This window comes from Benincasa hispida, chromosome 7 (genome assembly GCF_027475165.1).
Source record: "Benincasa hispida cultivar pf3 chromosome 7, pf3_genome.v1.1, whole genome shotgun sequence".
NCBI classification, from domain to species: Eukaryota; Viridiplantae; Streptophyta; class Magnoliopsida; order Cucurbitales; family Cucurbitaceae; genus Benincasa; species Benincasa hispida.
The window spans coordinates 6569915-6714093 of record NC_143484.1 but is presented as its reverse complement, the minus strand read 5'-3'; the positions used below and the strand labels follow the sequence as shown (position 1 = coordinate 6714093).

The 144179-nt window shown below is 35.2% G+C and overlaps 4 protein-coding genes and 2 long non-coding RNA genes across 15 annotated transcripts; 1 reads left to right on the top strand and 5 right to left on the bottom strand.

Moving 5' to 3' along the window:
• Window positions 1-17446: 17446 nt before the first annotated feature.
• LOC120080824 (NADPH-dependent pterin aldehyde reductase-like) lies at window positions 17447-22067 on the bottom strand. 2 transcript variants are annotated; one of them, XM_039035474.2, is made up of 5 exons: window positions 21651-22067; window positions 21501-21570; window positions 20428-20621; window positions 19327-19499; window positions 17447-17822 (listed from the first exon to the last, which is right to left on the bottom strand). In XM_039035474.2, the coding sequence occupies exons 1-5, from the start codon at window positions 21885-21887 to the stop codon at window positions 17753-17755; spliced, it is 744 nt and encodes a 247-aa protein (XP_038891402.1). In that variant the 5' UTR covers window positions 21888-22067; the 3' UTR covers window positions 17447-17752. The 2 variants fall into 2 exon arrangements, with proteins under 2 accessions (XP_038891402.1, XP_038891403.1); XM_039035475.2 differs by having other exon boundaries at window positions 19322-19499; window positions 21651-22032.
• A 23727-nt stretch (window positions 22068-45794) lies between these two features.
• Window positions 45795-49521, bottom strand: LOC120082057 (NADPH-dependent pterin aldehyde reductase-like). 2 transcript variants are annotated; one of them, XM_039037276.2, is made up of 5 exons: window positions 49211-49521; window positions 49057-49126; window positions 47996-48189; window positions 47205-47377; window positions 45795-46009 (listed from the first exon to the last, which is right to left on the bottom strand). In XM_039037276.2, the coding sequence occupies exons 1-5, from the start codon at window positions 49415-49417 to the stop codon at window positions 45913-45915; spliced, it is 741 nt and encodes a 246-aa protein (XP_038893204.1). In that variant the 5' UTR covers window positions 49418-49521; the 3' UTR covers window positions 45795-45912. The 2 variants fall into 2 exon arrangements, with proteins under 2 accessions (XP_038893204.1, XP_038893205.1); XM_039037277.2 differs by having other exon boundaries at window positions 47996-48045; window positions 49211-49511.
• A 3816-nt stretch (window positions 49522-53337) lies between these two features.
• Window positions 53338-92935, bottom strand: LOC150034880 (uncharacterized). Its single transcript, XR_016530496.1, has 3 exons — window positions 92365-92935; window positions 92070-92140; window positions 53338-53535 (listed from the first exon to the last, which is right to left on the bottom strand). It is a non-coding gene; the product is annotated as an uncharacterized LOC150034880 (long non-coding RNA).
• Window positions 92936-96061: 3126 nt separating this feature from the next.
• Window positions 96062-106714, bottom strand: LOC120081798 (NADPH-dependent pterin aldehyde reductase-like). Its single transcript, XM_039036967.2, has 5 exons — window positions 106413-106714; window positions 106073-106142; window positions 105786-105979; window positions 97077-97249; window positions 96062-96345 (listed from the first exon to the last, which is right to left on the bottom strand). Exons 1-5 carry the CDS (start codon window positions 106617-106619, stop codon window positions 96249-96251), a joined length of 741 nt encoding a protein of 246 aa, XP_038892895.2. The 5' UTR covers window positions 106620-106714; the 3' UTR covers window positions 96062-96248.
• On the top strand, window positions 97275-101455 carry LOC120081799 (uncharacterized). 2 transcript variants are annotated; one of them, XR_016530556.1, is made up of 3 exons: window positions 97275-97982; window positions 98095-98520; window positions 100937-101455. It is a non-coding gene; the product is annotated as an uncharacterized LOC120081799 (long non-coding RNA). The 2 variants fall into 2 exon arrangements; XR_005482951.2 differs by lacking the exon at window positions 97275-97982 and having other exon boundaries at window positions 97989-98520.
• Window positions 106715-107478: 764 nt separating the features above from the next.
• LOC120081543 (NADPH-dependent pterin aldehyde reductase-like) lies at window positions 107479-120489 on the bottom strand. 7 transcript variants are annotated; one of them, XM_039036519.2, is made up of 3 exons: window positions 119893-120165; window positions 119736-119802; window positions 107479-107504 (listed from the first exon to the last, which is right to left on the bottom strand). In XM_039036519.2, the coding sequence occupies exons 1-3, from the start codon at window positions 120082-120084 to the stop codon at window positions 107494-107496; spliced, it is 270 nt and encodes an 89-aa protein (XP_038892447.1). In that variant the 5' UTR covers window positions 120085-120165; the 3' UTR covers window positions 107479-107493. The 7 variants fall into 7 exon arrangements, 1 of the variants encoding a protein (XP_038892447.1); XR_016530502.1 differs by lacking the exon at window positions 107479-107504 and adding an exon at window positions 108814-108832 and having other exon boundaries at window positions 119893-120175; XR_016530501.1 differs by lacking the exon at window positions 107479-107504 and adding an exon at window positions 111976-113596 and having other exon boundaries at window positions 119893-120175.
• Window positions 120490-144179: the final 23690 nt, after the last annotated feature.

The window sequence follows — 144179 nt, the reverse complement described above, 5'->3', positions numbered from 1 at the left end:
TCTTACCGGACTCATTTTGGGGTTTTGCAGTAGAGACTACAACTTATATCCTCAACTACGTTCCTTCCAAGAGTGTTTCTAGAACAATTTTGGAGTTGTGGAATGGGCGTAAAGCTAGTTTGCATCACTTTTGCATATGGGGTTGACCAGTACATATGCTTGAGGTCAATCCAAAGAAACTGGAACAACGTTCGAGGTTGTGCCTATTTGTAGGCTACTCCAAAGGTACATGAGGGTGTTACGTTTATGATCCTAAAGAAAACAAGGTGTTTGTGTTGTCAAACTCTACCTTCTTGGAGGAGGATCATATGAGGAGCATAGTTCACGTAGTAAGATCGTGTATCATGAACTTTCAAATGAAACTATTGATGCTTCAACAAGAGTTGTTGAAGGGCCTGCTCCATCAACAAGAGTTGTTGATGGAAGTTCATCTGGTAGGTCAGAACCACCTCAAGAGTTGAGGGAACCTCGATGTAGTGGGAGGGTTACGAACCCACTTGTTCGCTATATGAGTTTCACTAAAATCTTGGCTATGGTAGTCGATGGCGAGGTTGAGGATCCGTTGTTTTATCAGAAGGAAATGGAGGATGTTGATTGGGATGAATGCGTTAAAGCCATGGATCTCGAGATGGAGTTTATGTACTTCAACTCAGTATGGGATCTTGTAGATCAACTTGATGGGGTAAAACCCATAGGTTGTAAATGCATCTACAAGAGGAAACAGGGTGCTAATGGGAAGGTACAAACCTTCAAGGTTAGACTTGTGGCAAAAGGTTATACCAAGGTGGAGGGAGTTGACTATGAGGAGACTTTCTCGCCTGTTGCCATGTTGAAGTCTATTCGCATCCTACTATCCATTGCCTCATATTGTGACTAAGAGATATGACAAGTGGATGTCAAGACTGCCTTTCTGAATGACAATCTTGAGGAGACCATTTATATGGTGCAACCCAAGATTCATAGTCCAAGGTCAAGAGCCAAAAGTTTGCAAATTGAATCGGTCCATTTATGGGCTGAAATAGGCGTCTTGATCTTGGAACATTCGGTTGGATAATGCGATCAAATCGTAAGACTTTGACTAAAACGTTAATGAACCATATGTCTACAAGAAAATCATCAACAATTAAGTAGTTTTCCTAGTGTTGTATGTAGACAATATCCTACTCATTGGGAATGATGTAGGTTTACTGACATCAGTTCAGAAGTGGCTAGCGACCCAATTTCAAATGAAAGATTTGTTAGAGGCTCAGTTTGTTCTTGGTATTAAGATATTTCGGGATCGAAAGAATAAAGTGCTAGTGCTATCTCAGGCATCGTACATTGACAAGATGTTGCTCAAGTACTCGATGCAGAACTCCAAAAGGAGCCTACTGCGTTTTTGGCATGGAGTTACATTGTCTAAGGAAATGTGTCCTAAGACACCTCAAGAGGTTGAGGAGATGAGATGGGTCCCCTATGCATCTGCCATTGGTAATTTGACGTATGTGATGTTATGTACTAGATGGGACATTTACTATGCTGTGAGGATAGTCAATAGATATCAGTTTAATCCAGGACAGGGTCACTGGACCACCGTCAAGAACATCCTCAAGTATCTTCATAGAACATACATGCTCGTGTATTGATCTAAGGGTTTGATCCTTACTGGATACACGGAGTCTGATTTCAGACTAATAAGGATTCTCGAAAATCTACTTTAGGCTAAGTGTTCACTCTTTATGGAGGAGCTGTAGTGTGGTGAAGCATTAAGCAGAGCTGCATCACCGAATCCATGATGAGGGCCGAGTATGTAGTGGTTTGTGAAGCTGCTAAGGAGGCCGTTTGGCTCAGGAAGTTCCTGACTGATCTGGAAGTTATTCCAGACATGTCTAGGCCCATCGCCCTTTATTGTGATAATAGTGGTGTTGTGGCGAACTCCAGAGAGCCTAAGAGTCACAAGCACGACAAACATATAGAGCGGAAGTATCATCTCATCCGTGAGATAGTGCATGAAGGCGACGTGATAGTCACGAAGATTGCTTCGGAGCACAACGTTATTGACTTATTTACGAAGGCTCTAATGGCTACAGTTTTTTAGGGTTAGCTTCAGATCATGGGTCTTCAGAACCGCCTGCGGCTGGACTAGGGTAAGTGGGAGATTTTTGTACTGGGCCTTAGTTCCCTAATTTATTGTTTTGTACTTGTTTTTAACTTGTACACTTACTCATTTTTGGACAAGTGGGAGATTGTTGGGGTTGAGCCCTACACTCTCGTAGGGTCCTGTAGTTTGTAAATATTTGTATGAATAAACGCTTGTGATGTAATAATATGAGATGTTTTCTTCACTATTGTCTATGAAATATGAGATATTTTATTTGCATTTACCACAAACCAATAAATTATCATCCCTGGTTGTCGTTGTAACTTAAGTATGTATGTGGAGACATACAAGTGGATCATGCCTTAAGTGATAACCTAAATAGTCTGTAGTATATGGATATAGGAGGGAAACCTTATCCTGTTGACACTATGGATACGACTCGCTTTGTAGATAGTTACAAGTGTTGTGACGTGCTACAGATGGTCTGATCTTGATCATTCATGTGGAGACATGCGAGCAGGGGTGTCCAATATAAAGGAGTTTGTATAAGACCAGACCACGAAGTGTTTAGTCTCGTTATATAACGCTGTTCATGATAGAGACTTTTATTTCACTAAGATGACCATAGGTAACATGACCTTACTCCTGAGTGAGTTGGGAACTCCTGCCTATAAGAGCAGTCCTTTGATTTGCATGGGTGCGAGTGGCCAGATTGCCGACTCAAACCTACCACTTTGAGGATTCGTCTGATTGAGGACCTGGGAACTCAACTATACAAGATGAAATTCACTCGTTCCCCGAAACAGAGGTAAGTAGATAGCTTGTTCCCTTAAGGGCTGATTTTGGGGCTTGAACGATGTGACCCCACTCACCTTCTCATGGATCGAGAGGTGTCCACTCATAGTAGGACGATGATGTATTGTTCATTAAAGGGATCAGTGGTACTTAAGGAGTTAGATGTAACTATAGGGGCAAAACGATAAATTGGTCCAGCTGTACTTACGAGCGATTTGTGATGGGTTATCGTACTGTTGAATGGTTATATTTGATGGACACAAAAATATATCTGTAGTGAGAAGAGTGTAGTTATCGGTCTTTAGTTGAGTGCCCGACAGTTAACGGATGGTGGATCTCGTGATTAAAGAGTTTAGTCAGCTATTGATGCATTATTTTATGTGATGAAATAATGGAATGAAATGCGGTGATGAAAAAGCGTCGAGCAACAAGTTTTCTCAGCAGAATCCAAGTGTAAACCCTACTGAGTTTCCTGGCAAGTCCAGGGTCGAACTCAGGGACTAAGGAAAACGGTATGCTGTGATAATTTTCAAGAAGACTTTGTGGTAACCAATAAATCAAATAGTTGTTTTGGGTTGATGTTTGCGGTGTAAAATAAATGTATGCGGTGGAGTTACGAAAAGAGTAGATAATACGGAAGATGCGATGAATATGCGGGGAACGGGTAGAGAAGGGGTTTAGCTAACACTTCCTAGGATGAGTTCATGTTATGCGATCATGCAACATACATACAATAGCAAATCATTTCTCAATGCAAATGCTATGGCTTCTAGTACTAGAACGCATGCGATATATGTGATGAGTTTATAGGACCTACACATAAGCCTCTATTCTTATTTATGCGATGACAACATGACACACACACAAATAAGGCGACCACATAATATCATAACCTATCTCTAGGGTGCATGAGATGCATGTTGGCAAACAGAGCTTATGTATAAGTCCCTATCTCTTGCTTATGTAGATCTAATCTTGCTCTCTCGAGTCTAGATTCTAACTTAGCTCTCTCAAGTATTAGGTTCTTTCTTTAGACCATTTCTCGAGTAGTTCTAAAGGGGTGTTGGGCGTAGCATAAGACAAGATAATCACATGCGATGAAGATCCTAGGTCATGTTAGCTGAGTTCTTCTCAACCCATTCGATAAACTTAGCTACTCATGCGTGCTTTTAAGAGAGTGAACAGATGTAGAATAGTAAGTTCCATTTTATAGATATAGAGTTGAAATACAAAATAACAATGCAAGATGAGAATAAAGAGCCTGGTAGCAATCTCTTGCTTTCCAAGGCTTTTACACTGTCTTTTCTACTTTGTTCAAAAGATAGTCTCGCTCTCGCAAGAGTTGGCCCTCTCTCTGCTTTCCACGCCTTTGGGTTCTCTCTCAAGCTGACCAGAGCAATCTTCCGGCGTTTCTTTCCTTCTCTCTCTCTGTTTTCTAAATAAAAAGGAAAACTACGAACAAGGCTATTCTATCTAAGGGAAAATTCTCTAACTGTTTGAACTCCTTTACTGAAGGTTGCCTTTGGTATTTATAGAGCTTCGAGGTGAAAGGCGTCTTCTCTCTTATGATTGTACTGATGGGATGGCTTTAATTCTCTGTCTGATGCGCCGAATATTTATCACCGAAAAGCTGAGTGTACTTGCTACAGTAGATCGTTGGCAGTTTGTCAACTTAATTCAGACTCGACCGTCATCAGCTTTTTGTCCCATCGTGATTAATTTTTCTTTTAACCTAGATGAGCCCACTAAGTTGTGCCGCCTTTATGCAACAATCTTTCTTGAGCAGATACTTGCAAGCGCAAATCACCGCAAAGCCTTGCGGTGTCGCTGTGTTCGACCGTTGATTTCTTGTGATCGCATTTCCCGCCTTGCGTCAACACATATTCTGCACAAAAATACACAAGTTAACTATTTTTATGCAATAGACGCATGCAACCGCAATGTTACAAATTTAATGCTTTTTGGACGCAATTTTATATATTTTATCAACGCAAACCTGCATTGTTTAATAACTTAGCACTGTAATAACGTGCATTTCTACCCGTTATCAGCTATTCATGTACCGTTGGAGCTTCAAGCTACAGGTTCATAAGGTCCCCTTGGTAGCTCAATGGATTCAAGTTGAGAATCAGTTTTTGGGTCAGTTTGAAGTGTTCAAATTGACAAGAGGGAGTTTGATTATATATGATATGATTAAATTGGTTCAATTATATGTGATATAATTGATATGATGTATGAGATACATTAATTGGTGGATTTTGATATAAATATGATTTATATTGAATAAAGGAGAAAGGAACTATAGTTTAAATGTTACATATGATGTAATATTAAAACTATAGGTTATAAATATAATATGATAAGTTAATTATTATATTTAATTATAATTAAAAAATTATATGATAATTGTTGGTGGTTTCTCCTTTAACCATGCATGAAAGTTGAAGGTTATGTTCCATTTTCATAATTGAATGATAAAATGAAAAATGTTTTCATTTTGGATAAGACATCGCTTCATGAAGTACATCACTAATCGTTTAGCTAACGAGAGACTACACGATAGCCTTCAAGTGATTTTCTAAACAATCGTGTACTAGCGCCTTTCTCTAAACGATCGTGTAAAGCGATTTACTAATCGATCATGTGCTAAGCGAGATTTTCTAAACGATCATGTAAAGCGATTTACTAAGCGAGATTCTCTAAACGATCGTGTAAACGATCAAGAGTATTTAACTAAACGATCGTTGATGACGGCCAGAAATGCACGTCATATTAGGCCTTTTATTTAGAATTATGAGGGTTGTTAAGTAAAATATGCGGCGAATATGTTAGGAATTCATGAGAAAACGAGTTTGCATCGATCGACATAAAGAATCTCAGTTAACCCACTATTATGCATTATTATGCATTCAATTGTCTATCTTTGTAGCTAACGCAGGAAGCGGGCGCATATGCGGAAGCCGGGCTATCGCAAAGACGACTGCATGCGGGGAATCTCTCCATTGCAAAGGCGAACGCATACGTCTGACGCATGGATGTTGCGGCCATCAACCGCATGCGTCCATCGCATAGAAGTTGCGGTCGTCAAGTGAATTCGGTTAACGCACGCAAGGAGATTTCGGCTACATAATGATAATCATAGTAGAGGGATGAAAATAAGGTTGATGAAATGCAAGCATGAACGCATACCTCGGGAGAATCAAAAGATGATGTTGACATTTCATCTACCACACTATTAGCAGCAGAGATTCAGAAAAGAACCATCACGCAATGAATGTTAGAATCAGAGTAGGTCCATTAATGCTGTCGGCGATCAAGCTCCATAAATAGAGGCCGATGAGCAAAATTTCAGATCATCCAAAGGTTTTTTGCCTGAGGCTCGCTTTAGGGCGGATCCTTGTGATCCATACGAAAGCGTGAGAAGAAAGCTTGAGAGTTCTTCATCTCCTTCATCCATTCCGAGTGATGACCGGAGCCTTCACCGGAGTCAAAGCTCGAGAAAGTCTGCTCCACCGCTTTTCCATGGCACCACCGTCAACCTTGACACACATCTGCTGGAAGCAAGACATTGCTTCCAGCTAGCCTTTCCATTTCTCTTCTTTCCTTATATTGTATTGTATTACATTTTGGCTTAAGGAATTAATACATTTTGTGATCAATGCATTTCTATATTTCCTTCGATTCCATCTCCATCCTCCTTTACTTAGCATCCTTAACTTTCATTGCATCATTAAGTGGGATTGCTAGAGTATCGCATACTTAATCATGCGACATAGGAATATGAAGCATGGAGCAAACCACCGGGAGGTGTGCGTTGCGTGAGTGTTGTGAGAAAACCTTATTTGCTTAGTGTGAAGCTGTAGCAACGCTTGTCTATAAGCGGATGCAATGCTTGTCTATGAGTAAAGTCAGCAGCAACTAACTGTCCGGGAGGGTAAGTTGTTGGTCGCATTAAGCAATGTAAGCAAGTGTTCACTAGGAATAGGAATAATCTTACGTTAGCTAGGTTTATGCGATTACCTTGTCTTATGAGCGCATCATTCATCATTTAGGCATACTTGGGAAAGTAGTCTAAAAACCAAAGCTAAGTCTCGGGAGAGCGGATTGGATTAGAATGGGGAACTTAAGAATAAGCTCCGTTTGCTATTACACAGTGTATGCACCCTACGGATAGGATATTGTATACGTCCAGAAGTAGGATACGGTAGTCATCACACTTACGTGTGAGAGCACGTGAGCGGGTCATAGAGGCTTAGAAATAGGCTTCTTGACACTATTGCATATACATCGCATGCGTCCTAGAATTAGGCACAAGTATGTGTAGCATGATCGCATAGCTTTGCGCTGGCTGGGGTTGCCCTTGCGGTCAAGCTTAGTGTTGCAGTGAAGACATCCTCACATTTTATCGATTTTTCCATGCATTTTACTATGCGTCAACAGTTGCCGTGTCTCTACCTCTCATTTATACTTCCACTGCTTTGTCTGTTAGTTAGGAGTAGGAGTAGTTTATAGCTTACAACCCCCATCATTCTTTTATTCATCCGCTGCAAACACATCACAGCATATATTTAGCTACAAGTCCCAGAGTTCGACCTTGGATCACCCGAGAAACTTGCGTTCGCGTTATACTTGGCGCGAGTGCAAGAAAACTTGTGACAGGAACACATGGTCATTGCATTTGAGATCAACACATATTTTCCTTTCTAACGCATGATCACCGACGCATGAGAACCAACGCATAGCTTAAGACATGTATCGCATATTGTGTTCACCTAATTTTACGTCATCAATCGTGTACCTTCCGAGATTTACTAAACGATCAAGCACACGAAGTCTATGCGATAGACAGTTCCTTCTCCACTTGCTTGATCGTATAGTTTGATCGTTTACTTGCCTTCAACCCTCTACCAAATCCAACAGAGCCCACACCTTCTGAATTCTCACTTCGAGAATACCAAGGTTGCCGAGTGATGGTGTTTAAAAGGGTGCTTGTTCATGGAGAAGATTGTTCATGAGTACTAGACGATTGGGTAGGCAATCTGGGCAAGAGCGAGAGATTGCTGTCCAAGTTCTTCACAAGAGCGAAAGATCAGTAGAAGGAGAGTTCTTGAAAGGTATGTTTCTCGTTCCCTTTGTATTTATTTATGAAAGCATGCTGTAATTTAATAGAAGATGCATAACTAGTTTGTATGTTTGTGAATGCCTCTAATTCTGTCACAATGAATTTGGATTGATCGTGCTTCCGCTTATGGATTCTCTTTGATAAGAGTTCTTTCACATATGTGATTAGTAGCTCTTGAATCAACTATCTAAGTAGAATCATCATTCTTTATTAAGCACGTCTCCAAGAAAAATAAATCAGATTTATTTTCTTCGAAGTTCTTTCTTTTCTGGAGTAGTGGGATCAACTCCATAACCCATGTCATAAACTCCAAGTTTCATCTCAGAGGACAATCCTCATTGATTTACTTTACTAGATTTAGCAACATTTGATTTTTTATTTTTTCTTTGACATTCAATATGGACTGGAGTTTATCTAAGGAGCTAACATTACTGGTTTCATCGTCATCAACCCCATTTTGCTCGAATTGTGAGGATTTTATCTTAAATAATTCTTGCATTGATTGCATGATCTGATGTGCAATGATCATGCTCTCAAATATTTTGGCCAAGGCATCAGGTATACTTGCCAAAATGTAAACTCGGGCCATATCATTAGCCTTTGTCCACATCTCGTATGCATCACGAACATTTTGTGTTGCATCAGGGGTTGGGACATGAGGACAATCCTTAGTCAAGACAATGTTGAGGTTGTTAACCATGATTTTTTTTAATTGAATCTTTTCAAGTTGTATAATTAAAACCGGTCAAAATACTAGAGGCAAATAACGAAAAAATACAGTTTGACATTTTTGCTGAAAAGAAATAAATTGATCTACATTAGATTTTTATATAACTCTAAAACGTCCAATCCATTTTAGGAAAACTACATGAACCCCATTTAATATTTAATTTGTGCAATGATGCTTCAGTGATTTAGGAAAAAAGCCATCGAAGGTTAGTCAGTTATCCCTTCACTGAACTGAGACACTCTCAACCAATTATTATACCAAAATAACTCTTATTCCTATAAAAATCAGTCATCATTGATTTGATCAAGAAATCATTAACTAGCTTAACAATTTCTCGTAAGTGTGACCCTAGAGTGTTGCCCCAATGAACCAACCGAAGGGAAAAACCGATTGGGGTAAAAACTAAAGCGATCCTATCCATTTCTGGAGTTCGCCTTGATATTGACCTAATGCACAAACCGTCCGAAGGGGGACGCTCCCAGGGTGCCTCAAGGTCGTGCAATAAGATCTCACGGTGCAAACTAATGAAAAAGACTGTAGGACATATTGTCACACATCCTTCTTCCACTCACTATAAATACTCTCTCCATTCACCTTGATATTGATCAATGCAAACACCATTCGAAGGGGGATGCTCCCAGGACACCGCAAGGCCAAGCATGAGTCTCACGGTGTGAACATTAAGGGAGAAATGTGAGTGGAAAATTAACATATCGTATACATCTTTTTCCTCCCATTAAGTATTTTAAAAAACTAATGGTTTATTTAACTTAGGAAAAATACGGCTAATTATTTTAACTAAGTGATTGTTTAAATTTTTCCAACAGTAACACTTACTTTGGATAGATAAACCATTTTGATTAATGTTTATTCAACAGTTTAATAAACTTTAATCAACAATTGAATACTTGTAACAAATCTATCTAATTCACCTTTCCAGGTTAGTTCCCAGGTAAGGATGTTCCGTTTCCATCAACTTAAATACCCCAGCCTAGATAGAACTAACCTTAGACAAAATTTCCCTTATAGATACGTTGCTACAATTTTAATCTTTTATTAAAATCAATTTAATCCTATTAAACTGATTAAAAAGATTAAATTTATTTCTATTATCATTAGAAATTTGTGATCTTAGGTCTATGTGAATCATATTTTAAAACCATTTTAAAAAATGATTTTACTTAAGTTTGCATGCAACTTTGAATTGTTGATTTTAATTTCTAATTTCATTTAAATATAACGATTATAAAATAAATGAAATAAATAAAAACTATTCATTGCATCAAATGACACACTTAACAAAATTATAACATTTATAAAATTATCTAAAGTAATGTCATGCATCATGCAATTCCCATTTCATTACTAAATATACATAGCACTTATATATTAAAGTAATGAAACAATTAATAATATACATTGCATCCATACATTCAACTATTAATTTTGGGAAGAAAGGGAAAAGAAGAGTTTTTCTAGCGAGATATATATATATTTTTTCACATTTAAAGCTGAGAGAAAGCCAATGAGGAAGAAGATGAAGTCTGTTCTCTCCCCCTCTCTATATTTTTTAAGTCTCAAAAAATGCAGGAGAGAAATAAGGGGAGATTGAGGGAGTTATCAATAACTCCCTCCCCTTTTAATTTGAAATTCAAATTTAATTTTTAAATTAATAAAATTAACAATAACATGTATTAACTAACTTAATATATATTAATTAAACTATATGTTATATCACATATAATATATAATCTATAGTTTATATTATATCACATATAATATAATATGAAATTTATTATTTGAATCATATTCATATAATTATTCTCTCACATATAATATAGTTTATTATTTGAATCATATTTATTTCTCTCATTGAAACTTTATATTATAATGCATCATATATATTAGATTAATTATATCTCATATAATTAACTTCCTTTAATTAATTTGAACAATTCAAATTAATCTAAAATTAATTCGTTCTCATTAATCCTAATTGAGCTAACGAGGGAACTTTATGGGTCTATAGATTGAAGCTCCAATGATACTTGATTAATTAATTAAACTCTTTAATTAAATTAAATTAATCAACTTTCATTAAATGTCAGTAATCTACTAAAGACCGACAACTGCACTCTTTGCACTGACCAATCAACAGTCATTGACCCTTCACAAATTGCTCGTAAATATAGCTGGGCCAAAATTACCGTTTTGCCCATGTAGATACATCTAACTCATTAAGTACCATTAATCCTCTAATGAACAATTAGTTATAGTCCAACTATAACCGAACCCTTCTTGGGCCAGGAGAGGGTGTGACGCCACATTGTTCAAACCCCGGAATTAGCCCTTAAGGGAACAATTTTTCTACTTACTCTAATAGTAGGGAGGGAGTGAATTCCTTCTTGTGTAGCTGCTTTTCCAGCTCCCCAATAAGACGAATCCCCAAAATGGTAGGCTTATTGAGTTGGCAAATCTGACCACTCTTACCCATACAAATCAAATGTTTGCCTTCATAGGCAGGAGTTCACAACTCACTCAGGATTCAGGTCAAGTCACTTATTGTCAACCTGATGAAATATAAGTCTCTTCTAAGAACAGTGTTAAAAAGAGAGACTATTCATTTTGTGGTCCAGTTTTATACAAACTCTTTATATAGGATACCCCCGCTCACATGTCTCCACATGAGTTATCAGAATTAAATCATTTGTAACATTTTACAATAATTGTAACGACTACAAAGCTGGTCGTATCTGTAGGGTCACCAGGATAAGGCTCAGTCTTATCCATCTACTATAGACCGTTCAGGTTATCACTAAAACATGATCCACCTGTATGTCTCCTCATACATGTTTAAGTTACATCATATAACCTTGGATTTTGGGATAATGCAACTAAATCTCGAATAAAATACCTCTTATTTTATTAATTAAATAAAATGTTTGTACAGATACAATTACAAACTACAAGACCACAAGATTTAGTGCATCAACCCCAAAAATATTTACGTATTTCACTTTCTTCACTAGTCATTTTTAGGATTTCCTAATGGATATTTACATCTTCATCCAAGTCCTTTTTGAAGGAAATCGATCATGAGGATTTCCATGAGCAGCAGAAGGATCGTTCCAAATTTCAATCGTATTTGAACATTAACAATTACAATCAAGAAACGGAAACATACAGTCATGAATAAATCGAAATTACAACATGCTTTTCTATTGATCAAGGGATAGAAATAATATACCTTTGAAGACTTATTTTCAAGACTCCTTGATCACGAATGCTCGATCAACCCACAAGACTGCAACACTCGAACGCTCGTACACCACGACCGCTACACTGTATGATCACAGCAAACACGAACAAAGCAATCACCAAGGTTACGAACACAGCGAACGCAACAAACGACCTCCGAACCTTGACTAGTGTCGAGTTGAGTATGACACCACCACAATGGCTACCTTGGTATTCTTGGTGTGAGAATCCAAAAATATGGGCTCTGTGTGGACTTGGTTAGAGGTAGAGACTGAAGGAGAACAATCGTATAAATGATTGAGCAAGTAGAGGTTTGCAAGTGTTGTAAACTACTACATATGGAGATTCTGACCATTCATGTAGAGACGTGCGAGTGAGGGTGTCCTATACAAAGATTTTGTATAAGACCTGGACCACGAGATGATTAGACTCTATATATAACGCCGTCGACACTAAAGACTTGCATCTCACCTAAACGACCATAGGTGATACGACCTCAATCCTGAGTGTTTTGGGAACTCCTATCTTTGAGGGCGGTCCTTTGATTAGTATGGGTGAGAGTGGCCAGATTGCCAACTCAACATGCCTACCTTTTTGGGGACTTGTCTGATTTGGGGGCTGGGAACTCAGTTACACAAGATGGAATTCACACCTTCTCCGAAGCATGGGTAAGTAGATAGATTTCTCCCTTAAGGGCTGATTCCGGGTCTTGAACATAGTGGCCACAACTTCTCTTTGGAAGAGAGGACTCAATCATAATAGGACCATGACTTATGTTTATTAGAGGGATCAATGGTACTTAAGGAGTTAGATGTAACTACAGAGACATAACAGTTATTGGCCCAGCTGTACTTATGAGCGATCTGTGAAGGGTTATCACACTGTTGATAGGTTGATATAGACACAAAATATATCTGTAATAAGGAGAGTGCAGTTGTCGGTCTTTAGTGGAGTGCCTCGCAGTTAACTGATCGTGGATCCCATGGCTAAAGAGTTTAGTCAGTTATTTATGTACCATTGGAGCTTCAAGCTATAGGTCCATAAGGTTCCCTTGGTAGCTCAATGGATTCAAGTTGAGAATCAATTCTTGGTGTTGATTTGAATTGTTCAAATTGACAAGAGGAAATTCGATTATATATGATATGATTGGTATGATGTATGAGATACATCAAGTGGAGGATTAATGTAAATGAGATTTATATTAAGTACCATAAAATAGAAAAAAGAGCTATGATTTATATGTTTCATGACATGAAATATTAAAACTATAGGTTATAAATATAATATGGTAAGTTGGTTATCACATATATTTATAATAATATTAATTATTGGATAATTATCTCATTTTCTCTAATAACCAATTGAATGGGAGGTTATTGGTGGTTTTATTGTAATCGTGAGATAAAAGGAAAAATGTTTTCCTTAATTTAGAAGAGGTTGTTGAGAGTTGCCATTCTCGGAAAAACTCACAGAATTGCTGTCAAGTGCATTGGATTCACTAAACGGTAGCTGAAAAAGAGACTAAACGATTGTGGAGTGTTGCTACATGATAGTTCACTTAGCTGGTCATAGCTAACCAATCGCAGGCCATTTGCTATATGATAGCTTGCCTTCTTCTAAACGATCGAGTATTTATCTATACGATAGACACTTCTCATCTCCCACTCGCTCAATCGTCTACACGATTGTTATTCCCCCGATCTCTTCCTCTAACCAAGTCCACACAGAGCCCACACTTCTGAATTCTTACACCGAGAATACCAAGGTCGCCATTGTGGTGGTTTCCTCACTCAACTCAACTGAGTCGAGGTTTTGGAGGCCTTGCGTTGGGTTCTGATCTTGGTCGTCGTTGAGTTAGTGTTTGCTGATTGATCGTACTGCGTTGCGGTCGTTGTGTTAGAGCGTTCGTGTGTTGCTGTCTTGGAGACTGAACGAGCGTTCATGATCGAGGAAGTTTGAAGCATGAGTCTTTAAAGGTAATATTTTTTATCCCTTGATCTTATTGTTAAGCATGCTGTAATTTCGTATTGTGCATGACCGGTTAGTTTCCGTTTCTTGACAGTAATTGTGTTTGTTCAATTTTGAATGGAATTTGGAACGATCATTCCGCTGTTCATGGAAATCCTCATGTCTAATTTCCTTCATACCACGCTTTTGGCATGTCTCATACTCATTAATAACAAGTTGTTGTATTGGGACATTTTATGTGACTTGGTTACTTTTTTTTTTTTTTTTTTGCATATATAAATGCATTTGGTAACTTATTAGCTATATTTTACAAATGAATTATTTTCTGAACTTCAAGTTCACATTGATCTGTACAAGGATCTAAATGAGATAATAACGATGCATTTCATGCAATTTCTTTTTCTAACTTCTTAATTCCTCCCCCAATGTTGGAAAATTTGTCTCATTAAAATGACATTCAATAAAGCGTGCAATAAATATGTAACTCGTCAAGGATTCAAGATATTTAAGAATTGATAGGGAATCATATCCAAGATATATTCCTATCCTCCTTTGAGGACCCATCTTAGTACGTTGTGATAGAGCAATTGAAAAATATGTTGCACATCCAAAAATTCTCAGATGGAAAATATTTAGCTCATGGTCATAAGCTAATTATATTGATGATTACTTTTGATAAGCTACTGACCTAATATGTACAAGTGATGCACCATATAAAATAGCATGACCCCATACAGATGTAGGAAGCTTAGCTCTCATAAGCAATTGTTTAACAATTAATTACAAACGTTTTATGAATGATTCTACGAAACCAGTTTGTGCATGAACATGAGCTACAGGATGTTCAACATTCCAATTGACATACAATAATTATCAAAAGCTTATGATGTAATTCACCAGCATTATCAAGACGAATAGTTTTAATTGTATAATCAAGAAATTGTGCTCTTAACTTAATTATTTAAGCAGGTAATCTTGCAAATGCATAGTTTCAACTTGATAATAAGCACACATGTAATCATCCACTAGATGCATCTATTAATACCAAAAAATATCTAAATGATCCATTTACTGAGTTAATAGGTCTACATATATGATCATGAAGTCGTTTTAAGAATACAGGTGATTCAATACCCACTTTAGCTAGTGATGGTTTAATTATTAATTTTCTTTGAGAGAAAACATCACATGATAATTTACTAGACTGAAAAATCTTCGGGTTCTTCAATAGGTGTCCTTTGAATTCTCAATAATTCTTCTCATCATTATAAACCCTGGATGACCCTCTATCAAGTCAAATAGCAAAATATATTTGGATTCATGAACTTCAGGTTCATTGTTGCATATGTTTCCATTATTGGTATACGAATATAATATAATTCAAAAGATAAAGTAAGCAACATTTCCAATATTCATTTTTCATGTGAGATAGTAGACATGATATAAAGATATTCTATCTCATTTTTTTTATCAGTCTCAATATGATAACCATTGTAATGTACATCTTTAAAATTTAGTACATTTCTCTTCGATTGACTAGAGAATAATGCATTGTTAATTGTAAATTTTTTTCCTCTAGGTAAAATAATATTTTCTTTTCCAAAACCTTCAATTAAATTTGCAGAACCTGATATTATATTGATTTTTTCTTCCAGTATTGTCAATTTGGAAAAATATTTTCTACTTGAAAGTATTGTATTCGTAGTTGACAGTTTGCTAGACATAGATCTTCATTCCTCATCTTTTAGTCACTCAACATATGTGAACTGTCCATGATTCTTCATTAAATAAAATAATTCCAATAAGAGAAACAAAACTTGAAATATAAAAGCCCATCCATAACTAAAAATACATGAAAGATAGATTCTAAAAAAGACAATTAATTCTTGATATTCTTAAAATCAAAAGAAATTCTTGCTATGTCATCACTAGTGTTGATTTTCTCTTCAGAAGATTCAAAGAAATCCGCCACATCCAAATTTGTCATATAGTATGAGTTACATATATCATTGTCCTTGTATGCAAAATTTGCTTCCATATTTTTTCCTTTTTTTCTTCAAAGAAGTCTGATAGAAATCAACTAAGTGTTTTGATGTACGATAAATACGTGTCCAATGCCCAGTCATTCTGCATCCGAAGCATTTCTATACAATATTTTCTTTTGAATTCTTATCTTGTAGACCTTTTACTTTATAATCATCATTTCGTGTGGTTCTTTCGAAATTTGGATGATTATAACATCCACTACAAAAAAGAAAATTATTTCTTCCTCTACTGCAGTCACGAACTCGACCACGACCATGACTTCGACCACCATTATTATTAAAATTCACAACATTCACTTTAGAGAATGGTGTCGTTCCCATTGATTGAGATTCATGATTTTTCATCAATAACTCGTTATTTTGTTCACCCTTGAGAAGACATGAAAATTAGTTCAAAATACTGTTTAAAAGCTTTAACACCATATTGTTGTTGCATGAGCATATTCGAGACATGAAATGTAGAAAATGTCTTCTCTAACATATTTGCATCAGTAATTTTCTCTGCATAACAACAATTTTGAGTTGATTTAAAATCATGTAGAATTGTAATCCCTTACTGATTTAAAATCTTGGAGCTTCAAATACATCCATTCATAACGAGCTTTAGGAATAATAACTATTTTTTGATGATCATATCTTTCTTTCACATTCTTCCACAAGATGCAGGTATCTTTCACAGTTAGATATTCTATTTTTAATCCCTCGTGAAAATGATAACCAAGGAAAATCATAACATTTGCCTTTTTCTGACTTGATGACGTATTCCCTTCTTTAATTGTTTCCCCAAGGTTCATTGCGGTACATTTCAACATCAAACACCAACGACAAATAATTATTACCATTAATAACAATGACGATGAATTCTAGTTTTATAAGATTTATCATGGTAACACTATTGCAAACATTGCATTTATATTATATTAAAGATATAAAACCATACAAAATTTTTTTAATTTATTAATTATAATAAAGAAAAAAAAAGGTTTTACTTTCAAAACCTACCTTTGAAAGGAGAAATGATAGGAGCTCGTGCTGATAACATGTTGTAAAATTAAGGAACAAAACAAGACACAATAAGAGAAAATTAAGAAAATTATGAAATTTGTAGAGATTTCTCAATGTGTACTTTAAATTCCACCAAATCTAGTCTTACAATTTTATTTTATTTTATTATTTTTTTTTTTTTTGTAAACATCGTCCTCGAAAATCTAAAAATTAAGTGAATTTCACCTTTTATTCTCATCTTGATTTTTCATTGTACAATTTCTTTTTCTAAAAGCTCAAGGACAGAAGCGGGTGTTACAATTTTAAAGTTTAACTGCATGGACTAAATTAGATACATTTGACACTACTTCATGAACTAAATTGTCCAATCCTAAAAGTTTAAATGACCAAAACTAAAAGGACAGTTTAAATGATCAAAACTAAAAGGACAGTTCAGGGGCAAATTTAGATTAAAACTTCTTTCTTTTTAAGAGTTTAACAGTATCTTACACTGCAAATCGAGAGGAGTAATTTCGACACCCTATTCTCAAAGTGTGAAATTATATAAAACGACATTATAAGACTATATGCATTGAGCTACATGCATGGACCGAATGTTAATTTATGATTTGAACCCTAAATGTAAGTCAGAGACCAGTGATTCAAAAATCCTAAAATTAGAGACAACAAACAAATAATCCATCTTCTATTCATGTCATTAACCATGGAAGTGAAAAGGGTAAACTAAAGACCAAGCTAGCGAGCCCGGATCAGACAGTGAGAGATGCACCATTATCTGCTGCTGTAAGATTTAAGATCATTGTGGCTGCCTTCAGAGCCCTAATACAACGATGAAAAAAGTTAGAATTATCTTCAGTTGTCCATCCAATGCTGTAACATCTACTTAAACTTCATATAAGGTTAAGAATGACAAGTAAATGCATATATACACTTATTTGTTGGAACATGACTCCAGTATTGAAGAAATTCGCAACAAAATAAGACATTGTTTCAAAATCTCGATACATTTTGCTAGAAGGTTACCCAGTGGAGATACTTTTGTGACTTTTGTGATTTTTATCTGTCCAAATTAACCTCTAGTTAGAGATATATTATGATAATTAGTATGTTTATTAGAAGCAGCATGTTAGTAAATAGCTAGTAAGTTTATTAGGGCTTTTAGATATAAATAGAGGGAGTGAAATTTGAGAGAGACTAGCCCTCTTGAAAAGCTAAGTTACCATTTTACTTTTCTTAGCATATTTATTTCATTTTTTTTCTCAATGAAAGTGGTTTTTCTAAAAAAAAAAAAAGGAAAAAAAATTATAGCATATTTTCATATATTACTATATTTCAATGTTCTTGAGTTTTTTTTGTGTATTCTTCTTAGGAGGTATCCTAAAAATCCACATTAGATTGGATTTGGCGCATAACATTTGAAGCACAGTGTAAGCTTTTCTTTCATCATGTATTGACATTAGGTGGGACTACTGAAAGTTTAGGACATTTGCGGTGGTTTCTTGGTTGTATATTCAATGTTTCAAAAAGCTATTGAGGCTTATGCCTTGAGACTCGTCTCGAGGCAAGGCTCTAAGTTTTAGCGTCAAAACTAAAGCCTTTGTTGAACCATAAGAGGCTTACGCCTCTAAGTAAAGAGGCTTGCACGTTTGTGAAAACGCACTGAGACTTAAAATCTTAATGTCTCGCCTAATGATTAGAAAAATAATAGTGATTTGCCTAATTCTTAAAAGTTATCAAGGTTTGAGTTGTGACAATTTGAACTAAGACCATTTTACCATTGTGACCTAATATTTATAGAATAAATCAATCCTATTAACGATAATAGTAGTAGTAGAGATGATGAAGATGTCCTTTTAGAATTGTTTATTAAATAAATATTGTCGGGGTGAAGTTTCTTTTTACACTTTTATATGACTCATGTTTAACAATACTTTGACATACCAATTTAGGTTTTGTAAGATGTTTTTAATTCACTAGAGGCTTATGCCTCATACCGCCTCGAGACTGATGCCTCACCTTTTGAAGAGGAAAAGCCTCAAGGCCGCCTTTAGCTTTTTAAAAGTTTGTGTATATTAAAATTTATCGACTCCATCGCTTTAACATACCAATAATTATGTCCATAGTCATGATCCGGCAGATAAGTGGACATTATGTCATATTTTGTCACTCATTGCCCTCACTTTATTTTCCTTCTGCACTTCTCAAGCAACCAGAAAAAAAAAAAAAACAAAGAAAAAGTAATGGAACTATATGCTTTCCTTTTTGCTCACAGAGTGAAGAATGCATATGAAGATATTGGAGGAAATAAAGCATCATACTTTACCATGCATCAGGAGTCTGGTATAAAGAAGCTGAATCGCCAAAGCATGAGGCAAGCATGTCAGTGTTTATAACTCCAGGACTAAGAGCCACAATTGCCATTCCCTCTGGCAATTCTTTTGCTACTGATCTGGTTAAACCCTCTATGGCCCACTTTGAAGCACAATAAGGTGCAACCTACAAGATATTTGAAAATATTAGCTTATTGGCTTCTTCCAAACTCCGTTTGACATTGAATAATAATTTGTAACAACAATGACCATTTTATTGATGTTTTTTACTGTCATTAAAATCCATGTCAAATATCTTGCGTTAATAGAGTTTGTGTACTTCAGCAAATAAATAAATAAATACATAATGCAAAGTTATTAAATTCTAGTACATGTTAACATGACCAACCATTTTAGTTCCTACCTAAGATTCATAATCCAATAATAATAATAATAATAATATGTACGGTACCTAGATAAGTATATTAGTATATTAGTATGGTATCAGTATGGGATATAAGGGTAATTAGATAGGAAGTTTGTTAGGGAATTTTATTATAAATAGAAGGAGAGTGGGTGGGTGAAGGTAGGCAATTGTGTGGAGTGATCTAGGCCTTGAGTGTGCTCACTCAAGAGTTAGGTTCCAAGTTCCTTAATACTTGGGTTATCTTATGGTATTTCCTTTATATTTCAGTCAATTTCAGATAGTGAATCCAGTTAGGAAATATCCTAACAATAATAATAATAATAAAACAAATAAAAAATAAACTGCCTAAAATTCAACAATAGCTTCTACACTTTCTCTTCTTTCTCTTATCCTTTCATAATGTTCTTGTTCTTTTACTGCTTTTTCAATCTTACAGTGAACTCCTTTGAATTGGGACAAGATATTCCCGATATCTTGTGAATTTCATATTAATATTTGGTGTTGACGTCGAATCCTATCATTTATAGATACATCAATATATTGACGGATATTATAATCCTTGAGTACAACCCAATATGTATCCAAGTGAAAACTTGTGATGACAGTTTAAATACAGTTTAAAAAAGGAAATAAATCATACAACCTTAATGGAAACAATACAAATTTTAGATTATAGATTTTTGCGTACCAGGGCAGCACCAGATCTCCCCCAACCAGATGACATATTAACAATAACTCCTTTCTTGCTTGGTATCATAAGTGGGATAAAGTGACGCAATATGTTTACTGTTCCCTTGACATTTGTCTCGTAGACAGCATCAAACTCCTCTGGAAGAACCTCCCAGATCTTGGAGTTCTTATTAATAGTACCTGCATTATTTACTGGTAGTAACCAACAAAACTTCGGATCAGCTTTACATATAAATAAATCTCCCTATATAGGAAAACAGTAGTTTGGATACTGCAAGGACCAGCTTGGCACCAATAATTTCGACTGAGCTATTGTAACTAAATGTAACACAAAAGAGACGATCTTTTTTTTTTTTTTTTTTTTTTAATAAGAACCAAATAAAAAAAAAAAAAAAATCTTAAACAGCAAAAGGAAGAACATGACTAACATTGTAAAGCTACACAAGTTAGAAGTAAATAAGTTATGTACCCTGCTTGAATGGAAATTATTTAGACATTGGTAGCTTTTCCCTTTAAATATTGACAAACTCTAGATGGTCAAAATTTTCATATATTTTGCAATCTATATTTTGTATTTTTGAGGAGAATTATCTGCTTCTCTTCCAAATAATATCTTGTGCATATTGACATTTATTCCTATTTATTTAAATATGATAGATGTCTCTCAGCTCGTCTCAAAGCTTCTTTTGGGTGTTCTCTATTGAAGCTCTTGGCGATTCTTCAATTCAAGGTATTTCCCAAAGCTGGAAAGCTTTCACTTTCCGTTGTTAATATTTTGTTCACATTGTTTTTATCTGGTTCTTCTTGCTTTTTGTACTTGTACCAAGATATCCTACTTTGTTTGTTTTGTTGGTTATTTTGATTGTATTATGAATGTTAGTCTCTTTTCATTCGCCTAAATTTCGGAGCCATCGACCAAAATATTGTCTCTCTTCCTAAAATAATGACCATCAACAAAATTTTGGCAGTTCAATCGAATTTCACAGCCCTAACCATTCCTAAAACCGAAAAATGGCAGTTCAATCACGAGCCATAGGAGGAAAAGAAGAAAGAGAGAGAAACAGTGAATACCAATGATATCAGGAACGCCCTTCCTTTCAACAACAAGACGCGCAAACTCTTGAACGCTGGAGTCAGAGCTCTGCAAGCGAGATGGGCAATGAACACATTCCGCGAAGAGAAAGAGAGATGGGAATGTAGAGATGAGGCGGAAATGCTAACCACATCGGCAGGGAGGAGGAAATGCTTGTCAGAAGAAGAAGGGTCGAAGGAAAGGAGATCGGAATTGAGGGAATTGAGTTTATCTTGAGAACGAGAGCAGCCAATTACAGAGTGGCCACGCTTTGCAAGCTCGAGAGAAAGAGCTCGGCCAAGTCCTTTGCTGACTCCGGTGATCAGAACAGTCTTTCCGGAGAGACCACCGCCGGCTTGCCCTAATCCCATCATCACTCCCTGCATCCTGTAACTCTTTAATCAAAAGCTTCCACACTTCGATTCCTTCAATGAATCGGTGGAGATTGCAGAACGACGAAATGAACCCTAGGGAGACAACACAACACTGCCCGCCCACGATCGCATAATGGATAGCAATTTTTAGGGTGATTTTACCTATGTTTTAGGGTGGTCGTGGTTTTACCTATCTTTTAGCATTTTTTTTTTTTTTTTTTTTAATCTTACATAAAGATCTTACAATATCTCACAACTACTTTCCAACTTCCAAATTTATCTAACCACAAATCATTTTTACATGTGTTTTTTAGGTGATTTAGAGTAGGTTTAGACATCTTTTAAATAGTTTTTTAGGTATTGTTTTTTTTCTCGCAATGTTCCACAACTTTCCAACTTTCAAACTTGAAACACTCGACTCCGTATCATTTTTATATGTGTTTTAGGTGATTTAAGGCAAGTTTAGACATGTTTTAGATAGTTTTTTAGGTATTATTTTTTATCTTGCAATATCTCGCAATAATTTTTCAACTTCTAAACTTGAAATACCCAACTCCAAATAATTTTTATATGTGTTTTAGTTGATTTAGGGCAGGTTAGACATGTTTTAGACAATTTTTTAGGTATTATTTTTTATCTCGCAATATCTCGCAACAACTTTCTAACTTCCAAACTTGAAACACCCAACACCAAATCATTTTTATATGTGTGTGTTAGGTGATTTATGATAGGTTTAGACAGGTTTTAGATAGTTTTTAGGTATTGTCTTTTATCTCGTAATAACATTCCAACTTTCAAACTTGAAGCACTAACTCCAAATCATTTTTATATGTGTTTTAAGTGATTTAGGGTGGTTTAGACATGTTTTAAATAGGTTTTAAGGTCCTATCTCGCAACAACTTTCCATCTTTCAAACTTGAAACACCCAACTCCAAATCATTTTATATGTGTTTTTGGTGATTTAGGGGGGTTTAGACATGTTTTAAATAGTTTATTAGGTATTGTCTTTTATCTCACAACATCTCGCAACATCTCGCAGTTCTTTCAATTCCAAAACTTTAACACCTGACTCCAAATAATTTTTATACTTGTTTTAAGTGATTTTTAGGTGATTTAAGATATGTAAGTGTTGGGATTGATGCCCTAAATCTCGTGGGTTCTTGTAATTATAATATAAAATATTTTATTTATTTAATAAAATATGGATGTTTTATTCAATATTTAGTAGCATTAACCTATAAACCAATAAGCTAACATCCAAGGTTATCATCTGTAGCTTAAAATGTATGTAGAAACATACAGGTGGATCATGTTTAAGAAATAACCCAAATGGTCTGTAGTAAATGGATAAAGCTGGGTATCTTATCCTGGTGACACTACAAATATGACTCACTTTGTAGATGTTACAAATGATTTGATCCTGATCATTAATGTAGAGATATGTGAGCGGGGATATTCTATACAAAGAAGTTTGTATAAGATCAGACCACAAAATGATTAGTCTCACTATATAATGTCGTTCATAATAGAGACTTACATGTCACCAGTGAAGGAACGAACACATGCGCAGTGGAAGAAAAACAGATCTAAAGTACTCTAATTAGATTAATTAAAAAGATAAGCATACATGCAATAATACAAGAAAAAAGGGGAAAAAGAATACAACATTTGTAACCTTTAAATCTTCTCCAAATCAGCTCCAATTTCCTCACGAACGGTTCGTAGACTACCATGAGAGTCTTCTCGACTATTCTCTGCTTAGAACAGGATGGTGGGATCCGGTGAGTGACTAATTTGGAGAGGAAAAAGCTAAAACTTTGAGAGAAAATTGCAATGAGATTATCACATAATCTCCTCCAATTCCACTATTGCCAAGAATTCTTCAAAAACATTAAACACTCCCTTTTAAAGACCATTACATGCAAATATGCAACTTTGAGTTTGATGAGAATTTGACACTAAAAATCCTCTAACTCAAAGTGGGATTTAGTGGGACAAGTGTCTTCAAATGAAGACAACACTTAGTCGTGCAAAAGTTGCCATTTTCCACTCACAAATATTGGGTCTTTTCACTAACTTGGTTAAAGTTTGACTCTCAAAGTCCAAAGTTAACAAACTTGACTTTTTGACTTTCAGAAATTAAAGGTCAACAATTTGACTTCTATTGCATTTTTTTACCTAGTCAACAATTTGACTTTTAATGCAAATTTGACCAATTTCATTTAATTTCAAAATTAATTCTAATTATCAATTTTTAAAATTAAATTATTATTAAATAATTAATTAAATTCAACACTAATCCCAATTTATATGAATCTCTATTCATAATCTTGATATTTAAATCTTATTTAAATATCTCTTATTTTCTCTCTCTTTATGTTTAATTCACAATTAAACATTAGGTTAAATATATCGTATATATTTAACGCTTTGCTCCAAAAATCGAATTTGAACACTTCAAATTTGTTCGTCACACTATTCTAAGGTTTAGTTTGATATGAGCGAGTAGGGGGACCTCATGGACCTACAGATCATGGGATCCAACGATCCGCGATTAATCGGCTAAACTTTTTAACCTAATTAACCACCATTCATTAACTATCGGGTCACTCCACTAATACCCAATAGTTGCACTCTCCTCACTGTAGATATATTATGTCCACTCGATATAACCATGATTAGTAAGTTAACCCTTCACAGGTTGTTCGTAATAACGGCTGGGTCAAAAGCTGTTTTACCCCTGAGATTACATCTAGCTCCTTAAGTGCCATTGATTCTTTAATGAACAATTGGTTTGTGACCCAATCACTAAACCAAATCCATCTCAAGCCAATGAGATGGTGGGGCCCCTTGTTCAAGACCCAGAGTCAGCACTTAAGGGAACAACCTCTCTACTATCCCTAAAAGTAAGTAGGGGTGAATTCCGTCTTGCACCTTATGCCCCTAGCTATATAACCTGTCTTATCCCTGAAATGGGAGGCTTATTGAGCCGATGCTGTTGAGCAGACCCTCACCCATGCAAATCTAAAGATAATTCTGAATAAACAGGAGTTCATAGTTAGCTTAGAATTAAGGTCAAGTTACCTAGGTCATTGCTTTGAAACAATCAGTTTTAAATAGTAAACTGAAGAATCTCATACTAAGAGTTCCATGAGTGTGTTCGGATCGCTCCGATCTCACCGTGACCGAAATACACAATATACATTCAACGTACAGTTATGAAAACAAATCTTAATTAACGGCATGCTAAGAACAAGATAAATAATAAGGGAAGATAAATAACACTCACAACAGCGAAAAACCTCTACACAATCTACCAACGCCCAACAGAAGCATCGACTGCAGCAGCACAAACAACGCACGAACACGAACGCTGTGGGGGCGACACCACCACTAAAGAGCCCCGAGTATTATCGGAGTGAAAACTCAAAGGGTGGTCTTTGGAGAATTTGGTAGAGGAAGAAGGAAACACGAATCGTGTAGGCGATAAGCAAGTGGGAGGGAAAAAGGCACTATCGCATAGCACGTTGCTTATCGTTTAGGAGAAGCTACAGGATTGTGTAGATTTTACTGAACGATCGTTTAGAAAAAAAGTATACGATCGTTTAGTAAAATCGGCACACTATATGATCGTTTAGAGAAGTTATTTAATCGTGTAGGCGATAGTGTGCGATCGTTTAGCCGGAGAGTGCTATCGTATAGTTTCTCAATTTTCTTAAGCGATCGTTTTGATTTTCACCAACGCGCGCTCTGCGAATTCTCTTGGGCGATCGATTGAACGATTCAAAAAATGAAAACAATTTTCATTTTAACTCATCGATTACAATAACCGACATTGCCCCACTAACCTACGTCCGAACATGAATTTGGATTAATTATCATATAATTAATCAATTAATTAATTAATAAATATAATCATATTATATTTTTACTCTATAGTTTGACATCACATATCTACTACAGTATTTTCTTTTTTACTTTATATAAATCATATTTATATCTAATTTCCTCCATAATAATGTATCTCATACATTTGCCAATTATATCATATATAATTAACCAGTCCAATTATATCATATATAATCGAACTTCCTCTTGTCCATTTTAACATTTCAAATTAACCCAAATACTGGTTATCGACTTTATCCAAACTACCCTAATGGACCTGTGGCTCGAAGCTCCAACGGTACGTGAATAGTTGACTAAACTCTTTAGCCACGAGATCCACCATCCATTAACTATCAGACGTTCTACTAAAGACCAATAGCTGAACTCTTCTTATTATAGATATATTTATGTGTCCATCGGATATAACCAATCATGAGTACGATGACCCTTCACAAATGCTCGTAAGTACAGCTGGGCCAAATTGCCGTTATGCCCCTGTAGTCATATCTCACTCCTTAAGTACCACTAATTTCTCTAATGAACAATACAACATAGTCCAACTATGTGGGAATATCTCTTAGGCCAGAATCAGCTCTTAAGAGAGCTATCTATCTACTTACCCTTGCCTCCAGGAAGGAGTGAATTCCATCTTGTGTAGCTGAGTTCCCAGCTCCCAAATTAGACGAATCCTCAAAATGGTAGGTTTGAATCAGCGAACTGGCCACTTGCACCCATACGAATCAAAGGACTGCTCTCAATGGCAGGAGTTCCCAACTCACTCAAGATTGAGGTCATGTTACCTATGGTCATCCTAGTGAAGTGAAGTCTCTGTCATGAACAGTGTTATATAATGAGACGTTAACACTTCGTGGTCAGGTCTTATACAAACTCTTTGTATAGGACGCCCCCGCTCGCATGTCCCCAACACGAATGATCAAGATCAGACCATCTGTGACAAGTCACAATACTTGTGACCATTCTACAAAGCGGGCCGCATCCATAACGTTACCAAGATAAGGTTTCCCTCCTATATCCATATACTACAGGACCATTTTGGTTATCATTCAAGACATGATCCACTTGTATGTCACCACATATATGCTTGAGTCACATACAAATAACGAGGGATTTTATGTTTATTGGTTTGTGGTAAAGTAAATAAAACAAGTAACAGAGCAAAAATACATGATGTAAATATCATATATTAATAACACAAGCGTTCGTACAAACTGTTTACAAACTACAGGACACGAGACTTTAGGGCTTCAACCCCAACATAAACAACGTTATAAAGTAAGAGTGACTTAATTCTTGGTCCGATCTTATGCAAACTCATTGCATAGGACGCCCCCGCTCCTCATGTCAATACATGAACGAATTAGGATCACTTCGTTTGTAGCACTTTACAATAAACTATAACAACTACAGAGTAGGCCATATTCGATAGTGTTACCAGAATAAGGTTACTAGCCTTATTCATATATATAGACCACTTTGGCTATTTACTGAACTTGATCCACTCTAATGTCTCCACATAAAATACATGTATTCAAATAATAGCTATGGATCTTTAGTTTGTTGGATTTAGACTTTTCAAGTGCAATTCACATATTCAATAACAATTTTATTGAATAAACATCAATAACATCTAATAGAATACATCTAACATTACAGACTACGAGTTTTAGGACATACAACCCAACAAACTCCCACTTGGACTAAAACTCCAGTGGATTTTACACATATATATACAAATGTATATACAATGTTGAGTAATGAAAGAATAAATACAATAAACTAGGGCATCAGATACCAGTACTTCTCCTACTTGCCCTTGTTCTATCTATTTCCCAGTTCTAGTCCCACTAGGTGGCCCTCGAACACTTTAGTCGAGAGGACCTTTGTAAATGGATCAGCCAAGTTGTCTTTAGAGGAAATCTGCGTGACAATCACATCTCCTCGGTGTACATACTCAGCTTCTATGGTGAAATCAACAATACAACTTTTCTTGATATTTCTCCACACTATAGCTCCTCCATTCAGAGTGAATACTGACCCCGGAGTAGATTTCTAGAATCTATATTGGCCTGAAAGTCAGAATCAATGTATCTAGTAAGGATCAGATCCTTAGCACCATACACGAGCATATAGTCCCTCGTTCTCCGAAGATACCTGAGGATGTTTTTAACGGTAGTCCACTGATCATCTCTAGGGTTGGACTGAGATCTGTTGACAATTGCAACTACATATCATATGTCGGGACGAGTACACAGTATGGCATACATTAAACTCTCTACTGCTGGTGGAATTTGTTTCATAATCTCAACCTCTTGAGGTGTCTTGGGATATTGTTCCTTAGACAGATGAATTCCATTCCTAAAAGGCAACATACCGTTCTTGGAATCTTGCATTTTATATCGAGACAGCATCTTGTCTATATAAGATGCCTGAGATAAGGTTATCGTTATGTTCTTGTAGTTCCAAACGATTCGAATCCTAAGAACATACTGTGCTTCTCCCAAATTCTTCATTTGGAATTGCATGGCTAGCCATGTCTTAATGTCAGCAAGAAATTCTACTTCATTCCCAATGAGTAGAATATCATCAACATATAGAATCAGAAAAGCTACAGTTTTATTGACAATCTTCTTGTAAACACCAGGTTTGTCAACATTTTGTTCAAAGCCATAATATTTGATCTAGTATCAAATCTCCTGTTCCAGGATCGAGACGCTTGTTTTAGCCCATAAATGGATCTATTAAGCTTGCAAACCCTTTGCTTTCGACCCTATACAATAAACTTCTCTAATTGAGACATAAAGATACTCTCTTCAAGATAGCCATTCAAAAAAGCTGTTTTGACATCCATTTGCTAGATTTCATAATCATAAAAGTGGCAATGGACAAGAGTATTCTAATAGACTTGATCATGGAAACTAGAGAGAAGGTTTCTTCATAGTCCATCTCCACTCTTTGGAAAAACCCTTTTGCCACGAGTCTAGCTTTGTAGGTCTGTACCTTACCATCTTGGTCTCGTTTTCTCTTGTAGATCCATTTGAAACCAATGGATTTTACCCCTTCTGGTTGATCTACAATATCCCAGACTGAATTGAAGTACATTGATTCCATTTCGAGGTCCATGGCTTTTATCCACATCACCAATTGCTTGTTTAAAAGTCAATGGATCCTCTAAGCCATCATCAGGTATGACGACCTGAGTTTCTGTTAAACCCATGTACCGGTCAAGCTGTTGCACAACCTTCCCATTATGTCGAGGCATTTTCAACTCTTGAGAAGGATGTGAAGTACCAGTTCCATCAACAACTCTTGTTGAAGGATCTACTCGATCAACAACTCTTGTTAATCTATCTGTAGTTTCTCTGGTTATCTCACTTAATACTAGCTTACTGCGAGGTTGATGATTTTTAATGTGGTCTTCCTCCAAGAATGTTGCATTTGTCAACACAAATAATTTATCTTCTTGAGGATCATAAAAGAAACCATATTTTGTCTCTTTGGGATAGCCTACAAATAAGCATACCTTTGAACGACGTTCCAACTTTTTTGGATTTTGCACCAATACATGTGCTGGGCATCCCCAAATCCTGAAGTGACGTAAACTACATTTACGTCATCTTCATAACTCGTAAAGTGTTTCTAAAACACTTTTTGAGGGAACTATGTTCAATATATACATCGCAGTCTCTACTACGTAACTCCAAAAGGAACTTGGCAACTAAGCATAACTCATCATAGAACGAACCATGTCCAACAGGGTTCTATTTCTCCTTTCTGCAACACCATTTTGTTGAGGTGTGCCAGGTGCTGTGAGTTGTGATTAAATTCCATTTTTTATCAAAGAGTCTTGGAATTTTAAGTCCATATACTCACAACCTCGATCTGATCGAAGTGTTTTAATTTGTTTACCCAATTGGTTTTCAACCTCTACCTTATATTCCTTGAACTTTTCAAGTGTATCGAACTTATGATGTATTAGGTAAATGTAACCATACCTTGAATAATCATCAATGAGTTGATGAAATATCCATACCCTCCTCTCAGTTTAACATTCATCGAACCACAAAGGTCTAAATGTACCAGCTCTAAGGGTTCTTTGACTCTAAGACCTTTTTCAGTAAAAAATCTTTTGGTCATCTTACCCTTAAGACAAGATTCACATGGCGATAAAGAGCTATCTTCTAATTGGTTTAGAAGTTCACTCTTAACCAATCTCCTAATCCTATTGAGATTAATGTGACCTAGGCTTAGATACCAAAGATAGGCATTTGGAGAAATTTAAGAGTAAAAGGTTTGTAAGCTTAATCGGTCCATTTATGGACTGAAACAGGCATTTTGATCCTAGAATATAAAAATTGGTACTGTGATCAAATCATATGGCTTTGATCAAAATGTTGATGAGCCTTATGTTTACAAGATAAACATCAATAGTTTAGTAATTTTCCAAGTATTGTATATAGACAATATCTTACTCAGTGGAAATGATGTAGGTCTACTGATTGATGTAAAACAATGATTAACGACCCAATTCCAAATGAAAGATTTGGGAGAGACATAGTTTGTTCTAGAGATCCAGATCTTCAAGGATCGTAAGAACAAAAGCCTATACTTGTCTCAAGCATCATATATTGATAAGATGCTTGTCAAATATTTAATGCAGAATTCCAAGAGAAGTTTATTACCTTTCAGGAATGAAATTATCTTATCTAAGGAATAGTGTCCTAAGACACCTCAAGAAATTGAGGAGATGAGAGATATCCTCTATGCATCGGTTGTAGGCAGCTTGATGTATGCAATGTTATGTACTAGACTTGACATTTACTATGCAGTAGGGATAGTCGGTAGGTATCAGTCTAATCTAGGATTAGATCACTACATAGCAGTTAAAACCATCCTCAAGTATCTTCGGAGAACGAGGGACTACATTTTTGTGTATGGGTCTAAAGATTTAATCCTTATAGGATACACTGACTCTAATTTTCAGACTGATCGGGATTCTAGGAAATCCACTTCAGGATTAGTGTTCACTCTTAATGGATGAGTTGTAGTCTAGAGAAGCACAAAGTATGGTTGCATAGCTGACTCTACCATGGAGGCAAAATATGTAGTGGCTTGTAAAACTGCCAAGGAGGTTGTATGACTTAGGAAATTTTTTACTGATCTAAAATTTGTTCTAGATATGTCAAAGCCCATCACCCTTTATTGTGATAATATTGGTGCTGTGGCGAATTCCAGGAAGCCTAGGAGCCATAAGTGTGGAAAACACATAGATCGCAAGTATCTTCTTATATAGAAGATTGTACATCGAGAGGACATGATCGTCACGAAGATCACTTCAGAGCACAATGTTGCTGATCCAAGACTCTCTCGGTTAAAGTGTTCAAGTGTCACCTGGAAAGTCTAGATCTATGAGATAGACCTCATTAGTTTACGACAAGTGGAGATTTTTACTGGGTACGTAATATATGCCCCAGTTTATTATTTTTGTGTACTATACCTTGTATATTTAATTTGTATTTATACACCCCACTAGCTTTAGAACAAGTGAGAGATTGTTGGGGTTGATGCCCTAAATCTCATGGTCTTGTAATTTGTAAATTGTATTTGTAAAAACATATTATTTATCTAATAAATCAAGTCGAATTTTTTTGAAATTTAGTTGCATTAACCCAAAACCAATAAACTAATTTCCAAGGTTATTCTATGTAACTTAAACATGTATATGCAGACATACACGTGGATCATGTTTAAGTGATAACCTGAACAGTTTTGTAGTTGATGGATAAAGCTGAGTACCTGATCCTGGTGACACTATGGATGTGGCTCATTTTGTAGTTGTTACAATTGTTGTAAAGTGTTACAAATGATCTGATTCTGATCATTCATGTGGAGACATGTGAACGGGGATATCCTATATAAAGAGTTTGTATAAGATCAAACTATGAAATGAATAGTCTTACTGTATAATACAGTCTCTAAAAGAGATTTACATTTCAATAGGATGACTGTAGGTGACTTGATCTTAATCCTAAGTGAGTTGTGAACTCCTATCTATGAGGGTAGTCCTTTGATCTACATGAGTAAGAGTGGCCAATTTCACTGACTCAATATGCCTACCATTTTGGGGATTCGTATGATTGGAGAGATGGGAACATAGCTATACAAGAAGGAATTCACTCATTCCCTATTATTAGGGTAAGTAGATAAATTGCACCCTTAAATGCTGATTCTGGGGCTTGAACAATGTGGCGTCACACACTCTCCTAGTCTGAGAGGGGTTCGGTTATAGTTGGACTATAACTAATTGTTCATTAGAGGGATTTGTGGTACTTAAGGAGTTAGATGTAACTACAGGAGTAAAACGGTTATTTTAACCTAACTGTACCTACGAGCAATTCGTGAAGAATCAACACCCTGATGATTGGTTATATCTAATGGACATAAAAATATATCTATAGTGTGAAAAGTGCACCTTTCGATCTTTAGTGGAGTGACCGACAGTTAATGAAGGTTGATTAATTTAATTCAAGAGTTTAATTAATTAATTAATTGTCCTTAGAGTTTCAAGGTCCATTAAGTCCCATTGTTAGCTCAATAAGGATTAATGAGAATCAAACTAATTTTAGATTAATTTGACTTATTCAAATTAATTGAAGTTAATTAATTATGTAAGATATAATTAATATAATGTATATGATAAATTATAATGTAAAGTTTGAATGAGAGAAATGAATATTTGAATATGATTCAAATATTTTTTATATGAATATGATTCATATAAAACTATAGGTTATAATTAACATGAATATGATTCTTATTAATGCTATAGGTTAAATGGGAGAATAATAAACTATGGGAGCTGGGAACACAACTACACAAGACGGAATTCACTCATTCCCCGATGTTGGGTTAAGTAGATAAATTACACTTTTAAGGGCTAACTCCGGTGCTTGAACAATTTGGCGCCATACCCTTTCATTGCCGAGAGGGGATTGGTCATAGTTGGACTATGACTTATTGTTCATTAGAGGGATTGGTGGTACTTAAGGAGTTAGATGTAACTACAGGGGCAAAATGATAATTTTGGCCTAATTGTAGTTATGAGCAATTTGTGAAGGGTTATCACACTATTGATTGGTTATATCTAATGGACACAAAAATATATTTGTAGTGCGAAAAGTGCAGCTGTCGCTCTTTAGTGGAGTGCCCAACAGTTAATGGATGTTGAATAATTTAACTAAAGGAGTTTAATTAATTATTCCAATACAATTGAATCTTCAAGTTAAAGGTCCATGAGATCCCCTCTATAGCTTAACAGGGATTTAATGAGAATTAAATTTGGATTATATTGAATTGTTCAAATTAATTGAGAAATTAATTTTATGTGATATAATTAATTTAATTTAATTATATATGATATAATTACAATATTGTATTTGATACATTATAATATAAACATTTATTTGAGTGGAAATAAATATTTACATATGATTCAAATATTAATTATGTGAACTGGATTCATATAATTAAATTTAGTATAAATGAGATTTATATTAAATATCGTGTACTAATGAGAGAATGAAAACTATAGGTTATATTGTATTTGATACAATATTAAACTATAAGTTATATGTTATATTTGATATAACATATAGTTTAAAATATATTATATGATAAGTGGTTATCATATAAATATATGGAGCAATTGTAACTCTAATTTAAAAAAATTGAAAATTGGGTGCATGTCTCTAGGTTTTGCTTTTTTGCAAACATGTCAAAAAAATTTCGCATGAAAATTTGATTGCTATCTGATTTTGATTGTTATGTGATTGCTATTTGATTTTTATTTAATTGCTATGTGATTTTCGCAACTGCAATTACAAAAAAGTTGAAGTCATGGCTTTGGTTTCTTAAAATATATTTGTCATATGATGCAATTTCCCTAAATATATATTAAAGAGTTTATTAAAATAATTTTTCAAATTTATTTTTTGAAAAATGTTTTTGAGTTTTACTCCCTCCCCCTTTTTCTCTCTACTACGTACGTGTGTGGATGAGAGTGCAGAGTGGTTGTTTCTTGTTGGGGATGACGCCCTAAACTCTCGTTGGGTCCTATAGTCTGTAAACAGAGTTTTTGAATAAACGCTTGTGATGTATAATATATGATATTTTCTTCACCTTTGTCTATGAACATTGGATATTTTATTTGCTTTACCACAAAGCAATAAACTAAGATCCTTGGTTGTCGTTTGTAACTTAAGCATGTATGTGGAGACATACAGGTGGATTATTTCTTAAGTGATAACCAAAATGGTCTGTAATATATGGATATAGGAGGGAAATCTTATCCTGGTAACGCTACGGATGCGACCCGCTTTGTAGAATAGTTACAAGTGTTGTGATTTGCTACAGATGGTCTGATCCTAATCATTCATGTGAAGACATGCGAGTGGGAGCATTCTATACAAAGTGGGAGCATCCTATACAAAGGAGTTTGTATAAGACTGAACCACTAAGTGTTATAGTTTCGTTATATAACGCCGTTCATGACAAAGACTTCACTTCACTAGGATGACCATAGGTAACATGACCTCAATCCCGAGTGAGTTGGGAACTCCTGCCTTTGAGGGCGGTCCTTTGATTTGCATGGGTGCGAGTGGCCAGATCGCCGGCTCAAATCTACCACTTTGGGGATTCATCTGATTTGGGAGCTGGGAACCCAACTACACAAGATGAAATTCACTCATTCCCCAAAGCAGGGGTAAGTAGATAGATTGCTCCCTTAAGGATTGATTCCGAGGCTTGAATGATGTGGCGCTACACACCTTCTTATGGCATAAGAGGTGTCCACACATAGTAAGACTATGTTGTATTGTTCATTAAAGGGATCGGTGGTACTTAAGAAGTTAGATGTAACTACAGAGGAAAAACGATAAATTGGCCCAACTGTACTTACGAGCATCTGTGAAAGGTTATCATACTGTTGATTGGTTATATTCGATAGACATAGAAATATATCTGTGGTGAAAAGAGTGCAACTTTCGGTCTTTAATGGAATGCTTGACAGTTAACGGATGGTGGATCTCGTGGCTAAAGAGTTTAGTCAGCTTTTCTCGTACCGTTGGAGCTTCGAGCCATAGGTCCATAAGGTCCTCTTGGCAGCTCAATGGATTCAAGTTGAGAATCAGTTTTTGGGTCAATTTGAAGTGTTTAAATTGACAAGAGGAAGTTCGATTGTATATAATATGATTGAACTGGTCAATTATATATGATATAGTTAACATGATGTATAAGATACATTATTTGGAAGAAAATGATATAAATATGATTTATATCTAGTGGAGGAGAAAAAGACTATGATTAATGTATTGCATATGATGTGATAATAAACCATAGGTTAGTGAATATAATATGATTATATTTATTATTTAATTTTGACAATTATAGGATAATTGTTGCTCGATTTTTTCTCCATAACTGAATGATAGTGGGAGGTTGCATTCAGTTTTCGTAACTGAAGAATAAAATAAAAAACGTTTTCATTTTGCAAGAAGATAAGACATTCGTTCACGAGTGGTGTATACTACCTATCGCATAGGAAACCGAGAGCCTACACGATAGCTCAACGTTTCTAAACGATTGTATACACGCGCATAGTTTACTATACGATCATATAGGATTTGCTAAACGATCGTCTAGCTTTTTCCTAAACGATCGCGCGCCCGAGCGTTACTAAACGATCGTCTATATGATCGCAGCCCTTTTACTAAACGATCGTGTACCTCTACCTAAACGATCAAGCATCGTCTATACAATAGACATCCGATATTCTCCCACTTGCTCGGTCATGGTATACGATCTTCTCTTCCTCTTTTCCTCTACTAAATCCAACAGAGTCCACACCTCCTGGATTCTCACATCGAGAATACCGAGGGTTCTAAGTGGTGGTGTCTGCCTTGCTACCGAGTTCGTATAGAATCCGTTCGTGGGTAGACAATTTGGTAGACGATTTTCTTGGACGTTCTCAGCGAAGAGCGAGAGGAGCAGTCCGTTGGACGAGAACGAGTTTTCTGTGAAGAGGGGTTCTTCAACTGGTACGTACTTCGTTCTCTTTGTTGTTTAAGTTCCAAGCATGACTGCAATTTGTTGTGAAATGCATAACTTGTCTGTTTGATTGTGAATGTGGTAATTCTGTCACAATGAGTTTGGAACGATCTTACTTTTACTCAGAGGTACTTTTTGATAAAAGTTCCTTCAGTTTCTACTTCTTCCTTGAGTACAGAAAACAAAAAAGTTGTTGGTATTTCTCTCTGAAAAAGATCTCTACAAGAAATCTTTCTCAGTTGTCCTTTTCTCTCAATTCCTCTCAATTTCACTCTTTTCTCCAAAATTCATAGAGCCCACAAACTCTTGTGATTCTCATCACAAAGAATACAAAAGGCTCTAATTTGTGGTGCCATTAGGATTTTGAGATTATTGTAGTTCGTGATCGGTTCCGGAGAAAAGAAAATACATGAAGAAGGTTATTCTTTAAAGGTATCATTTCTTTCTCCCTTTACTTCTTCAAATTGCATGCTGTAAAATTAATTTTAGTTTGATTACATACTGTTTACTCTATAAAATTCGTTGTTCTGTAAAATTGGAATTTGGGACTAAGTCCTGCTTCTGCACTGGACCTTCACCGATTCCTTCAATATTTCAACCCATGTTATAAGAAAAAATATATTGTAGTCAAACATATATTATCATTAATATGATCTTTGTACTTCTAACTCGGAGGATGAAACATAAAATGTCATCGACTCACATGGGTCGTCGATAAAAAATACCTACTTTGCTTGTGATGTTAGGATAAAAGAATCCAACTTAAATCTAATATGTTTAAGATAAACTAATTTGAACTCTAATTCATCTATTCTGATACTACTAGCACAATCGACCCATATCTCTTGAGTCACATCGTAAAATAACATGTTTGTCACTATTGGATTTTTATCTTTTGCACTAGTTATCTGCATCATTCTCGCTATTAAACACATTCCACTATTATGCACATTACCAATACCATTCTGATGCTTTGTATTGTAGTGAATGTCATCCACAACATAACTAAAATAAGTTATCACAAGCGGCGAAGGACCATGTGATATTCATCTCAATGTATAAGATACTGTGTTATTTAGTAACTCAAGTTCTGAGCAACCTATGTGTGTATAAATGTAAGTCATAAACATGAAAGTAAAAATTGGAAAAAAAAACCTAACTCAAAAAACAACATTCATTGTTGGTAGAATCATACATGGCCACGTATCCGAAAAATAAAACTTCGATTATGCTTATCTTGTAACACTCTCGGTTCCTTAACTTCAATGAATACACTTTTCTCAAATCGTCCGCATGTTTCCTAAAATGATATATAATCCATCATGATGGTTAGGAATACCAAGTTATAGGTAACATAACAAGAAATATAAGTATTACTTTAAATTGATAAAGTCTATGTGAGGTTAAATATCATTTGTGTTCACTAAAACATACAAATGAGCATGCATTAGTTGTTCTATGTCGAGGTTTATGTCAGAAGGTGTAGATGAGGCTTGTCCAATTTAATCATTCTTATTTCATTCTCTAGCCTTTCCAAGTCCAATCGGCATTCCATCATGTAAAAATTGTACAAAATTTTATAGCTTCCTTAACAATATACCCCTCGACAATAGACCTCTCAGGTCAACGCTCATGTAACTTTTGAAATGATACATCCATCGAATATACACAGGGCCACATAGACGAATTTCTTTGACTAGATATATCATTAAATGCATCATTATGGTGAAGAATGTTGGAGTAAAATATTTTTCAAACATCTACAAGCATTAAAGAATAAACATAATCATGCGATAGAATTTCTCATGTGCTTAGATAGTGCAATAAGAAGTGCAACTGGAAATAATTGTTGCATGAGCACGTGAGTATTATGGGACTTTAACCTAGTAACTTTTAGAGTGTCGATTGGTATAAAGTTTTGTGTTAGAAGAATATCTTTCTAGAACTTTCATTTGTTACAATGATTGGAAAACGATGCGCTTCTTATTTTTTTTGATAGCGTGTAACATGTTAGAGGTATGTATGTCCTTCTCCCCACAACCTTTGGTGTCAACTCAGGATGAATGCCTAGTTGTTCTAAGTCATAACGAGTCTGTAATCAATATTTTGTCTCTAAAAATGTCGAACAAGGTACCCACCAAATTTATATATACATTCTTATCAATGTGCATAACATCTAAAAAAATATCATACATTAAACTTTTTCCAATATTCAAGTTAAAAAAATATGGATTTCTTCTTCCAATAATTGCTAAAGAACTTATTGATTTCTTTTCTTTCGACGAATGGCACTCATTAGATGAATCATTATTGTGGAACATCTAAAAAATACTTTTTCATGATAACAGTTGTGGAGCCACTCAAGAGCCATTCCATCTTCTATTTTATTATTGAATGTTTTCTTTTTGTTTTCTAAATGGATGATAGGTGGCAAAAACTTTCTATGTCCAAGACATGTCTTCTTTCCAAATTTTAAATGTATAGCAAATATATTTTTGCCGCATATGGGATATGCACAATATCCTTTAACAATACAACATGCCAAATTACCATATGCAGGAAAATCATTAATTGTCCACAACAATACTGCTTTTAACGTGAAAATTTCATCTAGATATCCATCATAACATGATACATCATTATTCCAAAAAAATTTCAAATAATTTATTAAAGAGGCCAAATATACATCTATCTTGTACCTTAGTTACTTTGGTCCACAAATTAACATTGTTAACATCATAAATTTACGTATAATACATTACCAGAGTGGGAGATTGTATGTTGTCAATATCACAAGCCAAAAACTATATTTACTATTCATCTCATTATGAGGATTAATTCCATCAGCTGATAAAAAAAAAAAGATAAAAGTTCCTTTCTGCATTTTCAAAATCAGACCATAAATGATCGACCCATTTCCAAGATGGTTAACCCGCTAAATGAGATAGATTCCCATCAACCAATCTTTCATTAGCATGCCATATTAAATTCTTTGAATGAATGAGACTGTTGGAAATGTTTTGAAACCATAGAATTGTTGGAAAATACCATACAACTTCAGCAGACACTCATTTTTTTTCACTTCAGATGAGCTTTTACGCTTATTCAACCTTAACTTGTTACAATGAGGTCAATTAGATACATCAACAAACTTTTTTCTATATAGGCAACAGTCATTGGTACAAGTGTGAATTTTCTCATATGTCATTCTTAAAGTAACTAAAATCTTCTTTGCCTCGTAGGTAGATTTTGACAACTCGTTATTTTTAGGTAGGATACTTTTGAACAGGATTACCAAACTCTGCAAACCTAGTATCACTCCACTCAAATATTGCTTTCAAGTGATACAATTTGACTAATATGAAGGAACCGAATTCCCAATGGAAGAAATTGATCACGAACACCTTTAATTATTGTTTTGAATTCACAGAAATACAAAGAAGATTAAACATAAACTTAAGCATGCTCTTCCTACCCGTAAAAAAATACAAGAGATGTATAAAACATACCTTTTACCGACCCATTGTTTAAGAAATTCTCCAGAAAATTCCTCGCACAAATGGATCTACTCTTTCTATCAACAAGGATACCATGACTAAGCCTTCTTCGCTATTCTAGAACAAGGATATCGTTTCTGGGAACTAAGTTTTTGAGTGGAAATGGTTTTATAGAGAAAAACTTTATGTGTGTTGTGTAACTGCAGGGAAGTTATTATTTAGTTTAATTTAAGTAAATTAAATAATTATTAATTAAGCTATTTAATTAATCTTAATTAATTAAATATAATATGTGTAATTCATATTACATTTGAATCATATTCAAATGTATTATAATTTTAATGTCTATCCTATTCACAATAAATTTAACCCATAGTTTTAATATGAATCTCATTCTGATTAAAATTAACGTATAGTTTTAATATGAATATCATTCATTTTATTTAATATTTGAAATTTATTCAAATACATTATTCTCTCATATTATATAGTTTAATTTTGAATCTCGTTCAAAATCAACCTTATAATTGTTGGGTTTTATGTCTTAAAACTAGTGGTTTGTAAACAATAAACTTTTATTTTGTTAATTAGTATAGATGTTATTGAAGCTCAATTTAATAAAGTTGTTATTCAATGTTTGAATTTCTTATTTTGTTTTAAAAATAATCTAAATCCAATAAACTAAGATCCATGACTATTACATCAACTTCAAGTAAATAGCCAAAATGGTTTATAGTATACGGATAAGGTTGGGTACCTTATTCTAGGGACACTATCGGATGCGACCCACTTTGTAAATGTTACAATTGTTGTAAAGTGTTACAAACGAAGTGATCCTGATTCGTTCATTTAGAGACATGCGAGTGGAGGCGTCTTATGCAAAGTGTTTGTATAAGATCTGACCAAGAAATAAGTCACTTTTACTTTATAACGTTGTTTATTGTTCAAGATTGACTATTTCAAAATAATGAACTAGGTAACTCGACCTTAATCCTGAGCTACGATGAACTTTTGTTTATTCAAGATTATCCTTAGATTTTCATGGGTGAGGGTTGGCTCAACAACACTAACTCAATAAGCCTCCCATTTCAGGGTAAGACTAGGTAGATAGCTGGAGACATAGGGTACAAGATGGAATTCACTCCTACCCGCTTTTAGAGATAGTAGAGAGGTTGTTCCCTAAAGTGCTGACTACGAGTCTTGAACAAGGAGCCCCACCCTCTCATTGGCCCGAGAGGGACTCGATTTAGTGATTGGATCACAAACCAATTGTTCACTAGAGGATTAGTGGGACTTAAAGAACAAGATGTAATCTCGGAGATAAGAAAATCTATGATCCAGCCGTTATTACGAACAACCTGTGAAGGGTTGACTTATTGTTTATGGTTATATCGAGTGGACACAATTATATCTATAGTGAGAGGAGTGCAACTATTGAGCTAGTGGAGTAACAGAAGTTAATAAATGTTGGGTAATTAGGTTAAAGAGTTTAGCCGGTTAATCTCTGATCGTTAGAGCCCATGATCTGTAGGTCCATTAGGTCCCCTACTAGCTCACAAACGGATTAAACCTTGGAATAACATGATGAGAGAATTTGAAATGTTCAAATTCAAATTAAGGGAATTATTAATTAAATACGACATAATTACACGTTTAATTATCGAATTAAACGAAATTGGAGAATAGGATAATATTTAAATTTGATTTAAATATTAATTACATGAATAGAGATTCATGGTTATAGGTGTTTAATTCATTTAATATTTGATATTAAATTAATCTAATTAATTAAATAGTTTAATGAATTATTTGGAATTAATTTTATAAAAAAATAATTGTTGGAATTAAATTTTTGTTAAAATTAATTTTACAAATTTTTCCAATTTTTGAAATTTGATTTAAAATTAATTTTTTAGTTTAAAATCAATTAAATTAAAAATTGAATTTCAATTTTAAGAAATTGATTTTAAATTAAAGAAATTGGAAAAATTGGACTTAGTGGGTTTATCCGACATGAGACACCCAATTTCCACTCAAAACCAAAGTATTTGGTGTCATCCTCACGTCAATTTAAGATTGCATAATGAAATTGAATAATAACTCAATTCATTTAGTGAAGAGGAGGACATGCAAAAGGGTTTCTTGGGGTGAGTTTTGTTGAAGAAGAGTTCTTGAAACCTTGTAAAAAAAAAAAAAAAAACTCCATAAAGATTCCCTTGAGTTTAGCTCATTTTGGGTTTGACCACCCAATCTAAGATCTAAGAGAATAGTAGGGAAGATCCATTAGTGGTCTACAAGCTTTTGGAGACAAGATTGAAGCTGAATTCGTGGATTGAAGAAGGTCTTCAAAGGTATATTTTTCAAACCCTATTGTTTCCTTGTGAAATGCTTTCTTAGTTGCTAAAATTGATGAATTAGAATGCTTAATGATTCTATTTGCCTCCGCTTATTGCATGCTCACTTCAACAATGATATAATGTATATATTATATTAATTATATCACATTCAATTAACATATATTTCCTTAAAATTCGAACAATTCAAATTCTTCTGAGGCTAATTAATTCTTATTTTATCCTTAGTGAGCTAGCAAGAGGACCTAATGTACCTACAGATTAGAAGCTTCAATGATTTGAGATTAATTAATTAAACGCTTTAATTAAATTAATCAACATTCATTAACTATGGATCATTCCACTAAAGACCCATAGTTACACTATTCACACTGCAAAATATTTCTTTGTCCATAAATATAACCATTACCGATAAGTCGATCCTTCATGAGTCGTTCATAATTACACCTGGGTCAAATTACCGTTTTATCTCTATAATTACCTCTTGCTCCTTAAGTCCTACTGATTCTCTAATGAACAACCTGTTTATAGTCTAATTATAAACAAAATCTCTCTTCGGCCAATGAAAGGGAGGGACCCCATTGGTCAAGACTCGGATTCAACTCTTAAGGGAACAACTCATCGACTTACCCTAAAGTCGGGAAGGTGTAAATTTCATCTTTTGTAGCTATGTTCCTAGCTACCCACTCGGTCCTGTTTGTAAAATGGTAGACTTATTGAGTCGACAACTCGGGCCACTCTCACTCATACAAATCAAAGGACAAGCCCTCATAAGTAGAAGTCCATAACTCACTCAAGATTGAGATTGAGTTACATATGGTCATCCTATGAAATATTAATCTCTTTAGTCAACAGTATTACAAAGAGAGATTAATTATTTCACGGTTCGGTCTCAAACTCTTTGTATAGGATACCTCCACTTGTATGTCTATACATAAACGAATTGGATCAAACCATTTGTAACACTTACAAAGTGGGCTGTATCTATAGTATTACCATGATAAAGTATCCAATCTTATCCATATACTATACACCTTTTAGGTTATTACTTGAACATGATCCATCCGTATGTCAACCACATACTATTCAAGTTACATAAAATAACTTTGGATCGGATCGAGTTACACAAGTCTAAATATCAAATAAAATAACTCCTTATTTTATTAAATAAATTAATTTTGTTTATACATTACAAACCACAAGATTTACGGCATAAATCCCAACGTAAAGTATCCAACTTTCTCATTTTTCACAGGCGGAATATAGAGGCTTCTCAGCATCTGCAAGCAACTTCTTAAATTTTTTGGATCATTTACACTATGTTGCTGTGTCGTCTCAACCATCTCAACATTATTCTCATTAGAATTATCATCTAAGACTTGCACTTGGCTCTAAATTTGATGGAGAATATCTAGCAATGTTTTCTTCATGTCAAATCCATTTGTCATATCTTTGGTCAATTCCATATATTAATAAGTGATTTCTAACTTCATTACTGTTAAACGTCTTACAATTTCCACACTTAACATATGGTGACATCGTATTGAAGTTTTACCTATGATGTCGTTGAGCAAATTCAATAAAACTATCAACACTTTCTTCACATTCCTTAGAAAATCTTATATCTTCTAAAATCTACGATTGATCTATTATATTATAACCTAAGTATATTAAAAAATTAATTATACTCATGAGATAACCTAACTAAACAGTAAACTTAGACTAAACTATATGACTACCATAACTACAAAATAGTCATTTCATCTCAAAGTTATCGATATGACATTTAATTTTGATTTCCTCGATGGCCATTCACCTTTGAAGTCAATCACTGATGGATATTAAAGGGCTTGTTCGAAATTAAATGTTTGCCATTGTTTCTTTAATGCAAATATATATATATATATATATATATATATATTTCCCTTGCGCACATGCTCAATACTAGTTCTCTACCACCTGTAGATGCAAAAGATAAAAGTCATGAACTTTATAAGAAAATACGCAACAAGCCATGAAAAACAGGAGTAATTTGTTCCAGAAAATCAAGAAGATAATGATAATTATAGAGACAAGCGAATGAAGGTATCCTATACAAAGAGTTTATATAAGATGGAATCGTGAGATAATTAATCTTTTTTTGTAACATCATTGACTGAAGAGATTAATATTTCACAGGATTACCATATGTAACTCAATCTCAATCCTGACTGAGTTATGAACTCTTGTTTGGTGGTTCGTTTTTTGATTCGTATCGACGAGAATTGTCCGAGTCACCCACTCAATAATCCTACAATTTTGGAGACTTGATTGCATAGGAAGTTGGGAACAAAACTAAGGAAGATGGAATTCACTTTTTTTCATATAGGGTAAATAGATGAACTGCTACCTTAAGTGATGACTTCAAATCTTGAAAAATAGGGCCCCTTCCTCTCATTGGCGCAACTGTAAGTACAAAGAACTCGTGAAAGATTGACTTAATTGTGATGGTTATATCCATAGATGCAACATGTTCTACTATGTTTAAGAATGCTCATTTAATTGTACAATTAATATAATGTATATAGATATATTATAATATAAAAGTTATTTTGAATGAGATTCAAAATTAAACTATATAGTATGAGAGATTTAAATATATTTGAATAAGATTCAATTATTAAATGATATGGATGATATTCATATTAAAACTATTGATTAAAAGTTAATATGAATGAGATTCATAATTAAAACTATAGGAGAGAAGTATATTTGAATATGATTCAAATATATATTTAATTAAATATGAGATATTAAATTTAATTAATTAATTAATTAATTTAATTATTAATCAATTAATGAGTTATTATTTATTTTAATTTAATTAAATTTAAGTTAAATAATAAATTACCTCCAATGCATTACAGGGGAGTGGAGGAGTTGCTGAGGGGAGTAGCTTTCTCACTTTAATTGGAGATTTTCTGCAATGGGTGAGGTTAGTTCGTTTTTGACATGAAAATGAAAAGGAAATCTCTCTCTCTCATCAACTAACTCTAAAAAATCACAGAGAAGAATTTCTATACAAATCAAATTCCTTTTTTCTCTCTTAACAAGATACCCAACAATCCGTTCATGCTATAGAATAGCAAGGAAGATCTTTTAGAGGTGTCCTTGAACGTGCTGTAAGATCCATTTGTTGAGAAAGAAGAAAAAATCTTTCGAGGTATTTTTTTTCTTCCCTCCCAATTCATGTTTAACTTACGACATTTTGGTGTATGCTTTCTTTTTCCGTAATGTGAATTAAAAAAAAAACATATAAAATCAAAAGCAAAAATGATCACTCGCTTTCGCAGTGAAATTCGATCAATTGAATTTATAATTAGAAAGTCAAGTAAAGTGAAATGATGCATATACCTGGTTACGAAATCGACAATTAAAGAACACAAAAAGAAACGTAGAGATAGAGAAAATCGACACACAGATATACGTGGTTCATTAACAGTGTGTTAGTTACGTCCACGAGCAGAGGGAGAACAATATTATTTGAGAGAATGTTTTTCAGAAATTACATCAAAACAGCGCCTCTGGGGTTAGAGAGTTTATATAGCGTATTACTCTAAACCCTAGGGTCAAAATCGTAAATAACTACAAATAAATAAAATAAGCTAATACAAAATCTGAATAGGTTGGTTGTTTTGAATAAACCCGGTCAGTGAGACTCCTGTATTTGGTTGTTCGAAGCGCTAACAAACAGATTCAAGACATTTCAACATACCTAATATTAAAGTTCTTGTGAGTCGTAAGAGAACAATTTTCATCTCTAGTATCTTGAGTTGTATTGTGAGAGACTACTACGTTCACAATAATATTGTTGTTTCCGTGACTTTGTTGGAAAAGGTGAACAATTTTTGTTGTTTATGTACATGTAAATGGGTAATCTCTCAACCATACATTAGGAAGTAACACTTTTAATAATAAGGCTATACATAAGTCACAACTCATGAATTGAGCTACAATATAAGTGAAGGTTGTTTACAATTTTTAAACTCGTATGTATCAATGTGTGTAAGATCTCTCAATAATCCAACAAAAAGCACCATTATGCATTTATCATTCTTATTTGCTTAACCACTTAAACATTGTCTACAAAGTTAACTATCACAGAATACAATTTAAGAGATTTAAAAAGAAAATTAATTATGCAGCTGATAATTCACTGGGATTATTAACTGTGAGAGACTCTCCATTATCTTTTGAAGTGAGATTAAGAATCATTGTTGCTGCTTTTATAGCCCTGTCACAAATAGTAAAATGAACATGTAAAATCTACTCACATTAAGGGAAAAAAAATGGCAATATTAGTTCAAAGGATACATATGTAGATCATGAAGAAATTGTAATTTGTTTCATGAATTTTTTAAAACTACAGTAATTAAATATAAAGATCAAAGTAGTATTTCAACCTTAAACAATAAAATACATCCCACACATCCCATAATTTGTTTATTTTTAATTATTTCTAGTAAACACGAGGAAAGAGACAAAGAAAGAGGAAAAAGAATGGGAATAATATAAGAAAATAAAAGAAGATGAAAGGTCGGAGAGGAAACTAGAAGAAGTTAAGGATGACGGGCTTATAGATATCTCCACAATACATGTATGGTATGATATATTATCCACTTTAGGCATATATGTTCATGCCTTTGCTTTTGGTTTTACCTAGAAGGCGGTTGGATTTCGGCAAAATATTAGAAGTGCAGTTTGTTCCACATGGGTTAAATTGACGAATGGGGTTGGACTCCAAGCCTCTAAAAGGAACCTATGCCTCTAGTTTCAAGTTGTCCGAGTTAGAAATACTTTAAGCTTGGGTGTGCTAACTCTAGTTAAATTTCCTTTATGTATTCTTTAGTTTGAGAGTCAGAAAAGGGTGTGCGTAGTATGAAAACTTTGAGAGTGCTCTTGTAATTAGGATCGGGAGATAGAATTGTTCTGTGTGATTAATTTTTCATATAGTGGATTTCTTTCTGGTAGGTCGTGATTTTTCTCTGAGTTGGGAGTTTTCCACATAAATTCTTGTGTTTCCAGTTTTATTGTTTTTCTTTAATTTCTCTATTATTTTTCTCAGTGAAAGTGAGAGGTTTTTCCCAACAAAGGCCTCATACCATTGAAGATAGTTATTATCTCTATAAACCCTTGATCATCCATTTATCTATAGAATGTGGAACTTTAGTCGCATTCTCAACAGAAGAAGAAGAGAAAAAGGAAAGAGAAGAAAGAAGAAGAAGGGACGAAGGAAGAAAAAAAGCTAACCCTAGCTGAAAAATGATGATGCTAATTAATACGAGCATAGTTCAACTGACATAAGCTTTGAACCAAATAAACTCAAATTTTTAAGGAATAAAAGTTTTTTTTTTCCTTTTTTTCAAACACAACCTCCCTATGAGATTGAAACAATAAATAAGGAAATTAAAAAAGATGGTGATCCATACCATTTTTGAGGTGATAGATATTGAGCAGCTAAATCACCACAACATAGAACAAGCATGTCAGTGTTTATAGAGCCAGGATTTAAAGCCACAATTGCCATACCCTTTGGTAGCCCTTTACCAATACATTTGCTTAATCCCTCAACTGCCCATTTTGATGAACAATATGGTGCAAACTGCAAAAAAAAAAAGCATAATATCAAAACTCATAAACTTTTACATGAATAATAAATGGATAAAATATATTTTTAATCCTTAAATTTCGGATTTAATTTTCTTTGGGTCCGTAGATTTCAGAATGTTATACGTTTAATCGTTAAGTTTTGAGTTTTGTTTCAATTTAATTTCTAAATTTCAAAATGTTACAATTTTATTCTTGAGATTTGAGTTTTGTTTCAAATTGATCCCTGAATTTTAAGAGTATTTTATACTTTTTACCTCCATTTTTCATTAAATACTTACTTCGATACCGACAATGTCTATTAATTAATTTGAAATAATTACGAAGAGTAATTCTTATTTTAATTTTAATTAACCGATATTAACACTAGAGATGAGAAATGAGTATTTATCGACAAATCGAAGTTAAAAATGTAAATCATGAAATCTAGAAACCGAAACGAAATAGAAACTCAAGTCTCAATGATAAGATTGTCGCATTTTAAAATCAATGGACTAAATTGAAATCAAACACAAAACTTAAGGATTAAATGTTTAACGGTTTGAAGTCTAAAGACCAAATAAAAACTATGACAAAAAATCTAAGAACCAAAAATGTATTTTTCCGGACTTACATCTTCATGTGCAGATCTTCCAGCACCTGATGACATGTTGACAATAATTCCTTTGTTGTTTGGAATCATAAGTGGAATGAAATGACGCAAAATATTAGCAGTTCCTTTTACATTTGTATCAATCACATTATCAAAATCTTCTACATCAAGTTCCCATATCTTTGCACTTCTATGAGCCAAACCTGCATTGTTCACTAACATATACAACCAAAAACTATGCCTTATTGTTCTTTTTCATTTATTTGCTAATTTTCAAATTTAGTCCTCAAACTTTCACCTAATTCATGTGTCTATTTTTTCATTCAATCTTGTATTAGAGAAAATATAGTACCTTTTTAGTTTTTTATCTCTAGATTTTGATATAGTTTTTCGATTTCTATTTGTTTCAAAATATTGCAATTTTATCTTTGAAATTTGAATTTGGATTCCTAGTTAGGTTTCAAGATTTGCATTTTTAACCTCAGGTTTTCACTAAATACTTACTTTTCGTCTTTAATGGTAATGCCTATTAACTAACTTAAATAACTATAATTAATTCAGTTTCTCAATTTTTTCATCACCACTAAAATAAATTTTAAAGACTAAAGGTGAGTATTTAATAATAAAGACTAAAAGTGCATATTTAGTGAAAAGTCAAGGTTAAAGGTATAATTCTTGAAACTTAAGAACAAATTGAAACAAAATTTAAATCTCAAAGATAAAGTTATAACATTTTGAATCTTAAAGACTAAATCAAAAATCAAATTCGAAACTTTTAAGAATTAAAAGCTTAATGCATTTTAAAACATAGAGACCAAATGGAAACTAGACCCTAAATTATAAATTTAGTTCCCTTTCTCATATTCTTGGTTCATTTCACCGGCCTATCCACTAGATAAAAAAATAAAAGTTTAAAATTACTTTAGATCAAATTCAAATATATATATATATATATCAATTTCTCAAACATTTCAATAATATTGTAAGACCTATATTATAGGTAAAATTGAAAGTTTTAGAAAATTGTCACAAAATAAAGAGAATTTAACATTAAAGAAATATAAAAAGAGAGACAAAAATACCAAGAATATCAGGAACAAGTTTGTTTTTGGCAACAATTTGTGCGAATTCTTGAACATTTTTGTTACATCTCTGCAAAAACATAAAGTTCCAAATGAAATAGTAGTTGTGAAAATTTGTGATGTGTGATAAAAATTAATACAAGAACATACATACCACATCGACTTTGAAGAGGAAATGGTTATTTAGAGAGGTCTTAGAAAGCTCAGCTTGAAGAGAATCAAGTTTAGTTTGATCTCGTGAGCAACCAATAATGGTATGGCCACGATCGGCTAATTCCAAGGCTAAGGCTCTTCCTAATCCTTTGCTAACGCCACTTATCAAAACCTTTCGAGAGGACTCACTAGGAGTTGCTTCGGCCATGGATGGAGGATTTCCGATATGTTTGTTTACACACACTTCTTCTCTAAGGTTGACAAGCCTCACACTTAAAAGGATATGGTTTCGTTGGTTCACAAAATTACCAATAATTTATTAGTATTCTTTTTATATTATTATTTATTATTGTTGAGATATTTAAGCTATAATTAGGTTATCATCCTTTCTATAAATTATGTTAATCTCAAGTTAATGTACAATAATTTATTCAATCAAATATCAATTTCCACATGGTATTAGAGCCTAATCTCTAAAGTTTTCCATTTTGCAGTCATCGTTGTGTTGTAGATCTATGCACTAATCCATCTCTGATTCGCTCCAATTTTGTTGTTCAATTGTTCCAGCCACGTAGATTCTACAGATCTGCCTCAATCCTCAAGTCATCGACCCTCAATTCCCACTGTGAAAAACTCGATACTCGATCCTGTAGCCACTGTGTAAGAACTCGATCCTCAATCCCCACTGTGAAGAACTCGATCCGGTCCAGAACTCGATTCGATCTAGAACTCGATCATTGATTGAACTCGATCCAAGTCTTGATCCTATCCAGAACTTGATCCTCGATCCCCCACTCGATGCTCACCTACTCGATGCTCCCCACTCGATGCTCGCCCATATTTGTCGCAAAACAACACCCTCCCTATTTTAGTTTGTCGTCTCTATTTTAGGAAGCTCTATTTCGTTTTAGTTTTTGATAAAACTCTGTTTTGTTTTAGTTTCTAATATTTACGTAGATCTTTGTTTTCAGCTCAGAAGTTCGTAGGTTTTGTTTTAGATCTTTATGAAGGTCTCTGTTTCCAACCTAAAAGTTCGTGAGTTCTTGTTTCCAACCTAGAAATTCTCTGTGTTCCAGTTCTTCATGGGTTTCTTCTTTGTTTTTGTCATCCAGTTACATCAGTTGCTCACAAACTCAAGTTGTTTCTATCATCTTGAGTTTGAAAGAGGGTGTTGAGATATTTAGGCCGATATTTAGGCCTTAATTTATGTATTTAGGCTATAATTGGGTTATTGTCCTTTCTATATATTCCCTATGTAAATCACAAGTTAATATACAAGAATTTATTCAGTCAAATATTAGTTTCCACAATTATGAAATCTATAGATAAAGAAAGTGAGAAAACTGAAACAGTAAACACCGACTCAAAAATTTACGTGCTTCACTAATAATTTATTGTTATTTGTGGACTCTGTTACCATACAAAATAGAGATGGAAAGAAAGATAGAGAATTGAGGTTTTTGATATTAGCAATCATCTAACATTGAATTGAAAATATGTTTAAATACCAAGGACTCAGACAAGCCCAATGGCTTTCACATATGAAATTAATAAAATGCAATTACATATATTATTAAATACTTAAATACTCTAACCGTTAGCTGCGTCTACTAGATAAACAGATGGATCATTTTATTATGAGAGAGATAGTTGAAAATATAGCGAAAAAAAAGTTATAAATATAGTAAAATTTATATCTATATCTAGCTCTTATCAACAATAGACTATATCGCTGGTAGGAGTCTATCGACAATAGAACTTATCATTAATAGATTTTATAATATTCACAATTCTTTTAAAATGATGTTATACACTTACAATCGTAGGAAATAAATATTAAATAATAAAAACTGCAAAGCTGTCAGTTAGATATAATTCGCCCTTTAAAACCCTTTGTTTAAAAAAAAAGAAAAAAAAGAAATCTAAGCTCTAAAACTAAATAAATTAAATGTAACCTAATTCTTACGTAGTTGAATAATTTATGGTGCTGTTGATAAATGGACAAATAGTTGTTGGTGCCATTATCTTTAATTTCCGTCTTAATCAAATCAAAGTAATTCCACCATTATTTTACTTTAAAGACAGTGATGCTCCACGTCACACCACTTTCCTCTATGTTAATTATAAAAAATTTTCCATCTTACGTCATTGTTCCGTTAATTTATAATATATTTATTTGTTGTCTCAATCAAAATAATTGCACCTCTTCTTTTCTTTTTTCCATCATTGCATGTCCGCCAAATATTTTATTTTATTTTATTTGAGTATTTTTGTTCTTTTGTTATTTTACTATATTTTTAACAGAATATTGGTTCAAATAAATTTATAGTATTTACAGTTTATTAAAATTTGGTATTCGAAAAAATTGGATTAATTTAAATCTAATATTAGTCGATACATCCATCTAGTTAACCATGACTTGAAAGCTCCAATTCTTTGAAGCACTATATTCTCAGCTAAATAAATAATTTTTGTCCATACTTGGTTGAATCCTGCAAAATATCCTAACGGTTGAGATTTGTTTCCTAGCTTATTTTTATAATCTTAGAGTTTATGTTCTTTATTTAATTAGATTTTACATAATTGATAGTTTTCTTAATTGTAATATTTCATTCTTTAACCGTTGGAAAATTCTATAATTGCAGTTACTATTGCTCTACATATATATTAGTATAGAATTACTCATTATTTGTATTGGTGAGTAAAATCAAAGAAGGTTTTGCTTCGGTGTCTTTCAAGTTGGTATCAGAGAGAACCTTCTTTGGTTTCGTTATCCCTGAGTTTTTCCTTAATAATTGATGAGTGGAAAAGACGATGAATCATCTAGTTCAAAACTAGTTCATGTGTGGTTCAATTTAATGGTACTTTTAATATAGAGATCACCCTTAATGAATCGAATTATAATGTTGTTGGGCTTGTTCACTTAATTTCTTGAATCAAGAAAAGCCCAAATGATGAAAATGTGTTCAGCTGAACAGATCCATGATCCAAAAGCCTTAGTTAATTTGTCCCAAAACTTGGTAGGTAGATTGCTTGGCTCTGGTTGCTCCACGACCTTCTGATGTGCAACACGTGGTAATTACCACTTTCACTGCCTGATAGAAGAGACACCACTTTTGATGGGAAAAGAAAATAACAAACAAATTTGATTTTCTCTCTCTCATTTCCCTCTTCTTGTTTGATTGTTTGCATGAGTTTATTGTGTGAATGAAGAAGAAGATGAAACATGCAATGTGATAAAGAGAGAAGGAAAGAAGAGTACATGGAGATGTACGTGATTCGGCAATGGAGTGCCTACATCCACGAGAAGGAGAAAAACTTTTATTATTCAAGAGCTAAGTCACTTTCTTTACAGATCTTGTAGCTTCCTTGTAAGTTTATGAAAGATCACACTACTAAATGTAAATGATGCATATCTATATTTTGAACTGATACAAGTAGTTACCTAACAAATTGTAAAGAAAGTGTAAAAAATAGTTGAAGTTTTGATTTGTATGCTTAAGCTTATTATAAACTTTAGATGTGTTGTCTCAATTAATGATGACACATGTATATTGTTAGAAGGGAGAAACTTTACTTTACCATTGGCAAAACAAAATTTCCTCTTGAATCCGAAGATGGATATGAGAGGTGGTATGCCAACAATCAAAAACTAAAATGATGTTTCTTGATATCTATGAATCCAGATATGATGACGATGTACATACGCATCCCAAAAAATTGTGAAATTTGGAGTGCTTGATCCAAGACATTCTATGATGGAGGTGATGAGTTATAAAATTTCACCTTGAATCAAAAGGCTTCTCTGCCAAGCAAGGTGGAAAATCTCTTTAAAAATTTCATGGAGATTTAGTTGAGATATTACAAAAGTTGGGTCATTGGGACAAAATTGTTATGAACAACCCTCATGATACTATAACATACTAATAGTCAATTGAACGACTAAGGCTGCATATTTTTCTTATTGATTTAGCGGAATGCTTGAACAAGTGCATGGGAAGATCCTGCATAAAGAACCAATACTAAAACTTGTAACGACCCGATTCCCTAGGACTTAAATTTGACCGTTACTATAGACATACATATATACATTTTAAATTGACATCCTTTCATGATTTAATAAAACCAAATATACAACATAAAATTATTATCTTTATTAAAACTAAATAATTGAAGTCCATTTAATAGGGTACCCATAAAACCATAAAACAAACTATAAAATTTTAAAACATAAAAGTCCTAAAAACATGAGTGGAAGCATATGACTGGTTCCAGTAGCTCGATCATAAATTTCGCCTGTCATTCGCCGAGTACTCTTACCTTTTCCTAAAAATAAAAAAAAAAACATGAGAAAGGATGAGTATAAAATAATCAATAAGTAACCTATCTATTGGGTCAGACTAAGCATTTATGTCCAATAAATGCAAAAATGCAACATAAAATGAAACTCTATACTAGTGGAACCTAAAGATTTCTCATACTTGACTCACTTTTTTACCATTCCCCTAGACTTGTATCAGTTTCTCACACATCAGGTTCGATGTGTATCTCTTTTATAAACATTAGACCCTCTAAGAAAGCATAACTTTCAAACACCCCAGATATTCTATATGAATTCGGGGATGTGTACCTCTTTCGTGCACATAGTTATGTATACACCTCTTTCGTATACCCATAACCTACTGAGTATGTAACTTTTTTGTACACCTCAATGCTCTTTAGTTTTATTGATTGTTGGGGTTGATGCCCTAAATCTCATGGGTACTGTAGTTTGTAATTGTAATGTACAAATATTTTATTTATTTAATAAAATATGAGATGTTTTATTCGATATTTAGTAGCATTAACCCACAATCTAATAAACTAACATCCAAGGTTATCTTCTGTAGCTTAAACATGTATGTAGTGACATAAAGGTAGATCATGTTTAAGTGATAACCTAAATAGTATGTAATAGATGGATAAGGTTGGGTATCTTATCTTGGTGACACTACATACGGTATATTTTGTAGGTGTTACAATTGTTGTAAAGTACTATAAATATCTACCACAAAATGACTAGTCTCATTATATAACACCGTTCATATAGAGACTTACATTTCACCAGGATGGCCACAAGTGACATGACCTGAATCCTGAGTGAGTTGTGAACTTTTGCCCATGAAGGTTATCCTTTATTTGTATGGGTGAGAGTGGCCAGATCGCCGACTTAATAAACTTACCATTTTGGAGATTCATCTGATTAGGAAGCTGGGAACATAGCTACACAAAACAGAATTCAATCTTTTCCTAACGTCTGGGTAAGTAGATAAATTGCTCCTTTAAGAGCTGATTATCGGGCTTAAATAACGTGACGCCACACCCTCTATTGCCCCGAGAGGAGTTTGCTCATTGTTTGACTATGACTTATTGTTCATTAGAGGAATCAGTGGTACTTAAGGGATTAGATGTAACTATAGGGGCAAAATAGTAATCTTGGCCTAACTATACTTACAAGCAATTTGTGAAGGGTCATCGTATTGTTGACTAGCTATATTCAAAGGATACAGAAAGGAATCTGTCGTGCGAAGAATGCAGTTGTCAATCTTTAGTAGAGTGACTGACAGTTAATGGATGTTGAATAATTTAATTAAATGAGTTTAATTAATTATTCAAGTACCATTGAAGATTCAACTTACAGGTACATAAAGTCCCCTCTATAGCTCAATAGGGATTTATGAAAATCAATTTTGGATTAATTTGAATTGTTCAAATTAATTGATGGAATTAACTATATGTGATATAATTAATATAATGTATTTGATAGATTATAATATAAAGTTTAATTGGGAGGAAATAAATATTTGAATATGATTTAAATATTACTTATATGAATAAGGTTCACATAATTAAATTTAGTATAAGTGCGATTTATATTAAATATCATACACGTATGAGAGAAATAAAACTATAGGTTATACTGTATTGATACAATATAAAACATGTGTTATATTTGATATAACATATAGTTAAATATATATATATATTATTAATTAAATTAAATTTTTTAGTTTAATTTTATATTTCAAAATTTAAGGGAAGGAGTTACAATTTCCTCACCTTAATTTTCTATTTTCTCTCATGAGACATGGGAGTGGGGGTTAACAGGGGATGATCTTCTTCTCTCCGATTTCTTATGCAGAGGAAGTAGATCTCTGTTTTCTCTCCCACTGAACACACAAAAAGATATTTTCTTCTTCTCCTCTGAATTTTTTTCTTCCCTCTTCTCAAAAGAAACCAGAGCCCACATACTTCGTTTGGCTTTTATTCTGTTAAATGCACACTGTAATTTTTGTTTTGATGCATAATTTATGTACTAGAAATTTTCAATTATATGAAAATAAAATTTGGGATCGATCCAGCTTTTGCAATGGACCTCAGGGTTCCATTAATTGGTATCAGAGCCAGGCTTTTTTTGTTCCAGAATTGATTTTACAGATCTATTGGTGGGTTGCATTATTTTTTTTTTTTTTTTTTTTTTTTTTTTTTTTTTTTTCATATGATGAATGGATATGAATGGTTTCAATTTTTGGATATTTCAGGATTGGACCCTTTTAGATTTATCCTTTAAGTTTCACAAAATGGTTTGTAAGGACCTTTTGATTTTTGGCATTAATTGCGATAGAGTCTGTAATTCTTTAGTCTGGAGTCATTTCATGAGTTTTCTGGTGTATTTCTAGAGAAAATGAGGCCAAAATCGGAGAAAGATCAAAGGAATTCACAACTGTACAGTGGTTACTATACAGTAGCATTGCAATGTTGTGCCATAGCGTTGCAATGCTATGAACGATGAATGGAAGAATTTTTCGTAGCGTTCCAACACTCCGAGACAGAATTTTTTTTTTCCAATTTGCACACGGTTTGTTGTTCTTCTGGCTCATGGTTCATCCAGTTCGCTTAGTTTTGGTTGCTTCGTGACTGATTCGGGTGTTGGGCAGTCCGATTTGTGCAGTTCAAGGTCTAAATTGCTCGTTTTGAACCAGTTAAGCTATTAATTTGTAATAGTTAGCCGTTTTTTAATTAATTAAATTAATATAATTTTTATATTAATTTAATTAATTATTTAGGAGTCCAATCCTGATCCAATAATTGTTTTGAATTATACATGTAATATATGATTTAATTTATATATTTATATGTCATAATGTATGTCATATAGTAAAATCCCACCATAGGTATATGTATTATTCATGCATCATTTATATTATAAATGTTATAATATATAGTTGCATGGTTTAGTTTTATAGCATGCTCATGCATCATATAATATAAATGTAAGAATATGTTTGCATGCATTAATAACATAGTCATGCATCATTTATATTATAAGTGTTATAATATATAGTTGAATGTATAGATGTATGTATTTATTAATTATGTCATTATTTTGGTATATAATTCTCATGTATGTTAAGTAATGAAATGAAATTTCATAAAGCATGTCACTACTTTACATTATTTTATAATTGTTGTAATTTACCTAAGTATGATTTAACCTACAGTGATTGGTTTTAATTTATTTCATTTATTTTATAAAACTTATAATTAAATGAAATTAGAAATTAAGATCAATAATTCAGAATTGCATGCAAACCATAGGTTAAAATCATTTTTTAAAAAAATAATTTTAAAACATGATTCACATAGACCTAGGATAACATTTCTAATGAGATTATAAATAAGTTTAATCTTTTAATCAGTTTAATAGGATTAAATTGGTTTTGATTAAAAGATTAAATTTGTAGTAAATGTATCTATAAGGGGATGACGATGCGAGTTGGAACTAGGCACGTTGTCTCAACTGTGGCAGTGGGAGGACTCCGGCTTACTTTAATAATAGATATATTTTATTAGAAAATGTATTTGTTGTTTCTGATTTAAAGAGGAACTTAATTTCTTTAAAGTTTTTTATTGAACAAAAATATTTTGTACATTTTTCTGTGAATAAAGTGTTTATTTAAAAGAATAGTATAGAACTTTGTTCTGCTAACTTGGAAGATAATCTTTATGTGCTAAGAACGTTAGCAACTAAAGCCTTCCTAAATACTGAACTATTTAAAATTGCAATAACTCAGAATAAAATCCTTAAAATTTCTCCTAAGGAAAATGCTCATCTTTGACACCTAAGATTAGGACACATAAATCTTGGGATTGAGAGACTGATCAAGAATGGACTTCTAAGTGAGTTAGAAGAAAATTCTTTACCTATGTGTAAGTCATGCCTTGAAGGCAAAGTGACTAAAAGATCTTTTATTGGAAAAGGACACACGGCCAAAGAACCTTTAGAACTTATACATTCAGACCTCTGTGGTTCGATGAAAGTTAAGGCAAGAGGAGGATTTGAATATTTTATCACATTTACTGATGATTATTTAGGTATGGATATGTTTATTTAATTCACATAAGTCCGAAGCCCTTGAAAAGTTCAAGGAGTACAAGGCTAAAGTTGAAAATGCATTAAATAAAACTATTAAAATATTTCGATTTGATCGAGGTGGAGAGTATTTGGATCTAACATATAGTTATATAACATAAAACTACATAATCATAGTTATATAGTTATAACTATAATAACTATAATCATAATTAATATTTATTAAAATATACTATTAGTATATAATAGTATATAACTAAGAATAGTATAGAACTTTGTTTTGCTAACCTGGAAGATAATCTTTATGTGAATAAAGTGTTTATTTATAAGAATAGTATAGAACTTTGTTCTGCTAACCTGGAAGATAGTCTTTATGTGCTAAGACCGTTAGCAATTAAAACCTTCCTAAATACTGAACTATTTAAAACTGCAATACCTCATAATAAAACACTTAAAATTTCTCCTAAGGAAAATGCCCATCTTTGGCACCTAAGATTAGGACATATAAATCTCAAGATTGAGAGACTGATCAAGAATATACTTCTAAACGAGTTAGAAGAAAATTATTTACCTGTGTATAAGTCATGCCTTGGAGGCAAAATGACTAAAAGATCTATTATTGGAAAAGGACACAGGGCCAAAGAACCTCTAAAACTTATACATTCAGACCTCTGTGGTTCGATGAAAGTTAAGGCAAGAGGAGGATTTGAATATTTTATCACTTTTACTGATGATTATTCTATGTATGGATATGTTTAATTCACATAAGTCTAAAGTCCTTGAAAAGTTCAAGGAATACAAGGCTGAAGTTGAAAATGTATTAAATAAAACTATTAAAATATTTCGATCTAATCAAGGTGGAGAGTATTTGGATCTAAAATTATAAGACTATTTGATAGAACATGGAATTCTATCCCAACTCTCCGCACCTGGTACATCTAAGGTGAATGGTGTATCAGAAAGGAGAATCGATCCCTGTTGGACGTGGTTTGATCTATGATGAGTTATGCTTCCCTACCTAACTTTTTCTGGGATTATACAGTACAGACTGCAGCTTACATTTTCAACTATGTTCCTTACAAAAGTGTTATTGAAACACATTTGGATTTATGGAATGATTGTAAAGGTAGTATACAACATTTATGGAATCTGAGGCTGCCTAACACATGTGCTTGAGGAAAATCCTAAGAAATTGAAACCTCATTCAAAATTGTGCCTATTTGTAGGGTACTGATAACTGGTAGAAATACAAGTTATTACAGTTCAAATTAGTAAAACAATGAGAGAAAATGATGATAAAATAGGCAATATCATGTCTGAAAGCGCTAAACTAAAAGGAATTGCGATCGCTAATGCTCATCGCATAAAAGCAGTTAATTTACCTATTTTGTGTAGGTACAATGCGATGGCGCATATGAAATTGTGATCCAAGGACATAATGCGACAGTGCGCTTAAAGTTGCAATCATAAGTCATGTGATCGTGAGAAGTTTCTCAAAAAGTGATCACATAAAGATCTCGCATCAAGGCAACAACATAATAAATCATGATGGGACGTAAAGCTGATAACGGTCGATTTCGAATTCAATTGACAATCCGTTAAAAACCATAATGTAGCAAGTACATTGAACTTTCGGTGACTTTTAAACGGCGCAACAGAGTAAGGAAATTAATGCTGCCCATCATTGCAATCATTAGTAAGAAAAGTTGCTTCATCTTGAAATCTATAAATACCGAATGGCACTAGAGAGAGAGGGGACAAACATATATACATAGAGGACGGAGAGAGGGAAACGAGGCAAAGCCAAGAGAAATCGTTGTCGGACAGATCGAGAGACTGCTGGAAAGCAATACAAAGGAGAGAAGGCCAACCCTTGCGAGAGCAAGAATCTGCAACTAGAACAGAGTTGAAGTGATAAAGAACAGTGTAAAAGGCCACAGGAAGCAAGACATTGCTTACTGAGCTTGTTATATCTCAAATCCATTTGCTATTTTGTACTCAATACTTTATTTGCAGAAAATCAAAACTTCATCTCTACTTATGTTCAATCTCTCCACACCATGCATGAGTAGTTAAATTTCTGAATGGGTTGAGAAGTACTTAGCTAACATGACCTAAGCTATGCAATTTATGCGATCATCTTGTCTTATGTATGCATCATTCATCATTTGGATGTACTTGAGAGAGAAGTCTAAAGATATAATCTAGTCTTGAGAGAGTCGGATTAGATCGCATAAGCAAGAGTAGAAACATAGAATTAAGTTCTATCTACTGTTTCTCATACACATCACATGCGTCCTAGAAATAAGAAATGTGGCATTTTGCATTGAGAAATATAGTACTGATATTAGTGTATAGCATGATCGCATATCTTGTACACAATCTTGGGAAATGTTAGCTAAATCCCTTCTCAACCCCTTCATCGCATACTTGTTGTAACTCTACGCTTTTTCCACTCCGCGTTCAACTCCGTTGCATAGGAAAATTTAAATCAAAACACCACCCACTTCTTTTCACCACCACAATAGAATTAAGGAGTCTGTCGCATATCTATTTAATAGTCCCTGTGTTCGACCCTGGACTTACCAGGAACCTAAGAAGGCTTATAGTTGGACTTTGTCAGGAAAACTTGTATGATCATCGCATCTGCACATTATCACATACACACATCATCGCATCATAAATAAACACATCAAGTTTTTGGCACCGTTGGCAGGGACTACGGTATAGATTGCGCTAACATCAAACCTCTTTGATCTTTGCAGCTTTTGACCTCTGTTGCAGTGCCATTCCTTCGGTAAAGGGAGAAACAAGCATTGCATGAGTGAAGGACACGCTTTTGAGCCCAACTACGACCCAGAGATCGAAAGAAAATTTTGCAGAAGACAGAAAGACAGATGTAGACAACAAGGAAGAACTCACAGAATGGCTGAACAACTTGAATAACGAGCCACAAATGAAAACAACATAATGGCAAATCCTATCCTACTGGTAAATGATTGCAATAGACCCATCCGAGACTATGCGTCACCAAACTTGTATGATTTCTCCCCAGGAATCATGAGATCAGCATTGGATGGATAAAGGTTCAAGATGAAGCCAGTAATGTTACAAATGATATAAACAGCAGGACACTTCGGAGGACGGCGTGGTGAAGATCTGCACGCCCATCTACGAAGCTTCATTGAAATTTGTAACATTTTGTGTTCCTTAATATCTCCGCAGAAGAGGCTCGACTCACGCTATTTCCATTTTCACTATGCGATAAAGCAAGAAAATGGGCATACTCCCTCGAACTAGGAGAGATAACTTCATGGGAGCAAGTTATGGAGAAGTTTATGAAGAAGTATTTCCCTCCTACAGAGAATGCTAGAAGGAGGAAATTGATCACCAATTTTGAACAAGAAGAAGATGAATCGCTTAGAGATTCGGGGGCGAGATTCAAGAGACTAGTGTGCGACTGTCCACACAATGATTGCCGGATTGCCTCCAAATGGAGATTGTCTATCATGGACTAAATTCTGCATCACAGACAGCTGCCAATGCAGCAGCAGCAGGAGGTCTGCTAGACAAGACATATGATGAGGCAAAAAACATTCTTGATCGCATCTTGAAAAACCACGAAGATTGGCAAGAAAACATTCAAAGAGCAAAACCCAGAGAAGGTAATGCAAGTAATGGTGCCATCACATCATTAGAAAATTAGATGAATGCGATAATTAATTTATTACAGGGCATCACAATAAATATTCTAGGAACGCAAAGAGGGCAAGTCAATGCGATTGAATAGAAAAACACCAACTGTGCTACATGTGAAGAATCGCATTCTGTCGAGGAATGTCCACGAAATTCGCAGTCAATCTACTTTGTCAAAAACAACCCTTTTTCAAACACGTACAACCCCAGGTGGCGAAACCACCCTAATTTTGCTTGGAAAAATAACCAACAACAAGGCTGTCAACCTTTGGCGCAAAGAGAAAGACCACTAGGATTTTCCAAAGAACTAATAGTCAACAGTAACAGCAAACCAACAACTCTTAAACACCACCATCATCCTCTCTGGAGAATTTTTTTAAAAAATACATTGAAAAAAATGAAACAGTCCTCTAGAGCCAAGCGAAGTCCATCCGTAATTTAGAAATCCAAATAGGACAAAATGCGAGAGAGCTAAAAAATTGACCGCAAGGGACACTACCTAGCTCAACTAAGCTTCTATGCTACCCGAGGAATACAGGGAAAAAACACTGCCAAGCAGTCACCCTGAGAAGTGGAAAGACGACGGTGGAAGTTAGGAAGGAGCCTAGCAGGACCGATTCAAATGCGATGGAATCAAAGAAATCGTTGACGTAAACTGAGTCAGAGGAGCTCGAGATTATGGAACCTGAAGATGAGATCACCTCTAAGCCTCCAGACCATGGAACAGTGAAAGTATAGCTACCTCCATTCCCTTAAAGACTGAGAAACAAGCAAAACGATGAAGGTCAGTATCATCGCTTCCTGGAAATATTGAAACAACTACACATCAATATTCCATTTACAAAAGCGATAGAGAAGATGCCGGTGTATGCCAAGTTTTTGAAGGATATGGTTTCAAAGTAGAAAAGCACAGGAAAATTCGCCATGGTGACATTAACACAAGAATCAAACACTATAATCCCACCAACGATGCACGACCCAGGCAACTTTACAATACCCTGCTCAATAGGAGGGATCTACATTGGTCAAGCATTATGCAATCTTGGGGCAAGCATAAACTTAATGCCCCTTTCAATCTTCATACAATTGAATGTAGGTCAGCTGACACCCACAACGGCGACTCTCCAGCTTGTAGATAGGTCCCTAGTATACCCTAAAGGAAAATTGAAGGATGTCTTGGTCACAATCGACAAATTCATTCTACCTGCAGACTTTATCATTCTAGATTATGAAGCGGATAAAGATGTGCCAATCATATTAGGACGACCATTCTTGTCTACTAGTCGTGCTCAAATAGATATGCGCAAGGGATAAATAACAATGAGCATCATTGGAAAGAAGCTCAGGTTTAATATTATCAAGGCAATGAAGTTTACAAAAGATGAAGGCTTATCAGATTCCGACGATGAACACACTTGCGTTGAAGATTAGGAGTCCGAGGAAGAAAATGAAGAAAGAGATGATACGACAACATCCTTAGTAACCTGCCATGCAATAACAAAGACAGTGAACAATGAAGAAAGTTGAATTGGGATGAAGAAAGAAAAACACAGAAACCCTCCTTAGAGTAACCACCTACACTAGAGCTAAAAACTCTACCAAATCACTTAAAGTACGTTTTCCTTGGCCAGAATAAAACCTTGCCAGTAATCATATCCTTTACGTTACCAGAAGAAAAAGAATACGCTGCTCAGTATTCTGAAGAAATATATTAGAGCAATCAGATGGACGCTCGTAGATATTAGAGGTATTAGCCCGATGTACTATATGCATAGAATTCGGCTCGAAGAAAACCAGAAAGGTTCGATAGAACCTCAATGCAGACTCAACCCTGCAATGAAAGAGGTTATTAAAAAAGAAATTGTTAAATGGTTAGATGCCGACATTATATACCGTATCACTGATAGCACATGGTTAGCCCCGTGCAATGCGTTCCCAAGAAGGGCGGGATGGCAGTAGTCCCCAACGCAAACAACGAGCTGATCCCCATGAGGACTTCACAGGTTGGCAGATCTGTATGGACTATAGAAACTCAACGCATCGACAAAAAAAGATCATTTACCTTTACCTTTCATTGATCAAATGCTCGATTGACTAGCAGGGATTGACCATTTCTGTTTCCTTGATGGGTACGCAGGCTATAACCAGATTATGATCTCACTAGAGGATCAAGAAAAGACCATATTCACCTATCCATATGGAACGTTCGCCTTTCGTTGCATGCCTTTTGGACTGTGCAATGCATCCAGCAAGTTCAAAGGTATATGATGGCAATATTCTTCGAGTACCTTGAAGACTCAGTTGAAATCTTTATGGACGATTTCTCAGTCTATGGGCAAACATATGAAATTTGTCTGAAAAATTTGGAGAGAATAGTGAAAAGATGTGAAGAGACTAATCTGGTGTTGAACTGGAAAAAGTGCTATTTCATGGTTAGAGAAAGAATTGTGCTTGGGCACAAGGCTTCAAAGAATGGATTAGAGGTGGATAAAGCAAAAATTGAAGCCATAGAAAAACTTTCACCTCCAGCAAAAGTGAAAGCATGAAGGAGTTTCTTAGAACACGTGGGGTTCTACAGATGGTTTGTGAAGGACTCCTCCAAAATAGCTCGACCGTTGAATGCGTTACTGGAAACTGACAAACCTGTTGACTTTGATCCACACTGCTTCGCCGCATTCAAAGCACTAAAGGACGCATGGACTACAGCGCCAATTCTGATCACACCCGATTGGACAAAGCCATTCAAGCTGATGTGCGATGCCAGCAGATATGCAATGGGGGCAGTCTTAACACAAAAAGTAAAGACAATGTTACACCCCATCGCAAATGCAAGTAGAACATTGAACCCCTGTAGGCGAATTACACTACCACAGAGAAGGAACCTCTAGCATTATTTTTTGCGATTGAAAAATTCAGACCTTACTTGTTGGGATCAAAAGTTGTAGTCCACACCGACCACTTGGCGATAAGATATTTGATGACAAAAAAAGATGCGAAGCCGAGACTAATCCGATGGGTTCTTCTATTCTAAGAATTTAATATGGAGATAATCGATCGCAAGGGAACGGAAAACCAAGTCGCTGACCATTTATCGAGGTTAGAGAATCCTGAAGTGGATCGCATCCAGTCGGAGGTGAACAATCATTCCCTGACAAGCAGTTGCTTAAGGTTGAAGAACTACCCTTGTATGCAGATATTGTCAACTTCTTGGTCTGCAAACAATTTCTGAAAAATTACACATCCAATCAAAAGAAGTGGCTCATTCATGAATGCAAATCCTACTACTGGGACGAGCCAAATCTTTACAAAAGAGGACCAGACCAGATGTTGAAATTCTGTGTTCTAGAGACTGCTTTTCAACACATACTTTTTTAATGTCATGAATCACCCTATGGAGAGCATTTTGGGGGATAGCGAACAGCGGCAAAAGTTTTGAAAAGCAGATATTACTGTTCAACTCTGTTTAAGGACACACGAGAATATTCCATGAAATGCGATAAGTGCCAACCTACTGGAAACATTTCAAAAAAAAAAAAAAAATGAGATGCCAATGAACATCATATTGGAAGTGGAACTATTCGACGTCTTGGGTACAGATTTCATGGGACCATTTCCATCGTCAAATGGTCATAAATATATTTGGTTGCCCGTCGACTATGTTTTCAAATGGATTGAAGCGGTTTCATGCATTGCAAACGATGTGGCAACAGTCTCCAAATTCTTTTCACTCGTTTTGGCACTCCACGTGCCATAATATGTAAAGCCCGAACCCTAATTACTTTAAGTAGGAGTAAGTAATGTGATGCCTTCTAGTAAGTTAAATGAAGCCATGTTTTAGGAGGGATAGAGGATGGAAGCAAGAAGAAATAAGTTCTTGTGTAGCTAAGTGTAAACCCCGAATTCTAAGTTTCCTAAACAAGCATGTTTAGCCAAAGGAATGATATATTAAATATTTAATAAGTGAAAAATCCATGTTATTTATAGGAGTTTTTGAGAAAGGAAAGGAAAAACATGTTAAATAAGGAAACTCGTTTGGCACGTGGAAGTTAATCCTTGAATTCGGGAGGTGGCAGGAAGATTAATAGGGAAAAGGAACTTCGAAAGCTTGGTTTCGGTAATCTACATGAGCAAATTTAGTGAAATCAGTGCTGTTTGAAAGCTAGGAGAATCTAGTTTTCGAAGTTGTCTTTTCGGAGAAAGATTGCAGAAGAAGAAGAACAAAAAGTGAGGAATTCGCAGAAGAGGCAGAATCACGGATTAATCAGGGACTGAGATGAAGTTTGGAAGCTCTAGGCCAAATAATAAGGAAGTTTTGGCTGAAATTTTAAGATAAGAAATTTAACTCAATTCTAAATACGTTTGTAGAAGGAAGTTTCTTTAAACGAGGGCTGGATTTTGAGTTATGAATTTTTGAATTTGTAATAGAGAAGTTGTGCATAAGCAGACAGCTGCTTGGGAAGAACAAGCAAACAACATATATGGAGAATGAGGATCTCGCTTATGAAAGAAATCTCGCTAATTTTGTGCTGAGAATCTCGCTAATTTTGTGATGAGGTTCTCGCTTTAGAAGAAAATCTTGCTAGAAATTGGGCTGAATCTCGCTGGAAAGGTGAGTATCGCTAGGATGAAGGATCTCGCTCATGAGAAGAATGCACTCATGATGAGTATCTCGCTAGTAAAGCTGTCTTTGATGATGGAAGTTCCATTAGTAAATGAACTATTTGAGGTATTTTGCTAAGAATTAAGAGTAGTTTAACCAGGAATTATGTCCTTTCAGGCCAAGAAGAGCTAGGAGAGGCATATAACCCGTTAAGAGGCCAACGAGCTGTGAGTGACTATGTGATAATTTAATGTTTTAATGATTTAGAAACTATGATTTCCTAGAAGATATTTCTCATGCTAAGTGTTCAAATGAATTGCCAAGCAACATATGTTTGAAGCTATTTCTCATGCTAAGTAAAGCACGTTTTCCACAGAAATTGACACGATTTAAATATGTTATCTTGTCCAAATACTTTCAGCATGTTTTAGTAACTCCGTTTTCATGATGAACTAATATGATGATTTAAGCACTGAGCCTTAGTGTTCAACTAAATGTTTGTTACTAGTTAAATGACGGATACTGAAAGACAATGAGAAAGTTTCCTAGTTAAGTATCTAAGGTACGACAGTATTGATGTACTATGCCTAAATACCTAAGGTTGTCAAAATACATACATTAGTATTTCTAAACATAATGAAAAGGGATACTGAAGGTAGGGTTATTCTTTTAATGCTCTTCGAGAACTTGATAGCTTATATGAGCCGAATACTGAAGGTAAGGAAGGTATCTGAATAAATGTACCGAAGGTGTTGATGGTACATAGAAAACACCACATGCACGTTGGTAATACGATGTCGAGAGATTGAGCAAAAGGGTTCTCCCCGACTAAGGTTGACGTTGAGGGATTGAGCAAAAGGGTTCTCCCCTACTAAGATTGACGTTGAGGGATTGAGCAAAAGGGTTCTCCCTGACTAAGGTTGATGTTGAGGGATTGAGAAAAAGGGTTCTCCCTGACTAAGATTGACATTGAGGGATTGAGCAAAAGGGTTCTCCCCGACTAAGGTTGAGATATTGAGCAAAATGGTTCTCCCCGACTAAGATTGACGTTGAAGGATTGAGCAAAAGGGTTCTCCCTAACTATGGTTTACGTTGAGGGATTAAGCAAAAGGGTTCTCCCCGACTAAGGTTGACGTTGAGGGTTAGATCTAGTAGTTCACTCTCAACTAAGGATAAAGGGAGGTCTAAGTATGGGTCTTCTAGGCTATATACTAGCAAGAGTAGGTCGAAGTATGGGTCTCTTGGCCGGTAACAGACGTTGGGAGCTAGAGCGATGTATGCTCGTTCTCAACTAAGGAATAATGATGTTTAATGGTGGTTTTAAAGGTTTTCTGTACACGTTTTCTTGGTACATTTTAGTTCTAGTATTATGTTTTCGAGCTTTCAGTTTAAACATGAGATTTATGTTTTTATTAAGTCATTCACTTGGATTCTAGCTCACATTTTCAAATGTTTTCCTTTTCAGATAGCGGTCAGATTCCTCAAAGTTGATCCTACTGCTGCTTGCCACTGAAAAACCTGACTTGTTCAGAAGAACCTAGGTTGATGGCTTGTTTATGTACACATGTTTCGAGAGGGACTAGGACTTTGTTAGGAATGTTTTGGGCCATTTGTGAATATTTTTCCGTAGATGTTATGACATGGCTGTATGCATATGTTTATCTATCTTTGTAGAACCTTAAGGGAGGCTTGCTGTATGCGTATACTACTAATGTGTTAAACAGGTTGGTATTTAGATTAGAAGGCTTTGGTGGTAGGTACTGGCAGTAGGATTAGTAACTACCACGGTCATATCCTCATCCAGATTAAAAGGGTAATCTGGGAGGGGGTGTGACAAGTTGGTACAGAGTATAAGGTTTTGGGAATAGAAGGGAAAGTTCATACATAAGTCTAAGTCCCTAACATGTGTACATTGTATTAAGCGAAATGCCGAGGCAGACAGAGTAAGCAAACAGGAGACAGGAATATTGACTTTATCAATAGGGGCCCAGAGGTTAGAAAGAACACACCGGGTAGGAAAAAGAAGGTGAATGACCTAGTGGGTCAGGAAACGACGTCTGAGGGAGAGTTTAGTACTCTCCAGGCAAGGGGCAGTGAGGTAGTGGTAGGGCCTAAAGACAGGGGATCCTGACCTTCAGTTGCAACTCAGACTAGTGGAAGCCAATTCAGGGGTACAAGTTGGCAGGGATCTAGGAAAAGGAAAATGAGACAAAACAAGAAATTGGCGTGCCTAGTTGTGGTAAGAGGTATCTTGGGGTATGCTATAGTGGCAGAGGTGTATGTTTCCAATGTGGACAAGCAGGGCATTTCAAGAGGCACTATCCTCAGGTGAACAGGGATGCCCTAACAGCACATTAGACAACCTCCCAGATAGTTAACCAACCAAAAGGCGTTGGGAATCGAGGTGAAGGGTTAAGTGGTGCCAAGCAGAAGAATGTTACAGGTCGATCCCATCAGCAGGGGCGAGTGTATGCTGTGACACACCAGGAGGCAGCGGAGTCACCAGATGTTGTGACCGGTAATGTCATATTATGTGGACAGTCTGCATATGTTTTATTTGACCCTGGTGCCACACATTCATTTATATCTAGCATATTTGCATCTAGTATAGATAGGTTGGTTAAGCCTATGCCTAAAGAGTTATTTATCTCTACCCCTTGGGAGATGTGATAGTAGTAGATAAATGTTATAATCGTTGTGAGGTACTGATCAATGGTCAGAACTTCTATGTTGATTTACTTCCCTTAGAGCTGTTAGAGTTTGATGCTATCCTGAAGATGGATTTTCTAAGTAAGTATCGTCAGTAGACTGTTACAAGAAGAAGGTAGTGCTCAGAAAATCGAATGGCCAGGATGCAATGCTGAGAGGAATCAAAAGATTAACCGCGGGGGAATCTGATATTGGTAGTGAAAGCTCGAAAGCTGTTGAGCAAGGGATGTAAAGCTTATCTGGCTCACGTAGTGGTTGCTTAAGGAAAATAGTTGAACCCAGAAGATGTCTCCGTGGTAAATGAGTTCAGGATGCATTTCCTGAAGAACTATCGGGATTACCACCCGACAGAGAGGTAGAGTTTACTATTGACTTAATTCCAGAAACAACTCCTATATCGTAGACACCATGTAGAATGGCGCCAACTGAGTTGAAAGAATTAAAGGTTCAGCTGCAAGAGTTAATTGACAAGGGTTACATTCGACCTAGTTTATCGCCTTGGGGAGCTCCGGTATTGTTTGTGAGAAGAAAGATGGTATACTTAGATTGTGTATTGACTATAGGCAGCTGAATAAAGTAACGATTTATAAATAAGGGTTACATTAGATCCAGTGCGTCACCTTGGGAGGCGCTGGTCTTCTATCAAGAAGAAAGACATTACTCTTAGTTATGTATAGATTATAAGCGGTTGGACAAGGTGACGATCGGGAGCAAGTATCCATTGCTTGGTATAGATGATCTCTTTGATTAGTTAAAGGGAGCCACGATTTTCTTTAAATAGATTTGGGATCAGGTTACCATCAGTTGAAGGTAGAGGCAGATGTTCCAAAAACTGCATTCAGGATGAGGTATAGACATTACGAGTTCCTAGTAATGCCATTTGGACTAACAAATACCTCTACAGTATTTATGGACTTGGTGAATAGGATATTTCATCCCTACTTGGATCAGCTCATGATAATTTTCATTGATGACATATTGGTGTATTCAAGTAGTAGGGAAAATCTCAGGAACCATTTGAGGATAGTTTTTCCGACACTGTGAGAGAAGAAGTTGTATGCTACGTTCAGCAAATGTGATTTCTAGTTAGACTGGTTAGACCAGGTTGTATTTCTTAGTCATATGGTTTCAGCTGCAGGAATGAGTGACTCTAAATGCTTTAAATGTTTTAAGTAAATTGTTAATGCTTATGAATGTCCAATGTTTACTGAAAGCTATTTATGATAATTATTCTCAAATAGCTATGTAGTAACGCATCTCACATTAAGGTTATCTTTATGCTATGCTTTACAATGGCCATGGTGATGCGTTAGTAAGAAATGTATTTGGGTAACTAAGTTATTAAGAGATTAGAATAAGCAAGCAAGTAAGTATAAATAGCTCAGTACTGAGGTACATGAAGAAGGTACTGAAGCTTAGACTAGAATGTGAATAACTCAGTACTGAAGCACATAGAGAAGGTATTGAGGCCTTGCCCTAGAATTTGAATAGCTCGATACTGAAGGACACGGGGAAGGTATCTGAGCAATAGTACCTAAGGTATGACGGTACTTGAACTAGAATTGTACAATTAAGGAAAAAAAATTGTGATTGATATTGTCGAGAACAATGCATGGTAGCCATGAATTGATGTTGAGGGATTGAATAAAGATTCTCTCTCAACTAAGAATGCAAGTTATGATTGTAGGAAGAGAACAAGAGGAGTTCCTTCCCAGTTAAGTAGTAACGCAGTAAAGAATGATAAGGAGTGAGCAAAACGGCCACTCTAGACTAATAGACTAAGGCATAGTCTAGCAAGATAGGAAAAATACTATGTGAGGTTTGATTTTTCAACAAGTGATACCTTGAAGGCAAAGGCCGACGGGATTACTCAATCCACTATCGGTACCTGAGCGAAAGTTGTGAGTCACACAGGTAAACATAGACTTTTCACTAGAAATAGAATGTATAGCAGGTTTGCTCAAAGGTTGGTGGCAAACGTGAAGTCTATTCTAGTAAATTTAGAGAAAAGGATGTAATCTAGAGGAAGTCCTAGTCAGATTAAACCTAAGAGGAGGGAAAAGATGAGCAACATTGAGCTCAAAATGTACTAGAGGTACATTGAGTATAAAAGTAAGGAACGAAATGGTCAGCAGAAGACAAAAAGGAAATGGTCCAGATCTGCTGATGTTCCAGGTAATAGCTCGAAGTTTGAATTGTAACTGAGCTAGGGACTAGTATAGTTAAGAAAACCTTATCTATACAGTATGGTAAGTCGTAGTTGGGAAATGTTATAGTACAAAGAATGTTTTCTCCCAAGTATAGATAGAAAGGATATTCTAAGAAGAGTGCTTTCGATTAGGTCGAGAAGTCTAGTTGACACAAATATTGAATTCACAGCTAGCAAGTAATACAAAGGTATGATAACTGGAAGAGAATGTTCCAGTGGTATTGCTGAGAAATGGAAAAGGACCACCCTAGTAATAAATGAGTACTATGACTCAATGGAAAATGGAAGAATCATCAGAGGATGTGACAAATACAATGAACTGTGATGATCAAGTTTTTCATACGTACTAGTACTATTTACCATGAACAAAGTTGATATCAAAGTAGCGCAGCGAAAGCGTAGTAAAAAGGGGGAAGAAGAAAGAAAGAAGAAGGTTGTAAAGTTTACAACCAAAGGATGTTGTCAAAGTCTAAGTTATAAGTAGGTTCGAGCAAATTTCGAGGATGAAATTTCTTTTAGGGGGGAAGAAGTTATAAAACCCGAACCCTTATTATGTAAGTAAGAGTAAGTAATGTGATGTTTTCTAGTGAGTTAAATGAAGCCATGTTTTAGGAGGGATAGAGGATGGAAGCAAGAAGAAATAAGTTCATGTGTAGCTAAGTGTAAACCTCGAATTCTAAGTTTCCTAAACAAGCATGTTTACCCAAAGGAATGATATATTAAATATCTAATAAGTGAAAATCCATGTTATTTATGGGATTTGTTGAGAAAGGAAATGAAAAACATGTTAAATAAGGAAACTCACTTATTGGTTTGGCACGTGGCAGTTCATTCTTGAATTCGGGAGGCTGCAGGAAGATTAAAAGGGAAAAGGAACTTCGAAAGCTTGGTTTTCGGCAATCTACATGAGCAAATTTAGTGAAATCAGTGCTGTTTGAAAGCTGAGCGAATCTAGTTTTTGAGGTTGTCTTGCCGAAGAAAGATTGCAGAAGAAGAAGAACAAAAAGTGAGGAATTTTCAGAAGAGGCAGAATCGTGGATTAATCAGGGCTTGAGGTGAAGTTTGAAAGCTCTAACCAAACTATAATGAAATTTTGGCTGAAATTTTAAGGTTAGAAAGCATGTTTGTAGAAGGAAGTTTCTTTAAATGAGGGTTGGATTTTGAGTTATAAATTTTTGAATTTGTAACAGAGAAGCTATGCATAAGCAGACAGCTGCTTGGGAAGAACAAGCAAAGAACACATATGGAGAATGAGGATCTCGCTTGTGAAGGAAATCTCGCTAATTTTGTGCTGAGGATCTCACTAATGAAGGAAATCTCGCTAATTTTGTGATGAGGATCTCACTCTAGAAGAAAATCTCGCTAGAAATTGGGCTGAATCTCGTTGGAAAGGTGAGTATCGCTAGGATGAAGGATCTCGCTCATGAGAAGAATGCACTCATGATGAGTATCTCGCTAGTAAAGTTGTCTTTGATGATGGAAGTTCCATTAGTAAATGAACTATTTGAGATATTTTGCTAAGAATTCTGAGTAGTTTAACTAGGAATTATGTCCTTTCATGCCAAGAAGAGCTAGGAGAGGTCGTATAACCCGTTAAGAGGCCAACGAGCTGTGATTGACTATGCGATAATTTAATGTTTTATTGATTTAGAAACTATGATTTCCTAGAAGATATTTCTCATGCTAAGTGTTCAAATGAAGTGCCAAGCAACATATGTTTGAAGCTATTTCTCATGCTAAGTAAATCACATTTTCCACAGAAATTGACATGATTTAAATATGTTATCTTGTCCAAATACTTTCAGCATGTTTTAGTAACTCCGTTTTCATGATGAACTAGTATGATGATTTGAGCACTAAGCCTTATTGTTCAACTAAATGTTTGTGACTAGTTATATAATGGATACTGAAAGACAATGAGAAAGTATCCTAGTTAAGTATCTAAGGTACGACGGTATTGATGTACTATGCTTAAATACCTAAGGTTTTCAAAATACATACATTGGTATTTCTAAACATAATGGAAAGGGATACTGAAGTATCCTAAAGAGTTTTCTATGTTATATTTGAAAACTATTCTTTTAATACTTTTCGAGAACTTGATAGCTTAAGTGAGCCGGATACTGAAGGTAAGGAAGGTATCTAATAAATGTACCGAAGGTGTTGACGATACATAGAAAAATGTACCGAAGGTTGATGTTGAGGGATTGAGAAAAAGGGTTCTCCCCGACTAAGTTTGACATTGAGGGATTGAGCAAAAGGGTTCTCCCCGACTAAGGTTGACGTTGAGGTATTGAGCAAAAGGGTTCTCCCCAACTAAGGTTGATGTTGAGGGATTGAGCAAAAGGGTTCTCCCCGACTAAGGTTGACGTTGAGGGTTAGATCTAGTAGTTCACTCTCAACTAAGGATAAAAGGGAGGAAGAAGTTTGGGTCTCCTAGGTCATATACCAGCAAAAGGAGGCCGAAGTATGGGTCTCTTTGCCGGTAACAGATGTTGGGAGCTAGAGCGATGTATGCTCATTCTCAACTAAGGAATAATGATGTTTAATGGTGGTTTTAAAGGTTTTGTGTACACGTTTGCTTGGTACATTTTAGTTCCATTATTATGTTTTCGAGCTTTCAGTTTAAGCATGAGATTTATGTTTTTATTAAGTCACTCACTGGGCTTCTAGCTCAGTTTTCAAATGTTGTACTTTTTACGTAGCGGTCAGATTCTTCAAAGTTGATCCTACTGCTGCTTGCCACTGAAAAGCCCGACTTGTTCAGAAGAACTTAGGTTGATGGATTGTTTATGTACACATGTTTCGAGAGGGACTAGGACTTTGTTAGGAATTTTTTGGGCCATTTGTGAATATTTTTCCGTAGATGTTATGACATGGCTGTATGCATGTGTTTATGTATCTTTGTAGATTCTTAAGGGAGGCTTGTTGTATGCGTATAGTACTAATGTGTTAAACATGTTTGTATTTAGATTAGAAGGCTTTGGTGGTGGGCACTGGCAGTAGGGTTAGTAACTACCACGGTCATATCCTCATCCAGATTAAAAGGGTAATATGGGAGGTGGTGTGACATAATAAGTGACGAAGGGACCCACTTTGTGAATCGTATCATTTACAAACTATCGATCAAATACAATGTCCACCATAAGATCGCCACCGCATATCATCCCCAGACAAACGGACAAGCCGAGGTTGTTAATAGAGAAATCAAGTCGATTTTAGAGAAGGTGGTGAGTCCATCACGGAAGGATTGGGCCATGAAACTTGACGATGCATTGTGGGCATATAGGACTGCTTATAAGACACCCATAGACATGTCACGCTATGTGTTGGTGTTTGGGAAGGCTTGTCATCTACCACTGAAACTAGAGTATAAAGCGATGTGGGTAGTTAAGAAGCTTAACTTTGATCTGAAGGCTGCAGGGGAAGAGAGAAAACTTCAGATGCTAGAGCTGGATGAATGGAGATCACAGGCTTATGAAAATACCAAAATTTACAAAGAATGCAAGAAGCGATGGCATGACAAACGTCTTTTTGAAAAAAATCTCCACGCAGGTCAGAAGGTATTACTGTTCAATTTTAGGCTACGACTCTTTCCGAGAAAGTTGAAATCGCGTTGGTCCGGACCATTCATAATTAAGGAAGTATTCTCGGATGGAGCGGTAGAATTAACAAACGAAGATGGGACCAGCACATTTAAGGTAAATGGACAAAGAGTCAAGATGTATCATGGAGGAGATTTGTAATGCAAGAAAACCTCCGTGGACCTGAGGAAACAAGAATGAAGAAGAAACGTGTAGTCCCTGCGTTGATAAGCGACACACATTCATTAGGAACGAAGTATATCTTTTTTTTGAGTATCCTTTTGTTATTTTTCTTTCATGAATCAATCTTAATTTTTTCATGATTACTACTCTTTATAATTGCCAACTCTTTTTTTTATACCTTTTATCCTCTTGATATTTATCACACTGATCGTAGTAAACGATTGCAATGGAGCAATGCGGTAACCTCAAAAACGTGACTGGTTCGATCAGCCTATCATAATCAAAGAATTAGCCCACTGCAGGAAAGGATGCGATAAAAAATGATGTGGGGGACAAAGCAAATTTGGGGGTTGTGTCTCTCCTTGCCTCATCTTATTTCAATTTTGCTCTTCTCGCATTTCAATTTAATATTGTTGAATTCTACCATTGCATCCTCTTTAGTCTGACTCAATCTTGAATTTTTGATTACTTTATTTGATCGCCGCATCCACCCATTGCCAATTATGACTTCAATGATAAAATTCATGCCTTTGTTTCTTACCACATGTATTAGAGTCAGATTAATTTCAGGACAATCGATTCATGAAACATTTCTAAAATTTAGCGGTCTACCAGCTTTCCTTCAAAACTATTTTTACGAAATTTCCTAAGTCCATCGCATGAGTTATTTCGTCTCTCAGTAATGAGGACATTGCTGTGTATTAAATTTGGGGGTTCTAGTAATGTTATTTCCAACCTTGTTACTTTTAGAAATTTGATAGTAAAAAAAAAAAAAAAAAATTAATGTTGAGATCGGATCCTGCTCATAGTTGGATGTCTGCATGACACCCGTGGGGGCAGGCCAAAACGAAGGTGAGAATCGTGATCAACCCAGAAACCAAGTGATCGCAACTCCACTGCCAAATAAAGAGATGGGCATGAGTTTCGACTGAGAAAGAGCGACTTGCTCGTAGTTGGAGGTCTGCATGACACCCATGGAGCAAACCAAAACGAAGGCTAGGCATTCAAATTAGCACAAGATGACAAAATGAATATATGAATCGCGCAAGGGTCAAAATCAGTTGAACACCTCGGCTTGAGAAAGTTTGAAATAAATCATACGATGTCCTAGAAACAAGTAAAGTTTTTTTCTTTTTAAGATTAAGCTTGTGGTCCCTAAAGATTAGAAATATTTTATAAAGAGATCAGGATAGAAATTAAGAAGGCATTGGTTCATGAAATTTGAATAAGGCATCTTGAGAAGTCTAGGGAGAGTAAAGGCGGTTTAATTTTTAAAGAAAATCTTTAGTTTACGCTTGAGGACAAGCATTGTTTTAAATTTGGGTGTGTGATAACTGATAGAAATACAAGTTATTACAACTCAAATTAGTAAAACAATGAGAGAAAGCGATGGTAAAATGGGCAATATCATGTCTGAAAGCGCCAAACTAAAAAGAATTGATATCGTTAATGCTCATCGCATAAATGCAGTTAATTTACCTATTTTGTGCAGGTACAATGCGATGGCGCATATAAAATTGTGATCCAAGGGCACAATGCGACAACGCGCTTAAAGTTGCGATCGTGCGAAGTTTCTCAAAAAGTGACCACATAAAGACCTTGCATCAAGGCGACAACATAAGAAATCATGATGGAACATAAAGCTGATAACGGTCGATTTCGAATTTAGTTGACAAGCCGTTAAAAAACATACTGTAGCAAGTACATTGAACTTTCAGTGACTTTTAAACAGTGCAACAGAGTAAGGAAATTAATGCCGCCCATCATTGCAGCCATTAGTAAGAAAAGCTACTTCACCTTGAAATCTATAAATACCAAATGCCACTAGAGAGAGGGGACAAACATATATACATAGAGGATGGAGACAACAAGGAGACGAGGTGAAGCCGAGAGAAATCGCTCCCGGACAGATCAAGAGACTGCCAGAAAGCAATACAAAGGAGAAAAGGTCAACCCTTGCGAGAGCAAGAATCCACAACTAGAACAGAGTTGAAGTGATAAAGAACAGTGTAAAAGGCCACGGGAAGCAGGACATTGCTTACTGGGCTTGTTATTTCTCAAATCCATTTGCTATTTTGTACTCAATACTTTATTTGCAGAAAATGGAAACTTCATCTCTACTTATGTTCAACCTCTCCACACCATGCATGAGTAGCTAAATTTCTGAATGGGTTGAGAAGTACTTAGCTAGCATGACCTAAGCTATGCAATTTATGCGATCATCTTGTCTTATGTATGCGTCATTCATCATTTGGACGTACTTGAGAGAGTAGTCTAAAGATAGAATCTAGTCTTGAGAGAGTCGGATTAGATCGCATAAGCAAGAGTAGAAACTTAGAAATAAGTTCTATCCGTTGTTTCTCATACACATCGCATGCATCCTAGAAATAGGAAATGTGGCATTTTGTATTGAAAAATATACTATTGATATTTGTGTATGGCATGATCGCATATCTTGTACAAAATCTTGGGAAATGATAGCTAAATCCCTTCTCAACCCCTTCATCGCATACTTGTTGTAACTCTATGCTTTCTCCACTCTGTGTTCAACTCCGTCGCATAGGAAAATTTAAATCAAAACACCATCCATTTCTTTTTCACCACCGCAATAGAATCAAAGGTTATGTTGCATATCTATTTAGTAGTCTCTATGTTTGACCCTGGACTTACCAGGAACCTAAGAAGGCTTATAGTTGGGCTTTGTTAGGAAAACTTGTATGATCATCGCATCTGCATTATCGCATACACACATCATCGCATCATAAATAAATGCATCAGTTACCCTAGAAGAATGAGAGGTGGTTACTTCTATGATCCTAAGGATAATAAGGTATTTGTTTCAACAATCCTCGCGGTAAGATTGTGTTTAGTGAACTTTCCAATGAAATTATTGAACCTTCAACAAGAGTTGTTGAAGAACCCGATACCTTAACGAGAGTTGTTGAATTTGGATTATCTAGTAGGTTAAATCACCTCAAGTGTTGAGGGAGCCTCAACGTAGTAGGAGGGTTGCGAACCTGCTTGTTCGTTATATGGGTTTAACAAAAACCCTAGCTAGCGTAGCTAACGGAGATGTTGAGAATAAAGGATCTCATACCGAGAGTTCCATGAGCGTGTTCAAATCGCTCTGATCTCACCGTGACCGAAATATAAAAATATACATTCATCACATACAGTTATGTAAATAAATCTAATTATCGGCATGCTGCGAACAACAAATTAAAAAAAGGGAAAGAGTTCTATACCAGTTGAAGACTATCTTTAAACTTCAAAACTCTAACGCAGCGGAAACCCTCCAACAGATCTACAAACGCTCGACGGGAACGTTAACTGCAGTAGAACAATCAACGTGAACACGAACGCCATAACGGAGACGACACCACCACTAATGAGCATCGGGTATTCTCGGGGTGAAAACCCAAAGGGTGGGCTTTGGTGAATTTTGTAGAGTATGAAGAACAAACGAGTCGTGTAGGCGATAATCTAGTGGGAAAGAAAAATGTAATATCGTATATCAGAAGTGCTTATCGCATAGAGGAGCTACACGATTGTGTATGAAATTCTGAACAATCGTTTAGGAAACACGTATACGATTGTTTAGTTAAATCACGAGATGAACGATCGTTTAGGCGGAGAAGCAACTATCGTATAGGCTCTCGAGCGATCGTTTCACGAAATCTTTTGAGCGGAATAATGAATATCGATTGCATGTTTGAAAATGAAATTTTTTTAATTTTTAACCCATCGGTTACCATAACCAACGCTGCCCACTAACCCACGCCCGAACGTGGAAAAAGGGATTAATTAGCATATAATTAATCAATTAATTAATTAATAAATATAATCATATTATATTTATATCCTATAGTTTGATATCACATATCTACTATAGTATTTTCTCCTCTACTTGATATAAATCATATTTATATCTAAGTTCCTCCATACAATGTATCTCATACATTTGCCAATTATATCATATATAATTAACCGGTCCAATTATATCATATATAATCGAACTTCCTCTTGTCAATTTGAGCATTTCAAATTAACCCAAATACTGGTTCTTGACTTTATCTAAGCTACCCAGGGGACCTAATGAACCTGTGGCTCGAAGCTCCAACGATACGTGAATAGTTGACTAAACTCTTTAGCCACGAGATCCACCATTCGTTAACTGTCAGGCATTCCACTAAAGATCAACAGCTGAACTCTTCTTATCACAGATATATTTCTGTGTCCATCGTATATTAGCAATCATGAGTACGATGACCCTTCACAGATGCTCGTAAGTACAGCTGAGCCAAATTACCGTTTTTCCCCTATTGTTACATCTCGCACCTTAAGTACCACTGATTTCTCTAATGAATAATACAACATAGTCCAACTATGTGTGAACACCTCTCGGGTAAGGAGAAGGTGTGTGGCGACACATCGTTCAAACCCCAGAATCAGCCCTTAAGTGAGCCATCTATCTACTTACCCCTGTCTCGGGGAAGGAGTGAATTCGATCTTGTGTAGCTGAGTTCCCAGCTCCCAAATCAGATGAATCCTCAAAATGGTAGATTTGAATCGATGACCTAGCCACTCACACCCTTACAAATCAAAGAACCACCCTCAATGGTAGGAGTTCCCAACTCACTAAGGATTGAGGTCATGATACCTATGGTCATCATAGTGAAATGAAGTCTCTGTCATGAACGATGTTATATAACGAGACGTTAACACTTCGTGGTTAGGTCTTATACAAACTCTTTGTATAGGACGCCCCCGCTCACATGTCCCCAACACGAATGATCAGGATCAGACCATCTGTGACAAGTCACAACACTTGTGACCATTCTATAAAATGGGCTGCATCCATAGCATTACCAGGATAAGGTTTCCTTCCTTTATCCATATACTACAGACCATTTTGGTTATCACTAAAGACATGATCCACTTGTATGTCACCACATACAGATAACAAGAGATTTTATGTTTATTGGTTTGTGGTAAAGCAAATAAAACAAGCAACTGAGCAAAAATACAAGATGTGAAGTAAATATCATATATTAACAATGCAAGCGTTCGAATATACTGTTTAAAACTACAGGACACGAAACTTTAAGGCATCAATCCCAACAATCTCCCACTTGTCCTAAAGCGAAGTGGGGTGTACAAAAAACTAGTACAAAACAATAAACTAGGGCATAAAAGCCTAGTACAAGAAAATGTCCCACTTGCCCTAGTCCAGCCGCGGGCGATCCTATAAACCCATGCTCCGTAGGTGACCCTCAAACACTGTAGCCGTGAGAGCCTTCGTAAACAGGTTAGCAACATTGTGCTCCAAAGCGATCTGTGTGACAATCACGTCCCTTCGATGCACTATCTCGTGGATCAGATGATACTTCCGCTCTGTGTGTTTGCCACGCTTGTGACTCCTTGGCTCTTTGGAGTTTGCCACTGCCCCACTATTATCACAATAGCGATTAATGGGCCTAGACATATCTAAAATAACTTCCAGGTCTGTCAAGAACATCCTGAGCTAGACGGCCTCCATAGCAGCTTCACAAGCCGCTACATACTTCGCCTCCATAGTGGAGTCGGTAATGCACCCCTGCTTAGTGCTTTGCCACACTATAGCTCCCCTTAAAAGTAAAGACTGACCCTGATGTGGACTTGCAAGAGTTCTTATCAGTCTGAAAGTCAGAATCCGTGTATCCTGTAAGGATCAAATCCCTCGAACCATACACGAGCATGTAGTCCCTCGTTCTCCGAAGATACTTGAGGATGTTCTTTACTACAGTCCAGTGACCCTGGCCTGGGTTAGACTGATACTTATATGCCCAAAGCGTAACAGATGTCTAGACGAGTACAGAGCATCACATACATCAAACTGTCAATGGAAGACGCATATGAGACTTGTCTTATCTTCTCAACCTCTTGAGGTGTCTTAGGACACTTTCCTTAGACAAAGTGACTCTATGCCGAAATGGCAGTAGGCCCCTCTTGGAGTCCTGATTCGAGTACTTGAGTAACATCTTGTAATTGTACGATACCTGAGACAGTGCTAGCACTTTTTTCTTGTGATCCCAAAAGATCTGTATACCTAGAACTAACTTAGCCTCTCTCAAATCTTTCATTTGGAATTGGGTCGCTAGCCAGTTCTTAACTGTAGTCAGTAGACCTATATCATTCCCAATGAGTAGGATATCGTCTACATACAACACTAAGAAGATTACTGAAGCGTTGATGATCTTCTTGTAGACACAAGGTTCATCAACGTTTTCGTCAAAGCCATGCAACTTGATTGCAGTATCAAACTATATGTTTCAAGATTGAGACACCTATTTTAGTCCATAAATGGACTGATCAGTTTGCAAACCTTTTGCTCTTGACTTGGGCTATAAATCCCTCGGGCTACGCCATATAAATGGTCTCCTCAAGATTGCCATTCAGAAAGTCCGTCTTGACTTCTATTTTCCAGATCTCATAATTATAATAAGCTGTAATGGACAGGAGGATGCGAATCGACTTTAACATGGAAACAAGCAAGAAAGTCTCCTTATAGTCGACTCCCTCTACCTGGGTATAACTCTTTGTCACAAGTCGAGCCTTGAAGGTCTGTACCTTCCCATTAACACCCCGTTTGCGCTTGTAGATCCATTTACAACCTATAGGGCGAACCCTATCAGGCTGATCTATAAGATCCCATACTGAGTTGAAGTACATCGACTTCATCTCGAGATCCATGGCCTTGACCCATTCATCCTGACCAACATCCTCCATTGCCTACTTATAAGACAACGGATCCTTAACATCACCATCTACTACCATAGCAAGGATTTTCGTGAAACCCAGATAGCGAACAGATGAGTTCACAACCCTCCCATTACGTCGAGGTTCCCTCAACTCTTGAGGTGGAACCGACCTACTGGATGAACTTCTATCAATAGCTCTTGTTGATGTAGCAGACTCTTCAACAAATCTTGTTGAAGTTTTAGTAGTTTCATTGGAAAGCTCACGCAATAGACTTTGCTTCGTGGACTGTGCTTCCTTATATGTTCCTCCTCCAGGAAAATAGCGTTTGTTGAAACAAACACCCTATTTTTCGTCGGATCATAAAAATAACCCCCTCGAGTACCTTTGGGATAGCCTACAAATAAGCATAACCTCGACCGTGGTTCTAACTTCTTGGGATTAGCCTCAAGCACATGTGTAGGGCAACCCCGAATGTGGAAGTGACGTAAACTAGCTTTACGCCCATTCCACAACTCCAGAGGTGTTCTTGCAACACTCTTGGAGGGAACATAGTTGAGTATGTACATTGCAGTCTCCACTACGAAACCTCAAAACGACTCTGGTAAGGAAGCGTAACTCATCATCGAGTGAAGCATGTCTAACAAGGTCTTATTTCTCCTTTCCGCTACACCATTCTGCTAAGGTGTACCCGACGCTAAGAGTTCAAAAACGATTCCATGTTCTATCAAATAGTCCCGAAATGCTGAGTCCAAAAACTCTCTACCTCGATCCGATCGAAATGTTTTAATCCGTCTATCTATTGCGTTTTCAACTTCAGCCTTGGATTCTTTGAACTTTTCAAAGGATTCAGACTTCCGTTTCATAAGATAAACATACCCGTACCTTGAGTAATCATTATAAAACTAATAAAATACTCATAGCCACCTCGAGCTTGCACATTCATAGGGCCACAAAAGTCAGAATATACTAACTCAAGAGGCTCCTTGGCTCTAGAACCTTTTCCAATAAAAGGTCGTTTAGTCATCTTACCCTCAAGGCAAGATTCGCACACTGGCAAAGAATTTTCTTCTAACTCACTTAGAAGTCCATTCTTCACCAATCTCTCAATCCTATTGAGATTGATGTGCCCTAAACGTAGATTCCAAAGTTGGGCATTTTCTTTTGGAGAAATTCGTCGACGTTTTGATTGAGTTATGGCAGTTCTGAACATTTCAGTATTATGTAGGGAATAAATGGTTAACGAGCACATATAAATTCGATTCCAGATTGGCTGTGCAAATAAAAACACCATCTTTATGAATAAACGTTTTATTCACATCAAAAGAGACAAAATATTTACATTGCAATAAACACTTTATAGAAATAAGGTTCCTCTTTAGTTCAGGAACAATATATACATAATTTAAAACAAGAAACATATTCTGTAAAGCTAACTGGAGTCCTCCTACTGCCATAGCTGAGAAGATGTGCCCAGTGCCTACTCGCATTGTCATCTCACTAGCCTCCAGCTGTCGCCAAGATCTAATCCCCTAAAAGAACAAACATGATTAGTGGCGTCTGAATCAACTATCCAGGCAGAATCATCATTTTCCACTAAATAAGTTTCAAGCACAAGTAAATCACATTTACCTTTATCGGCCTTGGCCTTAGTCTTGGCTGCTTTCTTCTATTTCAGATACTGAAGATAGTTTCTTTTCCAGTGTCCATTTTGGTTGCAATAGAAACACTTTCCCTTAGAAACTTGTGGACGTCTCCTTGGGGCGACAGGCGGTGGGTTAGCAAGCGCCTTCCCTTTTCCCTTACCACCCTTATTCTTCTTCCCCTTTGCAGAGTTAGAAGTAGAAGGTGCAGACTTGATTCCTGAGGTCGAACCTCTATGGAACGTCCTAGAGGATGAAGCAACATTTGCCTCACCCTTTTGCATCTCCTTACTTTTCAGTAAAGATTGGTATGTCTGCAACTCGTTGAGGAGAGTTGTAAGGTTATACTTCTCTTTGTTAAGAATCACACTGCTAACAAAGTGCAGGAAGCTCTCCGGCAAAGATTGCAGGATTATGCTAACCGAGCTGCCCTCATCGATGGTTGATAACTTGTAGAAATACAAGTTATTTATGCTACCTTATTTAGATATTGCAGCCAAAAGAAAAGGAATATACGTAGATTTTATGAAAAGTAGCTCAGAAATACAATAATTATGAATTATCGCAATTACACTCATAAGATGATAGAAGAGGATATTTTTACCCTGTTTTGCAGGAAACGAAGTCACCGCTTGCAATCAAGGCTCAACGAGAAACTAAACAACGCATCTCTATTACATTACGCCCGTCAATCAACAATGAAGAGACGATTAACGCAATGACGACGCAATGCGACAGTCGATCCAAAGCTGAATTTCAATCGCATGCGGTAATAAAAAAACACCGCATGCGTGTAACCGATCGAAAGATGCAGCTGAGCAACGCAAACGCAGATGATTGTGACACGTGTATAACTAACTGTTGTGTAGATTTGATGGTCTGATTGCATAACAGAAGGAATATTTATTCCTCCATCTTCGGAATTTCCATAACAAGAAATGGGGTCCACAAGCCAAGAGTCGAAGCTTTTCACCTATAAATACCCCCATAGAATTCAGAGAAGATATACTTGAGATGGGTATAATTGATACGAGGGCTAATTGCTGCTGGATTATTGAGAGAAAAGCTGAGCTAAGTATTGATCGAAAGAAATCTGGGAAGACAAGAGACAAGGCCGAGAGGTGAGTCTCAGTGCGATTCTGCCAAATCCCCGCCATGAAGCTCTGTGCTTAGATTCCTGCTACTAGTTGAGCAAGCCTGAGAAGGAAGCTCATCCTTCCGCACGATCCATCCACATCGGTAAGCAAATCTCTATCCAGATCGGTGCCAAGATGTTGGCACTTATTTGTATTTGTTTCTAACTCTATTTCGACAAGTGTATTTCATCTTCTTAATCTCTTCATTCACAAATCATATATTAGACGCTAAATAGTTTTATTGAATTTCTCGATCACTTTCATTACCACTTCTCTGTTTATTTCCGCTCCCCCATTAATTGTTTTCTCCACGAAGTTTTCTTAATACCTTGGTAATTAATATGGATTAAACGAGTAACTTAAACTGTGCTAAAGAGATAAATGCATTCAGCTAAGGCATGCTAGACGACATCTTGACCTATGAGAGTAAAAGTGAAGATGCCATTCTGATCTGTTGAGAGAATGTTAGTAAAGCAAGTAGTACTTCCAGAGATGGAAGCAACCTTGCATTCATTACATTCATCCCTTTTTCACCATAGAGATGTGGGAACGAAGCCGATCACCGAGAGGTGTACGCCAAGGGAAAAATGGAACTGTATTTATATCTTTAACGCAATTAAGGAACTTCGCGATTTATATTAGTTATCTTTTCTGTTTCTGCTTCGTACATAAGACTTGTCACCGCATTACACGATCTTTGCATAATCTTCATAGCCAGCCTTGACCTCAGTATCTTGTATCATGAAACCTGTATCTTGTATCATCTTAGCTTAGATTTACTTTATCGCAATTTACTTTAACGCAATTTATATTATTATCACATTTTTACCGCTTTACTTTACTTTATCGCATGTTTAATTACTAGTACACAAATTCTTTTATAAATTGAAAAACCCCTGGTTGCATATATCACAAACATAATGCAATAACCTAAAACATTCCCTATGTTTGACCTCGGATCACACCGAGAAACTTGCAGTGAAATTATACTTGGTTTCAATGCAAGGAAACTTGTGACAACGCACAGCATACTACAAGAACATTTGTTAATAACACATATCCAGAAGTAGTATCACATATCATCGCATAAAATCTGCGTACAACAAGTTTATGGAACCGTTACCGGGGAGCTGGTAACGGGGATATGGACTTGAACCTTGCTTGCATCATTGTATAGTTTATGTCACAACAAGTTTATGTCGCTGTTGCCGGGGAAGGTAACGGGGACAAAGGCTTGGACTTCTATTCTTGCATTACATCTTATGCATTGTGTGACATAGTACAATTATTGCGTTTAAGAGTTTATGGTGCCGTTTCCGGGGATTGGTTAACGGTTTATTGTTTGAGTATTTTTGTGGTATTTTGCAGGACAATTCTCTTTGTACTGGCTGTTCAACGCGAAGAGCAGTCTAACGACTTATGAGTGCTGGAGTGATCCAGAAATTTTAAGTGGACCTAGAGATCAAGTGTATTATTCGCACAAGAGTTCATCAGGGCCGAATCAAGTGGTGAAGAAGCATGGCTAATAATAACGAGGCTCCCGCAGGGAATCAAAGGGAAAATGGGCCAGTGCAAGGCTCCATATTTCTTGCTACTGATCATGATGTCCCAATGAGAGACTATGCAGCACTGGATTTCCATAACTTCTTACCAGGAATCTCAAGACAAACGGTTGAAGAGATTGTAAGCGTGGAAGTAAAACCAATTATGCTGCAGATGATTCAAAATATGGGTCAATTTAGAGGATTACAAGGAGAAGACCCACATGCGCATATGACGAATTTTGTAGACATGTGCAGTGCATTCTCCATGCCTGATGTGACTTAAGAAAGACTTAGGTTATATATTTTCCCATACACACTGCGGGATGAAGCAAAGAGGTGGGCTCAATCATTAGAGCCAAATGAGATTTGAACAAATCATATCATATATATTCAAATTACCACTTGTTAATTTGAACAATTCAAATCAACACCAAGAACTGATCCTCAACTTGAATCCATTGAGCTACCAAGGGGACCTTATGGACCTGTAGCTTGAAGCTCCAACGGTACGTGAATAACTGACTAAACACTTTGGTCACGGGATCCACCATCCGTTAACTGTTGGACACTCCACTAAAGACCAACAATTGCACTATTCTCACTACAAATATATTTTTGTGTCCATATCAACCAATCAATAGTGCGATAACCCTTCACGGATCGCTCGAAAGTACAGTTGGGCTAATTTACCATTTTCCCGCTGTAGTTACATCTAACTTCTTAAGTACCACTGATTTCTCTAATGAATAATAAGTCATAGTGCTACTATGCTTGGTCCTTTCTTCCAAAGAAAGGATGTGGCCACTATGTTTAAGACCCGGAATCAACCCTTAAGGGAACAATCTATCTACTTACCTCTGCTTTGGGGAATGAGTGAATTCCATCTTGTGTAACTAAGTTCTCAAATCCCCAACTAGGCAAATCCCCAAAAAGGTAGGCTTGTTAAGTTAGAAATCTGGCCACTCTCACTCATACTAATCAAAGGACCCCCTCATAGGCAGGAGTTCCCAAAACACTTAGGGTTTAGGTCATGTCACCTATGGTTGTTATAGTGAGATGTAAGTCTCAAGTATCAACAACGTTATATAAAGAGACGAATCATCTCGTGGTTTGGTCTTGTACAAAATCTTTATATAGGACACCCTCGCTCGCATGTCTTTACATGAATAGCTAGGATCAGACCATCTATGGTAGTTCACAACACTTGTAAACCTCTACAAAGCGGGACGTATCTATAGTGTTACTAAGATAAGGTATCCCTCATTAATCCATATACTACAAAATTTTTAGGTTATTACTTAGGGCATGATCCAGCTTGTATATCTCATATACATGCTTAAGTTTACATACAATTACCATAGATCTTTGTTTATTAGATATGAGTAAATGAAAATAAAATAACTCTTATTTTATTAATAACAATGTGTACAAAGTTTACAAACTACGAGACTCTGGGAAAATTAGGACACCAATCCCAACAAACCTGATGAAGTTAAACTTACATGTTACAAGTGGATCTACAAGAGAAAACGGGGTGATAATGAGAATGTGTAAACCTTTAAGACTAGGCTTGTGGAAAAGGGTTATATCCAAATTGAGGGAGTCGACTATGAGGAGACTTTCCCACCTGTTGCCATGTTAAAGTATATTCAAATCCTTCTGTCCATTATCTCATATTATGACTAAGAGATTTGGAAAATAGAAGTCGAGATTGCCTTTTTGAATGGTACTTGAGAAGACCATTTATATGGAGCAGCTTGAGAGATTCATAACCCAAGGTCATGTGCAAAAGGTTTGCAAGCTTAATCGGTCCATTTATTGATGGAAGCAAGCTTCTTGATCTTGGAATATAAGATTTGATACTGCGATCAAATCTTATATCTTTGAGCAAATGTTGATGAGTCTTGTGTATACAAGTGAATCATCAACATTTAGTAACTCTTACAATGTTGTATGTAGACGATATCCTACTCATTGGGAATGATGTAGGTTTACTGACTGAATCTAAGAATTGGCTAGCGACCCAATTCCAAATTTAAGATTCAGGAGAGGTGTGTAGTTTGTTTAGGCACTCTGATTTTTAGAGATCGAAAGGACAAAATGTTAGCCCTGTCTCAGGTATCGTACATTGATAAAATGTTTGTCAAGATTTCGATGCAGAACTCCTAGAGAGGTTTACTCCATTTCATGCATGGAGTTATATTATCTAAGGAATATTGTTTTAAGACACTTCAAGAAGTTGAGGAAATGAGACGGATCCCCTATGCGTCAGTTGTTGGTAGCCTGATGTATGTGATGTTATGTACTAGACCTAACATCTACTACATAGTGGGGATAGTCAGTAGACATCAATCTAATCCAAAATTTGATCGCTGGACCGCCATTAGGAACATCCTCAAGTATTTATGGAGAACAAGAGATTACATGCTCATGTATAGTTCTAAGGATCTGATCCCTACAGGATACATGGACTTTGATGTCCAGACTGATAAAGATTCTAGGAAATCCATATCAGGATCGGTGTTAACTCTTAATAGAGAGGCAATACTGTAGAGGAGCACCAAGCAGGGGTGCATTGCTGACTCCACTATGGAGGCTTAGTACGTAGCGACTTGTGAAGCTGCTAAGAAAGCTGTGTGGCTCAGGAAATTCTAGACTGATCTGGAAGTGGTTCTAGACATTTCAAAGCCCATCACTCTTTATTGTGATAATAGTGGTGCTATGAGTAATTCCCGAGAGCTTAGGATTCATAAGCACACGAATCACATCGAGCTGAAGTATCATCTCATCCAAGAGATTGTGCATCGAGGGGATGTGATCTTCACGCAGATAGCTTTGGAACACAATGTTGCTGATCCATTTACAAAGGCCTTCACATCTAAAGTATTTGAGGGTCACATGCAGAGTATGGGTCTATAGGACAAACTACATTTATTCTAAGGAAAGTGAAGATTTTGTATCGGCCCGTATTATGCCCTAGTTTATTATTTTATGTAATACTTTTATATTAGGACTTTTATATTGTCCCTACTATTTTTAGGACAAGTGGGAGATTTTTGGGGTCGACGCCCTAAATCTCGTGGGTTCTATAGTTTATAGTTGTAATGTACACACATTTTATTTATTTAATAAACTATGAGATATTTTATTGGACATTTAGTAGCATTAACCTACAAACAAATAAATTAACATCCAAGGTTATCTTCAATAGCTTAAACATGTATGTAAAGACATCAGGTATCATGTTTAAATGATAACCTAAATGGTCTGTAGTAGATGAATAAGACTGAGTACCTTATCTTGGTGATACTATGAATATGATCCATTTTGTAGATGGTACAGTTGTTGTAAAGTGCTATAAATGATCTGATTCTGATCATTCGTGTAGGGACATGTGAGTGGAGTGCTCAATAGAAAAGAGTTTTTATAAGACCGAACCACAAAATGACTAATTTCATTATATAACATTGTTCATAATCAAGACTTACATTTCACCAGGATGAATACAAGTAACATGACTTGAATCCTGAGTGAGTTGTGAACTCTTACTATGAAGAAGTCCTTTGATATGTATGGGTAAGAGTGGCCAGATCGTCGACTCAATAAGCCTACCATTTTAGGTATTTGTCTTATTGGGGAGCTGAGAACACAACTACATAAAATGGAATTCACTCCTTCCCTAACATCTGGTAGATAAGTTGCTCCCTTAAGGGTTGATTCCGGGGCTTGAACAATGTGGCGCCACACCCTCTATTGGCCCGAGAGGGGTTTTGTCATAGTTAGACTGACCTATTGTACATTATAGGGATAAATGGTACTTAAGGAGTTAGATGTAACTACATGGGCAAAACGATAATCTTGTCCAGCTGTACTTACGAGCAATTTGGGGAGGGTCATCGTAGTGTTGACTAGTTATACTCAAAGGATACAAAAATATATTTGTAGTGCGAAGAGTTCAACTGTCGGTCTTTCGTGGAGTGACCGAAAGTTACTAGATATTGAATAATTTAATTAGAGGAATCTAATTAATTATCCAAGTATTATTGAAGCTTCAATCTACAGGTCTATAAGGTCCCCTCTGTAGCTCAACAAGGATTTATGAGAATCAATTTTGGATTAATTTGAATTGTTCAAATTAATTGAGGGAATTAATTATATGTGATATAATTAAACTAACTTAATTATATATAATATAATTAATAAAATGTGTTTGATACATTATAATATAAAGTTTAATTGAGAGGAAATAAATATTTGAATATGATTCAAATATTAATTATATGAATGATATTCACATAATTAAATTTAGTATAAATGCGATTTATATTAAATACCACACGTATGAGATAAATAAAACTATAGGTTATATTGTATTTGATACAATATAAACTATAGATTATGTATTATATTTGATATAACATATATATATATATATATATATATATATATATATATATATATAAATTTGTTATTATATGTATATATTTATTAATTAAATTAAATTTACTAATTTAATTTTAAACTTCAAAATTAAAGGGAAGGAGTCCACTCCCTCCCCTTAATTTTCTCTCATCAAATGTGGGAATCGGAGTTACCACGCGATGATCTTCTTCTCTTCAATGTCTTACGTAGAAGGAGGTAGATCTCTATTTTTCTCTCCCATTGGATACACAGAAGAATTTTTCTTTGTCTTCTCTCAATTTTTTTTTCTTCCCTCTTCCCAAAAGAAATGTGAGTCCACACACTCCTGTGAAATTCTCAACCCAAAAGAGAATACAGAAGGCTCCGCTTGGTGGTGTCATCATTGAGTGTTCGTGTTTCCAAGAATGTTCGTGACTTGCTTGAGGGAATCCATGAAGAAATTGTTCTTCAAGGGTAAGCACTTCTTCTTCCCTAAATTCTCCTGTTAAATGTATGCTGTAATTTTTGATTTGATGCATAATTTATGTACTGTAAATTTCCAAATTTGTGAAAATAAAATTTGGCATCGATCCTACTTCTGCAACAGACCTCAGGGTTCCATCAACGAGATGTGCACCTCTTTCATACACAGGGTTACGTATACACGTCTTTCGTATTTACATAACTCACTAAACGTGCACCTCTTTCGTGCATCTGAGTAGGGGTGGTCATTCAAACCGTAAAACCCGAACCGTTTCTAAAAACCGAACTGAACTGAAAACTCAGTGAAACCAAAAAATGCGATCTGGTTTGATGAAATTTTGAAACCGAATTAATTCGGTTCGGTTCGGTTTCACTTTTGAAAATGGAATTTGAGACCGAACCGAACCATTTTTAACTAATATATATATATTTAAAAAAAAGAGTAAAATCGAATTTAAAATCGAACTGCTTTTAATTTAAAGAACAAAACCAAATTTAAAACCGAACCGAACCGAACCGTTTTTAATTAAAAAAATATATAACATGAATTTTTTAAAAATGTCAAAACCGAATTTGAAACCGAACCGAACCGTTTTTAACTAATATATATTTATTTATATATATATACTTTTTAAAAAAGAGTAAAACCGAACCACTTTCAATTTAAAGAACAAAACCGAATTTAAAACCGAATCGAACCGAACCGTTTTTAATTAAAAAAAATAATAACATGAATTTTTTAAAATGCCAAAACCGAATTTGAAACCGAACCGAATCGCATGCGGTTCGGTTTGGTTTCACATTTTAAAAAAACCGGTCCGGTTCGAATTAACCACCAAACCGAACCGAACCGAACCGTTTCTACCCCTACACCTAAGTCCCTTCTAGATATGTATCACTTTCATACATACCAGCTCTAGTACACTTCTTTCATGCATTAGTGCCCTTGAACAAGCACCACTTTCACACAGTCAAATATAGTAGAAAGGAAAAGAGATCGCATCCAAATTCATATTACGTGTAACGTTCAACTATTCCTTAGTCCCATAAAATGTTGTAAATAATGTCATGCAAATTAGTCTAGATAAGCATGCGTATTCTTGTAATAATGTATCGACGCTAGTGCATCTCTTTAATGCATCTCTTGTAATAATGCAAATTAGTCTAGTGCATCTCTTTAATGCACTAGACTCATTGAAAACATTTCATAATGGATCATCCATAATTTCATAGTAAATCACATGGTATACATTCATAATTTTATTAATCACAACAAGTCACGTTCATCAACATATATCCAATTTTTTTTGCTTGCTGTTAAGGCATTCTAGTATTCTCAGAATTTAGGTCCATGTTCGATCATCCTCTTAATGTATCTCATAAAATTCTAAGTTATGCGCTCATACATATAACATGCTTCAAACATATTTATCACATGTTTATATAAGTCTTAGAACCAACAAAATTATTCTTAATCTCATCTACCAACACGAAGGTGATCATAATAGTATGATTACTTACCTTAGAATTAAATCCAAATAAACGCAAGCAAGTTTATCTTCTTGTTTTCAAGAAAGACATTGAAGCAGCACCTAAAATAATAAATCCAATATTTAAATTAATCTTCTCGGTCTAACTCCAATCAACCCATTTATTCAAAGGTCTCCGATTTAATTTTACTAAAATTGTGGCTTGGTCCAAAATTAATTCTAAAAACCCAATACTGTTGACCAACCTAAACATAAATAAATTCAAAAGTTAACTTAATTTTAAATAAATACCCCTAATCCAAAAGAAGACCAAGTCAAGTACTCACCCAAAAACTGCCCCAAAATCAAACCTTCATGATGCCGGACAACACGCTTCAACATTAAAATTCCTCCAAACATAATAAGTATGAATAATTTAAATCCAAAATAAAATAGATAATCAATACATTCAAAGGAAAATACAAAAATCTTACCCCAAAACTCAAACCTTACCAACATTACCCAAGATTCCGCGAGATAACCAAAACGGCGGCAGTAGAGAACTGAATGGCGACGACTGCCGGTTGGCGGCTGAGGTAAGATACTGGTCGGACAGCTGCAAATCTGGTGGTAGGCTTCTGCGGCAGCATGGCTGGAGCAGGTGGTGTGCACAACAGAGAAGGCTTCAGATATGGCAGCTTAAGGCTGACAGCAGCGTGTGCCGGCTGGCCGGTGGCTTCGACAGAGGAGCGACGCAACTAGCTTCGCTTCTAACCGGCGGCTAGGGCTGTGCAAAGACCCTGATGACAAACAGCTGGACGAATCAATTTTCTTAATAAAATTGTTCTAAATCAATTATCTTTTCCAAGATCCAAATCTCCAAATTTTAGTTCAATTCTTCCAAATTAAATTAAAATGGAAGTATATCCCAAATTCTCCTTAAGATCATTTAAATTCTAAGATCCTTCAACGAAGCACAACGTTAAAATTGAATTGTCTTTTCCTAATAATTCAATTGAACTTCAAAATTCAAAATAATACTCAAATAATTTAAAATAAATTATCTCAAAATTTGGATTGTTATGAAATTGAAGAATATTTTGCACAAATTCCAAATAATTTTAAAGGAATATAGAGAAATTTCTAAAGCTACGACATTGGTATCTTGTAACAAACCAAAGAGTACTAGTGATGTTGGAAGTCATTGTACCCATTGGAACAAGTTGAACATCTAACAAGCCACCACGAAAGAAGGACTCTAAATAGAAGCCCATTGTTGTCCTTGTTAATGAAGATACAAATGATGATTTCATTGATGAATAAAATACAAGTAGTCAAAATAACATAGCGTTAATGGACACAATGATGCTAACAATTTGACCAACATAGAGATAAGCAGGGAGAGAAATAACACACAATATGTTAACCTAGTTCGGTACAATTTTCTTTTCATCTGGGGGGCTCAGGACCCAATTGAAAAGAAGATAATAATATTCAAAAGATTTACAAGGAAGACCACTTATTTGATAGATCTACTATTATGTAATACACTAAACCTTAGATAGGTATTTTGTTTAGACTCCCCCTAAACTTGATGTCACCTATCTCAAGATCTTCTCACAACTCAAGCTCCCCTTGAGTTAGAAGCTTTCAACTTGTTCAATCTTGCATGTTTAGACTGCCCATAAACTTAATATTTCTTTTCAAGTATCACATGCCCTCTCTGAAAATTCAGCAGCGTTTGTTTCTTCCTCTTTTTGCAACAACTGCACAAGAAGAAACAACCTTTGTTAATAAAAACCTACTTTCAATATGTTTTTAATGCTTCCTTTTATAACAACTTCTAGAAGGAAGGGACATATAAGGTAACCAACATACCAAAAAAGTAAGCAGACGTAACATTCGAAAACAAAACCAAACAGTCTAACTCGAAGTCAACCGAAAAAGATCCAACAATCAAATAAGAGAAAATTTACATGCCAAATAAACAATATCAAGCTCCCCCTTTGGCATAAACATTTTCTTTTATTGGCAATCATGTGATGGTAAGAAGAGTAAGAAGCCAAATAAAAATTGCAGACCAACCAACTACACAACAATTTGTAGACGAACCAACAACACCAACCAAACAAAACAAACCAAATCTATACAACAAAACCTATAGTCGAACCAACAAAATAGTACATCAACTCACAAACCAACCCCAGCAAACCTAGCAAAACCCCACTCCTCTTTGATTGCCATAAGAAGAAAATTAAACAGGAGGAGATGAAGGATGACGTGAAGTAGAAGTAGAGGGGGCTTCATTTGAAGGCAAAGACAAACTCAACAATTGAATCTGAGTATCCACAATCGCCTGACGATCAATAAGAGATCAAATTATATTACTCAAGGTTCATAATTCAAAGGTCGACAATTGTCAAATACGTGTTCTAAGATCAGTAGGAATCAAGAGTCCACCTTCAGGAGCACGAAGATCATGAGGCACAGGTATGTCATCAGTTTTGTATTTGGAGAGCTAACTTTTGTTCTTGGTACATTCAGTAAATATTTTATTTAGCATGTATCATTTAGACGATAACTTTATTTGAGGAAATTATTGAATACTTTATTTTGTAATTTTAATAGATTATGAATTGAATTTATTAGTATTTATTGTACTAGAAAGTATTTTATGTGTGTAAATGTTGTCTAAAATTGACTTGAACTAAAACTTATCAAAATTTAATTAATTCAAAAATATTTTTGAGAAAAAAGTTACTTCTTTTATGGTCATAAATTAAAGTTATGGAAAGATTTATATAACAAAAACGAAATGCTATCAAAAGCTTGTTATAACAATAATAGTAATTATAAAAGAGTAAGTAACATTGTTATAACCTACAATTATAGCTATAGATACTATATTATAGTGTTGAAAAAAGGCTATTATGTGTTAAAGATAGCACCTAATTTTAGCTATATAAACATAACATAACTTTTGTAAAAAACACTATCAAAAGTTTTTATAGTAACATATATAAGCTATATCTCCATACTCTATTATAGCACCCATTATAACTCTACAAAAACGTTATAAAAAGTCACAGACTTTTAATACCATGGGTTGTTAGGACTTTCAAAAAAGGCTATAAAAGGTACATTATAGTTTTTTTTTGTTAGCTATTGTATATGTTATTTTTTGTAATGCGTTTGGCATGCATTTGTGAAAAATGTCAAGGTTTTACAATAAAACTTTAGGATTTTGCCATAGAAGACGATGATTACTCATCCTACATATAAGAGTTTTCTACATCATTCTCCTAAAGTTTATTCTCTTTTAAGGAGACTCCCCTAAGTTTTGATCTTCTTTCTAGTCATAGCAAGTAATGCCTTGTGGAGATTGAGACCTTTGTTACGGAATCAACAATTAAAGAATACAAAAAAACATAAACATAGAGATTTGACACATAAATTTACATGGTTCACTAACAGTTTGTTAGCGACATCCATGAGGCAGAGGGAGAACAATGTTATTAGAGAGAATGTCTTCTAAATACAAAATGACGACACCAGGGTTAGATAGTTATATAATGCACTTCTCTAAATTCTAAGATCATAATTGTATGCTAAATACGAATTCTGAATAGATACAGCGAGATCCCTATACTTGATTGTTCGTAGCACCAGATAACAAATTAAAGTCATTCCAACAACCTTATTTGACTTACTAGAGTTGGGAAACAGTTGGAGATAAAGACCACCACCATTTTGCCTCCAGCATACTTTTAACGGTATGTTAATGCTTAACCTTTTATTGCTATTTATGTTTAACTTTAAGGAAACTCAATATGATCTAATGCTTGATCCACGGTCGAATGAATCGTTGATTCCTTCAAATATTAGTGTTTTTATCAGTGTCCATAGTGTAGCTCGAAAAGAAAATTTCAATACTTTTTGAATCGCTCAAATAGAAAGTGGAATGAATAAATTATACATGACAATCTTGATGTACCATAACAAAAGAAAGAAATCAATCTAAGAACTAGAATCATGACATGTTACCAAAATGAGTATAATTTAATTGACATCCAAGGTGTTAGTAATCACGAGGTTCGTGATTGAAATCTTTCCATCCTCAATTGCACTAAAAGACAAATCATGACATGTAACAGTGATATAGTTTGAATAACCTTCATTCAATTGCCAAATTCCAAAATAGTTTGAACCTCTTTTTAAATCTAATTTTTCCTCAAGGATTGGGCAAAGTGCCTGGATCTTCAACAGTGAGAGATGCTCCATTGTCAAGTGCAGTGAGATTAAGAATCATTGTTGCTGCTTTGGTAGCCCTATAATAAAACAATATCAGATATGGAAATGCATCGATATTCATAAAAAAGAAAGAGTTGAGTTGAAGGTTTAAACAAGATTCACCTTGTAACCTACTAATTGAACCTATATTTCTTTAATTATGTAACTACATTTTAAGAATATTTTTTTAAATCTAAGCCAAATTTTAAAAATTAAAATAAATCGTTAAAAATATGTTCTTCTTTTTGAAATCTGGCTTAAATTTTAAGAGTTAAACTACCAATTTAGTCATGGATTTTTAAAAAAATCTTAAACTTAGTCTCTAATAGTTAGTTTTTACTGAAATTAGCTAAATAATAATAATATTTTCCATGCAATGGAGTGAATATGTTATCAAAATTACAGTGAAAATTCTATTAAATAATAAAAAGTTTTTGAAAAAAAATAATAAACAAACAATATAGACTAACTTTAAGATAACTCGAGAGTATAATGACTTAAATTAGACATTTGAAAGTACAAAGACTAAAAGTGAACAAATTTTAAAGTATGGGACCTAAGATGTTTATTTTACTAGTGCTTCTTGGCGAAAACACTTATATAAAGAACTGCTTCATTTAAAAATATTAGCCTTCATTATTGTTCCTACTTATCTAAACATACCTTTAGTTTTATTTTCATTCACTTCCCAATTGGTAAACATGAATAATACATTTTTGTTTCACAATAGCAGAAAGAAGCAAATTTAAATATGAATGGAAGTTGTTACCATTGTTGGGGTGATTGATAATTTAGAGCAAAAACTCCCAGACATGAAAGCAGCATGTCAGTGTATATGATGCCTGGATCTAAGCTCACAATTGCCATTCCCTCCGGCACTTCTTTTGCTGTAGCTTTGCTTAGTCCTTCAACCCCCCACTTTGATGCACAATACGGTGCCAACTGCAAAATTGAAAATATGTGTATCCTCAACTATAAAACTAGGTCTTCTATGAGTGATTTTGGACTGGGATATAATCGGCATAACATAAGGATAGCACCATAGGCCCAAAATGGGATTGAGGGAGGGGATTAGTTCATGTTAAAGCCCAAATTAGTGTGCTCGGTCTCGCCGAGGCCAAGCCTAACATAATAGCTAATGTGGCAATGTCCCACACATGCCCCTCAACCTGATAACTGGTATCATTATCTTAAAGTGACTCTGAGATCCTATAAATACACCTATGTCAACCTCCATCATTATAGCTCTCGTATGAGGTAACTTGAATCATACTCTCAAACTCCATAGTTTTCACTCTTTCATTCTCTGACTGCCACCCACACTCCATTGTGCAGGTTTTCTCTTTTACATATCACGTTCTTCTTCCCTTCAAATAAATTCTTATTGGTGTCACATGAAGGTCACGCGCATTTCTTCTGTTCAAGTTTTGGTATCACCATACATAGTTTATAAATAATTTGTTGGGCTGATCTTGTGGGTTGTTCAAGCACAAGCCCAAATTGATGGAAAGGAAAACAAAGAAAGAGGCCCACAGTAGAGAAATGGCCCAAGACTTGCTTGCAATAGGTGGAAAGCAAGGTTGAGAATGAGCCACACAGAGAGGATCTTGAACACACACATGTTGGACGAGATTAATCACACGAAGAACAAAAATTGGCCTGACTCAATCAGAAGGTGAAAACTCTCTCTTTCTAACTTTCCCTTTCTCTAAGATTAACAAGTTCTTTCTCTCGTATGAGCTTCCTCTCTAATGGAGGTTTTGGTTTTTCACGCATGTGTATTTAAGTAAGAAAGATGAAGAAGATGAACATAGAAAGAAGGAGTACAGTAGAGTTTACGTGGTTAGGCCAAGAAGAAAAGCCTACATCCACGGGAAGACAATTTTATGAAGAAAACAGATGAGTACAACCCTTTTGTGCTTTACAAATCTATTTATTTAGCATTGAGAGCTCCCTTTTATAGATATCTAAGGAGATCAGATTACATGAAATGTAAAACAAGAAACTGTTATTTGAAAGAAAAAACAAATAGTTGTTGGATTTACTTTCTTCAACTTTCCACCTTAAATTCAACTTTATATTTTCTTCAAGTGTCTTCTATATCTGAAAAATTTTATCCTTATTCAAGTAGATCGAATCCTATCAACTCGAGGTACTTGTGGAGCTTCAACTTCGACATTGGTTTTGTGAGCATGTCCACTGGGTTGTCAGAGGTATGAACTTCCAAAATTTGTATCTCTCCATTTTCAATTTTGTCTCTGATGAAATGATATCTAACATCGATATTTTTTATTCTGCTATGATATTGTGGATTTTTAGAGACGTGAATGGTGCTTTGATTATCATAGTAGATATCAACTACTGTTTGATTTAATCCAAGATCATTCACCAATCCTTTAAGCCATAAACCTTATTTGATTACCCTTGTTAAAGCAATATATTCTACCTCTATTATTGATAGAGCCATTATAAGGTAGCTTGCCAACTAATTATATTTCTCTCTAGTAGGAATATATAACCCGATAAGGATCTCCTTTTGTCATTATCTTTAGAAAAGTTTGAATCAACATAGCCAATTAGGCTAAAGTCATATTCATCTGACCTTTGATAGGACATTCTAGCATTCCTTGACCATATTAGATATCTTCCGAATGCCTTTTGCTAGGGTTAGACATATATCTACTCACAAGATTAGCTATAGGAATAATAACTTGTCCAACTTAATTTAGGTTGAATCTCTTGATTATTTTCTTCCAACAAGATGTTTGATTGATGCCTAGGGTAGATGAGCCCATGTCTCTCACAATGTCGATCCCTAGGATTTTCCTTGATTCACCTAAGTCCTTCATGTCAAATTTTTTACTTAAAAGACTTTTGACTTGAGTTAGATTAGCTTTAGAGCTCCCTACAAAAAGCATATCATCAACATACAAAAATAAGTAGACATTTCCCGTATAGGTGGTAGAGTTTATATATCACACATATCATGAGAGCTCCTTCGAAACCCCAAGCTGACAACATAGTCATTGAATCTTCTAAACCAACATTTAGGGGACTATTTAAGACCATAAATTGACTTGTTCAAAAGGCAATATAAGTCTTCTTTATCCTTAACTTTATAACCTTGAGGCTATTGCATATAGATTGTTTCTTCTAGATAACCATGTAGGAATGTTGTTTTTACATCTAGTTGATCCAATTCAAGGTCATGTTGGGTCACTAAAGATAAGAGAAGTATGATTGTAGTGTGTTTTATAACAAAGGAGAAAATATCAATGTAGTCAATACCCTATCTCTGAAATCCCTTAACAACTAATGTTGCTTTGTATCTAGGCTTCTGATCTCTAAAGATACCTTCTTTTAATTTGAAGATCCACTTTGATGAAATTGGTTTGTATTCTATAGGAAGAGGAGCTAGGGAAAAAGTGTCATTCACCTTTAAGGAGTCAATTTCCTCATTCTTAGCCTCAATCCACTACCTGGCATCAGAACAACTCACATCCTCTTCAAAAGTGGTTGGTTCTTAATCATTAGAAGCCATAGTGGCATTAAATACACGATTCATGTAGTTTGTGTCTGCATATCTTGGAGGGACTATATTCCTTCTTTGTCTATCCCTTGTAAAATAGTATTGACTTAAATCAGGTAGAAAATCAACATTCTGAACATGAACATTTGATGTGCCTTCTATCTCGTCTGTGTTAGGATTAACATCTTCTTCCATAGAGGTTTTCTTGGCATTTTTCACCTCAAAATTAATGGCATAAGTTTATGTTTCTTCTCTCGGACTCTCTCCTATTTGCATGAACATCTCATTTTCTCTAATGGTGACATCCCTACTGATTATAAATCTTTTCTTAGTGGGATGCCAAAGTTTGAATGCTTTCACTCCTTCAACAAAACAACAAACATACACTTAGCAACCCTGATTTTGAGTTTCCCATGAATCTAATGAGCATACCCAACACGACCAAACACCCTAAGATCATTTAGATTGGGAGGATGTTTGGACCACTATTTTTCAAGTGCTAGGAAATTTAGGGAGGTCCTATATAGTGTATACACAATAGGCAGTTACTTCAGCCCAAAACTTCTCTTCTAGGATGGCATCTGGCATAAGGCACTTTACTCTCTCCATGATAGTGCTATTTAGCTTCTCAGCTACCTCTTTTTGTTGCGGTGTATGCCTTACTGTCCCGTGCCTTGATATTTAATTCTCTTTATAGAAAGAGTTAAACTTCTCTCCATAGAACTCCAAACCATTATCAGTTCTAAGGTATTTGATTTCCTTTGCAATCTATTTTTCTATCATAAATTTCCATTCTTTAGATTTTTCAAAAACCTTATCCTTAGCTTTAGAAAATACAACCAACTTTTCTTTGAAAAGTCATCTGTAAAGAATAATAAATACCTTGAGTCACTTAGACTTGGAGTTGAGGCTGACTCCCATAAATTTCAGTGGATATAATCTAGAATTTCCTTTGTTGTATGCTGAGTTTTGATGAAAAAATGTCTTTTTATCTTTTTCCAACACTGAAACGCAAAAAAAAAGTGTGTTTTCTAGGCTTAGAATTTAATTAATTTTCTACTTAATTTGAGATCTTTGATGTTTTTATTGTTTGATTGTAGGAAATTGAGCAATTGGATGAGAACAAGCAATTTTGGAATGCTGCACGCAATGCTGCACGCTACGATTAGTAATGTTGAAATTATTGTCAGCGTTGCAACACTATGTTAGAGCATTACAATGCTGCGACTGCTGTCTATATAAGTAGTTTCTGGCCTATTTTATTCGAGGAGGCACTTTTAGGGCTATTTTGAGAGCGTAAAGAAATATTTTGGTGAGGCCTCCCTAGGGAGTGTAATTCTATACCGAGGTGGCATCTCGGAGCTTCAAAGGATTGAAAATTTGAATAGTTTGTTGGGTTGTGATTCCGGATTCGAGGGCAAGAGTCAAGAACACGGCTTGCAATTTCTTTGCTCTTTTATTTTCTGTCCTTTGTGTGTGGAAATCTCATGAATGGTCTATGTTTGTGTTGTAACCCTAAGTGACTAATTTGTGTTTCTAGGGTGGTGATTTAGTTTGATGGATTGCAAAAACTGAATTAGTTGCTTCTTGGATTGAATTTATGCAAAATTATTTTAGTATATTTGTTCTTAATGCTTTTGACTAATTGATCACTAATTGAATGTTCTTTACTTATTGTCTGTCTTGAGAGAGAAGGTGTTGAGTTGGATCTAGCATGTTAAACTATTAATCGAGTATGCACGAGAGTGAAGATTAATAAAGATTGTTGACGGAGGAACGATGGTTAGTCATTAGAAAGGGTTGAGCTCGAGAGAAGATGCTTGGATAAAAGACTCCTAGATCTATACTTTGCATGAATCAATCTAAGGTCAAAATAATTAATTTGATTAATTTGTTTAACGAAATCATATCCTAGAACGTGTCTTTGTCTAGTTTCATTCCAGTTTTATCATTTCTTCCTTTTTAGGGTTAGATTAGTTAGGTTCTCACAGTCCGGTCCCCTAAATAAAATTAGAAGAACCTCTGAATAGCTAAAAGAGTCAAACAAATTCCTCAGAGGACGATACTCGGTCTCTTGACCGTTTTACTATATTATAATTTGATGTGTGTGTTTGCACTACCATCAAATACGCAATGTTAACAAAAGACATATTGTTATTGATCTCTTTAGGCAAAATTCCTTGTTTGGACAGGGCATCAAGACCTTTAGAGCTAATATGAGACAGTATCTTGTGCCATAAGTTTCCTCTGTTAAATCTGAGGTGATAACAACATTAGCTTCATTTAGCATTTTAACTCCTCTACCAATAAACAAATCATTCACCTTTTCTCTCACTATGACAACCTTTGAGTCCTTTAGAACTTTTAAACTGCCACATTTTCCTCTGTATTTACAGCCAAGAGAGTCAAGCATACCAAGGGAAATTAAATTCCTTTTAAGATTTGGGACATGCCTAACATTTCTATGAAGTATCACAGTTTCATCCTTTAGTTTCAATGAAATCGATCCAATCCCAATGATTTGGCAAGCCTCATTATTTCCAATGTACACTGACTTCCCACTGATTTCTCTATAAGTGTTGAACCAGGGCTTGAAAGGTGTCATGTAATAGGTGCATTTAGAGTCAAGCACCCAATCACGTTTACCCAAAGGATTTACCAAATTAGCTTGGTCTTGAGTAGAAGCAAGGGCATTAGAGTAAATGAAAGAGGCTTCAACAATAGATGCTTCAGGTTGTTTGCCCTTTGCATATTTCTCTTTTTCTTGGTTTTTTCTTTTCAAAATTAAGCAATCTTGGATTATGTGACCTTTCTTTTCGCAATACTTGTACCTTAGTTTCTATTTAGCTTTCTTTTCTTCATTTGATCGTTGTTTTCCACTATTTAGTTAGATTGAGATTTTTCTTTTACAAACAAAACTTCTCCACTGGGTTGATCCCTTTTTTATGATTGTAATTCCATCTCTTTGGTTTAAAGGGTTGAAATGATTGTGTCTGTGCTGATTAAATCTCTACCATATTTTAGTGCATTATTCACATCTCTATACGCTTCTGGTAGGGATTAAGAAGTATAAAAGCTTCATTTTCTTCACCTGGTTTCATCCTAAGACTCTTGAAATCTGTAAAAAGTTTCTTGTATTCATCAAAATTTCTGATAATGATTTAGAAGAATCCATTTTGAAGGTGAAAATTTTTTCCCTTAGATACATCTTGTTAGGAGGATCTTTCTTAGCATATAGTTATTCAAGTTTGACCCAAATCTTGTAAGTTGTTTCTTCTTCAATTATTTATCTTAAAACATTGTCACTTAGGTTCAGAATAAGTATTCCATATGCTATTGACTCCATACCTTCTCTGTCTCGACTTATCTCCATTTTTGGGAGTTTTGTTAGATCAACGAGGCCTTGAGAGTTTTTTGTTTACTGAGTAGGGCTTTGATTTTGGCCTTTCATAAGACAAAATAACTCTTTCCATCAAATTTCTCTATCTCCACTCTTGCCACTACCATAACTGGTAAGTTTTAGAATCTTGAACATCCAAGAATTTGCTTCTTGATCTTTAATATTGTTCTAATACCACTTTTGTTGGGCTGATCTTGCAGGTTGTTCAGACACAAGCCCAAATTGATAGAAAGGAAAACAAAGAAAGAGGCCCATAATGGAAGAATGACCCAAGAGTGCTCCCATTAGGTGGAAAGCAAGGCTAAGAATGAGCCACAGTGTGGATCTTGAACACACGCATGTGAGATGAGATTAATCACACAAAGATCGAAAATTGGCTTGATTAAATTAGAAGGTGAAAACTCTCTCTCTAACTTTCCCTTTCTCTCAAATTAATAGTTTCTCTCTCTCAGATGAGCTTCCTCTCTAATGGAGGTTTTGGTTTTGCATGCAAGTGTGTTTAAGTAAGAAAGATGAAGAAGATGAATAGATAAAGGAGTGGACTAGAGTTTACGTGGTTTGGCCAAGAAGAAAAGCCTACATCTATGGAAAAACAATTTCTTGAAGAAAAAAGATGAATGCAACCCTTTTGTTTTTTTTACAAAGCTATTTATTTAAGTACTGAGAGCTCCCTTTTATAGATATCTAAGAGAGATCAGATTACAAGAAACTGTTATTTGAAAGAAAAAACAAATAGCTGTTTGATTTACTTTCTTTTGGTTGATGCCAATCCTAAACAAAAGTTCAACCAGCATAAAGCTTTGTACTATGGATGTTTTGGTCAAAGGCTCTATTATGATCCATATTTTGTCAATAAAAACAATTGGATGATATCTTCACTTGTGCTCATAATATATAAAAAAATATTTACACAACTATCGTATGTCTATTTAATTGTTGTAACTAAAAAATTTTCAATAAGTCTTTGTATACTTTTTTACATCAAGATATATTTTATGGAATGTTTGTACAATATCATAGGCTCTATTCAATTCCATTACTTATCTTTGAATTTTTTAAAAATAAGCCTATAAACTTTCATCCATAAATCTATATGTTTTATTGTCTATATTTTAGAAGCACTTTGAAAATCAAAGCCAAAATTTGAAACTTAAAGAAAAAGAAGTTTACAAAAACTTTTTTTCGTTTTTAGAAATTGGTTAATAATTCAAATGTTTATATAGAGAATACAAAAACCATGAGTAAGAAAATGTTAGATAACAAACATACTTTTCAAAAGTCAAAATCAAAAGGAAATAGTTACCAAATGAACCTTAACAAATTTGTTCTGCCAGTCTAAGACTTCGAAGGTCTTCTTATAAGCAAGAATTTATGATTAACAAATCTCGCATAGACGATGCATAGCTAACCTTGAATCCAAATACATTATTGACAATAGAAGTACATAGTGGTATCCTAATCCCATCTTCAAATAGGTGTAAGGAGACAAGCTACACATGAAAGCTATATATTAAATTTTTTTCCAACATTAGGTTTGTTGTCATGGCATCATCCTTCCTAACAAAAATTTTCTCTGATGTTTGAAAACACTCCTAAAAACTGGATTAAAACATTTTAAAAAGAAATCTACAAGAAAAGTTTGAAGATAAAATATAAAGTTGAAAAAGGCATGCTACAACTTATTTCCTGAGATTTAAAAAGTAACAGAGGTTGAGAAAATCAATTCTAAGTTGTTTTTAGATGATATTGATAGCTAGTTAACTAATAAAAGGTGAGGAGGCATACTTGAAGTGGAAATTTTTAGATGATATGGTGAGCAAAAAGCAAAAATCAAAGAAAAGATGGTGGTCATTGATCTCACCCAATGGAAGAAGTTAAAAAGTGATGGGATGGATTAATTAGTTAGGGAGAAAAGGAGGAGAAAAAAAAGTCCATATAACCTAAAATCCATTGAAAATACTAATGGATTAAGTTAGGCCACTTGAGCCGTTGGAACGAGTGCATCACATCGCACCTTCAAACTGACATTGAAGAGATCGATATTGAGCATCTTTCATAACACCTTATTTGATGTCGGTCACCTGACAGACATCGTACCCCAATTTTATACTAACGTGAGTTGTTTTATAAATCTCAAGAACTAAATTGTTACTTTTGAAATCTTATATATCAAATAGAAACCTAACTCAAACTTCTAGAATCAGAAGTATATATTGTCTAAACAATTAATAAAACCCCTCATTTCAATCAAGACAATAATCAATGCATAAAATTAGAAAAAAAAAGAAAAAAACAAAAACGATCCTTAATTATGTTAACATGGATCATAAAACATTGATATAATGTCCATACACTTCTTCTCTTGAAATCGATGTTTAAACTCTCTTATCTCACTCATGATTATTAGTGAAAAAAAAAATCCATTATCATAAAAATTAAATATTCATATTATGAAATCTACACACAAGGAAAAAAGAAAAAAGAAAAAAAAAAGTAATAAAGAGTAAGTTTATAGTAGTTAAATTTGAAATAATAAAAAAGAATAACACCAGTCCATGTGCATCTCTCCCAGAAAGTGAAGACATATTGATGATAATCCCTTTGTTGGTAGAAATCATAAGTGGAATGAAATGACGCATTATATTGGCGATCCCTTTGACGTTTGTATCAATCACATTATCAAATTCTTGTGCATCCAACTCCCATATTTTCCCATTTCTATTGATCAAACCTGCATTATTCACTATCACCACACACAATATATCCTTAATTTGCATTTGTCTTCCAAACAACCTCTACAAATTTTATTAAACAAATTCAAAACAAAGTTCAATACCAATGATATTTGGTACTAATTCATTTTCCACAATAGCTTGGACAAACTCTTCAACATTGGTGTTTGATCTCTGCACGATCAACATTTACTTTTGTTATTAGGGTGTTTATAGACCAATGGAAAACAGGGACACGAGTAACAAGGTCAAGAAGGGCAGGACATTATTAAAAATGAAATTTGGGACGCGCTCAAAATTTCCAAACTATTCGTCTAACAATATCGACCTCATCCCTTTCATTGGCACATTTTACCTTGTTTAGATTTTGGCATCAACAAATTTCAACCTATCAAAAGTGTAGTATATTGCAAGAAAAATTATCTAAGAAAATGATTTACAAACCACATCAACGTTGAAGAGTAAATGCTTTGTGGAAGAAACTTGAGCAAGCTGTTGTTGAAGGGAATGAAGTTTAGTTTGATCACGTGAGCATCCAATGATTGTATGGCCACGATTGGCTAACTCCAACGCTAAGGCTCGTCCTAATCCTTTGCTAACGCCTGTGATCAACACCTTTCGAGAGGACTCATCAGCAGTTGCTGTGGCCATGGAGGATTTGCAGCTGCTTAAGGATATTGGTTTGGTTGGTTCATAAAATGACCAATAATATCTTCTTATTGCTTTATATTCTTATGAAATCTACATCAACTTAAATAATTGATCTTGTTATTATTATATTAGAGAGAAATATAATAATTACATATCGTAAAGATGCACCTATCTAAATTTTATTGTCAAAATCGTAAATAAATGTATATATAATTTAAGTTTCGAAATGCCATATAATAAATTCAATGCATTACAACAAATATATACTCTAACATAAAACTTGTATTCTTTTAGGTCAGATACCATTCCTTCACTCTTAACCCTATATTGTCAATAAAACGAAAAAAAAAAAAAAAAATAATTGTAACCTAATTCATACGTAGTTGAATAATTTAGGGTGTAGTTGATAAAGATGGACAAATAGCCATTGGTCTATGTTAATGGTAGTTTTTTTCCCATCTGATCATCCCATTAATTTATTATTCTTCTTAATCAAAGTAATTGCACCGTTTCCTTTAATTTCTTCTTTCTATTCTTGGATTTTCTCTTAATATATTCATTTTTTGTTTTGTGGTAGGCCAATTATAATAATTAAAGTGAGTGTAGACATGACTGACCATTTCTATAGGTCGGAGGTTCGATCTTGGTTTCTTGCAATGGATGAACTAATGAAAACATAATAATTTATTTTTCACATCTTAGATCATCCTTCGATTTCTTGTCTCAAATGAATGTTATTGTTCTAGTTGTCCCACATTAAGAAATTTTAAATTGAGAAGTTGGTATATTCTAGAGCTCTTTAAGGTCGGCAAAAGTGTATAGAGTGGTAGCATAGTCTCTCCCTCCTCATACGTGCATTGTTGTTGTCGTCCATTCAGTTTGCACCTGCACAACAATTCATTTGAAAAAATGTTTCGTCTTAATTCCAAATTTGAAAACTTTTGCCGTAATTTTGATTATTTAAACGAGTATTGATATATCTACTATTATCGTTTTTTTCTTACCTCGGGATTTCTCTTTTTTTTTTTCAGTTTGAATGTTCTTAGTAAAGTTCTTGTTCAGGTAAATATTGTATTAAATTTGAAGAAACAACCAACTTACACAATTTACATCAGGTCGTGCTGAATTTATTTTCAAGGTAGTGATGCTCTCCAGGACACAATACTTAGTTTTTTCCGTCGGATTATTTTTTTTCCAATTATTTTGCTATATTTTAATTATCAGTTTATTTTTCCATCTTATATCATTGTTCCATTAATTTATTTGTGGTCTCAATCAAAATAATTGCACCTCTTCCTTTGTTTTTCCCATCCTTGGATGTCGGCTCAACGTTTCATTTGATTTTATTTGAGTACCAAATAACGTTTTTTGGTTTTTTTATTTTTTGAATATTTTTAACAGAAATTTTGTTCAAGACAAACTTTCGATGAAACCTAATGGAGTATTTATACTTTAATAATTTAATGACGCAGATAAATTATGTAGTGAAAATTTGGTATTCTAACTCGAAATTTAGGAAGGTTGTTACTTACGCACTATACGTAAGTCATACAAGATGTCCTAGCAAAGTTAGAGACAACAATAAAGTAATAGATAGAAAATCAACTATAAACATATAGAAGTTGGTAACTTAGTTTAGTGATCGACCTATGTCTGGGAGGCAGAGTGCCTAGGAAAGATAATCTAGTAATATATAAAAGTTAAGTAATTACAACATTGTAGTTATTTGTAAATAGCGATGATTACATTGACACATGTAGAGCCCGACTTAGCTAATCACCTAAGATTCTCCCTAGATGTAAGAGTCCCTCTCTCTCGAACTTAGGTTCCCCTTAAATATGTGAATATTAGTGAGGTAACACTTAGGCTCCCCCTAAGCATGTGAGACTCCCTCTCACTCAAAGATATATTTTCTTATACTTGTAAACTCCATTCACATGAGAACTTAGTCTTTTCCTAAGTCTTGAGAACTCCCTTCTCATTGAATAATGGCTCATGTGCCACTTGAGTATGGAGAAATTCTTCTCAGTCTGCTTTATCTTAGGTTTTCCCTAAGATTGAATGGTACATCGTACCATTGAAACGTTCATAGTAGGACCAATGTGAAGACACACCGCCACTTGCAAAGAAAAAAATTCTTCTTCTTCAATTCAACACAATGTAGAAAGAATTCTGATTGCAACAACCCGACCTTTCGAGTACTCTGACAAGGTCTGTTATTCATAATTACACATTTACATTGAAAGCATTTTAATCATTGAAGTAAAATTCATTAATACAATAAAGATAGTTTTCCAAAATAAACTAGAAAGTTAATAAATAACAAATAAGTAAAACCTTTATTCGGAGCCTCTAAAATAATTAAGGAAAATAACATTTAAATAGATAATTTTTTTTTTTTTTTATCAACATTGAGTTTCAAATCAAAAGTTTTAAATAACTTGAAAACGTAAATTGAGCGGAAGCGATTACATGTCCCATATGGCACGGTCATGGATCTCTCTCGTCACTTGCCGGTCTGTTCCTATCCTTACCAAAAACATAAATTAAGAAAGGTTGAGTATAAAAATACTCAGTAAGTGACCCCCTCTTGGGGTCATTTGGGTGAACTGTTAAACCCGACCTAACACTGGCATAATGTACATAGCATAGCATAGCATGGCATGACATGACATAGGTAAGTGACCCCCTGTGTTTTCCTTTATTATTGCATACTATTATTTAAGTAAATGCATATCTTGTTCTTATTTACTATAAAACTTATATTAAATGAAATATGGAAATTTGGGTTGACCTTGCTTCCACTCAAGGATCTCTCCATGTAGAGTTCCTTCAAACCCTATGTTCCCAAATCCTCTTAATTAAATTAAAACCCAATCCATATTTAAATTCTATCAAATCTTTTATCAAATCAACCCAAATTAATGATCTCCATGTAGAGTTCCACTATCTCAAATTTTGGTTCCAAATACCAAAATTAAAATAAAATAAATCCAATAATTTAAGATAGTCAATCCAATTTCCCTAAATCTCGGGGTGTTACTATGATAATCTCAAACAACAATCTCACAAAATAATATATGTGACAACCCTAGCATAAAGACTTCTTGAACTTAAATAGCACAGCGAAAAGACCCAAATATCCATACATATAATTGGCAATTCATCAAAAAGGAAAACATCCCAAAAAGATATTGTATAGAATAATTTAAATAATAAAAGAAATATTTTGGCATCTTGAAGAACAATCTTTGAGTCATATTCAGAGAGAAAATCTAAGACAACTCCTAAGAAACTCAAGAAGAAAATGCAAGGAGTCTTAAACAAATATATATAGTCAATATCACAGATCTAACAAACTCCTTCTTTGGCAAAGATATATTTTTTTAAGACAAAACACATTCACAACGAGGCAAACCAAACTACTAGTCAACTACGTTAAACAGTGAATAATAAAAATATTAGAATCATAGTATCATCAAGAGTCCATACAAAGATAAGGACAAGGAAGTAAACAACAAAATATATACAAAACACCTAATCAAACTGTTAAACTAAAAAATAACAAGTCAGCACACACAAAACAGACAGTCCTAAAGAACAATAACCAACACAATGACAACAGCAGCACACCTCAAACCTACACTACTCCCCCTCTGGCTTAAAAAATCACGATGAAGGCCCAACCTGTTCACTATCATCCACAACTCTTCTCATCATATTCAGAAGGAGAGTAATCTCATGCTTGAGATCAAAGGCTCGGTTAATCACATCATTTAGCATGCGAAGTTCGGCGGTCAAAGAATGCATAAGGCATTGGCCAAAATGGGAGGTTACAAGCTCAACACTCGGGGCTTCTTCATTTGCATTGGGAGGCAGAGAGGGAATATCAGGAACATGATGCCCTTGAAACAACTTGTAATTAATGTTAAGCAATCTAGGATTAGTACTAACAGGTTAATCTGAAGTGAATAAGTCTAGCTTTTGGGACAACAGAATGCCACATATAAGATGTGGATAGGCAATAAACCGTAGAAGGGCCTAAGTGTTGGGATTGGTATCCTAATTCTCCCGGAGTCTCGTAGTTTGTAAACACTTTGTACACATTGTTATTAATAAAATAAGAGTTATTTTATTTGCATTTACTCATATCCAATAAACAAAGATCCGTGATTATTTCATGTAAACTTAAGCATGTATATGAGACATACAAGTGGATCATGCCTTAAGTAATAACCTAAATGGTCTGTAGTATAAGGATAAAGGAGGGATACTTTATCTTGGTGACACTATGGATACGAACCACTTTGTAGATATTTACAAGTGTTGTAAATTGCTACAGATGGTCTGATCCTGACCATTCATGTGGAGACATGCGAGCGGGGGTGTCCTATACAAAGAGTTTATATAACGCCGAGATGATTTGTCTCTTTATATAACGCCGTTGATAATTGAGACTTACATCTCACTAAAATGACCATAGGTGGCATGACCTTAAGCCTAAGTATTTTGGGAACTCCTACTTATGAAGCCAGTCCTTTGATTAGTATGGGTGAGAGTGGTCAAATTGACAACTCAATAAACCTACCTTTTTGGGGATTTATCTGATTGGGGAGCTGGGAACTCAGTTACACAAGACAAAATTCACTCCTTCCTCGAAGCAGGGGTAAATAGATAGATTGCTTTCTTAAGAGCTGATTTCGGGTCTTGAACAAAGTAGCCACACCTTTTCTTTGGAAGAGAAGACTCAGTCATAGTAGGACTACGAGTTATTGTTCATTAGAGGAATCAGTGGTACTTAAGAAGTTAGATGTAACTACAGGGGAAAAATCGTAAATTGGTCAAGTTGTACTTACGAGCGATCTGTGAAGGGTTATCGCACTGTTGACTAGTTAATGTGGACATAGAAATATATTTGTAGTGAGAAGAGTGCAACTGCCAATCTTTAGTGGAGTGTCCGGTAGTTAACGGATCGTGGATCTCGTGACTAAAGAGTTTAGTCAGATATTCACGTACCGTTGGAGCTTCAAGCTACATGTCCATAAGGTCCCCTTGGTAGCTCAATGGGTTCAAGTTGAGAATTAGATTTTGGGGTTAGTTTTAAGTGTTTAAATTAACAAGAGGAAATTCAATTATATGTGATATAATTGGTGTGATGTATGAGATACATTATTTGGAGGAGTTAATGTAAATATGATTTACATTAAGTACCATAAAATAGAAAAAGAACTATGGTTTATATGTTTCATGAAATGAAATATTAAAACTATAGGTTATAAATATAATATGATAAGTTGGTTATCATATTTATTTATGATATATTAATTATATGATAATTAATTCTTTTTCTCTATTAACTAATCGAGTGGGAGGCTATTGGAAGTTTTATGGTAATTGTGAGATAAAAGAAAAATTGTTTTCCTAAATTTAGAAGTTGCTTCTTTTGGAAAGTACTCACGGTGACAAACTATCAAGTAAAAAAGTTTATTAAGTGATAACGTTGAGAGACTACACGATCAACTAAATGATCAGTTGAGCAATCACTTAGAGTTGACTATACGATAGTCATTCAGTTGATCGTTGCTACACGATCGAGTAGAATGGTCTATGCGATAGGCTGCAGTTTACTAAACGGTCGAGCACATCATCTATATAATAAACCAGCTTCTTATCTCCCACTTTTTCGATCGTCTACTTGATCACGACCTCTAGTCTCTTCCTCAAGCCAAGATCATACAGAGCTCATAACTCTTGGATTATCACATTGAAAATACCAAGGTAACACTTGTGGTAGTGTCTTACTTAGTTCGTGAATCGAGTTGAACTCGATTGGGTTCGAGAAGCATCCAGACGATCGTTGTGTTCGTGCTGTTGGTTGTAGTTTGTTCACTGTGTTCTTGTGCTGTTCTTGGACGCTTGTAGATTGATTGAGGGATTCTTGAAGAATGGTTCTTTAAAGGTATGCATCCTCTATCCCTTGTATCATCGTATAGCATGCTATAATTTCTGTTTGTGCATGACCTGTTAGTTCTCATTTTAAAACTGTAATTGTTTTTGTTCAATTCGAATGGAATTTGGAACGATCCCTTTCGCTGCTCATGGAGATCATCACATTTTATTTCCTTCACTAAAACCCAATATGTCTTCTCAATTGTTCTATAACAAAAGCTCTATAATCAAATGGAGAAAATTTCCCAATTTTATATAGCAAAGTGGCCAAGGATATGGAGAGTTCAGAGTGATGCGTGGACAGACACCAATTGGCAATCTCAATGTTGAATAGTATGGCATATTTAGGACTTAAATTAGTAGAAAGTTGGCCAGTCTTGGGCCAAGCAGTTTTCAAACCACCTGTTATTTCAGATACTAAGTCCTTTATGGAAGGACGCAACTTTCTATTGTTAGGAGGAATAGTGCAATCAAGAAACTTGTTGATCATAGAGGATGTAAACACAAGAACATGTCCCTTCACATGAACACGGAAAAAAACAGGGGAATTGGCATTATCAAAAGATGGAGAGAGGTTCAAAATAAACTCCATGACAAGCTTAGGGTAATACGTTTTAAGATTTAAAACAGTTCTAAGGAGATAAGACTTAACAATCAGTTCCATGATTTCATGACAATCTTGAGCCTTGGTAGAAAGCTCCATTTTAGCAAAAATCTTTCTTTTACCATGAATTTCCAAAACACAACACTTTCCTCGAAATGAAACGAAACTCCATCCAATAAAACTAGATGGATAGCAACAGGAGTATGCTTCTTCTTTTGAGCTTGAGTAGATGCACGAGTGATAGGACCTGGAACAGTTTTTATGTCTTCATTCAAACTTCTTTTCGAGGCCCAATTCTAGAAGGCTTAGATAGTTTCTCAAAATCATCTTCAATGTAATTGTTTTTTGATGTCTCATAACAAGTGCTGATATCTTCTACAATAGACTTCATCTTGAACAACACTTGACTTGGAGGAGTATCATCCTGGGTTGAGTCATTTGACAGATTATCAGCAACTTATTCAGAAAACTCACCAGTCTCAATTCTACAACATTCAACATTTTCTTTTTCTTTCTCAGGATATTCACTAGCCTCAGAATAATGTAATTAAAGAGTCTAATTAATTATTCACGTACCGTTGGAGCTTCAAGCTACAGGTCCATAAGGTCCCCTTGGTAGCTCAAAAGAATTTAGTTGAAAATTAGTTTTTGGGTTAATTTGAATTGTTCAAATTAATAAGAAGAAATTTAACTATAAATGATATAATTAAATTGATTCAATTATATATTATATAATTGTTATAATGTATTTGATACATTATAGATTATTTAGAGGAAATAAATATTTGAATAAGATTCAAATATATTTTCTATGAATGGGATTCATAGTTGTTAAATTTAATATAAATATGATTTATATTAGATGCCATAAAAAGAGAAAAAAAGAACTATAGTTTATATTATATATGATACAATATTAAAATTATAGATTATGTGTTATATTTGATATAACATATAGTTTAATATAGATAAAATATGATAAGTTGGTTATCATATTTATTTATATTAATTTTATTATTTTGGATAATTATTTCACTTTTCTCTCCAACCATCTTAGTGTGTGGTTAGGTAGTTTTATGGCAAATTGGAATAAATGAAAAACAATTTTCGTTTCTTCAAAATGGTCAAGAAACACTACACGATTGAGGTTTGCTATACGGTAGCTAGAGAGCAAAAACGTTATGTACCTTCTTCAATCTTCTTTCTCTTTCAAACTCAAACTCACCCTTCTAACCAAAATAGTCAGAGCCCACAACTTTTGGACTCTCATCCTGAGTATACCGAAGGCTGTTAATGGTTGTGTCTTCTGTTTTGGTTCATGAAGTTTTTGAAGAGGGTCTTCAAAATTCGTTGTGTTTGAGGTTCGTGATAGATTGAGGGATATACATGAAGAAACGTTTTTCAAAGTATAATCTCTTGAACTTTATTTCTTAATAAAAAGCATGCTGTAATTTATTTAAGAATGCATATCTTGTATGTTTGTTGTAAATTTGTTTTTGAATCAAAATGGAATTTAGACGATTTGCTTATGGTCAAGGATCTCTTTAAAACGAGTCCTTCAGTTTCACCACTTGTTTTTCCTTTATGAAGAATGTGGCATAAGAAGAACCACACACGACAACCACCTTTTTCCTTTGGGTGTCTTCGGATCGGCTCAGCAGATAAAGATCTTTGGGCCAATGTATTACTGTTACATTGTGGATGCTGCATGGAAGCTATCTCCGTCGTTATTAGGTTTTAATGTGCACATTCGCAACAACCAAGGTGTCGTTTTGGCGATTGTTGATTTTGAAGATTTGGCCTATAACCCTCCTCTTGCGAAAGATCTTGTAATTAAAAATGGCCTCCAGTTGGCTTTCCCTTTTTATGCCACCCTACTATCATTGCTTTTCAGCTATTAACCTCGTTTTAGAGAAGATGTTCAAGGTTGGATCGAGCAAATCTAACATGCCCCATTTAGTAACCATTTCATTTTTTGTTTTGTGTTTTTGAAAGTTAAGTCTATTCCCTCGAAATTTCTTACAATGATTTGCATCTTTCTTAATTAATGTTCAGTGATTGAAAGCTACTTTTTTAGTTCTCAAAATTTGATTTTGACTTTTAAATAGTTGATGAAAAGTAGATAACAAATGAAGAAATTTAGAGGCGGAAGAAATGTTCATAGGCTTAATTATAAAAAACAAAATAGTTACCAAATGAGACCAAAGTTGTCAACAAGTTTAAAAACATCAACTTTTTTGAACCAAGAGATTGTAATTTCGTTGTTGATAACATAGACAAAAAGGCTTGCTTTCGAATGTTAGGGCTCTTTTCCTAATTGGGTTAATGATCTTGTTGTAAAGGACAACTGTGTGGTGTATTAATGGTTTTTTCTTTCAAACGAAAAACAAAAAATTGTAGGATCTTATTAGCAAAGGTAAATCAGTCCATTAAATTATTTAAAACATGGTGTCATTTGTTCTTGTAGCCATTTTTATAATTAGAAATATGTCTAGTCATTTTTCAAAAAAACAAATATTAAAATTAACTCTTTGTCTAGTTTTCGCTCTGTTTCTTAAAGGGGAAGGTTAAAAATATGAGAAGTTAAAGTATAAAATTTTGTCCTATCCTTATGTAATTTTATGGCTTGGCCCTATTTAATGACGTAATTTCGTTCATATTGAACCTATTATTGCTTCATTTCTTGAAGAATATAATCTTTTCAAAATTTGTATATTTTGAGTTATTTTTTTAGATATGACAAAATAGTATCTTCTCTTCAAATTAGGCAGCCACCTCAAGAATAATTAATAAGATAACTCCAATAAATCATCTATTTTATTTCTTATAAAACTAATTACATCAGTGTTTGGAAGGATCATAACTTTTCGTACAATGACTCATGATATTTTGTTTCCAACTTATTATTTATTTTCATTTTTCCTTGTCGATGTACTTTTTTTATTTGCATAAAAAATAAAGAAACATATAACAGTTTAACTATCAAGTTATAAAAATTAAAAACAAAAAAAATATCTCTATCAAATCCTCTCGAGTGTTCCATATAACAATCTTTCCAATTGTGTGAGGATAAAATCTTCCAAATCAAAACAAACATCAATAACATAGTACTCATTACCCACTTGCATGCTATCTCACGTACATCAACCATGTAAATTGGTAGGCTATTATATGTGCTAAGGACTCTTGTGGTTTTGGAGAATCCAGCTATAGGAGAACCTAGAACGGAGAGCTTTCTCCCCTTTCTTGCCCGCCTCTTTGGTCTTAAGAATGCTGGCTTTAAGAATGAGTGATTGCTCTATATGTGTCACAATCTTCCAAACAAACAAACAACCTTTCCACGTAAGTTTCAACCTATCTTATTTCCATATATTATCTCACATACTCATAACCCATTAATGGCACAATACTCATAACCCACTTGCATATGTTATCTCACATCGACCACATAAGACAGTCAGTCAATTATATGTGCTATTGATATTTATTTTCATTAGGAAATCAATAGCACATATATGGTCGATGTGAGATAACATATGCAAGTGGGTTATGTGGTTTATTTGCATTAGGAAATCAAACATTGATTCAATTAGTCTCTGTAATAAATAAGATAGATTAATTGGAATTGGAGTTATCTTTTGTTTTCTTAAAAGAAAAATTGGAGTTTTTATTCAATAATTACAATCTTATCCATATCGTGAGGTGGCTGCCTAATTTGAAATGGCCAAACTTTGAAGATGCCATTTTTGTCATTTCTAGATTATTAGAGAGATTATATTCTTCATGAATTAAAGCAGTGATAGGCTCAATTTGAACATGCAAATTTACGTCATTAAATAGGGCCAAGCCATGAATTTTCATACGGATGACAAATTTTTTTTTATATTTTTAAGTTTCTATATTTTTAAACTTTTCACGTAAAAAGGAAACGTGAATAAGAAATTTTAAACCAATCATAAGTCATCGTCATTTAGCAACCTAATAATAAAATAACAAATATTAAAGTTAGGACCAATTAATAAAGTCTCAAACTGAAATTCAAACAAACACACAATCTACAATCTAAGCCCCAAGCAACCATTCATTATTTCCAAATTTTCTTCATATAACTTTCCTTTTACATATGAATAACTTCAATATTTGAAGCACCCTCCCAATATTGCAAAATTTCTTCATATATATATGTCAAATTTTAAGGTTAAAATAAAATACAGAAAATTAAGTGTAATGATTTGGTCTTTTTGTTACTTTTAAATTTAGGGCCCCATCATAAACATATTGTAGCCTTTGTCTAAGAATTGAGTGTTTTTAATTTAAAATATGTTTCGTTATAAATTCGTTATCGATCTATGCTGGTAAAAAATTTCATTCAATATTCATGATAATTTTGAATGTAGAACAAAATAACTATAAATTTTAAATTACATGGACTCATATTATTACATGATAAAAAAACTAAATCATTATAAATTTAATTTAAGAGATCGAATAGATACGCGTCTAATTTACAATAGAACTACCTTTTCTTTAAAAAAAAAAAAGATGAAATAAAGAAAAGGATGTGTAGGGCGCATGACAAGTTTGGTCTATTGGCAGTGTCATGAGATTAATGATGTCGTAACCTGCATTTTTTTCCATGTCTTTAAAAGCATATCAATACTTTTATTTCAATTTCAAAACCAGTAGTTTTGCCCTTTGTTCACGTTTTGGTATTACTTTGATTCATTTGTTTTGGGATCCCGAATCAAAAAATTATTTTGGTATGTACTAATGAACTCAATAAAAGGTCTTAAAAAGTCAAGTTATCACATCATGATGTGAAAGTGATGGAGTGTACAAGCAAGCAGTCGAAGAAAACAAAATCAATAAGCACTCTAATTATACTTAATTTGAGTTTGAAAGTATGCATGAAAACCATTTTCAAAGAAGAGGGTTCAAAAATATTTCTTTAATCATTTAAAATTAATTGAATATTTAAATTTACACTTTTTAGATGCAATTAATTTTATGATCATAAAAATTGAAGCTGAATGATTAAAACCATGTTTCAGAATGATTTTGAAAATGTCAAAAGTGAATTTGATCGCTAAAGATCCACTCCCAAAAAGGCTCATATTTAAGTTAAATATCGTTCAAAAAAAGTAATTGCAATGGATAACACTTTTAAGGCTAATAATTAAGTGTATATTAATATTTTTAAAGAATTGCAAATATAGAAAAGTGACAATCTCCTATCAATCATAGATTCTATTATTGATTGACTTCGATCAATGATATAGTATATCATTGATAGATTCCAAGAATTGAATCTAAATTTTGCTATAACTGTAAGTTCTTTTGCATCATGGTATGTATGTTAATACTTTAGATTTGACTGCTATATTTGCAAATATTTTTGAAAAGAATTTCAAACCTTACCTTTGTAAGATAGAAAATGGAAGAAGAAGAAAAAGGTTAACAATGAAAGAAAAAGATAAAAAGAAATGATAGTAAGCGGCTAATAATTGGATATTAATAGAGATGGATGGAATTAGAGTAACTTCTCCAAATGCCTCTCTTCCAGCATTTGATGACATATTAATGATGACGCCTTGCTTATTGTGAATCAATAGAGGAATAAAGTGACGCATAACATTTATTATCCCTTTCACATTTGTATCAATCACATTATCAACTTCTTCATCCTCAATCTCCCATATCTTACTTTTTCTACTTGCTAAAGCTGCATTATTCACTGTCCATAAACCCCATAAATCAATTACCTTCTATTATATTTCTCTTCAAAATAACATCTTATAAATGTTCAATATATTCAATCCAAGTTAGATTTAATATATGTACATTAATTTCATTGTTCAAATATTTCAATGGGTTTGAGACATCAAAAGGGATGATATTTCATCTACAAATTTAACATATAGCTCTAGTTTTATTTTTTCAATGACTTAAGTTAAGATCAAGTATCTAAAAAGTTCTGCTAGATCCAAGTAGTTTGAGGTTATTGTTCTATTGAAATTAGTTGTTCTATATGGTTGAAATGTTGGTTATAGTCTGTTTGGTACTCGTGCACAATTAATAATTGTTTTTAGGACAATGCTTTGTAAACGTTCTTGAACTATCCTATTGACTTTTTGTGATATCCGAGTTTAGGAAAGGTACATGAATAAATCAATATCACATCCAGATGAAAGAGATCATGAAGATATGAATGTTAAAAAAGACTTATAGTAATTGAGAGCTACTACCGATAGTAATAAGGAACTATAATTCTATATTGGGTGATCTCTTGGAGATTTTCTTGAGAAGTATGCTAATCAAAGGAACCGTGTTGATTTGTGGGGATAACCTTGTGTTATTGTAGAAGTTGTAACAATTGTATATGTTTGAGGGTTAATTTTTATCATTTGGAGGTCTAATTTCTACAACTATTATAAGCTCGAGAGTCCGATTTTTTCAACTATTGTAAGTTTGAGCATGTAATTGCAACTACCGTCATTCTTTAGAGATGATTTTTGAAATTTGCCCAAAAATAAATTACGTAGAAGAAGAAGAGAGTGAAATACCAATAATGTCCGGGACAAGATTGTTTTCAACAAGCTGTGCGAACTTTTCAATGTTGCTATTCGATGTCTACAAAACGATAAAAAACAATACTTCTTATAAATTTTCTTCGAAAAACAAATGAAAATAATCAATAGAAGTAGAGGCTTACAAATTTACCACATCAACGTTGAAGAGCAAATGATGATTATTGGGATATAATCTAGAAAGCTCATCTTGAAGAGAGTCAAGTTTAAGTTGGCTACGTGAACAACCAATTATTGTGTGGTTGTGGGTAGCCAACTCCAAGGCTAAAGCTCTTCCTAACCCTTTGCTCACACCTGTTATCAAAACCTTCTTTGAGACCTCCATAAGAGTTTGAGTTCATATGATTGTTCAAGGATGACAGTTTTTTCCAAGTTTTATATTGTTGTTGTTTGGCAGGATCAACTTTTTAATGGTCAACTTTTACTTCAATTTGTGATTATCAACATTTTCTTCTTTATTTTAGATTTTTGTTTCTACTTCTAAAATTATTCCATCTTCCAACCACACATTTTCCAATCTAATTCTTTTTGTTTACGACACCTAAAATCACATTTAGTGGCATGCCAACGTCTCTAAAATTTTTAAAATTTTTGTGGATGAGTATTAGTGACGTCTTAATCTATCCTACTATAAACATCCTCGTTACCATATTGGAAAGGTTTTAGGGACGTGTTGATCACATGATGTGTCGGTAAAATTTTATAATAACGACACACTACGTGTTGTTAATTTGTATTATAGAGTGATGTGTATGACTATTGTTAAAGGTGTATTTAAAACCATTGAAAGTTGTTTTTTTTTTTTTTTTTTTTATAATAATGATAAAATTTGGTAAAAACGTGTACTTTGTGCCACTACAAATTTCCAACCTAACTTTCTTTTTTTTTTTAGTTTTTTTTTTTTACTGGTAGTGTGTTACAAAAAGCAAGTATTTATTCCCTAACTACCACAGTTTACAAACGTTGTATAAAACGTCAGTAAATGTTATTTATTAGTTTAAAAGAGGACAATTGCATAGAACAATTTAAAATTTCGAAACTATTAATGATAGACGCTGATAGACACTGATTGACTTCTATCAGTGTCTGTCAATGTCACTGATAGACACTGATAGAAGTCTATCATCGTCTATCAATGATAGTTCTAAAATTTTGCTATATTTTGTAAATATTTTGATTTATTTTTCTATATCTAAAAGCAGCCCTTATTTGCAAATATATAAAATTTTTAACTTCTGTTAGGAATTATCACTAAGATATTTGTTGATTTTTTGGCACATAGTCTCAAATGAATTGATTGATATTTTTATGATAACAAACTTGATTTTATTTAATTTTACTATAGGAAATTTATACTACATAATTCAATATTGGAATATTTGAAAATACAGTAAAACTTTAAAATATTTGTAAATATGGTAGATGTTGAGCAGTTAACCTATATTATTTTTAAAATTCCAATCCTACCCTTAGTTGCAAATGTTTCCATCTTATTCGATCTATCTTTTTTCCTTTTTTTTTTCTCCATGTGTCTATGGCTCCCTTTTCTTTCATTTAGTTTCTTTTCTTTTCTCTATTCCTTGTTCTCTACGGCTTAGCTTTCTTTGTTTGTTTCTACATTTTAGCTTTCTTCTTTCTTCATTGTTTTTTCCCTTAAAGTTTAGCTTTTTTCTGATTGATACATTGTATCATTCTTCAAACTCATTGATTGCTACGTTCTCTTAACCCTCTTCATTCAAAATATCCCCACAAGCCACTCTTATTTATCGATAAAAAAGGAGGTTTGTTAATATTAAGAGGTAGTTGTGGATTTTAATAAATTTATTCAATGAGTTTATTTCATTGATTGATGGTTTCTGTTTCTTCTACTTGTGTTTCTCATTTATCATTCATTGTGAAACTTAGGGCTTAGTCTATCACTGATAGTGTGTATCATTGATAAAAAAACATAAGTGATAGCCGCTGTGACTATCACTAATAGCCATTATTAGTGGTAGACTTAGCAATATAACAGAGGTGGAGTTGCTAGTAGAGGAATTTATCGGTGTTTTGTGATAGCAACTAATAGCAAATTTCTTAAATTTAAAGTTATCATTAATAACGGCTATTAGTGATATTCAATGGTAAAAGCTATTAGTGATATTCACTGATAGTAGTATTATTGATAGCAGTTATCAGTGATAGCAACAAATAACACATTTCTTAAATGGAAAGCTATTAGTGATAGCAACTAATAGCACATTTTTAAATTGAAAATTATCATGATAGCAATTGATAGCACACATCTCAAATTGAAAGTTATCACTGATAGCACCTATCAGTGATAGCCACTAGAAACAATCAATGATATTCACTGATAGCAATATTACTGATAGCTGGTATTAGCAATAGCAACTGATAGTACATTTATAAAATTGAAAGCTATCACTGATAGCAACTAATAACACATTTCTGAAATTGAAAGTTACCAACGATAGCAATTGATAACACATTTCTTAAATTGAAATTTATCAATAATAGCAACTAATAGCACACATCTCAAATTGAAAACTATTACTGATAGCAACTATCAGGGATAGCCACTGATAACAACTATCAATGATTTTCATCGATAGCAACATCACTGATAGCAGCTATCAGTGATAGCAATCGATAGTACATTTCTCAAATTGAAAGCTATCACTAGTAGCAGTTACCAGCGATAGCTTTCTATTTTCAGTAATAGCTTTTAATTTGAGAAAAATGGAAGTAGTGCACAAAATGGTGGTTGGACGTAGGTCTTTTAGTCTTTTACCATTTTTTATTCTATATATACAATTACTTTATCCTTGTACTATATATTCTATTATTTTAGACTTGAATTTGATTTATTGAATAGTCCATAGTATAGAGCTTGGAACAATGATTCCAACATCTTTTGAATCATCCAAATGAGAGTCCATATCAAAATGATAAAGCCAAAATAAATTTGGGAGCTTGTACATCAAAAGTCAGTGTCACTTAAGTTATCAAAGACTGACAGATGATGCTCTTTGTAACATGTGGATTCAAACCATCTCTTAAAGAATATATGTGTTTTTTATGGAGGAAGCTGCAGCAGGTTTTTGTTGGGCTTTATATTTTTAAAGTAAAATTACATTATTAGTTTTTTTCTTTTTCTATATAATCTCCACATTTTATTTTACTTTTTACTCAATTGAATGATCCAAATTGAAATATGATTCTCATCTCTTCCTCATATTTTTAAATTTCATATTCTTCAAAAAAATTTCCAAATTTTTCACATTTTTACGATCATCAAAAGTTACATAAAGTACCACTATTATTGCCCACTCTCAAAACTTTCAATTTTTGTTCTTTATACTATATTCTAGGAAGAAATTTTTTATTGTGTTCTAGGGATTAAAGTGTGTGAACTCAACTTTGTATATCGACTATTTTTAGAGAAGTTGTATTTTCCTAAAGCTTCTAAATTTTATAACGGTTTGATCTTGAACCGGGACAATGTTTCTCATTGTAAATATCGTTGTTGCCAAATTGTGATGGTTTTAACGCTGTGTTGACCACATGCCGCTAAAACCTATCATTTAATATTTATACTAGCGACACATTACATGGCATTATTTGTTCTTTATAGCAATGTATATGTTTGTTGCTAAATGGATATTTCCAATATTGAAATGCTTCTGTAATATTGGTAAATATTGATAAAAATATGCACTTTGTGCCACTATAAATTTGAAGCAAACTTTTTTTTCATGATTTTTGTTCGGTGTTGCATTAAAAAAAAAAACAAATATTTATTTCACAAACTAAATATAACATCATTAAAAGTTATTTATTGGTTAAAAAATGGAGGTCATAGCATATATAGCAAACACCCCGAACACTTCGAACACCGATAACTGGTAGAAATACAAGTTATTAAAGCTCAACTTATTAAAACAATAAGAAATACAAGTCATTGAACTTCCGGTGACCATCAGATGGCGCAACAAGGTATGGAAATTAATGCTGCCCATCCACACAATCATTAGTGAGAAGAATTGCTTTGCCTAGAAGTCTATAAATACCCAATGTTACCAAACCAGAAAGAGCGCGCAAGGGGCAAAGTCGAGGGAAGGGAATTACTTGTTCAGAGAGGTCGAGTGACTACTGGTAACAACACAGAGGAGAGACACCCAACCCTTGTGAGAGCAAGATTCTAGAATTCGGGAAACAGTTGAAGTGATAAGAGCAGTGTAAAAAGTCAGAGTAAGTAAGACATTGTTTACATGGCTTGATGCTCCTTACACCATTTATTGTTTTGTACTCAAACAATTTATTCGCAAAAATGGAAACTTCATTTCAATTTATGATCAGTCTCTCCACACCATGCATGAGTAACTAAATTTGTGAATGGGTTGAGAAGTACTTAGTTGGCATGACTTAAGTTATACACTCTATGCAATCATCTTGTCTTATGTATGCCTCATTCATCATTTGGAGTACTTGAGAGAGTAGTCTAAAGACAGAATCTAGGTTTGAGAGAGTCAAATTAGATCGCATAAGCAAGACTAGAGACTTAGAAATAAGTTTTATCTGCTACATTCCATACACATGGCATGCATCCTAGAAATAGGAAATATGGCCTTATGCATTGAGAAATGGAGTGCTTAATATTTGTGTATAGCATGATGGCATGACTTGTACAATATCTTAAGAAATGCTAGCAAAACCTTTTCTCAACGCCTTCATCGCATACTTGTCACAACATCACCCTTTCATCGTTGCGCATTTACTTCCATCACATTAGAAAATCTAAGTTCATTCACCATCTACTTCTTTATCACTATCGCAATAGGATCAGAGAGTCCGTCGCATATCTATTTAGTAATCCGTACATTCGACCCTGGACTTACTAGAACCCTAAGAAAGCTTATACTTGGGCTTTGTTAGGAAAATTTGCATGATCATTGCATCCACGTATCCTTTCATTACATGATAATCAATGCATCAAATACCACGAACACCCCGAACACCACGAACATCCCAAGAACACCCAGAACACCACGAACACCACGAACGACCTCCATAGAACACCACGAACGGCCTCCACAGAACCTCGACTGTGTCGAGTTGAGTATGACACTACCAAGAAAGTTACCTCGGTATTCTCAGTGTGAGAATCCAGAGGGTAGACTCTGTGTGGACTTGATTTGAGGCAGAAAATCAGAGGAAGAACAATCGTGTAACGATTGAACAAGTGGGAGATGAAGCAGCCTATCGTATAGGTCGATACTCAATCGTTTAGTAAAAGTTATGCGATCGTCTAGCAAAAGCTATGTGATCATTTAGCTCATCGTCTAGCTAAGTGTTTGTTGTGTAAGAACATTCCACGATCATTTAGCTAACTCTAAGCTATCGTTTAGTAAATCTGATTTACTTGACAACTGTCCGTGAGGTCTTTTCAAGATAAAAAATCTCAAATTCAGAATTTTGCAAATGTTACTAAAATTAGGAAAACATTTTTCCTTTTATCTCACGATTACCATGAAACCACCAAAACCTCCCACTCAATTGGATATTAGAGAAAAAGAAATAATTATCCAATAATTAATATTATTATAAATATAAATGATAACTAACTTACCATAATATATTTATAACCTATAGTTTTAATATTTCATCTCATGAAACATACAAACCATAACTCTTTTTCTATTCCATGGCACTTAATGTAAATCTTATTTACATTAACCCTCCACTAGATGTATCTCATACATCATACCGATCATATCATATATAATCGGATTACCTTTTGTCAATTTGAACAATTCAAATCAACTCCAAGAACTGATCCTCAACTTGAATTCATTGAGCTACCAAGGGGACCTTATGGACCTGTAGCTCGAAGCTCCAACGGTACATGAATAACTGACTAAACAGTTTAGTCATGGGATCAACCATCCGTTAATTGCCAGGCACTCCACTAAAGACATACAGTTGAACTCTCCTTACTACAGATATATTATGTGTCCATTTTAACCAATCAATAGTGTGACAACCCTTCACAGATCACTCGTAAGTATAGCTTGACCAATAACCATTATGCCCTTGTAGTTACATCTAACTCCTTAAGTACCATTGATCCCTCTAATGAACATAAGTCATAGTCCTACTATGACTGAGTCCTCTCTTCTAAAGAGAAGTTGTGGCCACTATGTTCAAGCCCCAGAATCAGCCTTTAGGGGAGCAATCTATCTACTTACCCCTGTTTCGGGGAAAGAGTCAATTCCATCTTGTATAAGTGAGTTCCCAGCTCCTAAATTAGACAAGTCGCCAAAAAGGTAGGCATGTTGAGTTGGCAATCTGGCCATTCTCACCCATCCTAATCAAAAGACCACCCTCAAAGGCAAGAGTTCCCAAAACACTTAAGAATGAGATCGTGTCACCTATGGTCGTTTAGGTGGATGTAAGTCTCCAATATCAACGACATTACATACATAGTCTAGTTCATCTCGTGGTCTGGTCTTATACAAACTCTTTGTATAGGATACCCCCGCTCGCATGTCTGCACAGGCATGGTCAGGATCTATCATCTGTAGTAGTTTACAACACTTGCAAACCTCTACAAAGCAGGTCGTATCTGTAGTGTCACCAGAATTAGGTATCCCACCTTAATCCTTATACTACAAACCTATTTAGGTTATCACTTAAGGCATGATCCACTTGCACATCTCATATACGTACTTAAATTTACATAAGATAACCATGGAGCTTTGTTTATTAGATATGAGAAAATGCTAGAATGAAATATCAATTATTTTATTCATAAAACAATGTATATAATTACAAACAACGAGTCTCCGGGAGAATTAGGACACCAATCCCAACAATAGTCCTATAATGACTGAGTCCTCTCTTCCAAAGAGAGACTGTGGCCACTATGTTCAAGACCTGGAATCAGTTCTTAAGGGAGCAATCTATCTACTTACCCTTACTTCCAGGAAGGAGTGAATTCCGTCTTGTGTAACTGAGTTCCCAACTCCCAAATCAGACAAATCCCTAAAAAAGTAGGCTTGTTGAATCGACAATTTGGCCACTCTCACTCATACTAATCAAAGTACTACCCTCAAAGGCAGGAGTTCCCAAAACACTCAGGACGGAGGTCATGTCACCTATGGTCATTTAAGTGAGATGTAAGTCTCAAGTATCAATGGCGTTATATAAAGAGACGAATCATCTCGCGATCTGGTCTTATACAAACTCTTTGTATAGGACACCCCCGCTTGCATGTCTCCACTTGAATGGTGAGAATCAGACCATCTGTAATAGTTCAAATACTTGTAAACCTCTACAAAACGAGTCGTATCTGTAGTGTCATAAGGATAAGGTATCCCTCATTTATTCTTATACTACAGAGTTTTTAGGTTATTACTTAAGACATGATCCACTTGTATATCCCATATACATGCTTAAGTTTACATACAATAACCACGGATCTTTTTTTATTAGATATGAGTAAATGCAAATAAAATAACTCTTATTTTATTCATAACTATGTGTACAAAGTTTACAAACTACGAGCCTCCAGGAGAATTAGGACACCAATCCCAACAGTTCATTAGTTTTCCAAGCAACTAAAGTTATACTTATGTTTTAAAATTCATGTCATTTCTTAAGCATGGTGTTTTAAAATTTTTAAATGAGTTTTACTAATCCAAGCGCATGTTAAGATTGAATGAAAGAGCATTGCCACCTACATGTTTATAATTGTGAAGCATGCATATTGAATTGTAATAATGCTCTGATTGTGAAAGGTAAGTAAGTGTTATGCCTAAAGCTTATGATGCTAAATTTTCTATGAATGTTACATTTCTAATAAACTGGATACCAAAGGTATAGAAGGTATCTGAGGAAGTACCTAAGGTGCTGACAATACTTAGTATACTCCACGTGCACGTAGGTGGTTCTTATGAGAGGCCGAAGTATGAGTCTCTTGGCTATAGTTTCTATAATGGGACCGAAGTATGGGTTTCACGACGAAGAATGGATGTTGGGAGCTTGAGCTATGAATGCTCGCTCTCAACTAAGGGTTGATAGTATGATTGATTATGAGCCACTCACTGGGCAACCAACTCACTGTTTTCAAATGTTTTCCTTTTTCCCATATAGTGGTCAGTTTCCTCCCTATTCAATCTGAAGGATCTCATAATGAGAGTTTCATGAACGTGTTCAGATCACTCTGATTTCACAGTGATCGAAATACAAATGATATACATTCAACACATAAAGTTATTTACATTAATCTAATTATCGGCATGCTCAGAACAAAATGAATAACAGGGAAAGGGTTCCATACCAGTTGAAGACTCTCTTCGAACTTCTGAACCCCAACACAGTGGAACCCTCCAACAGATCTACCTACACTCAACGGGAATGTCGACTGCAACAGCACGATAAATACGAACACGAATGTTGCAGCGTGGACGACACCACCACTAATGAACCTCGGGTATCCTCGGAGTGAAAACCCAAAGAGTGGGCTTCGGTGAGTTTGGTAGAGGACGGAGGACAACGAGTCGTGTAGATGATAAACAAGTGGGAGATAATACAGTGCTATCGTATAGCAAAAATGCTTAACACATAGAGGAGCTACACGATCATGTATGAAAGGCTTAACGATCGTTTAGGAAAAACGTATACAATCGTTTAGAGAAATCGTGAGGTAGACAATCGTTTAGACGAAAGAGCTACTATCGTATATTCTCTCGGGTGATAGTGTCACGAATTCTTTTGGGCGGTCGAAAATAATGAATGCACCATCTGAAAAATGAAAAATCTTTTGATCTTTTAACGCGCCAGCTACCATAACCAATGTAACCCACTATCCATGTCCGAACGTGGAAGAATTGGTTAATTATCATATAATTAATCAATTAATTAATTAATAAATATAATCATATTATATTTATATCCTATAGTTTGATATAACATATCTACTATAGGATTTTCTCCTCTACTTGATATAAATCATATTTATATCTAATTTTTTCCAAAATAATGTATCTTCTAAAGCGAAGTAGGGTGTATAATAAACTTAGTACAAAACAATAAACTAGGGCATAAAAGCCCAGTACAAGAAAATCTCCCACTTGTCCTAGTCCAACCGCGGGCAATCCTGTAGACCCATGCTCGTAGGTTCCTCAAACACTGTAGACGTGAGAGCCTTTGTAAATGGGTTAGCAAGATTAAAATGGCCTGGGTTAGACTGATTTGTCTTATCTCCTCCACATCTTGAGGCATCTTAAGACACACTTCCTTAGACAAAGTGACTCCATGCCTGAACGACAGTAAGCCCCTCCTGGAGTCTTGCATCGAGTACTTGAGCAGCATCTTGTCAAGGTATGATGCTTGAGACAGTGCTAGCACTTTGTTCTTACGATCTCGAAAGATCTGTATACCTAGAACAAACTGAGTCGCTCCCAAATCTTTCATTTGAAATTGGGTCGCTAGCCAGTTCTTAACTGCAATCAGTAGACTTACATCATTTCCAATTAGTAGGATATCGTCTAAATACAACACTAAGAAGACTACTGAAGCATTGACGATCTTCTTGTAGACATAAGGTTCATCAACGTTTTGGTCAAAGCCATACGACTTGATCGTAGTATCAAACCGTATGTTCCAAGAAATAGACGCCTGTTTCAGTCCATAAATGGACCGATTTAGTTTGGAAACCTTTTGCTCTTGACCTTGGGCTTTGAATCCTTCAGGCTGCACCATATAAATGGTCTCCTCAAGATTACCATTTAGAAAGGTCGTCTTAACGTCCATTCAAAAGATCTCATAATTATAATAAGCTGTAATGGACAAGAGGATGCATATCGACTTTAACATGGCAACAGGCGAGAAAGTCTCCTCATAGTCGACTCCCTCTACCTGGGTATAATCCTTTGCCATAAGTCGAACCTTGAAGGTCTGTCCCTTCCGATCAGCACCCCGTTTGCACTTGTAGATCAATTTACAACCTATAGGGCGAACCCCATCAGGCTGATCTACAAGATCCCATATTGAGTTGAAGTACATCGACTCCATCTCGAGATCCATGGCCCTGACCCATTCATCCTGGTCAACATCCTCCATTTCCTTCTTATAAGACAACAAATCCTCAACGTCACCATTTACTACCATAGCAAGGATTTTTGTAAAACCCAGATAGCGAATGGGTAGGTGCACAACCCTTCCACTATGTCGACCTACTAGATGAACTCCCATCAACAACTCCTGTTGAAGTTTCAGTAGTTTCATTAGAAAGCTCACGCAACACGAATTTACTTCGTAGACTGTGCTCTCTTATATGATCATTCTCTAGGAAAATAGCGTTTGTTGAAACAAACACCCTATTTTCCATCGGATCATAAAAATAACCTCCTTGTGTACCTTTGAGGTAGCCTACAAAGAGGCATAACCTCGACCGTGGATCCAACTTCTTGGGATTAGCCTCAAGCACATGTGCAGGGCAACCTCAAATGCGAGAGTGACGTAAAATACCTTTACGCCTGTTCCACAACTCCAGAGGTTTTTTTGCAACCCTCTTGGAAGGAACACGGTTGAGTATGTATACAACAGTTTCCACTGCGAAACCCTAAAACGAGTTCGGTAAGGATGAACAACTCATCATCAAGTGAACCATGTCTAACAATGTCCTATTTCTCCTCTCCACTACACCATTTTGCTAAGGTGTACCCGACGCTGAGAATTGGGAAACGATTCTATGTTCTATCAAATAGTCCTGGAATGTCGAGTCCAAAAACTCTCCACCTCGATCCGATCGAAGTGTTTTAATCTTTCTATCTAATGCGTTTTCAACTTCAGTCTTGAATTCTTTAAACTTTTCAAAGGATTTAGACTTCCGTTGCATAAGATAAGCATACCCATACCTCGAGTAATCATCAGTAAAACTGATAAAATACTCATAGCCACCTCAGGCTCGCACATTCATAGGACCACAAAGGTCAGAATGTACTAACTCAAGAGGCTCCTTGGCTCTAGAACCTTTTCCAGTAAAAGGTCGTTTAGTCATCTTACCCTCAAGGAAAGATTCATGCACAGGTAAAGAATTTTCTTCAACTCACTTAGAAGTCCATTCTTCACCAATCTCTCAATCCTATTGAGATTGATGTGCCCTAAACGTAAATGCCAAAGTTGGGCATTTTATTTTGGAGAAATTTGTCGACATGTTGATTCAGTTACGACAGTTCTGAACATTTCAGTATTATGGAGGGAATTAATGGCTAACGGCCTTAGCACATATAAATTCGATTCCAGATTTGCTGTGCAAATAAAAACACCATCTTTATGAATAAACGCTTTATTCAAATCAAAAGAAACAGTGTATTTACATTGCAATAAACACTTTACAGAAATAAAGTTCCTTTTTAATTCAGGAACAATATATACATCATTTAAAATAAGAAACCTATTCTATAAAGCTAACTGGAGTCCTCCCAGTGCCATAGCTGAGACGACGTGCCTGGTGCCTACTCGCATCATCATCTCACCAGCCTTCAATTGTTGTCAAGATCTAATCCCCTAAAAAGAAGAACAAACATGGTTAGTGGCGCCTGAATCAATTATCCAGGAAGAATCATCATTTTCCACTAAACAAGTTTCAAGCACAAGTAAATCACATTTACCTTTATTCGCCTTGGCCTTAGCCTTGGTTGCTTTCTTTTCCTTCAGATACCGAGGACAGTTCCTCTTCTAGTGTCCATCTTGATTACAATGGAAACACTTTCCTTTAGCAACTTGTGGACGCCTCCTTGGGGCGACGGGCGGTAGGTTAGCAAGTGCCTTCCTTTTTCCCTTACCACCCTTCTTCTTCTTCCCCTTTGCAGAGTTAGAAGTAGAAGGTACAGACTTTGTTCCTGAGGTCGAACCTCTATGGAACATCCTGGAGGATGAAGCAACATTTGCCTCACTCTTCTACCTCTCTTTACTTTTCAGTAAAGATTGGTACGTCTGCAACTCGTTGAGGAGAGTTGTAAGGTTATACTTCACTTTGTTAAGAATCACATTGTTAACAAAGTGCAGGAAGCTCTCCGGCAAAGAATGCAGGATTATGCTAACCTGGCTGCCCTGATCGATGGTAGACCCATTCAACTCCGCCACATTGAAGTGGACCACCATGTTTAGCACATGTTCACGAACAGAGGTTTCTTCTTGCATTTTGGAGTTGAATATGTATTTAAGAGTCTCATGCATAAGTTGTTCAGACGGTTGTCCAAACATCCCCTGCAGGGACTCCATGATCTCACATGTTGAGACCACAGGCTCATGTTTCTTGGCCAAGACTTCATAAAGACTTGCTAATATGTAGGCTCGGGCCTTCTCATTCGCCCTTGTCCATCGCTCGTGTGCCTCTCGAACATTTCGAGCAACATTTGGAGTTGGAATAGGAGGACAAGCCTCCGTGAGAGTGAACATGAGATCCTCAATGATTAGGATCTTCGTGATCATGTGTTTCCATGTTGAAAAATTATCGCTAGTTAGTTTTTCGTCGCTTAACAACGATAAGGTGGTTGTTTCCATTTGAAAAAGTTGCTGAAAATACGAAAAAAACTTTATTAGATTTTGCCAAACCACTTTTAAACTAATCAGTTTTGCAAAACAGTTTCAAGTACCCTAAGTTATAGACTTCTATTTTGCAATGATGCCCCAGTGAGTCAGGACAAATGCCACCAGTGAGGTGATCAGTTGCCCCTTCGCTGGGATGAGAATTCTCATCCATTAGGCAGAACCAACTCTTGGAAGTAAACCTAACAGCCACCATTTTTCAGTCTAGAATCTTAACCTTTAACTATTCCGCATAAGTGTAACCCCTCGCTTTCGGTACTAAAGTTCCGCCCTAATGCGCTTACGGTAGGGAAAAGATAGATTAGGACAAGAGACTAAGTTACCTTATCCTCTTACAGGAGATCAAATAGAGAAATGCATAAAACTGCCATCCTTTAGGGGGACACTCGCATGGTGCCTCGAGGCGATGCGCAATTACTTTATTCAACCTAACGAGGGAGATCGGGGGATATGCTGTCGCACTTCCCACTCCCACTTACTATGAACATTCTCTCCATCCACCTTCATATCGACCTACACAAACACCATCCATTGGGGGGACATGCCAAAGATGCCGCGAGACCGAGGATAGATCTTACAGTGTGGACTATTTAGGAGAAAAATGAAAGGTTTAAGTGAAACATCTTATGCCCCAAGTACCTCGCACTGAATGTTCTACCTAGGGATTTATTAACTTAGACAATCTGGCTACTGATTTTAGTCTAAGCCGTCTTTTTAAACTCTGCTCATAAACAACGTTTGTCTATGAAATATGAACAAGTTCAAGTAGTCACATTTAAACACATTAATAGACTGTTCTTAACTTGCATGCATGCATCAAATCTATCTAATTCACCTTTCCGCGTAAGTTCTCAAGTAGGGGTGTTATGTTTCCGCCTACTTAAATACCCTAGCCTAGACAGAACCTGCCTTAGACAAAAGGTCCCTTGTAGATAGATTTGTTACACTTTAACCCTTTATTAGCCAATTTAATCCTATTAAACTGATTAAAAGATTAAAGCCTTAGGGTTTCTAATCATATTAGAACTGTGATCTTAGGTCTATGTGATCCAAGTTTTAAACACTTTAAAACCTTGAATTAAACCTAAGTGAGCATGCACGTCTTTCTTATTTCTTTTAGTTCTAATTTCTCTTTAACTTTTAAAAAGAAACAACTAAAACAATTGCGCACAACGAGGCATTTTATAACATTTATAAAGTAACCTATGTGTCATGCTTCATGCAATGTCCGATCATTACTATATATCAAATTTATGTAACACGTAATAACCAAGCAAACATGCTCTCATTCACCCTTATACTATAACAATTATAATATAAAGATGATGCATGTCAATCTTTTTATGCATGCATAAATGTAACTCTTCTATTATATGATGCATGAGTATGCTCTTACATAATTAAATAATGCTTCTCTAAATTATAACAATTACAATAAAGAGATGATGCATGACTATTGCATAATCTAAGGTGGGATTTACTATATGTGCATACCATATGACATATAAAACATACATCGCATGTAATAAACAAAGGATTAGTGGACCGGGATGATCCTTTTCAAAAAACCGAAATGAAAACCCTATCTATTACATTTTTCAATGAGCAAACCAGTTCACAAGCGAACCAGGTCTTGAATCGCCAGGAGGTCTTCATCGTGTAGTAAACTCTAGTAGGTAGATGATCGTTTAGCGCACATTAGATGATAGGAGCATAAGCAAATGATCGCGTAGATGATGACAAAGCTGAAAAGCCTGACTGTCCATGCGATCGTGTAGCGTGACGACAGGTAAATGATTTAACTTGCGTTACTAAGTGATCGTTTAGTCAGTTACTAAGCTATGAAGCTTCTTGACCTAAACGATCGTCTAGCGTGAGCTTGCATTAAATGATACTCAACGATCGCGTACCCGATCATCAACCCGATACGACCAACTCTTGATCGCATTCCCCATCGTTTAACTGATGTGTTCATCTGCGATCGCATACATTAAACACATACAGTTATGCACATTAATCTAATTATCGGCATGCTCAGAACAAAATGAATAACAAGGAAAGGGTTCCATACCAGTTGAAGATTCTCTTCGAACTTCTGAACCCTAACGCAATGGAACCCTCCAACAGATCTACCAACACCCGACAGGAACATCGACTGCAACAGCACGATCGATACGAACACGAATGCTGCAGCGGGGACGAAACCACCACTAATGAACCTCGGGTATCCTCAGAGTTAAAACCCAAAGAGTGGGCTTTGGTGAGTTTGGTAGAGGATGAAGGACAACGAGTCGTGTAGATGATAAGTAAGTGGGAGATAATATAGTGCTATTGTATAGAAAAAATGCTTATCACATAGAGGAGCTACACGATCATGTACGAAAGGCTCAACAATCGTTAAGGAAAAACGTATACGATCGTTTAGAGAAACCGTGAGGTAAACAATCGTTCAGACAGAAGAGCTACTATCGTATATGCGCTCAGGCGATAGTTTCACGAATTCTTTTGGGCGGTCAAAAATAATGAATGCACCATCTGAAAAATGAAAAATCTTTTGATCTTTTAATGCGCCAGTTACCATAACCAACGCAGCCCACTATCCACATCTGAACGTGGAAAAATTGGTTAATTATCATATAATCAATCAATCAATTAATTAATAAATATAATCATATTATATTTATATCCTATAATTTGATATTACATATCTACTATAGGATTTTATCCTTTACTTGATATAAATCATATTTATATCTAAGTTTCTCCAAAATAATGTATCTCATACATTTAGCCAATTATATCATATATAATTAACCAGTCCAATTATATCATATATAATTGAACTTTCTCTCGTCAATTTGAATATTTCAAATTAACTCAAACACTGGTTCTCGACTTTATCCAAGCTACCCAGGGGACCTAATGGACATGTGGCTCGAAGCTCCAACGGTACATGAATAGCTGACTAAACTCTTTAGCTATGTGATCCACTATTCGTTAACTGTCAGTGATTCTACTAAAGACCAACAGCTGAACTCTTCTTACCATAGATATATTTCTATGTCCATCGGATAAAACCAATCATGAGTACGATGACCCTTCACAGATGCTAATAAGTACAGTTGGGCCAATTTACCATTTTGCACCTGTAGTTACATCTCACTCTTTAAGTACCACTGATTCCTCTAATGAACAATAGAACATAGTCCAACTATGTGTGAACACCTCTTCGGCCAAGAGAAGGTGTGTGGTGCTACATCGTTCTAGCCCTAGAATCAGCCTTTAAGGGAGTTATCTATCTACTTACCCTTGCCTCGGGGAAGGAGTGAATTCCATCTTTTGTAGCTAAGTTCCCAACTCCCAAATCAGACGAATCCCCAAAATGGTAGGTTTGAATCGGTGACCTGGCCACTCGCACCCATACAAATCAAAGGACCGCTCTCAATGGCAGGAGTTCCCAACTCACTCAGGATTGAGGTCATGTTACTTATGGTCATCCTAGTGAAGTGATGTCTCTGTCATGAACAGTGTTATAGAACGAGACTTTAACACTTCGTGGTCAGGTCTTATACAAACTCTTTATATAGGACGCCCATCCTCGCATGTCCCCAACACGTATGATCAGGATCAGACTATTTGTGTCAAGTCACAACACTTGTGACCATTCCATAAAGGGGGTCGCGTTCGTAGCGTTTCCCTACTTTATCCATTTACTACAGACCATTTTGGTTATCACTCAAAACATGATCCACTTGTATGTCACCACATACATGCTTGAGTCACATACAGTTAACCAGGGATTTTATGTTTATTGGTTTGTGGTAAAGCAAATAAAACAATTAACCAAGCAAAATACAAGATGTGAAGTAAATATCATATATTAACAACAAAAGTGTTCGTACATACTATTTACAAACTATAGGACACGAGACTTTAGGACATTTGCCCCAACAGAACCCACTGCAACTTGCCACTCAAAGCTCGGTTATCGAAGGAAAAAGCATAGGTTAAGCTTATTTGATATACACATATTTGCGAGGAGTCTGGGACTTATGAAACTTATTTTTAGGACCCATATTCATTCTTATGCTTTTGTTGGACATATGTTTGTTTTTTTGGATTTGTAGTTGAGTTTTATGCTAGTTAAAGTCATAATTGATTTACTGCCAAGTCGTTTTTGCATATTAAGGTCTAAAGCAGGTTTCACTTAAGTTAGGTAGTAAGTGATTGCAAGTAGGTTGGTAACTGCTGCCGTCATGTCCTCTTTTAATTTTAGAGGGTAAATCGGGAGGGGGTGTGAAATCTCGTATTTCTTTGGTCCTTTCTTGGATAAGTCGATATAGCCCGGTAAGGCTATATGGCTATTAATCTTTTGAAGAGAACCAGACAGGTCAAATTTGGAATTTTTAATTTTAGACAAAAAAAAAATTAAAAAGAAAGAATCAAAAGACTCAATGACTGACTCAACAGAAAATAAATACTCTGACTCAACTGACTCAACTAACTTTTGAGACAAGAAGAAAAAAACTAAAAAATATACAATATACCAGACGACAGAATAGGGCGAGGTTTTTCAACCTCCAACTCCATCACCTGGAAATTGATGGGTAGCTGAAGTTCTCTATAGTCCTCATAAATTGGTTCTAACCATGGCATGCTATCCTCCAACTCATCCTCGATGTCGACATAGATCATCTCATCACCGCATCCTCGATGATGTCAAAAGATGTATGTAGCAGGGGTTCGCATCCTCTCACAACTGAATCAGAAGATTGAGTGACTGAGTCTCTCAAACTCTAAAGATCATTTCCAACCTCAGTCTCAAGACTAAAGCTCTCTTAGAAGTCGCATATCTCCTGCTTAAAAACAATGTTGTTAATAATAAGTTGTCTAATCACATCTTCTAATGACATACGTAAGTCAGCGGTGTGAGCATGAATCGTCATGTCAAATGTGACTGGGTATGGATCATAGAGGCATTTCCATCCTAGGTTTTCATAGTCATAGGACTCCTCCCATCTAGGTCGATGAAAATTATAGTCCATATAACTTGGATACTCTTCCATGGAGTAGTCTCGTGGTATAGAGTTCCACTACAGACTTAGGCAGGCTTGCTCAGGGTGATCAGTCCTACATGCTTGCACCTACTGCGAGTTACCTGCAACCAATTGACTAACCAAAGAAGTTAACTCAACAAGTTGACCTCAAAGGTCACAAACCTCTTCATTAAGTGAATATGCTCCATTCGATTGTCCCCATCATTGTTAATGATATCTTTCAATGCTTAAAAAATGACACAAAAAGGAAAACAAATCAAAAGCAAAAGAATACTCTAACTATAAATTTAACTAACGAAACGTTAATGGCTTCACCGTCAACGACGCCATTTTTTTTCTTTTGGATTAGATTTGACCGTGGAAAAAATAGTACAACTGGGTTTTGGTTTTTGGTTTTGAAATTGACAAGAAGCAAGAAAAAGTAAAATGCAATGGATATATAAAACGGTAATGAATTCATTTAGTTCTCGGATCAAGTAGTCATTCAATGTAAATTAAATTGTTGCTTTTAGCCAAAATATCATATATTCGAATTATGCATGCATAGCTACGCAATCGGTGTGAATTAACTAATCTCTATAAGACCGAAATTCAATTAATTTAAATCGATTCGTAGTGGAGGCTAGAAAGTCGTGCTTTAACTAACGTACATGCTCCTAGATGCAATTGGGTCCTCAACGGCCATAAAGAACTAGAAACACATGCATTAAAATTCGAGATTTAACTATGTTGATTAAGTATCATGAAAGTCGTGTTCAAATAATGAATTTGTTCCTTAAATTTAGATTAAGCGTGCGATTCAAAGATTCATGGACAGTCTAAAAAAAACCTAAGCATGCTTATCAAATCTGTGCTACAAGGGTAAATTCGAAGCATGGACGATACAAGGATGTGTGTGAGATTGAATTTAAAAAAGCTAAAATATGCATTCATGACCTAAGGCCGAGGAGAAATATTTATAGGATTCATCCCAGCGTTGCAACGCTGATGGGTCCTACGGCAGCTGCCTAAGAGAAGAAAATTTGAAGAAGCCGCCACAGCAGACCTAGAAGAAAACGAAAGTGGTGTGAGTTTTTCCATTCGACGTGCGTCTGGTTCAAGCGGCGTGGTTTTTTCTCCGTTCGGCGAGGTAGACGGCGTGGGCGTGGATGCCGGTTCTTGGGTGGAGCGGCAGCAGTGAGAGATATGTGCTAGTCTATGCGTGGTTCGCCCGTCAGGCGAAAGTGCACTATTTTGGGCTGTTTTATAGCGGGTTATTCTCAGTTTTCAGAGGCGACGTTGTGTGCGGATCTCTCGGTATCAATGGATACAAAAATTACAGATTGGTGTTTTCGTTGATTATCTGTAATTTGTAAAATTCCTTTATTGCTCATTAATAAATTAATTCAAGCTGGTTCTCAAAGTGGATGTAGACCAAACTGGTCAAACCATTATATATCTTGATGTTCTTTACTGCTTTCGATTTATTTCTGCTGATTGTTTGCGTTCTGTTTTGCCATCTAAGTTAGGTTCAAAAACTCTCACAAGTGGTATCAGAGCTCCAGTTGATCCAAGGAGGGTGTGTGGTAGTGTGTGCTGGCATATTCTATGTTCAGGAATTTTTGTTGGAATTAATTTGACAGATGGCTTCAATGTCTACACAGTTTGAAGTTGTTAAATTTGATGGGAAAGGTGATTTTGGGTTATGGAGGAAAAAGATCAGGGCTATTTTGGTACAACAAAAGGTAGCCAAAATCTTAGACGAAGACAACCTTCCACCAACAATTACAGAAGCTGAAAAAAGGGATATGGATGAGATGGCCTATTCGACGATAATTATGTATCTTTTAGATGGAGTGCTTAGGCTAGTAGATGAGGCCACTACGACAATGGAGTTGTGGAAGAAATTGGAAAGTCTTTATTTGACTAAGTCCTTGCCAAATAAATTATATCTAAAGAAGAAATTCTTTGGATATAAGATGGACTCAAGTAATGGCTTAGAAGAGAACCTAGATGAATTCCAGAAGATTATAGTTGATCTCAATAACATCGGTGAGAAGATATCGGATGAAAATCAAGCAATTATTCTTCTGAATTCTTTGCCAAAATCGTATCGAGAAGTTAAGATAGCTATCAAATATGGACAGGATTCATTGTCCATAGATATAGTGTTGGATGCCTTGAGAACGAGAAATCTCGAGATTAAAAAGGAATGCAAGAATGAAGAGTTACTCATGGCCAGAGGCAGAAATGAGAAAAAGAACGGAAAAGGAAAAGAGTCGAGATCCAGGTCGAAATCAAAGGGGAAAAGCAAAAAGTATTTCCTATGTCATAAAGGACACTTTAGAAAGAATTGTCGTTTGAATAAGAGCAAGGAAGCATCAAGTAGCAAGCATGCAGGGGATTCTAGTGCAGCAATTATTACTGATGGGTATGATTCAGTAGAGGTTTTGATGGTGTCCAGCAGGGACATTCGGAATGCTTGGATCATGGATTCATGGTGCACGTTTCACATGACTCCTAATCGGGATTTCTTGATTGACTTTCAGGAAAATGATGGGGGATCAATTCTGCTCGGTGATAATGGTGCTTGTGATGTAAAAGAAATTGGGTCAGTTCGAATTGCAACATATGATGGTATTATTAGAATTCTTACAAATGTAAGGTATGTTCCAGAACTCAAACGAAATCTAATTTTTCTAGGCGAATTAGATAGAGTAGGTTATTCTTATAAATCCGAGAATGGAGTTCTGAAGGTTATCAAGAGTGCTTTGGTTAAGCTGAAGGGAACCTTGAGGAACGGTCTTTATGTTTTTTAGGGTACTGCAGTTTCAGGTAGTGCTGCTATTGCATCTGGGAAAGAAACAGATAAATCTATGTTATGGCATAACAGATTGGCTCATGTGAGTGAAAGAGGTCTGCAAGCTCTTTCACAACAAGATTTTCTTGGAGGAGTTAAAGACATTGAACTCCCATTTTGTGAACATTGCATAATGAAAAAGTCTACCAGAGTGAAGTTTGGGAAATAGAAGCATTCTACTAAAGGAATTTTGGATTATATTCATTCAGATATTGTGGTCCTACAAAGGTACCTTCTATGGGAGGTTCGAGATACTTTATGTCAATCATTGATGATTTTTCAAGAAAGGTATGGTTGTATCACTAAAACAGAAGAATGAAGCTTTTGAGAAATTTCTTGAATGGAAAAAGTAGGTTGAGAACCAGACAAGCATGAAGGTAAAATATCTAAGGACAGACAATAGTTTGGAATTTGTGAATCAGAAATTTGATAAATTTTGCAAATCTGAGGGAATTACGAGGCATTTCATTCTTACGTATACTCCACAGCATAGTGGTTTAGTTGAGAGGTTCAATAGAACAATTATGGAGCATACAAGATGTCTCTTGACAAATGCTTCATTACCTTTGAAGTTTTGAGGGGAAGCTGCCCAAACAGCCTGTTATCTTATTAATAGGAGTTCGTCTTCCGCTTTAGGCCTAAAGATTCCTCAAGAGATAGGGACAGGAAAAGCTCAAAGCTTGGATCATCTCAGAGTGTTTGGATGTTCAGCTTATGCTCATGTTATGGAAGGGAAGCTGAACAAGAGGGCACTGAAATGTATGTTTATGGGCTATCCTTAGGGTGTTAAAGGATATAAACTTTGGTGCTTGAAAGAGGGCAGAAATAAATGCATTATCAGCAGAGATGTGACCTTTAATGAAACAGAGATGTCATTTCATGTCAAAGAGCAGCAGAAACAGCAGACAGTTGATCAGGTTGAAGCAGGGGTTAGAATTGATTCTAAAGCACAACCATAAGTTAGTTCAGGTGATTCCAGTGATCAGTCATCCAGTTTTGATGGTAGACAGCCTCAACTGCAGAGGACTTTGATTGATGAGGGAGCTTTTGGTGAAGAAAGCTCAAGTAGCAGTGACCTACAAAACTATCAGCTTACACGTGACAGGCTTTAGCGGGTGAGGCAAACTCCTATGAGGTATGGTTATGCTGATATAGTTGTTTATGCTCTTACTTGTGCAGCTGATAGTATTGAAGCAGAGGCTCTTACTTTTGAGGAGGCTATTGTATCTGATTCAAAGGAACAATAGAAAGATGTTATGGAAGCAGAGTTGTTCTCGTTGCAGAAGAATCAGACAGGGTCATTGGTTCCAAAGCCTCCTAATCAGAAACTCATTCAGTCAAAGTGGATTTATAAAATCAAGCTAGGTACAGGAGGTGACAACAAACCTAGGTATAAGGTTAGACTGGTAGCCAAGGGCTACACTCAAAAGGAGGGAGTTGACTTTCATGAGATTTTCTCTCCGGTGGTGAGGCACTCATCCATTTGATTAATTTTATCTATTGCTTTTCACTTTGATATGTTTGTTGAACAGATGGACGTCACCACAGCTTTCCTTGATGGTGAATTGGAGGAAGTGATCTACATGGTTCAACCTAAGGGCTATGAGGTGAAAGGAAAGGAAGACATGGTTTGTCGTCTTCATAGGTCCATCTATGGACTGAAGCAATCGCTGAGACAATGGTAAATCAGGTTTGACACCTTTATTCTGAAGCAGGGGTTTCACAGGAGCTCATATGATGCCTGCGTGTACTAGAAACTATCTTAGAAAGGTACATATACTTATCTACTTCTGTATGTAGATGGTATGATTCTAGTGTCTAAGGATTATTCTGAAATCTGTGATTTCAAGAAACGATTGAGTAGTGAATTTGAGATGAAAGATTTAGGTGAATTGAAAAGGATCCTAGGCATGGATGTGAAAAGAGATAGGGAGAAAGGTTTGTTAACCATTTCGCAGGAGAGTTATGTGCATAAACTGCTTGAGAAGTATAATATGTCTGGTTGTAAAGCAGTTTTGACACGCATCTTATTTTAGGCTTTCTTCATCTCAGTGTCCTGTTACTGAACAAGAAAGGTTAGAGATGACTAATATTCCTTATTGTAATGTTGTTGGAAGTATTATGTATTTAATGATTTGTACTAGGCCTGACTTGGGATATGCTATGAGTATGATAAGTAGGTTTATGTCAAATCCTGGGAAGGATCTTGGAATGCAGTTAAATGGGTGTTTCGATATTTGAAAGATAGTGCTAGTGTATCATTGTGTTTTAGCAGGGATTGTGATAATTCAGCATTGTTAGAAGACTTCAGGGATGTAGATTATGCTGCAGACCTTGGCAAAAGAAGATCTCTATCAGGTCACATTTTTCGTTTGTTTGGTAATGTGGTCAGTTGGAAAGTTTCTCTTCAGTCAGTTGTTGCCTTGTCTACTACTTAATCAGAGTATATTTCAGTGGGTGAAGCTGTGAAAGAGGCAGTGTGATTGAAAAGGATAGTTGGTGAGTTGTTGTCGCAGAAGTTCATTCCTATCGTCCGTTATGATAGCCAGAGTGCTATTCATCTTGTGATGAATCCATCTCATCACGATCGGTCTAAGCATATCGATGTCAAATTTCATTTATTAGAGAAGTTGTGGCCCAAAAAGATGTTGAACTGGTCAAGGTTCATACAGTTGAGAATTTGTCAGATATGTTAACCAAGGTTCTTCCAGCTCATAGGTTCAAATACCTATTAGATGGGCTGAATATTAAATCTGGATGATAGGAAGATTACAGAATCGGCTTGGCACTTAAATATTCTTGTTATGAGGGAGATTTGTAGAAAATAACAAGGTATTTATGTGGGTTTTATTGGGTTTTTGGAAAAATTAAAGGTCCAATAACATTCTTGTAAATAATGAGCAATGACAATTTTGTAATTTCCATTTTCTTCTCCACTTAGGGCAGCACTTCACGTGACTTTTTTGCCAAGTGAAAAAAAAAAAAAAAGAAGCTGCCTGGGAGCATCCTACAGCAGTCGCCTGAGAGAAGAAAATTCGAAGAAGCCGCCACAGCCGTCCAGGAAGAAAACGGAAGCGGCGTGAATTTTTTCCGTTCAGCGTGCATCCAGTTCAGGCGGCATGGTTTTTTCTCCGTTCAGCGAGGTCGACGGCGTGGCCGTGGAAGCCGATTCTTGGGTGGAACAGCAGCAGTGAGAGATACGCGCTGGTCTGTGCGTGGTTCGCCAGTCAGAGGCGACAGTGCACTGTTTTGGGCTTTTTTGTAGCAGGTTGTTCCCAGTTTTCAGAGGCGACGTTGTTTGCGGATCTCTCGGTATCAGTGGATTCAAAAATTACAGATTGGTGTTTTTGTTGATTATCTGTAATTTGTAAAAAAATTTTATTGCTCATTAATAAATTAATTCAAGTTGGTTCTCAAAGTGGATGTTGTGAAACCCAGATTTCTATTTTCCTTACTTAAGCAAGTGATAAAAGGAATTAACTAAGTAAAAGTTAAATTCTATGTTAAAGGGAAGGAAATTTCTAAGTGTTAAGTAGATTTTCCTTGAATAATTTAAGTTGAGCTTTAATTGGTAAAATTGTAATGAAATTTGTATAATAAGTAGGTTGATGAGAAAGTTAGTATGGAATGGTGAAGAAGGAATGGGGATTTGAAAAGAAAAATATGGAAATTGGGTTTGAGAAATTTGGGAAAAATTGGCTAAGTATGGATTTTATGTGAAATGGGTTATGGCTGAAGAAAGGATTGAAGAACTGAGAAAAATATGGAAAATTATTTGGGGAAAATCTGGAAAATTCATGTAAAAGTGGCACAAAGTGGTGGGTAAACATGTAGAAGTTGCACGAAGACAAATAAGGTTCACAGTAGCTAACAACAAGATTAACGAGATTGGAGAGAAAAAGG

Bases quoted from the DNA above. Each gene is read 5' to 3' on its own strand.
- LOC120080824 (XM_039035474.2), bottom strand. From the start codon at position 21,887: ATGCAGGGAGTGATGATGGGATTAGGGCAAGCCGGCGGTGGTCTCTCC. The intron at 20,622-21,500 runs GTATTCACTGTT...GGTTACTACCAG, and splicing joins GGGCGTTCCTGATATCATTG to TAAATAATGCAGGTACTATT. The intron at 17,823-19,326 runs GTAAAGTATGAT...TCGTTGTATTAG, and splicing joins TACCAGACTCCTGATGCATG to GGCTCTGAAGGCAGCCACAA.
- LOC120081543 (XM_039036519.2), bottom strand. From the start codon at position 120,084: ATGGAGGTCTCAAAGAAGGTTTTGATAACAGGTGTGAGCAAAGGGTTA. The intron at 119,803-119,892 runs GTAAATTTGTAA...ATCGTTTTGTAG, and splicing joins TGCTCTTCAACGTTGATGTG to ACATCGAATAGCAACATTGA.
- LOC120082057 (XM_039037276.2), bottom strand. From the start codon at position 49,417: ATGGCCGAAGCAACTCCTAGTGAGTCCTCTCGAAAGGTTTTGATAAGT. The intron at 49,127-49,210 runs GTATGTATGTTC...ATGTTTTTGCAG, and splicing joins TCCTCTTCAAAGTCGATGTG to AGATGTAACAAAAATGTTCA. The intron at 47,378-47,995 runs GTAAGTCCGGAA...TTTTTTTTGCAG, and splicing joins GAAGATCTGCACATGAAGAT to TTTGCACCATATTGTTCATC.
- LOC120081798 (XM_039036967.2), bottom strand. From the start codon at position 106,619: ATGGCCACAGCAACTGCTGATGAGTCCTCTCGAAAGGTGTTGATCACA. The intron at 106,143-106,412 runs GTTTGTAAATCA...TTGATCGTGCAG, and splicing joins TACTCTTCAACGTTGATGTG to AGATCAAACACCAATGTTGA. The intron at 97,250-105,785 runs GTGTTATTCTTT...TCAATTTTGCAG, and splicing joins GGAGAGATGCACATGGACTG to TTGGCACCGTATTGTGCATC.